This window comes from Nannobrachium achirus (assembly GCF_963921795.1).
Source record: "Nannobrachium achirus genome assembly, chromosome: 14".
Taxonomy (NCBI): Eukaryota; Metazoa; Chordata; class Actinopteri; order Myctophiformes; family Myctophidae; genus Nannobrachium; species Nannobrachium achirus.
Window position 1 is genome coordinate 36,055,178 of NC_137821.1, and position 121,100 is coordinate 36,176,277.

General features: G+C 41.9%; 3 protein-coding genes across 3 annotated transcripts; 2 read left to right on the top strand and 1 right to left on the bottom strand.

Annotated features, from left to right (window-relative positions):
- Positions 1-16,930: 16,930 nt before the first annotated feature.
- gc2 (guanylyl cyclase 2) lies at positions 16,931-87,354 on the top strand (the record flags this gene model as incomplete). Its single annotated transcript, XM_080741557.1, has 27 exons — positions 16,931-17,008; positions 38,974-39,204; positions 40,177-40,305; positions 42,032-42,211; positions 42,704-42,821; positions 43,398-43,699; positions 44,572-44,703; positions 45,057-45,160; positions 45,745-45,863; positions 49,871-49,965; positions 53,007-53,142; positions 55,322-55,406; positions 56,111-56,198; positions 58,448-58,567; positions 59,039-59,119; positions 59,668-59,844; positions 60,595-60,751; positions 62,248-62,394; positions 67,099-67,247; positions 68,261-68,424; positions 69,340-69,532; positions 70,026-70,200; positions 70,545-70,643; positions 71,143-71,237; positions 72,076-72,152; positions 87,002-87,006; positions 87,338-87,354. 27 exons carry the CDS (start codon positions 16,931-16,933, stop codon positions 87,352-87,354), a joined length of 3,453 nt encoding a protein of 1,150 aa, XP_080597683.1.
- Positions 63,800-64,666, bottom strand: LOC308298218 (diphthine methyl ester synthase-like; the record flags this gene model as incomplete). The annotated part of the gene is made up of 1 exon (XM_080741779.1): positions 63,800-64,666. The coding sequence occupies one exon, from the start codon at positions 64,664-64,666 to the stop codon at positions 63,800-63,802; it is 867 nt and encodes a 288-aa protein (XP_080597905.1).
- LOC308298221 (large ribosomal subunit protein uL16m-like) lies at positions 65,081-65,848 on the top strand (the record flags this gene model as incomplete). The annotated part of the gene is made up of 1 exon (XM_080741782.1): positions 65,081-65,848. The coding sequence occupies one exon, from the start codon at positions 65,081-65,083 to the stop codon at positions 65,846-65,848; it is 768 nt and encodes a 255-aa protein (XP_080597908.1).
- Positions 87,355-121,100: the final 33,746 nt, after the last annotated feature.

A 121,100-nucleotide genomic window follows, 5' to 3' on the forward strand; every position in this document is an offset into this window, starting at 1 on the left:
CATACAATGTGTGCGCGCGCGCGCGTGTGTGTGTGTGTGTGTGTGTGTGTGTGTGTGTGTGTGTGTGTGTGTGTGCGCGCGCACGCGTGCGAGCGTGTGTGTGTGTGTGTGAGAGAGCCAGGTAGGTGGTAGAGGTTGAGGAATTTGTCTATTCCAATTTACGAACTGTAAATTGGACTCGGCAGATTAGCAGATGCTCAGATCATCAAAGGACATCTGAAGAATGTTGGATAAAAATAAAATGTGCATGCATGTGTGTGTGTGTGCGTGCGTGCGTGTGTGTGAGAGAGCCAGGTAGGTGGTAGAGGTTGAGGAATTTGTCTATTCCAATTTACGAACTGTAAATTCGAATAGACAAATCAGCAGATGCTCAGATCCTCAAAGGACATCTGAAGAATGCTTATGTGTATGTGTCCGCACGTGCACATGCGCGCGCGTGTGTGTGTGTGTGTGTGTGTGTGTGTGTGTGTGTGTGTGTGTGTGTGTGTGTGTGTGTGTGTGTGTGTGTGTGTGAGAGAGAGAGAGAGAGAGAGGGAGAGAGAGAGAGAGAGAGGGCAGGTAGGTGCATGGTAGATGTTGAGGAATTTGTCTATTCCAATTCACAATTCAGACACTTAGCAGATATGCTCTTTTCAAAAGCCACTTACAAAGTGATCAGAGTAAATTACACGAAGTATAGTCACCAAATGACGGGGGTAAATGGTCATGTAGACCAGAGGGTTCAAATAAAGTTGTTACAAAGTAAACTACAACTAGGATACCAGATAAACATCAGACTTAAGAATCTGTCTAAAAGAACATGCGATCTAAAGGTAGTTCTCCAAGTGTTGGGTTAGGGTTAGGACTGAAAACTCCGATGCCCTCTATAACAGCAAGGGCCGGGCAATTAGCTTGCTGTCCTTTGTGCGATTGCATGCTGGGGGAGGTTACATTAATGCCGGGGACATGAGCAACCTGAACAGGCTGTTCAGGAAAGCTAGCACCATTGTGAGGGCTAGATACACTGGACGGGGTTTAGGCGTATCGTATGGCCAGACTGTTGCCTCCCACAGTTTTCAAATGCTTCCGCCATATGGCCTGGAGCACGGAAGCTCTGATCCTGGGGTTAAACATAAAGCGGATGTGAAGCCTCCACTTCCGTTTCGTCTTTACAGTCGTGCAAATGTATCCTAATATAAATCAAAATCATCTAAGCATATAGCTTGCTGCTTAGCAGAAAGGAAAATAAAAGAAATCACACCTCCGCTCACTTCGCATGGTAGGCTAAGGCTCTAAAACGTCACGTGATACATGTGCATATCTCCTTGTATGGCCCGGTCATTCCCCACTCCCCAGCTTGAGAGCCATGGAGAAAGAACAGTCTCGGACAGGGGTTCTCAAAGTAAATAAAATGGTAAATGGTGCATTTATATAGCGCTTTTAATCCAAAGCGCTTTACATAGATTGTGCATTACATTCACCCATTCACACACACATTCATACACCGGTGGCGGAGGAAGCCATGCAAGGCACCAACCTACTCACCGGAGGCAATTAGGGGTTCAGAGTCTTGCCCAAGGACCCTTCGACATTAACTCAGGGGGAGCCCGGATTCGAACTGGGAACCCTTCGGGATTTATACCCTTCGTGCTCTAATACCAGTTTCTCTACCCCTGAGCTATGCCGCCCCTCTAGGGGTCTAGGGGACCCCTGGTGGTTCTCTTCAGGGGTCCCCCGGAAACAAATAAGAAAGAGGAGTAAGCTGTGGTGCACAATGGTCATGGACAATACAGTACATGGATGTGCTCTGCCAGTAAATATTGATGATCTACGACTACGTTCTGGAGCGCTGGACCGAGATGGGTGTCATCTCAAAAAGGGTTCGAGTGTGTTGAGAACAAGAGAGAGACAGAGAGACAGAGAGACAGAGAGGGAGACAGAACATGTCAGTTGAGATTATTTTGTTTTTTTTTAGATGGGTGTCATCTCAAAAAGGGTTCGAGTGTGTTGAGAACAAGAGAGAGACAGAGAGACAGAGAGACAGAGAGGGAGACAGAACATGTCAGTTGAGATTCTTTTGTTTTTTTTGTTTTTTTGTTTTCCAGACTGGATGTAATTCAGATTTCCTCCTCTTCCCGTCTCCGAAGAACTCCGGGAACTCTTTCCCACACGCACGCACGCACACACGCACACACGCACACACAACGTCCCTACTACTAAAGAGCCTCTTCCTGTGTGCTGCTGAAGCAACTGACTTCATTCACGCTGAGCAGACAGCTATAATAGTCAGACAGTAGCGTTTGCCCACCACCACCACAGAGACATGAGACAGAGCAGGAGAGCTATCTAGGTGACCTTTGCCTCCAGATGGTTCTCGTTGTGATAAATGGCACTCTATAGCTGTGAAAACACTGGATCAGTCTCCACTCAACACCACAGTAAAGCTGCTCAGGATATCTCTGGGATTTGCATGTGTGCGTTTGTGCGAGGGCATGTGTGTGTGTGTGTGTGTGTGTGTGTGTGTGTGTGTGTGTGTGTGTGTGTGTGTGTGTGTGTGTGTGTGGTGTTAACTGTTCCTCTCAAGTGTTGTAAAGTAACTACAATAAGTACATTTACTCAAGTACTGTAACTAAGAACAATTTTAGGAACTTTACTGGCGTAATTTCAATTTTCAATACTTTGACTTTCTTTACTCCATTACATCTCAGAGGAAAATACAGTTTTGTACTTTTACTCCACTACAATTATTTGAAAACTTTAGATACTAGTTACTTTGCGGCTATAAATAAAACATACATTAGCCCCATCAGCCCTATTTTATACATAGGCCATTTGAAAATAGCTGTCCGCCTGTAGATCTGCTATTTTCAAACACTTTTGGTACTTTAAGTAGGCCTATATTTTACTTAGTTTACTTTTACTCAAGTAACATTTTGAACACAGGCCTGTTACTTATTAGTATTTTTGATATTATTGCTGCTTTTTATTTAAAGTAAAATATCTGAGTACGTCTTACACCACTGGTGTATCTTCTCAAAGTGGATTCCAGGGACTTTGTGGGTTCCTTTATTTAGGGTCTAAAATTGACCCATACAAGTCTGTAACTCGTAACAGCATACAAATGGAACCAAATGGACCCCAACGGGTCCATTTGGTTCCATTTGTATACTGTCAGAGTTAAGGGGAGACCTTGAAATATAAAAGTTTGAGAAACACTGGTGTTTCTCACCATAGCAGCCTAATTACAGTTTAGATTCAAACTGTAGATCCCTGAGGCTCCACCACCTGACCTCTGCTAAAGAGCCTTTATGTGTGCTATCCCTGAGGCTTAGGGCAGCGTGGGAAACTGATCTAAAGGACTTAAAACCACTTGACCAGAGTCCTCCAACGCTTTATGCCAGTGGTTCTCAAACTATTTTGTGTCAAGGACCCCCAAATTGATGTGTATTTGGCCGCGGATCTGAAAATGAGCCAGCAGGGACCTCCAGAAGCAAAGAGTTACAAAAAGGCTCAGTGTAGCCTGACAGCGCACGCACACGTTCGAGTCCTGTTCGGATGATCTCGCTGTTTTCCTGTCCATCTCCACTTTATACAATATATAAAAGGCAGAAAGCCCCCCAAAATACCTTTAAAAACAAACAAAACTAAAAAGCTATAAATGTGCTCCTATTCTGGGGAAAAGATATTCCAGCAAGAAAATATTCAGCAGAAATTGCCAATCCACAAGCTCACAATGTCACAACATGATGTGTTGTGACCTTCTGGTTTGACTATTTTCAGCAAGCTTTGGTGTAGAGGTGTAGAGTGCGTCTCGTTGTGAGCTTGCAGATCTGCTGTTTTCACTAATTCGGGTCCCAGGCAAAAGTCTAATTTCTCTTTTGGGTGTCGACCTGAAAGGTTTGGAAACCACTGGTCTAGATAGAGCCCTGGGGGACCCGGTCAACTAAGTATAGGGTTTAATAAGTTAATGTTGTTGTTTTACGATGTTTTTAAGTTAATTGTTGCAGGGGTCCCATGTAAAACACATCTCAATTGGTTTTACATGGAGGACCTTATTGCCTTATTCGCTTTAAAATGGACCCATGACCAATTAAAAACCTAATTGACCATAGACCCTCAGGGCTCTGAACCCGGCCCCCTCCTGTTTTTGCTCTACTCACAACAAAATATCTTAGTGCAGATCTACAAGCTGACAATGTGTTGCGAGCTTGCAGACCTGCAACTGTATATTGTACACATACCGGTAGTTACAGTACTTGCCACCACTGGCTGATGAAGGCTTTAAGAGGTTCAAAAGGACCCTGGTGGGTTAACGAGGGGGACGTTAAAGGCTCTAAACAGCAGAGTCAAATGAACACAGAGGCAGATAGGAAGGTCAAAGGTCAAGACTGGCAGAGGAAAAGAGGACCTGCAAGGGTGACGGGAAACATCCGTGGGTGACACAAACCAGCTGTGTGTGTGTGTGTGTGTGTGTGTGTGTGTGTGTGTGTGTGTGTGTGTGTGTGTGTGTGTGTGAATGCGCGTGACCAGAGTCTCTCTCTTGTACTCTGTACGTGTTTGTGTATTGCTGTCAGTGCCTTGTCCTGTTATCTCTGTGTTTATACTGTGTGTGTGTGTGTGTGTGTGTGTGTGTGTGTGTGCGCATGCCCTGTCCTGCTAATTGGTGTGATAAGGTGGCAGGAAGTGTCACTCAGACTGGGAGAATGTTTGCTCCCTAAACGCCCTCAGGAGAGAGAGAAAAGAGAGACAGAGAGAGAAGAGAGACCAACAAAGACAGACAGAGAGAGAGAGAGAAGACAGACAGTGAGAAAGAGATGAAGAGAAGAAAAGAGAGAGACAGAGACTGAGGGAAAGATGGACAGGAGAAAAAGAGACAGATTGACGAGAGAGATAAGAGAGACAGTGGAGGGAGAGAGAGAGAGAGAGAGAGAGGGAGAAGGAGGAGATAAGAGAGGGGAGGGAGAAAGATGGAGAGCAATAAGGAGATAGATATATTATACAGTACTAGAGGGAGGGATGAAGAAGTGAAGGAAGATACTGGACGCTGGGACGTGCTCCCACCAACACCCAACCAACATCTGAGAGAGAGAGAGAGGGGGGGGGGGGGGGGGGGGAGAGAATAGAGACAGACGACAGACAGTGACAGAGTTGATTGTCCCAGAGGGAGATGTGTTTTATCAGGCTGTCCAACACAGAGACACATACACTATACATACAGCAGTAAACAGATAAAGACAACACATACAGTACAGCCTCCATACAGTAAATATATACATACAGTGAGTGCACACATCCAGCACACAATATTGTGAATTTGTGAGCGGCGCAGCTTATTTATTATTTATTCAATGCTGCGACAGCAGAGTTGACAAAACTCCCGAACAAGAGAGTTGTGATGGAGATTAGTAACTAAAGTTAAACTAATAATTGTAGTAGATGATAAGAGAGACATAGAGAGAGACGTAGAGATGTAGTAAAAGTACACAACATTGGAAATAAGCCAGTAAGTAAAGGTAACTCAAAACTGTATTAAGAATTGTGTGATTTTAAGTACAGTAAGTAAATGCTCTTAGTTACTTTCCACAAAGTTGGAGATGAAGACAGTAGTGTTGTAGTCGAGTCCACCTAAAGCGAGTCCAAGTCAAGTCCAAGTCATATGGGGTTCGAGTCCGAGTCGAGTCCGAGTCAAGAGCCCCTGGGAGGGGGCCGAGTCCGAGTCGAGTCCGAGACCAATGGGAGGCGAGTCCGAGTCGAGTCCGAGACCAATGGTAGGCGAGACCGAGCCGAGTCCAGTTTTCTTTTTTTTCCTTTTTTTTTGATAGGTAGGCTGCAGAAAACAATATATATATTTTTTTCAGACACACACACACACACACACACACACACACACACACACACACACACACACGCACACACACACACACACACACACACACACACACACACACACACACACACACACAAACAAACAATGCAAGAACCCCCTGTTCATGTGCATGCACCTGTCTGGTGTTTCCTACCAATACCTTTCAAATTAATGGCTTGTCTTCAAATTAAATCAATAGGTCTCCCCAAATTACCTTTGGTTGCTGTCAATGCTGCATGTGGTTTAGGTTTGAGGGAGTTTTTTGGAGAGGTAGTTTTTTCCCATACCAATTTTCTGTCTAAGAACTAGACATTTGAGTTGCTACAATTACATTTTCTCCCAGGCAGAGAACAAGTACTTTAGTGTACAAATAAGACTTGGCATATACTGCAGTACAATATCCCAAATCACAGACGATAATTAGGCCTATCCAGTCTAATATCATGATATGGATATAATATTGATGCCCATGCACCAAAAGGCCAAGTGATAACAAAAATAATATTATTTTAAAAAAATTATGTCTACTACTGTAATCTATAACATTTTTAAACATTGCTGTTATAGTTGCATTGAAATAGAGCATGCATGATTTTAGCAAAACATTTTTCAAACAAACTCTTATCTTAATATTTTATTTTGACTAAAAGCTAAAATAAATAAATAAGGTTTTCCCATTCAAACACATAGCAGTATGTGCCTGTCTGCATTTCATTGTTTAAGGTGAGAAATGTAGGCTACCCTATGTCATTAGTCTGATGCCTTTCAAGTACAAGGCAAAACAATACCCCATGTCACTGCTTCAAGTTGTTTTGATTCGTTTTAACCTCTCTACAGGGACTTACAATGTTACACTTCTCTCTGTTGATCAGTGCACTTTAAAACTTTCGGATGAGGCTTAATTGCTTAACGAGTAATAGACTACACCTGGAAATACAAAAAGACGTAAATTCTTAATCCAGCTGTGCGGCTGGATTAAACTACACAACACATGATCACAAAGGCTTGTGTTTGGAAGCTGTTAGGACTTATTTATTTGGGGACACAAGGATATCCTGCAGGTAAGAGGAAAGTGGACTGTTGTGCTCAGTGGTGAAAGTGGTTTGAAATTCTTGCCGGAACTGTCATAAATTGGCCGCGCGGCCGAAAAAAATTTGGGAGGCTCTAATCCCCCAAAACCCCTGAAATGCATAGAAAACTGCATTTTGGGAGGCCCACCTGCTGCCCTTCTATAATAAGCCTCTTCATATTGTTCATTGTTCCATACAGAAGGGTAAGCATATATATATATATATTATTATTATATTTATTATATTATTATTAATATTATTATAACCAGTTATCTAAAGTAACTAAGTAGACCTACATTTACTAAAGTACTGTATTTAAGTACAGGTTTTAAGTATAGCCTAGCCTACTTTACTGGAGTATTTCCAATACTTTTAATTCTACTCCACTACATCTCCCATTTCCAGATGCAGAATTGAATCATTTTGGTCTATTCTGCATTTATTGCCGCATGCATTGCAGGCACAGACACGAGTCCTCCTAGAGATGGGATTTATGGCTCTTTGAAGTGAGCCGGATCTCTGGGATCCGTTCCTTTCAAAGAGCCGTTCAAAAGACGTAGGCCTACATTTTGATACTTCTACTACTCAAGTACATTAACACTCCAAACTTCTACTTGATTGCAGTATTGATATTTATAAAGAAATTGAGTAATTTTCCCACCACTGTTCATTAGAAAGGAACGGCTCCCTACTGTGAACCGAATGGGCCTGGTGTACAAGATACACTACACCTCCAAGATTCCCATGTACCTGACAAACTACTTCTTAAAGGTCAAGGATGTTCACGATCATAACACCAGAGGCAGCTCCACTAATCATCATCAGCGTAGATTTAACACTAAACAAGGCGCTAACTCGTTCTCCTGCTATACCATCAACATGTGGAACGCCCTTCCACAAGCCCTAAAGGAGAGCAAATCCCTAGCCTCCTTCAAAATTGGTATGAAAAGTCACCTTCAGACAGCAGCTACCCGTGACTTGTAAATAGACTAAGCCCCCATGCTCCCCCCCCCCCTTTTTCTTTGTATTCTGCCTTTTGTATTTGATGCTATGCTTTTGAAACTGATATTATCCTAGATAAAGTACTATGTTCTATCCGTCTGTCTTTCAATGTTATATGAGATACTTAAAGTGTGGTTCCTGTGGAAATAAGCCTCGGCTTTCTAGGATCTCCTTTTAGTTGACCTTGTACCAGTGATTTGTACTGTCATGAAACTGTACTTTTTTCTATTGCAAACTTCTAATAAATTCTTCAATCAATCAATCAATCATATCGTTCATTTCAAAGAGCCGTTCAAAAGACTCGAATCGTTCGCGAACGTCCCACCCACTCGCTCCGTGTCAAACAAACACTGAAACGCAAACAGACTGGATCACACTGACCTACACAAACCCACGGGAATAATTTAGAAGCACTTTATCAGAAAATATAACTAGTAACACTTGTGTACTGTATGTTAATCTGACTTTAGTATAGGCTATTGTTTTCTTCCTGGACGTGCGTTTGTGGCTGGCTATTTAACATGGGATTTTGACAGCTGGCTTCTCCTCTTCTTAACGGAACGCCGTTCCGGCCCCGAATGTTTTAACGGAACGGGGGTTCCGGCCGTTCCGGCTCACTTTCACCACTGGTTGTGCTGTTGTCTGTTTGGCGAAAAAAATAACTTCTGGGAAGATTAGATGCTTGCTGCTGTGCAGAGCGGGGCTCTGTGTGTGTGTGCCGTGTGTGCGTGTGTGCTATAGACACACGGACTTTCCCCTCTATCTAGTTTAGTTAAGGTTTTGGTTGATCCCCTTCATAAAACAGGCTAATTTGTTTAGTATTGTGTAGATAAATTCTTTGTGAACACAGTATCACATGTTTCCAATCTGAATGCGAACTTCACAATAAGAAAACTTAATAAATAATTTCACTACTTATTATTAAAAATGTGGCAACACGATACCTGGCAACCGAAGTATAAACCAATCAAAGCGTGTGTTCCTTATACGGCTCAGCTGTTTCGGCCAATCACGTTCCTTGATGGAAGAAGCAGGAAATACCCGTCGTGGACGCTCTGATCACAGCTAACCATAGCAGCTAACACACAACACAACGACATCTCCTGTGAAGGTAATATTTGTTTCGTGATGATGCTCAATTGTTTGATATACTCATGAACATTTACAATGAACGCAGACTATAGAATGAGCCGTGTTGACGACGCATTAACATGGATCATTATAACGTTCGTGGCGATCATAGACAAGAGACAAGATTGATGGCAGCAGGCTGTTTTAAAGATGCACATTTAGTGTGAATATTTACAGCTGCAAATGGTTAAGATATATTAAGCAGTGGCCAATCAATATGCCCCGATCTTTAATATAGCTATAATGGCTCACGATCATTGCAATGCTACACATTGTCTCATCGCGTATCATTAATTTCTGTTCATATCTCTGCAGTCACGTTGCCAAAGTTAGTGTTAGCAACGGTTTGTGATTTGTTCATTTTCTCTTGAAAAGATCTAACCTTAAGACAGCTGTTAATGTGTTTAGATTACGTTCGTCTTGTCATAGTGCTCCATCTACATACTATATAATACTACGACCCTGTTCAGTGCTATATGATTTACTGCACAGTCAAACATTAAAGGTTTATTATATGGTTAATTGTTTTATCTCGATCTTCAAGTTGATGTGCTGGTACAGTTAGATTCAGGCTCGGATGCCATTCTGTCTACTTGTCCTGGCGTGGTAGTACAGTATTTAGCATGTAGTGAGTATTAAAGGTTATGATCACAGTTTTGGCTCTAAATAATCTACAGAGCCTAAATAATAATACAGAACAGAACACCCGAGATTAAATTATACAAACTTAATTGGATATACATGAATGAATGATCCATCGAAGAGCGCTTTGAGTACTTAGCAAAGCGGTATACAAATGCTTCATTGTTATGTGATGATATGTGTTACAGACTACTTGACGTGGGTGCAGAGCTGCAGGAGCCTGGCTGGGACACAAACCACAAGATCTGGGAAATTATTGTGACGTGGATTGTGTCATAATGCAGACAGCAGTCTTATGAGATGGGTCTACATTCATGATTGAACATATAATGCAGCCCATTTTAAAACGATTCTGGAAAATAAAGATTTATCACACTTTTTGGTGTCTTTTTCTGTGCATGCAATGTATCATTGTGCTGCTCTTTGACACATGCTGTGTGTTCATGCTGGTGTGAAATCCACTCAAAATGCAGAAAATGTGTGTTAAGTCGTTGCTGGGTCAGCCACAGTTTGCTGCTGTTATGTAATATCTTTAACTTTGAAGAAATGACTGAGGTAACTTGGTATTTCACTGGTTACCATATCTTTCTGAATCTATGCTTTCTTGTCATTTAGTACAATGAATGTGTTACCGTGTCTCTAGAAATGTGCTCATTATTGGTGAAGATACTAACTAATTCTCAAAGACTCGCATTGGTTCAGCACATAGTTTTTTGCTCTGTTAGTTTCATTTGATATTAAAATGCAATTCGAATTAATCCCCTGTGTGGACACTGATCAGATGACAGGAAGAAGCAGCTCATCAATGAAGGTGATTTGTTTAGGGTACGATATTTTAATGACTTCACACCTAAGTCCCTATCATGGAGTTAAATCATTGATAACTTGATGCATGCATACTCGTTCAGTTCATATGTTAATGCAGACAGCCTACAACAATGCCCAGGGCAACACTGCATATTATCTATAAACGGCTCACAGTTTAAATAACGTACAGTTTATTTGGACAATCATCTGTAACAGATATAATTAAATACGACGTGATTAACGTTTGTTTGACATCCACATCACAGTTACATTGGACGGGAGATGCATCGCGTTGATTAAAGTGAATGGCTGCTATAGTTTTGCTAGTTTTCATCACCTAATCACCTTCCTTTCATAACCTAATCACTACTTTTAGAATTGAAAGAAGAAAAATAATGTTACCACTTTTATGTTAATGGCAGTATGAAACGCCCGCGTTCCAGAGACTACAGTGTCAGTGAACGACAGGCAATAGCGAAAATATAAACTGGTATATAAAAGTAGTCCAACACGGTTATGAATTAACTATTAGTAGTCTATGGTATACCTGTTGCAAGTTCGTTAGGAAAAAGCAATTTATTACGCTAATGTTAGTCTTTTTGGGCGAGAAATGTCAGCTTTGTGTAATGTTTTCTTCCTGGTTGCCATGGAGATGTCTTAGGTGCCCTGTATATTTGCCTGTTTTAAATAGCATTTGATAAAATCGGTCTTTCTCATTAGTGCGTACGAATTCAAGATGAAAACATTAATCACAGTACTCATAAGAATTTTATATATCTACTGTGAAAAAAGAATGTCGTTTTTGAGTGGGGATCAATGAAACACACAATAGACGGGTCCATCCCATGGCCTACTACTACTGTGTGCCTATCAGATGCGCGTCAGAATGCTCTGTTACTAAACTGGCCATACACGCCGATAATCGGGCCCGACTGAATCGGGTAGAATTAAACACTACAGGATCATTTTTTCAGATTATTTTACCAGATAATCTAAACGGACTCAGACTAGCCGTTTTGCACAGTCGGGCGCTCCGCACGCTACAGGATTCTATCCCGATTGAGTCGGGCTCGCACACAGCAATAATAAATAATATAATGAATACAAGATGCCACGGGGGGTGTTCTGAGAGCTGTGCTTTGCAACACGCACGCACACGCACATACAAACACATGACGTTATCCACTGACTCAACACACAACACCGCCTCACGCAACGAAAAAAAAAAGCTTCAATATGGAAGTTGTGTCCTATTTTGACGATATGAGTTCACTTGACACGTTTCATGTACATCCAACTCTGACATCCCCTCTCTCTCCTGCGCTAAAGCACCGCGTCCTTCTCATGGCTGATGGTGCCTGATTTATGATTAGTCGTATGACTGTGTAGCGCACCCAGAACAAGATCTCCAAGACCAAACTGTGTCTGTCCCGTGCCACGTTGTAAGCTTGTAGATCAGGATGGGCGTGTACTTCTTTGACTCCTAGAGATGGGATTTATGGTCCTTTGAAGTGAACCGGATCTCTGGGATCCGTTCCTTTCAAAGAGCCGTTCAAAAGACTGGCTCATTAGTTACTTTGTAGATTTTGATTATAATTACAAATAACTTCAACCCTATATACATTTATTTCTGCCATATATAGGTAGGCCTACATACCTGCCATTTGTTGCATTGTGAGCTTGTAGATCGGCTATTTTCAAAAGATTTTTCTACATTTTATTCATTGGAAAATCTGTGAAACAGGACATTCTGCCTACTTTCTACTATTGGTACTCTGTAGGCTACATTAATTAAATGTTGAATGATACCAATACGTTTGTACTTTTACTCAAGTATATTAGCATTCCAAAAACCTCTACTTGTAGCAGAGTATTTCCACATTGATTGCAGTAGGCTATTTTCCCACCACTGTTCATTAGAAAGGAACGGCTCCCTACTGCGAACCGGATCCCATCGTTCATTTCAAAGAGCCGTTCAAAATACTCGATTCGTTCGCGAACGTCCCACCTACTTGCAAGGGATGTGTGCTGGTCGCGGTCTGTTTGTTTGATATGCGCTGCCGTTGAGTTTTAAATTAAATCCCAATCATTCATGATACAACCTGATGGACGGACGGACGCTATGAAAAGTGTGTCTGTGCGCGCGCGCGTGCGTGCGCGCGTGCGTGCGTGCGTGCGTGCGTGCGTGCGTGCGTGCGTGTGTGTGTGTGTGTGTGTGAGAGGGAGAGGTGGAGAGAAAAAAAAAGAGATGGATCTGTCACTCAGTCAGATGTATGCTCAGAGACTTGCGTCTATCAGCGGCTGCTGTACCTATTTTCTCTCAGTCCCCTGCTGCCCTTCCAGTCTTCCAGACAAGTACTGATCCAGGAAAATATCAAACATGTTTGAAAAGAGTCGGGCTACCCCCGATCGTCCTCCGAGCCACTCGGCTGGGCACCGAGTGGATCTGTGAGACCTCACGCTAGACGACGTTCATGCCCGATTGTCGGGCCCGTTTCAGTCGGTGGCAGCCCGATTGTCGGGGGGGGTAATTAAATAGCCCGATTATCGGCTAGTGTGCGGCCAGCTTTAACAAGGCAGCTCTCTTAATGTTAACGTGAATGCGCTCCTCATATGGATATAACATTTATTCCATTGCATTGTAGTGACTTGACTCGAGTGGACTCGGTGGGGGGCGAGTCCAAGTCAAATTAGACCGAGACCGAGACGAGTCCAAGTCAAATTAAGGGCGAGACCGAGACGAGACCGAGTCAGTGAAAATTTGGACTTGAGTCCTGACTCGAGACGAGTCATTGACTCGAGTACTACAACACTAGAAGACACACGGGTGAACAGTACAACAGTACAATCTTCCTGGTCAATTTAACTCAGAGTGGGCAAATGTAACCAAAATGGGACCCTGTCTGTAGAGAAATGAACAGAGTATTTTACAGTGTGCACAAGGATGAGTTGAGTTTTGTTTTTGTAGAGAAACAGAGCGTGAGAATAGAATCCGTCACTGTCGGTCAGAAACATTGTATCTCCAAGTTTCAAATGTACGTTTAACACACAAGGCCGTCGCACAAAAGTAGTGAAAACTGCAGATCTACAAGCACACAACGCCTCGCGGTGAGAGGCGTTGTGTGCTTGTAGATCGTCTGTTTTCACTAGTTCAAATCATTTTTAAAATGATAAATACAAAGCGAACGGTTTAGGACATCATACAAAGTTTCCACCTGACGACAACGAGATGGTAATATGATTTGAAAAGGGAGAGTACAGAGAAAGTGAGCCAAGCACATAAAAAACAGTAAGAACAAGGCGGTGAGATTAATTATCGACCCATTCATCAAACAAATCTCCAGGTTCAACAAACCTTTCCCCGCAGCAGATAAATAACCCCACTTAGTTTAACTCTGGGAGTTTAAAATTCCTCCATAAAGGCCAATACTTTGGTTATTCAAAAATATGAGCTTGTACTGTAGTATACTGTGTATCCGCTATTTAGAAAATGTGTGCAAATCTTTGAATAAACCAACATTTTAACTCAAATCTTTGCTTCTGGGGGTCCCTGGAAGAAAATATTTTGAGATGGGGGTCAGCGACTAAATAGTATACATTTGGGGGTCCTTGACATGATAAGGTTTGAGAACCGCTAATTTAGCAAAATGCGTTTTAGAAGATAGCCTTATGGGTTATGTTCACTTGCCCCTTTAGAAAATCTGTTAGTACAGGTAGGTCACCCTACTAACTTCATATGACTTCATATGTTTTGGAAAAAGTTGCTACACAGTTTTGATTGATTGATTGATTAATTGATAGACTATATTTGCACGTTTGAAAACATTAAAAAGAAACAACTAAAAGAAAAAGGCTATGATAAAAGGATAGAGCAGAAGTGAGCGTATGACTCCAACTCGTTTCAACAATACTAAACGTCTAACCGGGTGCACGGTCGGAAAACGTAACTTTACAAAGAAGATTCTCAAAGAGAACACCAGCACTCACGGAACAGTCCTTTTTAAGGCACTTTTATATTTTATATTATGGTCGGCATGGTGAGCTGCAGAGCAGCAACAAACGGACACGTTTTGGCAGTTAAGCCTTCATCAGCGTTGAAGGCTTAACTGCCGAAAATGTTTTAGAAGAGAATTTTATATGCTGGTGGAAACTAAAGCAGCAACAGCATCAAAAAGTTACAAGAAAACCACCAAATATGTCCAAATGGGCTGAATTATTCCAGCTTCCATTGACTATATTGATTGATTGATTGATTGATTGATTGATTGTTTGTTTGAATAATTGATTGATGGAAAACTTTATTAGCACGATTGAAAACAGCATACAGTTAAAAGAAAAAGGCTATGCTAAAAGGATAGAGCAGAAGTGCGCGCACGACTCCAACTCGTTTCAACAATACTGAACTTCTTACCGGGTGCACGGTCAGAAAACGTAACTTTACAAAGAAGATTCTCAAAGAGAAAACCAGCACTCACGGAACAGTCCTTTTAAGGCACGTTTTAATTTTGTATTATGGTCGGCATGGTGAGAAACGGCCGCGTTTCGGCACTTAAGCCTGAAGGCTTAACTGCCGAAACGCATCAGTTTGTAGCAACAAACAGGCGCGTTTCGGCACTTAAGCCTGAAGGCTTAACTGCCGAAACGCGTCCGCTTGTTGCTGCTCTGCAGCTCACCATTCTGACCATAATATAAAATAAAAAAGTTCCTTAAAACGACTGTTCCGTGAGTGCTGGTGTTCTCTTTGAGAATCTTCTATGCTAAAAAGGATAACACAAAAAGCCACAGGAGGCTCTGTTTCTTTTGTGATCCGTTCCTGGCGATACATAAAAGCAGAATTAAACCTCTTGGATGAACTATTCCTTTAAATTAGCAGGGTTAATTTATTAATTAATTGATTCATTGTGAAAGTGATCATATCGTCACTCTCGGGCAGAAACCTCGTATGTCCAAGTTTCAAATGTGTACGTTTTTTGGTAAAGCAAAGCTCTGCTTCATCATACAAGATCGTCGCACAAAACTAGTGAAAACAGCCGATCTACAAGCACACAACGCCTCGCGATGCAAGGCGCCACCATTATTACTGGGGTTGGTGGGGGCCAGACAGTAGCCCGCCGCGGGCCGCCTACTGGGGACCCCTGCTGTATAGGAATATATCTGCTGTTTTTGCTGTCGAGCAGAAACCTCTTATCGCCATATTCTACATTTTTGTGTTTTGTTTTTCTTTGTAAATAGAGGGTATGCGCGTGACATCATCCTCATACCCGAGAAGTTATGCTGGAACGCCTACTGAGAAAGTAGTCCTTTATCTGATTGCATTTAAACGACATTAAACAATGTTAAAGGAGTAGTTCACCCCCAAAATGACCTTTTTCTATTGATTACTCATGCCATGGAGAGTAGAGTTCAATAATATTTTTTGGTTTTTGTCACATTCCTAAGACAAAAATTTGATTCGAGTAAATTTACCCCCATTGATTCCGGATGGGGACCCGTTTTGAAACGGGTCCCCAACCGGTACGAATGGGGGTAAATTTATGGTTACTAAAAATATTATTGAACTCTAGTTTCCATGGCATGACTAATCAATAGGAAAAAGAAAACATTTTGGGGGCGAACTACTCCTTTAAACTCACTTTGCAACTCACTTTGCCACTTGATTTGCCATTCACTTTATGCATGCACATACCCTCTATTAGCGTCCTACTTGATCATACTACAGCGTCACACATATGTTACAGTCCTGCATTCCAATTATGTGTTGAGTAAAATAAAATAAAAATATTGCCATCAATATGTGCTAAAAGTACCAAAAGTAAAAGTATTCATTATGCAATTATTTGAAATTAGCCGATCTACGAGGCCCAAATGTGTCACATTGCAATGCGTTGTGAGCTTGTGGATCAGCTATTTCAGAATAGACAATGTTGTAGGCTACACAATTTGGCTTAATTGGTTAATGTATATTCTGTATATTTTTAACCTGTAACTAAAGCTGTCAAATAATTGTAATAGACTAATATTGAGGCGTATAGTGGAGTAGAGGTACAAAGCATCAAAGAATACACTCAAGTAAAGTAAAAGCACCTCATAGTTAAGCACAGTACTTCCCACCACTGGCATTACATACAGTACATGTAGGTTCGGTTAAAACATTTGTTTGGATAAGCGCCATGGTAATGCCTTATATGGAGGTGGCAAAACACTGGACTAAAACACTGTTTGTGTTGGAGGGGGTAGGGTAAAATAATATTTGATGTTTGTTGAAAATGAGGTACACTGGCTTGGGCATATACTGTACTAGAAAGGGAAAAATTAGTATTTTCTGGTCCTCGGAGTGATGGGGAAATTGCTTTTGCTGATGATTGATAAATCCATTATTTGATTAATCCTTTCACCCCGTCTCTATTCTGTGCATTAGGGTGGCCATGACGGAATGGGTAGAGAGGGCCGCTTGGGAAACAGAAGGTTCAAGGTTCAAGACCCCAGGTTCGAGCCCCGGCAATGTGTCAAGGTGCCCCTGACTCCCGGAGCAAAGCACTTAACCCCTAAGCAAAACCCTTAACCGTCTAACAGTCTGTACATCTGAAGCACTGGAAAGCCGCAGAAAATAAAGCTTTCACCTTTGCGCTCACATAAATAAGTCCTACCGTGGGGCGCCCGCTGGCCTAGTGGTCAAGGCGCATACCACATACTAGGCTATGATGCTTGCTGGCGTCGCCGGTTAGATTCCCGATCCGGACGACCTTTGCCACATGTCATTCCCCATCTCTCTCCCCATTTCCTGTTAGCCTACTGTATCCTATCAAATAAAGGCATAACAAGCCCAAAAACAATATCTAAAAAAAATAAAAAAAAATAAAATAAAAATAATAACTCCTACCGTAAATCCAATTAGTTGAAGCCAACATCTAGCTCACTGCTTACACATTTAAAAATATGTATTTTTGTGAACAGAAATGGCAAACAAATGCACAGGGACCTTTGGGAGGCGGAAGTACAGACTGTTAGTGGAACAATTGGAACGGAGACCACTCTCCCTGGAATTCCTCAATGTATGCTCCGTCGTAACCATAGACTGTAAAAAAAATATGGACGAAGCGAAGCCATTGGTTTCTATGTGGCGAAAATGACGTTTTTTTGTCCCTTGTATGGGTGTCGCTATCATTGTTTGAATGGTACCCCAGGAATCATAAGGAATGCTATTGGCTGCCAACGGTCACGTGGAACCGCAGGGATACATGGGAGAATGTGGTGTTGAGCCTCCCGAAATAAAGCACACAAAGAAGAACACAGCAGGCAAGTATTAGTTTAGTTGGCCACGCCCCCCGCAACTTTATCATCAATTTTAACATACATGGGACCATATTTGCACAAAACGCATATCATGGTGATTGAAAGGGAGTTTTTCACTAGCAACAGGAACCATAAAGTATTTATGACGATGTTTATTAAAGGAGTCATTCACCCCCAAAATGACTTTTTTTTCTATTGATTAGTCAAGCCATGGAGACTAGAGTTCAATAATATTTTTAGTTTTTTGTCGCATTCCTAAGACAAAAATTTGATAACAATAAATTTACCCCCATTCGTTCCGGATGGGGACCCGTTTCGAAACGGGTCCCCATCCGGAATCAATGGGGGTAAATTTACTCGAATCAAATTTTTGTCTTAGGAATGTGACAAAAACCAAAAAATAATATTGAACTCTAGTCTCCATGGCGTGACTAATCAATAGAAAAAATGTCATTTTGGGGGTGAACTACTCCTTTAAGGTTAGAAAATCAAAGGGGAAAACGAATAGGGTCCAATGTAGACAAATTCTTCTTGGTACCTCACGGGGGGAAATCAGCGCAACTAGCGGCCAAACATAGGAGGTTTTAGTTATAAAACCTCCTATGTTAGAGTTATAGATAGTTATAGTTATAGAATAGAGTTATAAGAAGAATAGAGAGGACACCGGATATCCCAGCCCGTCCACTTGCATTGAGTTGCTCACCCAGTGCATGAGGCGTTTTCACCCCTTCTTCCGCGTAGTAAAACGTGACGTAGTGGGGCCTATGTGACGCATTTTGCGTCATAGTTTGTGTTGGACGCACTGATTCTCCAATTCATGAACGTGCACTTCCGGTATGATCGCACAGTCAATACAAAGAAGCCTAGATGCACGTTCATGTTTGTGGCCCCAACTGCAGTACCTCAAAACGGCAACCATGTCCATGGCGCTTCAGAGCTCCCCCAAGGTTCTGGGGGCTTGGGCGTCACGGATCGAAAATGGCTTATATAAGCTCAAAGCGTGTAGAATGTGACACGTTGTGAGCTTATAGACAGCCTTATTTTTGGACCGTGACACCAGCGTATGACCAAGTACAAATCTGTCTTAAATTCTGCAGTATGTGTCAGAGACCCCTCCTCCTGCTGTTGCTGCTGCCAGGCATGAGCACACATAGACATCAAAGGGGGCTTGAGCCCAGATAAAAATCTGTCTGTAAAAACTGCCCTTTCCAGACCATAAATGCAGTTTTTACTATGGTGAAAGAAATGCAAAATGCCTCCGTGCCATATCTGAAGGCAGCATTCAAAAGAATTGCCTTGTCCAAACTCTCCTGAACTTGAATGCAGCATCTTATGTTGAAAGAATTGCCCTCCCTGTGCAGAAATCCAGGCGTCCGTTGTAACGCGTTGCGAGCTTCGAGGTCTACGATTTTCAATATTTCCACCAAAAGGCCCTTTTAGAAATGTCCCTGCCTCCTCTCTAACATTTTCTGCACATCCCTGGTTGCTGCTGCTGCTGCTATAGAGTGCTACAGTAAAAGCAACGGGTGATAACCTGAGGTCAAGTGTTGCTATTTTGGGCCCTAAATGTTCCCACGGGTACCTCAGTTATCCTCAAGCTTCCTCTGTCTCTGTCTCTGCCTCTCTCTCTCTCTCTCTCTCTCTCTCTCTCTCTCTCTCTCTCTCTCTCTCTCTCTCTCTCTCTCTCTCTCTCTCTCTCTCTCTCTCTCTCTCTCTCTCTCTCTCTCTCTCTCTCTCTCTCTCTGTTCTCCTCCAAGTCTCCAAAACCTTATTCCACCATTCTCTCACTCAGCTGCTCATCAGCTCTTCAACTAAATAAAACTGAAAGAGAAATGCTGTGTTCACACTAGTGGCGACAAAAGCTACAAAAGACCAAGCGTGACCAGTAGCATTGCTGTCGACATGGCATTTTGATGTATTGAGCAAGCAGCAGTGCGTAAATGACAAGGGGCGGTTTAAATAGCACATAACCAACTGATTATATGGAGTGTTGTTGAGTGATATTTCTTGGTTAAAGTAAGTGCTATAGGTAGGGTATGCCTAAGTGATATTACGCTCTGTTTTCTGATAGTAACCATTGCTATAGACTAGTGTTTGTTCAGTAACAGGACGATCTACCCTTCTCTCCAGCTCTTTTAGTAAATGGAAAATAAATTTCCAGGATAAAAAATAAAATAAATAAATGGTTTACTGTGCTGTATCTTCGTTTAAAGTTTCTGATAAATAAAGTATTTTATTCAATCAATCAAAATGCTCTCCCTCTCAAATACCTTCCCTTTCCTCCATCCTTGAGAACATAATGTATTATTCAGATGTAATGGTAAACACTGGTGGTCTTCCTCCAGGCTTCCCCCCAGGGACGTGCTGCCATTGGGAAAAGCGGGACAACTCCCGAACGGCCGGTTCATTCTCGGGCCGGTCCAGGCCATTAGGAAAGAATTAAACTGTTTGCACAAAAGTAAAAATTAAACTGTTTGCACAAAAGTAGTGAAAACAGCAGATCTACAAGCACAAGCTCACTAGTTTAAATCATTTTTTAAATGATAAATACAAAACAAACTGTTTTGGACATATCAGGTTTCCACCCGACAACAACGAAATATAACTCATGTAATTGGCCCACTGGCTTGTCACTTGTCATGATCTGAAATGGCAAATCTTTGTAGCAGCAGCACTATAGAGAGAGATCTCTCTATAGTGCGCAATGAGGGCCTCTCCAACTCTTTTTTCCCGGGCTGAATCAGGGGCCCAGCACGTCCCTGCTTCCCCCGTCTGTGTTTGTTTAAACTGGGGGATGGGGGGAGAGAGAGAGAGAGAAACAGAGAGGGTAGGAGTGGGAGAGAGAGCTGGAAAGGTGGGTCTTTACATGGTAACCGGAAATGTAGGCACCCAAACATTGTGGGCACCTCAATGTTAATGTAAAAATGTATTAAGTACTTATGGCTAATGGTTTGAACTAATGTTAAGTGTATACATGATTTGAAAGTGCTTGACACTGACATTACAGTCATTATGGGCATATTAATACAGTATCTGGCTTAAAGTCCTGTTCGCAATTTGGTGTTAGGGGAGTTTCTCACCTGAACTGAGTCAGTGGGTCCCTAGACATGAAAAATCACCGAGGTGCTCGTCCGCCATAGTGCCACGAGTGGCGCAATGGCCATGTCAAATATGGCTGCCATCGGCTATGATGAAAATCCAACTTTTCTGTTTCTGGGTGTATATGCACATGTAATACCTCTATTTGGACTAATTGTGGTGTGGGGAATTCATTTCTGATATTGTTTTGACCATTTTGGGTGATTTGGACCTTAAAAGGTTATGGTCAAGGTCATTTTGCTATTCCGAAGACCGTGGGCCATAACTTGGCCATTGTTAGGAGTAAAAACAGGTGCAGTAGGTCTAAATCAACTAATGCTGACATGTATAATTCATTTCTGACATTGTTTTGACCATTAAGGATCATCTTGTCTTTGAAATATCAATGTCAATGCCATTTTTCAAAAACGATTTTGTTCATTACTTGCACTTTTATAGTATTTTTTGTAAGTTTGTCACTATTTTATAGTAAGTTTGTTTTGTTTATAACAAAAGACATACTAGTGACAAATACAACAAGTAAACATCCACATTTAACTTTAAAGGGGGGTTTTAAATGGGTGTTTAAATGAGCAAATAAGACTATTTACGAATAAAAGTGACAAATAAAATCACACAACAAAAGCACACACAAAATTAAATAACAATTTCCCTCAAAGTGCACCATATTGTGATTGTGTGCATCCAAGTTAGTATGATGTGTTTTTACAGGATGGATTTGCCATTGTTCCATGGCAAAATATGATGCACCGATATCCATCAGCAAGGCAGCCATATCCTCGAGAGTCGAAGTGTTCCTTGCATCCATCCATGTTCCATTGGTTCTAGTCTTTCCTCAGGTTCCTTGGCTGTTGCAAGCAGGTGGCAAGACATGCACTAGAAAGGTGCCTTGTTGGTATCAGCAGTTGTACTTCTCTGCAACCAATGCTGTGTCTTGTTCTGTCAAGGTCTTTGCCTCTCCAAAGTGTGTTAGATATTGTATTTGGTCAGAAGCCATAGCTGCATGCTTAGTCCCCACCTGGCCCATGCAGTCATCTCCAGTTTCCAAGGCATATGTCCCCTGATCACTGTCTTGGCTAGTGGTGCTCCAAGATGAGAGACTGCTTGATGCTGTAGAAGCATGTGCCGCTGCACACCTAGTGCCATACTGCTACCAGATCTACTTAATCCCCAGTGCTTGGAAGTATCACTACGACAACTCTCTGGCGTCCACTCATAATCCTGGCGACCCATTATTCCCTCCATTAGGTTACGGTTATGGGTAGGTTTAGTTATAATAGGGCCAGTTGACTCCACAATCCACATGTACCAGCAGCTTGGTGACAGCCTCCTCAATCTAGTTCAATCTTTGGGATCTCTTCACCTCCAGCCCCTTTTGCAGGGAGCCACTCATCATCATCAGAGATAACAGACGCACCCATCCCTCATCAACTTTACAAATTCTGGGTGTCTGAGGAGAACACACAGCTCTCCAGCTGTGTGTTCGGAATATGGTGTCCATTCAAGCTTGTGGCGATGTAGGTAGAACGGCTGCCTTGGAATCTGAAGGTTCCAGGGTCGATTTCTGGCTCCTCCTGCTTATTTGTCGAAGTGTCCTTAAGCAAGACACTGAACCCCTAACTGCTCCCGGTGAGCACCTTGCATGGTTTCACGGTGTGAATGTATGTGTGAATGTGTGTGTTAATGGGCAAATGTGAAATATATTGTACAGTGCTTTGGAGAAGAGCGCTATATACTGTAAATGCAGTCCATTTACCATTATCAGCTCTGTTGTCTCTGTTGATGATGTCGCTAGTGGAGAAGAGATCCCAGACATCTTGAATAGGATTGAGGAGGCTGACACCTGGTGCATGTTCAGCCTCCATTATAACTAAGCCTATCCTAACCTTCACTAACCTAATGGTCAGAATAATGAGATGTCGGAACTATGAGCGGACCCCAGAGAGTTGTTGTCTCCTTCACATTACTGCTATATTACACCCCATATTTCCAAGCACTGGTGATGAAGGAGATCTGGCAGCAGTATGGCTCTGGTGAGACTCACTTCTACTGCATCAAGCAGTCTCATCTTGGAGCACCACTAGCCAAGACAGTGATCAAGGCACATATGCCTTGGAGACAGGAGATGACTGCATGGGCCAGGTGAGGATTAAACATGTAGTTATGGCTTCTGACAACAAACTTTGGAGAGGCAAAGACCTTGACAGAACAAGACACAGTATTGGTTGCAGAGAAGTACAACTGCTGAGAACAACAAGGCACCTTTCTAGCGCGTTTCTTGCCACTTGCTTGCAACAGCCAAGGAACCTGAGGAAAGACTAGAACCAATGGAAAATGGAACAGGACATGACATAAAGGCTTGTCCTGTTGTCCAGGACAAGTGCCCATACTATGGAGTGGAGGGAGCAAGGGGGGTCATTAGCCGTCCTTTTGTTATTATTTCAATGTATGAAATTTTTATCCGGACAAGTGACTTTTGTCCCCGGACAAGTGAATGGGAAATATACTTGTCCAAAGGACAACTGCCTCAAAAAGTCAATGTCAAGCTCTGATGGATGGAAGGAGCACTTTGACTTTTGTACACTCCTGCCATGTCTGAAACAAGACACTCGACACTGATGGAGTTCTGTGCATCATATTTTGCCATGGAACAATGACAAATCCATCCTGTAAAAACACCTCATACTAACTTGCATGCACACAATCACAATATGGTGCACTTTGAGGTAAATTGTTATTTAATGTTGTGTGTGATTTTGTTGTGTAATTTTATTATGTCACTTTTATTCGTAAATAGTCTTATCTGCTCATTTAAACACCCATTTAAAACCCCCCTTTAAAGTTAAATGTGGATGTTTACTTGTTGTATTTCTCACTAGTATGTATTTTGTTATAAACAAAACAAACTTACTATAAAATAGTAACAAACTTACAAAAAATACTATAAAAGTGCAAGTAATGAACAAAATCGTTTTTGGAAAATGGCATTGACATTGATATTTCAAAGACAAGATGATCCTTAATGGTCAAAACAATGTCAGAAATGAATTATACATGTCAGCATTAGTTGATTTAGACCTACTGCACCTGTTTTTACTCCTAACAATGGCCAAGTTATGGCCCACAGTCTTCGGAATAGCAAAATGACCTTGACCATGACCTTTTGAGGTCCAAATCACCCAAAATGGTCAAAACAATATCAGAAATGAATTCCCCATACCCCAATTAGTCCAAATGGAGGTATTACATGTGCATATACAGAAAAGTTGGATTTTCATCATAGCCGATGGCAGCCATATTTGATTTGGCCATTGCGCCATTCGTGGCACTATGGCGGACGAGCACCTCAGTGATTTTTCATGTCTAGGGACCCACTGACTCAGTTCAGGTGAGAAACTCCCCTAACACCAAATTGCGAACAGGACTTTAAGCCAGATACTGTATTATATTCAGCTCACAAGAAGTTCAAGGAGGGTGAATTTAGATCTGATAATAATGTACTGTTCCAATCACACAGTATAATTTGCACTACTTTACATTGAGTATAGAGCCAATCTAACATTGATGTGCCCACAATGTTTGGGTGCCCACTCTTCCTGAATCTGTCTAGATTACTGTAATTTATAAAGACGTCACAGCAAAGCAATGGTAATGTTTCAGAATATAAACAGAAACACACTGTCAGTGTGTTCTATTCGGTTGCAGTAACTGCCTGTAATAACCAGTGGTGGAAAGGGGTACCCAAGTACATGGACAAGTATCATATGCAAGTACACTTTTAAGAGAATTTTTACTTTACTGGAGTATTTTCAAATTTGTAATGCTTTAACTACTGTACACTACATCTCTGAGGCAATATTGTACTTGTAACTCCCAAAATAATTTGATAACTTTAGTTGGTTACTTTGTAGATTTTGATTATACAAAAAATGTTAAATACAATTAATCACTTCAGACCTATATACTATTTGAAAATAGCCGACCCACAAGCTCACATGTGATGTGATGCGTTGTACGGTAAGCTTGTAGATCTGCTATTTCAAAGGATTTTCATTCATTTAAAAAAGTTGTGAAATAGGACTCAAGTCCATTTGGAATGCTGGACTTTTACTTGTAACAGAGTATTTCTACATGATGGTATTGATACTTCTATTTAAGTGAAGAAATGTAGTACCTTTTCCACCACTAGTAATAACAATGTCAAGCTGGTTGCACAATGCTGTGTTTTTGTTGCATTTTTCAGGAGATAGAGAGAGAAAGGGACCCAGTTGTCCGAAACGGGCGGCAGTGTGCAAACGTAATTGACATAACGTGAGGTTGATTTCTTTATTTACGTGCTCCGAAATTCGCTCCTATATTCGGCCGAAAAAACGCAGCAGTGTGCAACAATCTTTAAAGTCATACAGTATGCAGAATGAGCCTGGGCTCTCTCTTTCAACACACACACACACACACACACACACACACACACACACACACACACACACACACACACACACACACACACACACACACACACACACACACACACACACACACACACACACACACACACACACACACACACACACACACACACACACACACACACACACACACACACACACTTGCCGTTGATCTGCTATGGTAACGGGGGCCCCTAACCAACAACACCACATTAATAATCGCCTCAAAAAAAGACACATGAATCACCAATTAAATAATTCATAAATCACACTATAGTATGATCCAATCTACTGAACAACAATGACATTTAATTTGATCTCTTCCTGCTGAACCAAGTCAAACATGTATCGTATGTTATGTTCATGCTTTAATAACATTCTTTGTAACTCATTTGAGATTTTTAAATGGAAGCCTGGTCCAGAAAATGTTGAGAACCACTGCACTATAGAGTAAAGGAGAAGCAAGCTGGTTTTGACTTTTCCGTCTGAGGTCAAGTTCAGGTTTAACTATTTTGACGTCTGCATTTCTGTCCAATCATCGCACTCCCTTTGATGTGTCCTTTGACAGACAGCGGACAGCATCAGACAAGGAAGGATAGTCTGTGGATGCAGGCGTACACGTAGAACCACTAGGTATAGAACGGCTATTCCAACACACAAATAAAAAGGTGGTACTACTGCTATTAAAACCCAGGGATCTCATTTGTGTCATTTTAGACTTTAGCGTAGTAGCTGGGAGCTTGTAAATCTGCTATTTTTTGGAGCTGTGTGGAACACAAGCTCCCTATACGTGGCCGTGTGTGTCTGTGGGTGGGTGGGTCTGTCTGTCTGTCTGTCTGTATGTAGCCTCTGGTGTAGCCTGACTACCCTGGGTGACCAGAGAGGTGCTGTTGAGTCTAGCCTGCCCTGAGCATCAACTGCAATACACACACACACACACCCCCACCCCACACACACAGGCACCCCCCCCCCCCCCCCCCACACACACACACACACAGGCACCCCTCCCCCCCCCCCCCCACCGCTCAGTTCACACACACACACACACACACACACACACACACACACACACACACACACACACACACACACACACACACACACACACACACACACAGCACCGGCGCCTAACTCTGTCCCCACTAGGGGGAGCACAAATTTTAGATTTTTTTTTTCTTCGGTTATCTGCGGTTATAAAGTCGTCCTTTATTAAGTCATTTTCGGGTGTCTTTGGGGCTTCAGGGGAGGACCTGGATATGTTGCTTGGTGCGCACCTAGACACTAGGTCTAGCTTGCATAGACACTAGGTCTATGCAAGCCTTTCAGAGCTGCACATTAAATAGTTATCCTATTCAAAAGTGCCATTTTTAAAAGCAATGATGAATAGACGGAGAACTATGGCAGATTGTATCAAGATATGCTGCACAGTGCACACCTCGTAGTTGCTCATGCAAGACAATATAAATAATAGCCTAGTAAAGAGAAAAGACGCCGGCGATGGCCGATCTTGTCTTTTGCACCTGATAACTGCACAGCAAGCGTTTTATTGGAGCTGCAAGCTCTGCTCCCACAACGTGAAAGCCTTGTGATGCCACAGAGAGAGAGCAGGGAGAGGAGAGCGATAAATTCTAAGAGGGAAAAGAGGAGTAGACCAAGTAGGAGGAGGAGGAGGAGGAGGAGGAGGAGAGAAGGGAGAGCAGAGGTAGAGTGAAAGAAGTCGGAGAGGAAGGTAGAAGGAGGCGGAGGTGGAGTGAGAAGTGGAATAAGAGGAGATATCGCAGTGTTTCTCAAACATTGTGACACAACACACCAGCATGAGAGAGACAGACAGAGAGACAGATGAGATGCTCTACTCACATAATACTGTATGCTGCTACGGAGATTCCGAGAGGTTAACGTGCCGTATTTCCAAAGTGTGTTCTTGTTTAAGTCACTGCATGGTTTAAATATCCTATCGTAAATATGAACTGTGGCTATAATATATTGTTTAATCCACGTGGGTCCGTGTTTACTTAGTTACACTAGAGTTTCGAGTGTCATGGCAGCTGGGTTAAGACGGACTTCCTCTAAAATCGGATTTCAAAATAAGAGAAATAAGAGACACTTGTAATGATTAGTCAACACACTACTTTTATTTTTAGGTCTACTTAAAGGACGTACGTGTTAACGTGCAGTAAGTGACGCCAGAACTAGGGTCTGACGCTAAATAAATAATTAAATAAGTACGCAAAAGCACTTCACGTTGTTTGATCGGCACGCAATATTCCTGCGGGGGGGGGGGGGGGGGGGGGGGGGGGGCTGCAGATCTGGGGGAGCCGTTGCTCCCCTTGGCTCCATTGAACAGGCGCCAGTGACACACAGCTCCACTTCGAACAGAGGTTCGATTTTTATATTTATGAAAAGGTCTTGAAAGTGTGAGGAAAACTGCTTTAGAAGGCATTTGCAGAAAGGTCAAGTATGGCCCTGACTGCTGGCGTAGCCGTCAGGCCGGGGCCTGGGCACCTAGCCTGACAGCGTGTTGCAGGTTCAAGTCCCAATCCCGGAGATCTTTTCTGTTTCTCTTTCCCCATTTCCTGTGAGTCAACATATAATAAAAGCAGACAAAGCCCCCCCCCCCCCCCCCTGTGTGTGACTGTGTAATTGATAGAATATAAGTACTTTTTGGCGGGTGAACAACTCCTTTAAGCTTAAGAAAATATTCCCCATATGTTTTTGTTTCACAAATCGAACCCTGGTTTGCACCTGCATGAAACGTGCCAGACGGTGCCACACAAATGAAATGGACTTGGTGAAGCGAGGAGGCCTAATCTCGTCTCCCCAGGGTGCCCACAGGCTCCCCTTTCTATTCCTTCTAGTTCTATTTGGCCGGGTGGTGCCGGCCTGTCTTGAGAATGAGCCTGTTTAAGTGTCCATTTCATAAAGATAACTGCCATTCACGGAACTGCAGGGTTCACTGAGCATTCAGAGTCGCCTTTATGTTAGGAGCTGTCATCACCTGGATATAAGGAGAACGTTTAGACATGGGGACAACCTGTATCTGAACCCTACTTCACCATGAGACACATAATGGACTCTTACAGGAACAGAGAGTACCGGGGGAAAAACTGTTACGCTGTTAAGATTAAAGATCTATTTTCAGACTTTGGCTTGAGTAAAAGGACAAAAGTATTGGAATAAAAATATACGTATTTAAAGCTATACTGTGTAAGATGCCCAACTAGTGGTCATTAGCCCTATAGCAAACCGCGGTCGCGTCCGCGTCTTTCGGCCGTTTTTCGTACCTTCAGACCCCCGCGTCTGCCTCCACCTCGCTGAGATCTATCTTTTGAGGGGTCCCTTGTTCCTGTGCGTTCAGTAATTCCAGAGATACGGACTCCTTCACCCTGCCTGGTAGGCGAAATTACCTAGAGAAGGGATGGTACAAACGGGCGACAACAAATATGGCTGCCATAGCGACCCCACTTCAAGATGCGCTGTGATTGGCCGGCAGTTGTATAACCCTCGCTGTGATTGGCCGGTAGTGTGATGACGCAATTTTCGCGCGAGATCCGGTCCACGGCAAGGATCGCAGTTTACATATATAGAGAAGGCTTTACAGGCTGAAATTCACGGAGTGGGTGTTCTAAAACTTTAGCGATTTAACAGTTAGGACAATTTTAAGATTTGTTTTATAAAAAAAGTTACATGGTACAACTTTAAGTACAATTGTCTTTCACAAATTTGTCAAATTTTCAAAAATACAAGATCTACAATCTCACAACGAGCGGCCATGCGACACGTACTGTATTTAGATCGGCTATTTTCGAATAGTTGAACTATACAACAGGGCTTAGCAGTTATTACATATTAATCTGGGGGTCCTTGACATGAAGAAATGTGAGAACTACTGGTTTAAACATCATTAGGAATCAAGCCCAAATAAGCAACTAAACTTGAGAAACATAAGGACAAATAAGCAACTACACTTCAGAAACAAGCAAAAAAAGGAAGAAAAAAAGAGGAAAAACACACAACAAGCAACGACCAATATTTACAATCGTCTTTACAGAAAGACATGCCAAACTTTGCATATAATGCAGACAGTGGCTGTGAAGTGAAGCCCACTTTAACAACACACACGCATTTCCCCCGTACTGTAAGTTCCTTGGGAAACTTGTGGATAGAACCCTGTGGGACTCCGCTCAACCATATGGGGTTTTAAGAGGGTTACGGGTAATAAAATAATCCATGCCTCTGCTTTTGATATTCACTTTCATGGTTGATGGGGAGATGTTTTATCCCTGCTTCTTCTCAGAATTAATTAAATATCCACACATTTGCTTTTGGGAAACTTAGCCTGTCCGAGAGATTAAAATGTTGACCACATTAACCATGGTGTTCCTGTTCCTGTTTGTTAGTCCCAAACTTGCCAAGAACTGTCAAATTTAAGAAATATATAAAAGTCTGAAATAGCTAAAATAGCAGATACACAAGCTCTCAACGGCTCACATCATGCTGCATTGTGAGCTTGTCGACCTTTAATTTTGGATATTTGTCTTGTACTATAAAGGGTTTAAGTAGTTAAGAAAATGACCCCCTCTGTTTCTTCTTACAAACTGAATCCTTTCTGGCTTTCCATCAAACTAAAAACATACAAATAAAGACTTTGTATGTTTATAAACTAAGCTCTGAGAGGAGATGGTATGTGGACTCGTTATAACTTAATGTTGGGATAGAGCGATAAGGGAGACAGCTTGATAGCTGGAGATTAATATGAGCAATTAATGACGTGATGTAGTGGGGGACAAAGTATTCTACAGTACTTGAGTCAAAGTAAAGTATATGGTAAATATTCCTGGTCAAATATTACTCAACTACAAGTGAAAGTTGCTCTATCCATTTTTTTTATTTGAGTTAAAAGCACCGGAGTACTTTTTTTAAAATAAAGTAATCAAAAGAACAAATTGCAATGGTGATTATTATTATTTTTTTAAGGATGATATTGAAACATAGGCCTTTTCTACTTTCTACTTCAAAAGTAATGAAACTAACAGATCTACATGCTCAAGACGTATGCTATCATGAGGCGTTGTGAGTTTGTAGATCTGCCATTTTCCACTTCATTTGAAATAGGGCTTAATTCATAATGTAGGCTAAATACTTTTTCCCTTTCTAGAAATGTAGTCAAAAGCACACAAATTGTACCTAATTATAGCACTCAAGCGGAATGTACTTTGTTACTGTGCACCACAGATTACAACTAGAACTAGTGTTGGAGTAGAGCGCAATGGGGGACAGATTAGATTAATATGAGGAAGTAAGGAGACTGAAGTGATGTATGGAGGTTGTTGTAAGTGTTTTGCAGGGCGTGAGGCTAGTGTTACGCTGCGTTGGAGACGGCAGGTCTAGCTGGAACCACCTCACATCTGGACCTGTTTGACTTGGCTCTGACTGACCTACTACCACTAGAACACGAGAGAGAGAGAGAGAGAGAGAGAGAGAGAGAGAGAGAGAGAGAGAGAGAGAGAGAGAGAGAGAGAGAGAGACTGAGATAGTGAGGGAGAGGGAGAGGGAGAGGGAGAGAGAGGGGGGGAAATGGGAGAGAGAAAGGCAGGGAAAGAGGGAGAGAGGGGAAAGAATGGAGAGATGGAGAGAGGAGGATAAAGAATACAGAGAGTATTATTTTCCAAAGCTCATGGTCGAATGAGGCAACCTTGTGACAGAACGTAATAACCCTCCATTCAACTGTAATTGCATAATCACATAAAACAAGTGTTTTTTGGCCTCCCACCTAAAATGACTCACTCACCACCAGTCACCACACACGATAAAAAGAGGGGTGGAAGATAATGATATATGAACTCAGGGTTAATAATTGCAGATCTAAAGCTCACAACGCATTAGCGAAGTGATATGAAGTAAGCTTGTAGATTGGTTATCTTCACTATTTGTTGTAGAATGAAGTATAGCCTGCTTAAAGTGACACTATGTAACTTTATTCTGTAAAGTAGATTAATGTTAATGTTAATGTTGTTAACATTAAACAATGTATGTTTAATACAATACATTTGGGGTGGAGAGGGTTGGCATTTGGCAGCCCAACACACTTCTTCGTGAGGGAGAACCCAAAAGCTACTGACTGAGGAAAAACCTGCAAGGAGGGTTTGAAAATCAGCCTGGATTCCCTTGCCGAGATGTTTGCTGTTCGGCGGCAACAATGACGCAACGCACATCACTTCTGAGAAGAATAGCCCAGTTCTGGTCAGACGGAACAGGAGCCAGGCCTGGAGGCAACCCACAGTGCCTAGAACCTCCTAGTGTCGCCAACACCTGCTGTTAGCATCTCACCAGACATCTTACCCACTGAATGGGCGTGGGTAGACATGTTTCAGCAAACAGCATAACCAGCATAATAAATCCACTCCCATGTTAAGGGAAAAAAAACGTGAAACGACGTTACGACAACGACCGAAGCGTCATTGAGCTGCTGCCTATGGACGTGCACCAAGCTCGTATTCGATGCATGGGGTTCAGCACTGCTCAACTGTCACCCGGCAGTGATAGGCACTAGTAACCAATGTGACAAAGCTAAATGCCAGAAGATCGGCACTTTGTTGACACTTGCATCAGCGGCTGATGATCAGCCGCTCAAGTGTCAAAGTTCTAAGGAACGGCAGGAAATGCCACAATAGGCAGCGTTATTCTGAGCTTGATATGTGATCGCGCCCAAGAGACAGTGGGGGCTGTAGCCTGTAGCAGGCCACTTGGACACAGGCCGAGGTCTGATCAGCCTTGGCCGAGTCGCCTGGAGGAGGCTGTATGTTGTTGCGAGACCCGAAACACCCAGAGAACCCAGGTTAAAACACTGATGATGTGTCCAAGTTTGCATCAGTATCAGTATGTATTTATCAACTAACTTACTGTATACAATTTGTGTGGTTGTATTTTGTCTCCCTGCTCTTCTATTGAGACATTTAGATCGTTTCAAAGATCATGTCTCACCTAGACACAGGATCTGACACAAATTGTGAACTGATGGTCAAGATTCAATTGAATAAGCAAAGCAGGCAGGCTCTATTAGCTCAATGGTAAAAATGTTACATAGTGCAGCTTTAAGTGGTTAAGAAAATGTCCCCACCTATTTGTTTGTTTGTTTGTTTTCACTAATCAAACCCTGAAAATGAAAACTCATAATTCAAAATGTAAAAAATAACATACTATGCTAAAAAGCATGAAACCAAAGTTTGTTCACTTGCATGTTTTGAAACAAGAGCGATGATGTTGAATGGTCCTCAAGAGATCGATGACTCAAAGTGGTGTTGAGAAATGACCAAAAGCAGAAAATCTGTTTATATTCAACTGCTCCACTGCAAAAAAAAAGAAAAACTCCCAAACTCCATGACATCATAGAGGAGTAGACACACACAGAGACAGCACCCACCCTTAGTTTTACATGTTACTTGTACAGCCGTGGACTTTACTCCAGTAAAGGTATCAATATCACAGAGTAGAAATACGATCTGTTACAAGTAAAGTCTGGAATTCAAAATTTACTTGAGTATAAGTACAAAAGTATTAGCATCAAAATATACTTTAAGTAGAAAAGGTAGAAACTAAGTGCCCATTATGCAGAATGTCCCATTTCAAAAGGTATCAAAATCTTTTGAAAATACCAGCTCTACAAGCCCACTACACGTCACAAGATCAGCCATTTTAAAACAGCTGAATTATAGGGTTGTTACTGTATGTTTTGTAATAATAATAATCCAAATCTACAAAGTACTGTAACTAGGCTACTACTGTAGTAACTGAAGTTTTCAAATAATTGTAGTGGAGTAAAAAGCACAACATTTGCCTCTGAGATGTAGTGGAGTAGAAGTAATTGAAGTATTGAAAATGTAAAATACTCAGGTAAAGAAATAATTTGTCAGATTGTACAGTACTTGAGTATAGTACTTGAGTGAATGTACTTAGGTATTTCCACCACTGTACTTGTTGTTTGTTTCAGTGTTGGATTATATACACAGAAGGAGGAATACCCATCTCATTGCTGTCCCCATGTCCAATTTTAGATCTGCTATTTTCCACAACTTTTTACTAAAACGAAACATAAAGTTTAAATAGGAGATACTATGAGGTTTTTGCCTAACAGCAACGCAGTATATGGTAGACCTAATTTAGTCGTCACATGATGCTGTGAACATATTTGAGTGAATATGTAATTTATTTGTGTTTTTGTCGTCTTCCCCGTGATTTGCAACCACCAGGTGTATACATAAAAAGCACAATTGCAAGGACATGTATACCCTAGATAAACTGACAATGCAATAAAATTGCTAAACAAACAATGATGTTAAGCCTATAAAAATGTATTGTTTCCCCCCGCAACAGCTCACAACCACACACACACACACACGTACACACACACCACGTTGTGCTTGTGCAATACCTTGAAACACTTGTCTCCTCTGTGTTTGTGTGTGCAGTTGTTGTGAGTGGCCTCTCAAGAGACTGACGCGATGATACACATCTGGACTCTTCAATCTGCTTTCTATTCAAACATCTGGAGCATCTGGAAGGGTGGGTTCTGGAGAGCACCGCTTGGACGCGGAAGAATGGAGCTCCCAGTGAAGGCTTCAGTCTACCACGGGACAGAGGGGTTTCAGAGCGGGGGCCCGCCAGGGGCCACCAGGGGGGGGACAATTGGAAGGGAGAGAAAAATTAATAAAATAAGTAAGTAAATAAATAATTCAACTCATAAGATTGTTGGCATCGCTATTTTGGGCATGACATTGTCGGAATTTCTCAAAATCTTCAAAACATTTTCCCCAAAACAGAAAAAGAATTGCAAAAACAGCTGATGTAAGCTAAAGATGCCTCAGTGTGTAAAAAACAGCTTCGTAAAGGGGGGGTGGGGGGCTAGAGCCTAGAGCCAGAGGCTATGGCTATTTGGGGGTCTTTTGCATGGTGAAGTTTGGGAACCCCTGCCATGGGATTCCACATATTTCAGTATCTATCTAGCTATTTTGTAACTTAGTTTTTTATGTGTCTTCCTATCTATGTTTGTTTCATCATTTGCTGGCTGCTGCTGCTTTTATTGAGTTTGAAATGAACATGAAACGAAAGGAATGCTTGTGCATACTTTGCTGCCCTCTAGCTGTAAGAGCAGTGCTGTACTTACAGTAGTATTATATTTTATTGGGATATGGCAAGCCAGCTAGACTGGATATATAGGCCTATTCCATCAGTATCTGGAATTCAATAAAGTAAAGTTACTCCCGATGATTCCGGATGGGGACCCAAATGCATTTGGGTCCCCATCCTGAATCAATGGGGGTACATTTATTATCATTTTTTTGTCTTAGAATGTGACAAATACAAAAAGATATTATTGAACTCCAGTCTCCATAGCATGAGTAATCAATAGGAAAAAAACCTACGGGTACACATTATTGCGTATCATTACTTTATGCTTTAACTATTGAAAAATAGCAGATATACAAGCTCACAGCGCGGCACCGAGTGCCGCACTGCGAGCTTGTAGATCTGCTATTTTTGAAGAATCGTGAAAATTAGAATTTTGACCCGATTCTATAAGTGTCTTTTGAATCCTTCTAAGATTTTTTTAAAAACCTATGTTTCTATGTCAGCAATCTGGCCAGCCATCGTCAAAGAAAAGGTCCTTTTCACTTAAATGGAGCTCAGTTAGTCTGTTCTTGAGCAATCTGGGAACCCATCGTCAAAGAAGAAAGGGCGACACATATCGGTCTCTGAGGCTGTCTCGAGAGATTAGTTCTTGAGAGACTAACTATGTCAGTGGTTCTTAAACTTTTTCATGTGAAGGACCCCCAAAATGATAGGCTATTTGGCCACGGACACTCATCTCAAAATATTTAGTTCCAGGGACCACCCAGAAGCAGAATTTGAGTTACAAACGTTCGCTTTGAAAATACATACTGGTACATTCAAAGATTTGCACACATTTTCACGACCTTTTTTCAAAAGTAGCAGATCTACAAGCGAGCTTGTACAGTATATCTGCTATTTTTCACTGGTTAAAGCATTAAATAATTCTAGGCCTCACATCTGAGCACATCTTCCACCACCGGTCACTCATTTCTAATGTTCAGCTGCTTCTCCCTCTTCCTCTTGGATCATAGAATCTACTGCATGCATTCCTTATTCCCAGCTGGTCCATGGAGACAGAGTTATGGAACCATCAGTAAATCAAACCTGTTTCCACAGCCACAGCACATACTTTGATGGAATGCCGGTTGGGTGGAAGGCAAAATATGACTATTTTTTTTTCTGTGTTGATTGGTCTATCCGACATCTTTCTGTCGAAACTTGAGTCACTGCAAAAACAAGAATCGCTGCCAACTATGTGGCAAGTACAAGGGGAGAAGATTCATAACCAGAACAGAACAACTGCATTAGGCTCCGATAGATACATAGTGAACATACTGTAACTTTGCAGTCCAGCACAATGCAGCTATGCTGCGTGGAGCTTAACAGGAGATGCCAGTGATAAAAAAAATTATATATTACAGAGTGTTCTATTAGTCACAGATTCATGCACGTGGGGAATTCTGGCAAGAAAGGCCTCCTCCGAAAAGAGAGAATGATTAATGGCTGGACCTACCTTTATTTTGAAATAATTAGGGACATAGGCTATTGTTTATTTGAATGGAATCCAGCTGAAAAACAACAGATAGGTTGGCAGCTTGTGATAAGCAAGTCGACTTTAGGTTTTCTAACTGACCAGGAATTATTTTATCTCCTATATTATTACTTTAAATAGTAATTAAATAATAATTAAGCTAAAGCCTGTTTAACTAAATTCAGTATTCACTTGAAAGCTATATTGTTTGTATTGTATTAGTTAATATAAATTGAAGAGAAAAGTTTTTCCTTTTTTTCCTCAACCACATGAACACTAGCTTCCCCATTCTGACCATCATAACAAGGAATCATTCAGCGAACATTAGGTGAACACAGTGGAGTCTAGGGGTTAAAATCCACCACAGTGCTTCTGGTTTGGCCGAGCATCTACTCTAGGCCTACTGTAGACGAACACAGTTGGCCGTGTTTGGGGAAGCTGGGGAGGAGGGTGATCGTTGTAGCTGCACACACTCTTACAGGCCGGGCCGGCACGTGTCAGCAGGTAATATTGAGCGGGAGGAATAGGAGAGAGCCACTAAATAGCCTATCCTCCTATTGAGGGCTCTTCACTGCCAACAGCAGTGCCAGTAGCAACACAGAATGGCAGGGGAGAATACATTCATGGCATAATGAATACATCAGGAAGAAAACTGGCTAAAACGTTAAAAACCCTGAAGTAAAAAGAAAAGAAAAAGCACGGTTACACAGCACTTTTTTTCCTACAGTACCTACAGTATATGAGGGCGGATTCTGCCAATGCATTTCAATGGGAATGGGGTGATTTGCTGCCAGCGGATTTCAAAAAAAAAAAAAAACTCCATTCACATATTGAAATGCATTGGCACAATATACCCTCATAGGTAGAATAAAAGTGTGGTGTGACCGTGCCCTAAGTGGTTAAATGTTGTTGGGGATTCCTCTCAAGTTTGTTCCACAATTTGGTCTATTCAAACTGCTTACACTTTCTCCAACCAACCTTGATTGGATTAGATATAATCCCATAGTGTCATTGTGTATACTAGGTCATCTCACGCGCGCACGCACGCGCACGCACACACACACACACACACACACACACACACACACACACACACACACACACACACACACACACACACACACACACACACACACACACACACACACACACACACACACACACACACACACACACACACACACACACACACACACACACACACACACACACACACACCTCCAGAAAGGATTACATGCACACGCAATGTGAATCCCGCCTCACCTGCAAGTCACACGGGTCACAAAGTTTGCAGGGACTCTTTACAATGAAGCGGTTTCTCCTTTCTCCATGGCATCTCCCGGAATGGGATTTTCTTTTTGGATGAAAACTAAACAGGAGAGATGATGATGAGATTCATTAAATGACCCCTTTCCTGTGGCGTCTTTGTGCTGTGTGTTCAACAATGTGTCTATCTCATCAATGCATGGTAGGATATGACTAATGAACTTACTGAACTAGAATTTAAAAAAATGTACAGTATGAGTGGATATTAAGCCCACCCAGCTGTACAGTAAATTATCTGAAGCTATGCATAGCCATATGGCTGCGGAGGGTTGATTGCTCAATTAAAATTAAACTTTCAGTGATAATCATGCATTTTCAAAATCTCTTGTCAGAGGGTGTCTTGAGTCAAGGCTGTTTATGTATGCTGGTCAGTCATGTATGTCTAGACTTTCAGACCCTTGATGTTAATTAGCATGTTAATTATTACAACATGTGTTTTTCAAATTGTGTGCGAGTTGTTTATATCAAACTTGACACAAAGCCATATACTGTATACTGTGGGTCACTATTACAACCAACAGTTTGAATAAGACTTGAGGATTATAATCCAGTCAGGTATAGGCTATGGGTTCATAGCAGATTATCCTGCTGTAGCTGACTGAGCCATACTGTACAACTTCTACAACACCTCTCTGAATTTAGAGTGATATACAGTACATTACTTGTCACTTCTTGCTGTGTTGAGAGCTTGTAGGCCTACATCTGCTATCTTTGAACATTTTTGAAACATCTTGAAAGTGTGAGTACTAATTTAGAGGGCATTTGTAGAATTGGGCCCAAGGTCTTAACGGGCTAATGCTACTTTGGACATAAACATATCACAAAATAAGTACACTATTCTCTTCAGCCAAAACATACAGCAGAGAGAGGTTTATGGGCCCCTAATCACTTCGAGTGTGTCACACAAACATTTGTGGGAGCTGATTATTATTATTTTTTCTCTTCTCTTCCCTCACCTTCTCATCCCTCCATATTTCTGTACCGCTCCGTCAACCTCTGCTCCATGTACAGTAGGCCTGTCACAATTATTACATAATCGGATGATTGCGATAATCACAATAATCAGCCCATTTCCAAAAAAATCACACCCGTGTGAACTGAGCGGTGGTCGTGGAGGCTGCGCAACAGCAAAACAAATATATATATATTGTGTGTGTGTGTGTGTGTGTGTGTGTGTGTGTGTGTGTGTGTGTGTGTGTGTGTGTGTGTGTGTGTGTGTGTGTGTGGGGGTGGGTGGGTGTCTGGCCTGGCCTGAACAACAGCGCCCCTCCCTTAACATGTGTGGTCACAAAAGGTACTACATACAGGCTACATACAGACAGACACGCATACAGACAGACAGACAGACAGACCCACACACACGGCCACGTATAGGAGCGTTGTGACCACCGCTCCAAAAATAACAGAAATAGCTGAGCTACTGTACACGTAGATCGGCTATTATCTTCACTATTTAGGCCTACAATTTTTTGGGGAAAGTGTAAATGATAAAATATGGCCTATTTTTACCATATAACTTCGACTTTGTATATTGAAGTTGGTCAATGGACATAATCTGCCCTGTGCAAATTTTGTTCATTTTTATTCAAATATTCAAATATTCAACGGCATGCACAATTAAACAATTAATTGCAATTATTTGTCAATATTTAAAATGTCATAATTGCTTGACAGGCGTACCTGCATGGCGTGCAGCGGTCGGTCTTGCTGGTTCTCTTGGTGCTGCCACACCTCTGCTCAGCAGTCAGTGGAGCTCGTTTCAGGGTGGGCCTGGTGGGCCCCTGGCAGTGTGACCCGCTCTTCGCCAAGGCCCTGCCCGCCGTGGCGGCCCAGCTGGCCGTCAGCCACGTCAACGGAGACCCCTCACTCTCCCACGCCCAGGACTTTGAGTACGCTGTGCTGCAGGTGTGGAAAACCCCCTACACACACACACACACACACACACACACACACACACACACACACACACACACACACACACACACACACACACACACACACACACACACACACACACACACACACACACACACACACACACACACACACACACACACACACACACACACACACACACAGTTGAATGAGTTACTGTGAGAGTAACTCATCTTAACCCTTTAGAACTGATAAGGAATCTGTTCTTTTGGCATTTTAGCATTGGGTATTCTAAAATAGCAGGTGTACAAGCACGCCAAGCTGGTGCATATGCTATTTTTGAACATTGAAAAAATAAAATAAAATAAATAAATACAAGAAGAGAACTTCTGATTTAAGGCATTTGTAGAATCTGCCTCAGGTCTTAATTGATACCCAATGTTGTGAGTTGCATCATTGAACCATGAAGGATGCACACAATAAGACTAAATAAAAATGTGGACGACAAAGAAATGCAAGATCAAATTAGACAAAAGGCAAAATACAAATGTGAGTGCCAAAAGACTTTAAGTTTCAAGATGAACATTTTTATAGTTTATATATAAATGTATATATCATCTCTGGGACCCTAATCTACACTGTAAAAACATCAGTATTCAAATGGAACAATCCATTTGCAGGTCCCAAATTCTCCCAATGCCGTGTTAATTAGCTATGTTTCAACCTCAGCTGAACTTGGCCAAAATAAAAAATATTTCACTCGACAATGTCCAGAACACGTTGAAATATGGCTTGATTAGACCACAGAGGGAGTCATCAGTCGGATATGTTGTGTTCACCACTATGCCTCTGGTCCAGAACGCAACCCTGGTGCTGTGCAGGCTCAAAGAAACGGGTCATTTACTTTAGGAATTTGCTTTGAATTTGCCAAGAGAATCAATAATGAAATCATGGCCTAGTTATTTATGTCTGTAAACTGTTGGTGTCATTGTTGTGCTGCAGGAGCCATGCGAGACATCCAAGGCCCTGGAAGCGTATCTGGGATTCCATACCAAGGCATCAGGTTTCATAGGACCAATCAACCCTGGGTACTGTGATGCTGCGTCCCTGGTGGGCAAAGGCTGGAACAAGGTAGGTGGTGCGTGCAGGGGCGTCACACCAAATTCTGGGCCCTGGGTACAAGGATTCACTGCGGGCCCCCCATGAATGTTAACTATTGAAAAATAGCAGATATACAAGCTCACAGCGCGGCACCGAGTGCCGCGCTGCAAGCTTGTAGATCTGCTATTTTTTTTGAAAAATTGTTAAAATGTGTGCTAGAAACCCATGTTTCCATGTCAGTGATGCTCAAACTTTTTCATGTGAGAAACCCCCAAAATGATATGAATTTGGCCACGGACCCCCATCTCAAAATATTTAGTTCCAGGGACCCCCCCCCCCCCCCCCCCCCTGAAAAATAGCAGATCTACAAGCTCGCAGCGCAGCACTCAGTGCTGCACTGTGAGCTTGTATATCTGCTATTTTTCAATAGCTAAAGTTACTAGGGCCCCTCCACCTTGGGCCCTAGTAACTCAGTCCCACTTTCCTACCCCTTGTGACGCCCCTGGGTGCGTGTGTGAAGGGCTTTAACAACATAAACCTTGGTGTACCAGGATATTGGACATGTTATAATGGTGAACATTCAGTCTCCTGCATGTGGGATACCTGTCAAGTAGATTTTAAATGATTAACTATAATTAGGGTAATTGTTATAATAAGGGGTGCCAAGTAGACATGTCTACCAGAAAGAAAAATAATGAGCTCATCCTTACCAATTTAATCTAAATTTAATATATAAGTGTTACAAAGGACTTGTACTTAAACCCTTGTATAGTTGATTAATCAAAACACTTGTTTAACTAATTTTAGAAAATCTAAATCCAAGTTTCAACCAGTGGAACACACCAAGAAATGACAATCACATGCTTGAAAATTAAAGTAAACCAAAAATTGACCGGTATCACAACTTATTAAATCAAATGTTGGCAATATTAACAAAATATAGATTGTTCACCAACCAGTCTCATTTACAAATAGGGGATTTCATTATCAGCCATGAAGTCATAAATGCTCCTGTAGAAACAATTAAACTCGCTCACTCACACTCAGCACAGTAGGCTACTCGCTCTCTCACCATCGCCAACAATATCATCATCACCCTCAATTTAGCGCACCTGCCGCATCCAGCTGCAATCAGCCTGCCTGTGGCATTTAGAAGAGCCCAGCAGAGACCAACGTGTCACCGGTCTGTAACATTGTGTGTGTGTGTGTGTGTGTGTGTGTGTGTGTGTGTGTGTGTGTGTGTGTGTGTGTGTGTGTGTGTGTGTGTGTGTGTGTGTGTGTGTGTGTGTGTGTGTGTGTGTGTGTGTGTGGTGTGCAACTTTGGGAGAGTGTTTTCTGCAGGTCTTTCAGTCCGAGTGTATCAAAGGGTGCGTTCGGAAATGCGCACCGGGTGTGTGCTCACTGCTCAGTGTAGTGAGTGCCTAAACCCAACCCTAATCCTAACCCTAACCTCAGTAAAACTATGCCTAAACCCAACCCTAACCCTAACCTCAGTAAAACTATGCCTAAACCCCAACCCTAACCCTAACCTCAGTAAAACGATGCCTAAAACTAATCCCAACCCTAACCAGACCCGGTGCGCATTTCCGAACGCACCCTTTGTTACACTCGGATTGAAAGACCTGCAGAAAACACTCTCCCGTGCAACTGTAGGCCTATATTTGTTGCACAATAAAGATGTTAAACTATAACATTTTCTCTCCTCTCTGCTCACCTCTCTCCTCTCCTCTCCTCTCCTCTCCTCTCCTCTCCTCAGCCTCTGTTCTCGTGGAGCTGTGTTGGTACTGAGTTGGATGACGTCCACAGTCACCCCACCTTCGCCCACTCCATGCCCCGGCCGGCTCAGGTGCTGCTCAACCTCATGCACTACTTCAGGTGGGCCCATGTGGGCATCATCTCCTCCTCGCAGGACATCTGGGTGGAAACAGCCACCAAGGTTGGAAAAATGTTCTGTGAAAAAAAGCACGGAAACCACTAGAAGAAGCGGCGTCGCTTTGATTTGGTTCCCTCCGTTTGTTTCCCCAATCTCTATTAAAATGCTCGAGTAGCCTAGTGTAGTCTTTCCAGTCGCTACGAGTTGGACTAAAAGATGCATATACCAAACACATTTTTCAAAAGCAAAACTACTCCGCATCAAGGACTTTATTAGGTAGGCCCAAAAGTATGTCCTTGACCGCAGGGGAATTATTTGGGTTAAAACTGTTTCCGGTGGATAGTTCCGGCCAAATTGTAGTCCTTTGAGTACTACAACATGACGTTTTGTGGTTTCCGCTCCAGACCGGTTACAAACCCGAAAAGTGAAGTGATCCCAGACTAGGTCTACTCTAGTGCTTCAACACTAGTACTGATTTAGAGGGCATTTGTAGAATTGGCCTCAGGTCATAATGGGTTAACTCGGTGTGTATGTACTGTATTGTCTCCCATCCAGCTGTCTAACTCTTTGAGAGGCCATGGCATGCCGGTCAGAATGGTGGCTTTCATTGAGAACACACCCCACGGCGTCAAAAGAACCCTGGACAAGGTCCGCAAGATGGGAGACATGCGCTGTGAGTCCTACTATTGTTTTGTGATGGCTAGTAGTTACTTTGATTTTCTGTATGTTCTGTTCAAAGTCAGACATCACTGACTAGAGGCCGCTATCCCCTGGATCACAAGTTATTTTTCACATTGAAAATCCTTTAGGAAATTCAAAGATCGCTTCATATAAGAAAAATAATAAACAAACAAGCCAGGGTATTATACTCATATATGGATATGAAGCATCAACTGATAGTGGAAAAAGTAGGCTACTAGTTTATTCAAAGAGTACAAAAAAAAGACTTTACTGAATGTAACTCAATAATATCATAAACCAGAGCCTTGTATAGAGAGTTCCGCCAATGCGGGGTCAGAAACAGCGCCGGTCATGTGGTTCATGTAACTCGAAATGTCACTTTCTCCTCATAGACTCATGTCTATGTAGAAGACCTGGCCCCATGAAGTGAATGTGAGGTGGCGGTGGCGGTGGCGGTGGCGCGATCGACTCTCTCGAATACACGGCTGTCATAAACTACACAGTCTGACAAAATCGCAGGGATGATTTGTTTCTTTTTGTAACACAGTTCTTATATGACACCCCCTAGTGGTCGTCCTCTGCATGCACTCGGCGCTGCTGGGCGGCGACCTCCAGAAGGAGCTCCTGGAGACGGCCTACGACATGCAGATGATCGACGGCTCGCTGGCGTTCGTGCCCTACGACGCACTGCTGTACAGCCTGCCCTACCGCAACGTGACCCACGCCGCCCTGAGGGACAGCGCCAGGCTGCTGAAGGCCTACGACGCCGTGCTCACCGTCACCGTGGACTCGCCCGGGACGTCTTTCTACGAGGCCCTCACGGGCGCCGTGCAGAGGGGGGAGGTGTCGAAGACCCTGAAGCCACAGCAGGTATCATGAGAAGATGATTGAGATGAGGGGGTAGAACAATACTCCTATCTGGTTCAATACCATTTAGGAGAAGGTGCGCTCTCTGCAGGAGTCTTGTGGAGAGGTCTGTAGTTTCTTTGGGTGCAGATTCATGTAGAACTTGAAATGAAGGGAATATCCGCACTCTCTTGAATTATGACTTCAATAATTATTTATTTATTTATACATAGGCACAGCAGCAGCAGTCTATCTAGAGAAACGGACGCGTTTCGGCCTACTGGCCTTCCTCAGCGTTTCAAACTATAATAAGTCAGTTAGAAGTGACATATATAGCTAAGCAATAGGTTACAGCTGTATCTCATCAGGGGAAATTGGTTACCTCCCATCTTTTTTAAACAATTTCATTTTCACAATACATCTATAATAAAAAATACTTAAATAATTTACAATGCATACAGTTTCCACAGTCAGTGCAGTCAAAAATTCGAGATGAGGGGGTGACATGTCATGCCGAGTGGATCAGTTTGTTTCAATGGGGGGGGAAGTAACTAAGTACACTTGTTACAAGTACTGTCTTTTAGTACAGAGTTAGTATAGTTCTGGGGACAGTTCAGAAACCCGCCTACCAGTGACTTCATCAATGGGGAATCCAAGCGAACCAAAACACCAAAAATAAATAATCTTGTTTGAAATGACTTGCGGATGATGTCACTGGTAGGTGGGTTTCTGAACTTCCCACAGCCCTCCGCTGAGACGCGTAGATTTGTTCGTAGCATTATAAGAAACTGAACTTCTCTCAATCTGTGCACCGTGGACACAGTAGACATGTATAGCAAATAGCAATAGGTTATACCACTCTCTGACCACAATAATTATGCGTGCGTGCATTCCAGGTGTCTCCTCTGTTCGGTACCATCTACAGTTCCATAGTGTTGATGGCACATGCCGTGCAGGGGTTGAGGGAGTCAGGTGACCGGCTATCGGGAGGAAACCTGGCCAGACACGCACGCAACCTGACCTTCCAGGTACTGTACGCAGCAGCCCTCACATTCAGGGAGAGAGCCATCGCAATTACTTTTATTAAACCAAATATAAAATGTGTGATTTAAAAATGGTAACATTGGAGTTTCTGTGTTGTGTGAAGTTCATGCAACCGTCTGCCTCACATTGCAATCAATATTACTTTTTTTAAGAAGGATAGATTTATTAATAAATAATAGTTTTCACATTAAAGTAAATGTTAATTGCATGTTGCCTCGTTAAGTTGACTAAAGTTGATTCAAAACAAATACCATCCTCAACGATTGTGTGTGTGTGTGTGTGTGCGTGCGTGCGTGCGTGCGTGCGTGCGTGCGTGCGTGTGCGTGCGTGGTTGCAGGGTTTCAGTCACCCCATCAAAACCAGCGGATCTGGAGCTGCTATGGTCAACTATCTGGTGTTGGACACAGATGGACTGTCCTGGGAACTCAAGCCCACATACATGTATGTTGTATTGTTGTTGTTTTGGTTGGAATGGAATGAAAAGCTGGACCCCACTGATCTGATACCACCAAAGTGTTTAGGATCACAGTAAAGTTATTGATTGTTCTTAGCTAGTATTACTATTATTACAGTGGTAATAACAGTCTAAATATTTTCCACATCCATCCCACATTCTCTGCATAAAATTACATTTTGATCAGTAGCTCCTTAAAGGATTAGTTCACCCCCCAAATGATCATTTACTCACCCCATGGAGACTTGAGTTCAATAATATTTTTTTGTTTTTTGTCGCATTTGAGGGGACTCTTTGTATAGGCCCATTGATTCCGGATGGAGACCCAAATGCATTTGGGTCTCCATCCGGAATCAATGGAGGTAAATCTAAATCAAATCAAATTATTGGCTTAGGAATGCGACGAAAACAACAAAATATATTGAACTCAAGTCTCGATAGAAAAAAAGTCACTTTGGGGTTGAACTACTCCTTTAAAGAGTTGGAAAAGAGGACCCTGCCAACAACAGAAGCTACTTATATCAGTAACTGTGAACTGAATTGAATGAATCACTGAATTGATTGATGACAGGATTGATATGGAAGTCAACTTGCTGCGGTTCCTGGGCAGAGAGATCCACTTCCCCAGTGGCCACGGACCCAGCAAGGACCACTCCTGTTGGTTCACTAAGGGAGTCATCTGCTCTGGGGGTGAATGCTCTCACACTCACATACAGCACATACTGTACACCAGTGGGGCGACATAGCTCAGGGGTAGAGAAACCGTCATTAGAGCACGAAGGGTTCTCGAAGAGTTCCCAGTTCGAATCCGGGCTCCCCCTGAGTTAATGTCGAAGAGTCCTTGGGCAAGACTCTGAACCCCTAATTGCTCCCGGTGAGTAGGTTGGTGCCTTGCATGGTTTCCTCCGCCACCGGTGTATGAATGTGTGCGTGAATGGGTGAATGTAATGCACAATCTATGTAAAGCGCTTTGGATAAAAGCGCTACATAAATGCACCATTTACCAGTGGTTCTCAAACTTTGACATTTCAAGGTCTCCCCTTAACTTTGACAGCATACAAAAAAAAACATTTGTACACTGTCAAAGTTACAGATTTGTAAGGGTTAATTTAGACCTCCGTAAAGGAACCTATAGAGTCCTTGAAATCCACTTTGAGAAACACTGCTGTACACCATGGATGGACACATGCATATAGTCGCTGTCGGGTGGAAACTGTATGTCCAAAACAGTTACTTTTCCAAACATTGGAGAAAAAGAGACAAGTGGATCCAATGTAGTTATTCTTTTGTGCTGTACAGGCCTATTGGTTCAATATTTATAAAACCCACAGACTCAACCACTTTCACTCAAAAAAATAAAATAAAAATAGACAGAGCTTGTAGATATTTTCAGTTTCGTGACTTTTGTGTGATACTGTCGTATGACGAAATAGGTTATTAATTTACGCAAAAAATGTAAAAAGTTGATTATAATACCTGTATATGAGAAGATGTGGATATAGGAGGTTTCTGCCCTACAGCTACGATATACTGCACACGTGGACACACAGATGCCCACATAAACAGTTAAATATACACGCGTACAGATGCAGACATGCATGATTACTCTGCACAGGGCCCACCCACACACTGTTTGGACACGATCGCTCATGCCAACACATACACATCTTAACACGTTACATTGGAACCAAATGTTTTCCCTGGATTCTAAATAGTGACGCTCTATACAGCTATGTGACATTTACTACAGTGAACATGTTTTTTAAATATTAAGAGGGGTGACAAATTTAAGGAACATCTCATGGTGCTCTGAGGTCATAAAAATGTATAAAAATGCTGAGCATGCCCATTCCACCTCGATTTTGGATCAAGATGGCAAGAGAAAAAGATTTAAGTGACTATGAAAGAGGGTTCATTAGTGGGGCACGGGTGGCAGCCAGGAGCTTCAGTCACCAAGACTACTGTTTCAGTAGGAACACATAGTAACTAAAGTGACATCTGCATTTACAATAGATCTGTTGAAAAAGACGTCAGCAAATAGGGTTGGACATGGGGGTTGCACTTTAAGTCACACTTTGTATAATCTGCTAAATGCCTAAATTTTTAATTGAAAGCACACATTCAACGACCGTGATGCTTGTGCATTAAAGGACAACTTTGTTTTTAATACAAGGGTTCATATTTTAGATTGTAATTAGAGAAAAGAAAAGACGAGTGTTAAAATGTTTTCATTTACTGCTTTCTATCGTTTTAGCGATTTTAATGACTTTGATTTGCAAGTGGCTTTTAGACACAATAAGCCCATTCCCAAGATGCACCACAATCTTTCATGGGCAAATGTGACTTATGGGGGCTAGTAGTGTTACTGTAAAGAAATCGCCAGCTTATGTTTCAAAATACATATTTAGCCACTTGCACGTGTGGCACTCGTTAAAAACACCAAATTGCACAATAAAAGTAGTAATAACTTATAATTTCAATAATAAAATCACAAGTAGAAAATAAAGTGCACAGGTGCTTTAACTTAATTAATAAAAGCCGACAACGCCACCTTTTGTTAAGAGGTCTGGTCCTCAAGTTAAAATGTAAAATGTAATAAAAAGGCAGCACAGGTTCGTCGGATAACTTGGATTAAAAAGGCAAGAACTTAAAACAGAGGCGTGTGTATCAAAAGTATATAACAAGTTTATTATCCTATACAGCGGGCATCTAAAACAGCCAAGCAACAATAAAAACCACTAGGTAAATGTTATATAAAAGGGCCCTTTAAAACTAAATAATAAAAACAAAACAGAATAAAAACCAGTCCAGTGGGAAATGGAGGAAACGACAGGGGGGGGGAAGAAGATCCCGTGGGAGGACGACGACACCGCACTCGTTACACCAGGACGCCACACCAATCTGCTCCGGTACCCTGTGGAGGACAGGGAAAACGCCAGTTCAACTGTTCACAGGTATGGGACCCTAACGCTAGTGTAGCAGGCTATGGACCACGAGTGTCGTTGTGTAGTTGGAGACCTACCGGCAGCCAGAGCGAAAGCCCTGGCGCTGCGGTGACTTCGCGTCGACACTCGGGTCAGCGTTTTCCCACTCGGTCCTCCACAGGGCACGATGGGGTCGTCTCAAAGGCAGCCGTCGTCAGTCGCTCGATCGTCTATTCCCCTCTCCGTCCCACTGCTCTGCTGGCTCTGCTCAGCTGCGACGTCTCTCGCTCAGTCCTCTGTCTGTCTCTGTCGTGTCGCTCCGTGTGCTAAAGGCTACAAACTTTTTAGAGTCACCGCTCCCTGGGGGAAACCCGCCCCTCTGTCCCAGCGCAGCATTGATTGGTCTGCTTAATCACCCGGCTGCTACATAGATTGTCCTGGGTGCCGTGGCAGAAAACAGAGTTAATGCATCCAAAACATATAAAGAATAAACACAAAACATGCAGCAAAATAAACAACTCAAATCCATGCAGGTCAAATTATATAATAGAAATAACACAGCAACCAATAATCAGAATAAGCAAAAGGAAATAACACTGCAAAACTCCAAAATAACCACTGCAAAATAATAACAAAAATGAATGCATTTTCTGCCTGCTCACATCCCCCCACTCTTTAAGTGTAGCAGTCCCTGCGATCGCTGTTTAAGCATCTCTGTACCTATTGGGAGCCTGGCCCAAGTTGGGCCTGGCAGAGCGCCTGGGGCCACCTTCTGCAGGGGCTGTTAAGAAACCATAAAAAACCTGTTCTGGGGGCCTCTGTTCTGAGAGTGGTTCCGGGGCTAACGGAGGTGGCTCTGTTGTGGGGGCTATACATACTTTTAGAGTAGTTCTATGGGCTGTTCGTTCCCGCCCTCCCTTCTCTGGTTGGATCCTATATACCACCCCTGTTTCACCAACCTGTTCAATAACCACAAAGGGTTCGGGGGCCCACCAAGTACGCAGTTTGCCCTCTCCTTGCCTAGTCTGGTTGCGAACCCACACTCTCTCTCCGGGCAACAGAGGTAGTGTGTTTGCTCTTCGATCGTAACACCGTTTACGGTTTAAGGCTGCATTCCCCATCTTCTGACTAGCTGTGTGGTATGCTACAGAAAGACGCTGGTGGTGATGTTGGACCCAGTCCCCCCACCCAAGGCGGAGCTGTTGTGGCTGTGTTCCTAACCCAACATCAACTGGGCGCCGTAGATGGCGACCAAACATAAGGAAGGAGGGAGCATAACCTGTTGTACTGTGCGTGGTGTTGTTATAAGCATGTACCAATTCTGGTAAGTACTCGGGCCAACGACCTTGTTTCTCCGTCTCTAAGGTGCGGAGCATATTGAGTAGGGTCTTGTTCCAGCGTTCAGCCCCCGCATTACCGGCTGGGTGGTAAGGGGTGGTCCGGCTCTTAGAAATGCCATAAGTATCGCATAACTGTTTCATAAGGGCTGATTCAAAGTTAGCCCCCCGGTCAGAGTGAAAACGGGCGGGGCAACCAAAGGGTTGGATAACATGGGTCCACAATGCCCTTACAGTAGTTTGGGCAGTTTGGTCTCGTGTAGGAATGGCCCAACTAAAACGAGTAAACAAATCAGTTGCGACTAAAATGTTTTGGTAAGGGTCAGCGGGGCGGCCTAGGGTCAAGAAGTCTATGCCTATCACCTCCAAGGGATAAGAAACAGTGAAAGGGTGTAGGGGCGCTCTAGGCTCTACTCTGTCCCTCTGTAGGCTGCAGGCGACACAACCCTGTTGAAAGTGACGTACCTCCCCCTCCATGCCAGGCCAGTAGAACCTCCGACGGAGCTGAGCCAGGGTCCGGTCGAGGCCTGCGTGGGCAGCAGCTATATGCAGCTCCTTCCAGACCTCCTCTCTCCTTGAACCTGGACATATGATCTGGGAGTACACCTCATGTGTGTATTGGTCAGTCACTTTGCGATACAGAATGTGATCTTTCACCTGCAACTTCTTCCACTGTTTGAACAACATCTGGGCCCCCCGAGACCAAGTGCGGCGCTCGGCCAGTGCAGGTGCCCTCTGTTGCTCTACACACCTTGCAATTAACTGGATATCCACGTCCTGGGCCTGTGCTTCTCGCCACTCACTGCCAGCCCACCCTTCTGGTCCGGCAGCAGGTGTCAGCTCCACGGCTGCTGTTGTTACTGGGAACCGAGACAAGGCATCAGCATTGGCATTACTTCTACCTGAGCGGAACTTTATGTCATAGGTGAAGGCAGCAAGCCGTGCGACCCAACGCTGTTCCACAGCTCCCAGCCGAGCAGTCTGTAGGTGAGCAACAGGGTTATTGTCAGTGAAAATGGTAAACTTTACACCCGTCAGATAGTCTTTGAACTTCTCAGTGATAGCCCATTTGAGGGCCAAGAGTTCCAACTTAAATGAACTGTAGTTTGCGTCATTCTGTTCTGTTGGGTGTAGGCTCCGACTAGCATAGGCGATCACCCGTTCCTGGCCGTCTTGCACTTGAGCCAACACTGCACCTAACCCACGGTTGCTTGCATCGGTGTATACTATAAAAGGTAGAGAATAGTCTGCATAGGCTAACACAGGGGCCTCTGTAAGGGCGGACTTCAGTGCGTCAAAGGCCTGTTGGCATTCTGATGACCAAATTACTTTTCGGTTTTGAGACTTCTGGTCAGCTGGAATACCGGTTAACAGAGTATTCAGGGGCCTTGCAGTGGCGGCGAAGCCATGCACAAAACGTCTATAGTAACCAGCGAGGCCTAAGAAACCTCTGACCTCTCGGATGGTGGAAGGGACAGGCCAGTCTCTTACTGCTGCAACTTTATCGGGGTCAGGCCTGACTCCGTCACGGTCCACTACATGGCCCAGGAATTTTACCTGACTCTGCAGTAGTTTGCACTTATCCAGTCGTAGTTTCAGCCCGTGGCGCCACAGTTTTTGGAACACCTCGTCTAAATGCTGCAGGTGAGAGGAGAAATCAGGTGAGTAAATGATTATATCATCTAAATAGACAAGGAGGGACTCTGTCAACTGGCCACTCAGACATTGTTGCATCAATCGTTGAAATGTTGCAGGGGCATTACAGAGACCAAAGGGCATGCGCTTAAACTCATACAACCCGAGGGGTGTGGTGAAGGCGGTTTTCTCCTGGTCTCTGGGGTCCATGCCAACTTGCCAGTAGCCACTGGCCAGGTCTAGCGTGGAGAACCACTGGGCTTTAGTAAGGCTGGTGAGTGTTTCTTCAATTCGGGGTAGGGGAAAGGCATCTTTGTGTGTCACAGAATTAAGTTTCCGATAGTCAACGCAAAAACGCCAGCTTCCATCTTTCTTTTTGACCAGGACTATAGGCGCGGCCCACGGACTACAGCTTTCTTTAATTACATCTTTATCCAGCATGTCGGACAACAGGGTTTTCATCTCTTTGTACATGGATGGAGGTAAGGGTCGGTGCCTCTCACGGATAGGCGCTGCATCACCTGTGGGGATCTGGTGTTGTACGATGTCAGTGTGCCCAAAATCTTCATCATGGACCGCAAACACTTTCTCCCATTTAAGTAGCAGGTCACTCAGCTCACCTTGCTGTTGTGGGGGGAGCTCAGGTCGCTCACAAAGGTCACGCACTTCCTGGGGCAGTGGTCGGACGGCACCGTCATCATCCACTCCCACCATGGCTACCTCCACTGTTCCATCTCCATCCAAGGACAGGCTTAAATCATGGTCTCCACGTACATCCGAGTCATCAACATGGTACAGCTTCCCCAACTTCTGGTAGCGGCCTAGGAACAGGGTATGAGGGTGGGGGTTACATATGCGCACAGGGACACGGCCACTCTTCACCATGGCCAGTGAGCGGGCCAGCCCAAAATCTCTGTCTGGCAAGGACTCGACTAAAGCCGGGTAATCTGCACCATATGGACCTCTCCTGGCACGTCCCCACACCACCATTTCACTTCTGGGGGGTACCTGTATGCGTTGTCTGCTGGCAGGCCACACATACCCCAAGGATCCGTCCTCCTCCATGACAGCTTGGACTCGTCGACAGGTGGCAAAGGCATTTCTCCACACGGCCTGGTCCTTGCCCTGTCGTAGTGGAAAAGCAGGCCTCTCGGGCCAATTAAACAATGCACTCCAGCAGGCATTAACAACATTCATGCCTACAATCAAGGGATGTGTGCAATGCTCATCCTTCACAATGACAACTCCTCTGCCAGGTATGTTGATCCCCTCCAATTCAAGATCCAAAACGGCATAACCAGTATAAGGGATTTCAAGGCCATTTGCAGCTCTCAGTCTAAAGAATAATGGCGTTCTCCCAAGCTTAGCCTGGGAGAAATGTTCCTCAAATAGACTTTGCTGCATCAAGGTGACCTGTGAGCCTGTGTCTAGGAGCCCTTGTAAATTAACACCCTCCATATTCAGATTGATAGTTGGACATTGTCCAATAAATGCCTCTGTAGCCCTTAATGGTGAAGATTTATCAACCCCTGCCCCACGGACCTCAGCGACAGGGAGTTCTAGTTTAAAGGTGACTGTTGGTTGGTAGCTTGTCTACAGAATCTTGCAATGTGTCCTGAGCGTTTGCATTGGCGACAGATAGGCCTACCTTGGTCATCCCAATCATTGTCATAGGTTGGTGTGTGTCGTCGCTGCTCTCGGTGGCCCTGCCGTTGTGGCGGTGAGGGTGTATGGGTTGAGGCAGGCTGGAGAAGCGGCCTGATTTCCTTCATGAGCTCTTGGGTGAGCCCCTGCATCTGGGATTTGACATCCTCCATAATTTCTCTTTTCAGAGCCGCTTTCCAATCAGCCTCCTGAAATGATTGAGAGACAGGTGTACGATTAACGGCATGACAGGTAACCTCAGTTGACCTACTTCCTCCATGTTCTGCATCCAGCAGAAGTGCTTCCTGACGCACTGCATTGAAATCATCGTCAGGGTGTCGCCTGGCATAAACCTTCAGGGCCTGGGTGAGAGGGCCTTCACTAAGCCCCAAGAGAAACTGCTCTCGAAGAATAGCATCGGAGGGGGCGGTATCAGGGTTGTGTCGCCGCAGCCCACAATAAAGCTCTCTCAACCTTAAAATAAATGAGGGGACACTCTCCCCAACCTGTTGAGTGCAGCTAAAAAACTGTGACCGCAATAAAGGAATTGGGGTTTTATGCCCATATAGAGAATCCAAATAATCAAATATTTTGTTCACTTTGTCTCGATCTCCGGCATCAAGGACACTAACCTGCCGTCTTGCCTCACCTGTTAGCGCCCCCATCACAATATCTACTTTTTTTGCATCTGATAATTCTTGAGAGCCCAGCAGCCCATGGATTTGCTCTTTCCATTCTGAATATTTTATATCTCCATCTGGCCCTTTAAACTTAGGCAGCCAAGGGGCTCCTGGATAAACTGGCATCATCATCATTTTTAGCACACTCTGTTAAGTTTTGCCTCTTTTTAAAAACAACACAAGTTATCCTTGCCGACAACAGCCAATTTGTGGCACTCGTTAAAAACACCAAATTGCACAATAAAAGTAGTAATAACTTATAATTTCAATAATAAAATCACAAGTAGAAAATAAAGTGCACAGGTGCTTTAACTTAATTAATAAAAGCCGACAACGCCACCTTTTGTTAAGAGGTCTGGTCCTCAAGTTAAAATGTAAAATGTAATAAAAAGGCAGCACAGGTTCGTCGGATAACTTGGATTAAAAAGGCAAGAACTTAAAACAGAGGCGTGTGTATCAAAAGTATATAACAAGTTTATTATCCTATACAGCGGGCATCTAAAACAGCCAAGCAACAATAAAAACCACTAGGTAAATGTTATATAAAAGGGCCCTTTAAAACTAAATAATAAAAACAAAACAGAATAAAAACCAGTCCAGTGGGAAATGGAGGAAACGACAGGGGGGGGGAAGAAGATCCCGTGGGAGGACGACGACACCGCACTCGTTACACCAGGACGCCACACCAATCTGCTCCGGTACCCTGTGGAGGACAGGGAAAACGCCAGTTCAACTGTTCACAGGTATGGGACCCTAACGCTAGTGTAGCAGGCTATGGACCACGAGTGTCGTTGTGTAGTTGGAGACCTACCGGCAGCCAGAGCGAAAGCCCTGGCGCTGCGGTGACTTCGCGTCGACACTCGGGTCAGCGTTTTCCCACTCGGTCCTCCACAGGGCACGATGGGGTCGTCTCAAAGGCAGCCGTCGTCAGTCGCTCGATCGTCTATTCCCCTCTCCGTCCCACTGCTCTGCTGGCTCTGCTCAGCTGCGACGTCTCTCGCTCAGTCCTCTGTCTGTCTCTGTCGTGTCGCTCCGTGTGCTAAAGGCTACAAACTTTTTAGAGTCACCGCTCCCTGGGGGAAACCCGCCCCTCTGTCCCAGCGCAGCATTGATTGGTCTGCTTAATCACCCGGCTGCTACATAGATTGTCCTGGGTGCCGTGGCAGAAAACAGAGTTAATGCATCCAAAACATATAAAGAATAAACACAAAACATGCAGCAAAATAAACAACTCAAATCCATGCAGGTCAAATTATATAATAGAAATAACACAGCAACCAATAATCAGAATAAGCAAAAGGAAATAACACTGCAAAACTCCAAAATAACCACTGCAAAATAATAACAAAAATGAATGCATTTTCTGCCTGCTCACACACGCATGCCCCCACCCACTGAAATCAAGGTCATTAAAATCGCTAAAACTATAGAAAGAAGTAAATGAAAACATTTTAACACTCATCTTTTCTTTTCTCTACTTACAATCTAAAATATGAACCCTTGTTGTAAAAAAACAAAGTTGTCCCTTAATGTGATATGTAAAGAAAAGGCACAGGTCTCCGCCAGGTCAGGTAGATTATTGTGGGCCGGAAATGTTCGGACGGATCAGTCTTGATCACATGACTTTAGAGATAACACACATACGTGAATTATGAAGCTGCTGCACATTTGTGCAGCAACACACTGTTGGTGGTGTTGAGTCTGACGCTTGCAGTCAGGCTAATACAAACACACTTTCACAGACACAGACACAGACAGACATACACACACTCTCTCACACACACACACACACACACACACACACACACACACACACACACACACATACACACGTGCCTGTACTGTATATATTATAGTCTCTCGAAAAGTTATACAGTAACTGAAACTTTCCTCAAAATTAAACGTGTCCACTGCTTTGTGTGCTCCAGGTATAGACGTGTACGAGTCCACTGGAATAATACTTGGGCCGCTGCTGTCTTCTGTGTTTGCTGTAGCCCTGATCTACGGTGTCAGGTACTTGTACAGTCCCAGTATCCATACACAAACACACCACTTCTACGCAGTGTAAGAAATAACTATGTGACTTTGACATTATCACTCTGTAAAATGGTGGATTATAATAAACCTTGCAATGCTATTTTTGAAAAATTGTGAAAATGTGTACAAATCTTTGAATGTATTTATATACACTGTATATTTTTTATAGCGAACATTTTTAACTCAAATCTTTGCTTCTGGGGGTCCCTGGAACAAAACGAAAGTTTTTTGACATACAAGGTTTCCACCCGACAACGACGATATTCAACATACAGTAAACCAGTGGTTCTCAACGTTCTCAATGCAGGGGGGTCCCCAAATTATTTTGGGGGGGTCCCCAGATGATTAGCTTATTGTGAAACATTGTTTTCCCACTCAACAACCAACATAACCAACATAAAGTTTAAGTGTATATAGATAGAGGATATATGCACATTATAAAGTGACAATTTAAGGACTTTTTTAATATCTCTAAAATGACAAATTAAACATAGGCCAAATTGTCAAATATTAGTGGCAGAAATCACAATAGATCCGTGTTATACAAAATGTAATGCCTCTTAGTGCTCGTCAGGGTGGGAGGGTCCCCCGTTAAAATATGATGGGGTCACGGCCTGAAAAGGTTGAGAACCGCTGCAGTAAACTCCCTCGTTTTTCACCGTTGGTCCTTTGTTGTGCAGGCGAAGCCTCAGGATGATGAGGAGCCGCAGCAAGATGATACTGACGCTGGCTGACGTCACCTTCATCAACCCGTCGCTTTACAACAGGGTCAGTGCACTCTGCTGCATCTGTTTGTACAGCAAGCAGTGGTGGAACAAGTGCTCTAATGTTTTACTTAAAGGAGTTATAGTCAACTTTTTCATTGTAGGGCCGACACTTTGTTTACATCCTAGTCTATAGACTAGAATGTAAACAAAAGTGTCGGTCTGACAATGGCCAAAATGATTATTTCATCATTGTTTTACGCTTTTTGTGGTCATTTTTGAATAGAAACACATATATGAAGCTTATTTTTTTATAAAAAAAATTCGAAACATTTTTATTTTAGCGTCCGTTTTTCAAGAAAAAGTTGACTATTATAGCTCCTTTAATATTTCATAATAATTTACTGTAATTGGCGTATGGTATTTCAAATGTATTTGAGTAAAAGTACAAAAGTATTGCCATCAAAATATACTTAAGAGTACCAAAAGTAAAAGAACTCATCATGCATGAAATGTCCCATTTCACAAAAAGTTTTTGAAAATGTCAGATCCATAAGCTGTGAGCTTGCAGATCGTCTGTTTTCAAATAGGCCTAGCCGCAAGTATAATAGCACTGAAGTAGTGAAATTATACATTTTGTAATAATGATCCAAATCAGAACACATAGAATTCATAGATATAGAATACAGAATCAAAAACATAGATCTAGAACACCTAGAATTCATAGATATAGAACACAGAATCAAAAACATATATCTAGAACACATAGAACACTATAGAATCAAAAACATACAGTAGAGTAAGGTACAGTAGAGTACAGTAAATTACAGTGCAGTGAGGTACAGTAAGGTACAGTACATTACAGTAAGGTTACAGTAAGGTACAGTATAGTAAGGTACAGTCAGGTACAGTATAGTAAGGTACAGTCAGGTACAGTACAGTAAGGTACAGTAGAGTACAGTAAAGTACAGTAAAGTACAATACAGTACGGTACAGTAGAGTACATTACAGTAAGGTACAGTAGAGTACAGTAAAGTACAGTACACTAAGGTATAGTAGTGTACAGTAAAGTACAGTAGAGTAGAGTACAGTTAAGTACAGTACAGTACAATACAGTAAGGTACAGTAGTGTACAGTCAAGTACAGTACAGTAAGGTACTGTACACTAAGGTACAGTACAGTAAAGTACAGTACAGTAAAGTACAGTAGAGTACAGTAAGGTACAGTACAGTAAGGTACAGTAGTGTACAGTCAAGTACAGTACAGTAAGGTACAGTACAGTAAGGTACAGTAGAGTACAGCAACGTACAGTACAGTAAGGTACAGTACAGTACAGTAAGGTGCATTACAGTACAGTAAGGTACAATACAGTATAGTAAGGTACTGTAATGTACAGTACAGTAAAGTACAGTACAGTACAGCACAGTAAGGTACAGTACAGTAAGGTACAGTACAGTAAGGTACAGTAAAGTAAAGTACTGTAAGGTAGGGTACAGTACAGTACAGTAAGGTACATTACAGCACAGCACAGTAAGGTACAGTAAGTTACAGTAAGGTACAGTACAGTAAGGTACAGTAAGGTAAAGTACAGTAAGGTACGGTACGGTACAGTACGGTATGGTACAGTAAGGTACAGTACAGTACAGTACACACACAGGGTATAGCTGCTCAGATTCACCGCTCCACTTCGAACCGGCCAGACTGGGCCCGCACACAGTAGGCATTGCAGGGCTGGGCCCTCACACAATAGGCGTTGCAGGGCCGGAATGGGCCCCCACACAGTAGGCGTTGCACGGCCGGACTGGGCCCCCACACTGTAGGTGGTGCAGGGCCGGACTGGCGGTGCAGTGCCGGACTGGGGCATCACACAGTAGGCGCTGCAGGGCCAGACTGGGCCCCCACGCAGTAGGCAGTGCAGGGCCGGACTGGGCCACCACACAGTAGGCGCTGCAGGGCCAGACTGGGCCCCCACGCAGTAGGCAGTTCAGGGCCGGACTGGGCCACCACACAGTAGGCGTTGCAGGCCCGACTAGGGCACCACACAGTAGGCGGTGCAGGAACGGACTCGGCCCCCACACAGTAGGCGGTGCAAGGCTGAACTGAGCCCCCACGCAGTAGGCGTTGCAGGGCTGTATCAGTTGGATCACTGCTGCAACGTAGCTGTGAGCGCGATCTCTAGATGTGAGCGGCCCTTTGGGCTGCGAACTTCTAGTTATAACAAGAACAGCCAGAACTATCTATCAGTTTAACTATTCTTAAAGACACACACATTATAACACATTGATTAAACATTCCTCCTCTACCTGTGTGCAGAAGAGTGCAGATGAGAGCAGAGCCAGCAGCCGCGGCGTGTCAGAGATCGAGCACAGCGTGTCTTCCATCTCCATCCTGACGCCCCCCAATCCCGAGAACTCCAGCGTGATCGTCTATGAGGTGAGACGCACTGTCTCTGAACCTGGAAGCTGTACTGCCTTATTATGGTCTGGGTGTTTTGGGATTTGAAACCTTGGAGATTTGAGTGTCTGAAATACATTTGTAAATTTGTCCAGTTATCAGATCACAGAAACGTTTGACATGAATTGGGACATTAGGGTGGTTTACAGTAGGGGTGCAACAGTGAATTGAACAAATCGATTTAATCGATAGACAATTACATTTGAATAAAATAATTTAAAAAAAATATTCCAAAATAGAATTACAATACATACAATAGAAAGAAATAGTTAATTGCAGATCACAAGCACAGCACATATTTTTTGCTGGATAACGATTTACTGGATTATAAAATAAATCTATTACAATCTTGTAAAAAAAAGAAATATATCTAATAGAAAAAGTAATCACTAAGACAATAATTGATAGTTGCAGCCATAATACAGTTAATGTTTCTATTCCCTCCTGTAGGGAGACTGGGCCTGGGTGAGGAAACTTCCAGTAGGATCCTTCACTGGCGTCACCCTTAAGACCAGGGATGTATTTAAACTGGTAAGTTACTGCCATTTTCAACCTATTTTCTGTCTGTATTTTGCCTTGCTACTATAACCCTATCTCTGTAAAGCTGCCTGTCTGTGTATCCGTTAGTTCAGTGCTTCTCAAGACCAGTCCTGTCCAAGTCCAGTCCTGTTACTGCGGGTTTTCCACCCTACCAGATATAACTAGTCCCTGATTAGACCAGATGAACCCATTAAGACCTGAGGCTGAATCCAACAATGTCTTCGGTTTTCTCGAGAGAAAAATGTTGCTATATCAGTGATTCTCAAACTTTATCATGTCAAGGAACGCCAAAACTATACTGTATGTATTTGCCGCTGATCCCCATCTCAAAATATTTAGTTCCAGGGATCCCCAGAAGCAAAGAAAGAGTTGTGTTTTAACAACACAACTCTTGTATGTCTGTCTAACCCATCGGCAAAACAATAAAAATGTTAGGGGGTGTATGACACCAAGTATTTGGAGGTGCTTGATGTGAACATTTTTTGGAAACCACCACCGTCACAGAACACAATCCTTCTTCATCTCTCCTCCTCCTCCAGATGAAAGACCTGCACCATGAGAACATCAACCCCTTCTTGGCGTTCTTCTACGACTGCGGCGTGTTCGCCACGGTGACAGAGTTCGCCTCCAGGGGCAGCCTGGAGGACCTGACCCTCAACGAGGACGTCAAGCTGGACTGGATGTTCAAGTACACACTGCTGATGGACCTCATCAAGGTATGGAGTCAACGAAAACTAACAAAATAACCAAAACTAAACATGAAAAAAGTTTTTTGTTTTTGTAAATTTATAAGCGTAATCTGTAACAGATTGTATTAGACAATTACTCTGGCCCTTTTCAATCCTGCACCTGATTTATTTGTTTATCGTTAACGTCCGAAAGTATATTTAAATACGATTCATTCATTATTGGAAAGGATAATGGACAGATTCATTGATTTTAATATATCGTCACTGTCGGGCAGAAACCTCGTATCTCCAAGTTTCAAATGTATATGTTTTTTCGCAAAGTAAAGCCCTGCTTCATCATACAAGGCCGTCGCACAAAGGTAGTGAAAACAGCAGATCTACAAGCACACAACGCCTCGCGGTGCGAGGCGTTGTGTGCTTGTAGATCGGCTGTTTTCACTAGTTTAAATCATTTTTTAAATGATAAACGCAAAACGAACGGTTTTGGACATACAAGGTTTTCACCCGACAACGACGATATATAAATTGCCCCAGCCATTTGTCATGTATGTCAATGGTTCTCAACCTGTGGGTCGGGGACCCACCAGATGGAGTGACAATTTAAGGACTTTTAAATACCTTTTTAAGAACTCCAAAAAGAAAGAAAGAAAAGGAAAAAGCCAAAGACCATTAATAAAAAAAAAAAACTATACCAGGGCTTGACACTAAGGTCTCAGAGGCAAGTACAGGTCATGTTCTACTTGCCTTCAGGTAACAGTGTATTGTCCATGTTGTCAGGGTATGAAGTACCTCCACAACAGGGGACTGTGCCACGGCCGTCTGAAGTCTCGTAACTGCGTGGTGGATGGACGCTTCGTCCTGAAGGTCACCGACTATGGATTCAGGACCATTCTGGAGGGTCATGGCTTCCCCTGCCCAGAGCCAGCTCCTGAGGGTGAGCTAGTTACATAGAACACAATGAAGAACACCCAGAGGTTCTGGAAACCAAAGACATGGATCTGTTGGTCGTTAATGAGTTCATTACATACAGTGTGCTACACTATTAATTGTACACACATGGTGTGTGTGAGTGGCAAGTACATGTGTCATGTGTGTGTGTGTGTGTGTGTGTGTGTGTGTGTGTGTGTGTGTGTGTGTGTGTGTGTGTGTGTGTGTGTGTGTGTGTGTGTGTGTGTGTGTGTGTGTGTGTGTGTGTGCGTGTGTGTGTGCAGCGCCGTTAGAGTTAATGTCCCGATAGGGACAGAATCGTCGTAACCCATATCCCCTAACCCCCAACATGTGCCGTATTCGTCCTCCCTTCCATTCAAACGTTTGACATACGTGACCCCAAGAGGTCAAAAGGGAGACTTCTTGTGATGTCCATCCCAAGAAGTCTCCCGTTTGTCTCCGATGCTTGATCCTGATTTTGGAGAGTCCTGGACCAACTAATTATACTTATTTTGTCAAAGAGTGCAATGGTTTCCCATACATTTGAAGAACTTATATTTGATTAAAGTTTCTATTTGCATTAATTAATATGCTATAAATGAATAAACTGAACATTTAAATTTGCCAATTTAAAAGCTCACAAGGCGTCGCAACAAGAGGCGTTAAGGATGCCAGGTTGAAAGTGGTTAGAGAGTCAGGATTGCCAATACCGATGCCAAGTTGGCTCTAGTTGTGCTGTGTGTACTGTATGCGATTATGGTGTCTGTAGGAGATGGGGGGGGGGGGCTGAAGATTTACTCTGACTCGGACGGCACTGAGTTGGCTCAAGCAATGCTCGACAGGGACGTGCTGGCCATTGGAAAAAGCGGGACAACTCCCGAACGGCCGGTTCATTCCTGGCCGGTACAGGCCGGCCATTAGGAAAAAAATAAAAATAAAATGTCGGCCTTCGTTCCATTTTGGGGGCTGGGCGGCCAACAAAGTAAATCGTCACTGTCGGGCAGAAACCTTGTACCTCCAAGTTTCAAATTTGTACATTTTTTCGCTTAGCAAAGCCCTGCTTCATCATACAAGGCCGTTGCACAAAAGTAGTGAAAACAGCAGATGCAGATCTACAAGCACACAACGCCTCGCACCGCGAGGCGTTGTGTGCTTGTAGATCGGCTGTTTTCACTAGTTTAAATCATTTTTTAAATGATAAATACAAAACAAACGGTTTTGGACATACAAGGTTTCCACCCGACAACAACGAAATATAACTCATGTACAGTAATTGGCCCACTGGCTTGTCACTTGTCATGATCTGAAATGGCAAATCTTTGAGTAGCAGCAGCCCTATAGAGAGAGAGATCTCTCTCTATAGCGCGCAATGAGGGCCTCTCCAAGTCTTTTTCCCGGGCTGAATCAGGGGCCCAGCACGTCCCTGACGCTCGACACGGCGTCTCGCTCACTTTAGCTCGCTTGGCGGTGTCTCACGTGTGTGCGTGCGTGTGTGTGGTCCAGAACTGTTGTGGACGGCTCCAGAGCTCCTGAGGATGGGTCACCCCATGCCCTCCACCCGGTCTGGAGACGTGTACAGCTTCTCCATCATCATGCAGGAGCTGCTGAGCAGAGGACGGCCCTACTTCATGCTCAACCTGTCCGTTACAGGTAAGGTACCAGAGGCAATAGCGTAAAGCAGTGGTTCTTAACCAGGGGGGTCCCCAAATTATTTTGGGGGGTCCCCAGATGATTAACAATGTTGCAATATTGTTTTCTCTCTCAACAGTAAACAAACCAACATAAAGTGCATTTAATTGTATAGAGGGTGTCTGCACATTTCTAAAGTGACAATTTAAGGACTATTTAATACCCCTAAAATGACAAATTAAACATTGGCCAAATTGTCAAATATTAGGGTCAGAAATTGTGAAAATAGCTAATCTGAAAGAAACCCATCATCTTGTGACATCATCGTTTGACAGATTTCTTCACAATATTTTTGAAAAAATATTTAGATTTTTATTATCGCAAGAACAATGGCTTCCACTTTAACATTGCAACTTTTCAGGAATAGAAAGCCTGCATTTTCTATTAGCTTTGGATTCCCCATTGATGATGTCACAAGATGATGGGTTTCTGACCTGCCAACAGCCCTCCTCAGAGACACAAACATTAGTGAGGACCACTTATATGAAGATAGGTTGAAAAGTGGTTTTGAGGTACTTTTATTTTACTGGATCATTTCCCATTTTCAATACGTTTACTTCTACTCCACAACATCTCAGAGGCAAATATTATATTTTTACTCAACTACAATTATTTGAAAACTTTAGTTACTAGTTACTTTGTGGATTTTGATGTTTAATTCTGTTTTAAGCCCTTTAGAACGGGTACACATTATTGTGTATCATTATTTCATGCTTTAACTATTGAAAAATAGCAGATATACAAGCTCACAGCGCGGCACCGAGTGCCGCGCTGCGAGCTTTTAGATCTGCTATTTTTTTTAAATTGTGAAAATTAGAATTTTAACCCGATTCTATAAGTGTCTTTTGAATCCTTCTAAGGTTTTTTGAAAAACCTATGTTTCTATGTCAGCAATCTGGCTAGCCATCGTCAAAGAAAAGGTCCTTTTCACTTAACTGGAATTTTTACAAAACACACAGTAACCACTTCAGCCCTACAGTACATGTCAGACATTTGAAGATCTTCTATTCTCAAAAGATTTGTATACATTTGAAAACTTGTGAAAAGGTGTATTCTGTAATGAGTACTTTCTACTTTTGATACTTTAAGTACATTTGATACCAACACTTTTGTACTTTTACTCAAGTACATTTTGTATTCCGGACTTACTTAAAACTACCTATGAGAGTGGATTCCCGATTACACCAATGCATTTCAATGGAAATGGAGCGTTTTTCTTTTCTTTTTGCCATACCTTACTTAGCAACAGGCATGATGAATTTATTTGAAGAAGTACATTTTATTTTTTCCCCTGTAGCCAAGGTTTGGCAGTTGCCATACCTTGCCATACCCAATTGACGCCTCTGCCGTTGACAGTCTAAGTGTGTTAGGATGTGTATGTTGAGCCGTCCGCCTTCTTCAGGCCAGCCAGGGCGTCGGGGATGGCAGAGAGCCGGAGCATTTCCACCTCCAGGGGGTGGAGCCTGCCGGTGACGACCAGCGAATGGAGAGGCTCGCCCAGGTCACACGACGCCAGCTGCTTCAGCGTCGCCGTGGCGACGCGCTGGTCGTCGGCGCCGAGCCTGGCCACGCCCACGCACACCGTGTCCTCCGTGAGAGCCGGCTCCTCCCCCTTCTCCCTCCTGTTGGAGACGATCTCCAGCAGCTGCTGCGCGGCCTGCGCGGCGGTCATGAACCTGGGCGGCTGGAACACCTTGCGGCCGCTCACCATGTCCTCCACGGACTGCTCCTTGACCCTGATGTCCAGCAGGCAGAGCGTGTGGAGCCCCGCTTCCCTGTTCCTCCTGATCTTGTCGTAGAAGCTCTCCGGCCGCCAGCCGTCCGTCCAGAACACGACGGACGCCGTCTCGCCGAAGCTGTACAGCTGCAGGCCGCAGCATCCCACCGCCGTCAGGACGGAGGCGTTGTGGAGCACGCGGTGCGCTATGCCTTGGCGCGCCGCCCGCAGCACCAGGTCGCTGTGGGTGGTGGCGGCGAACGGGTCTCCCACCACCAGCAGGGCCACGTCGGCCGCGTCGGCCCCCGCCAGGATCTGGTCCGCCTCCTGCTCCACCGTCTCCCGGTCGGCCGCGATGAGCTGGCGGCCGTAGAAGCGCTCCAGAGCCTGCTGGCCTCCGGGCAGGACAGAGGTGTAGGACTCCAGGTAGACCCGGGAGCACCTCCGGATCACCTCCAGGCCTTTGACCGTGATGTCCTTGACGTCCCCTAAGCCCAGGCCGATCAGATACAACATGACAGACGCTACAAAGGACACCAAACAAAACAAGCACAAGAAACTCTGATGAAACAAAACACTATGCTCTCTTTGATAAGTCAGTTATCAGTGTACTGGAGGCCAGTCTATGATGTCAGTTGTCTATGACATCCGTATTATACAAGTCAGTCATCTCCATATTTGGGCAAAAACAGAGAGACATTGTGCATTATGTTTCCCATTCGGGGCAATGACGTCATATTGATGATGTCAGTCATCATCAGCATATTTGGGCATAAAGACATGACCGATTAAGTTGATAAGCTGTAGCACCAATGGTGGCGACCTTTTTTAGCGGGCGGTTTTGTAACCTCCCATTTCCTATGACCAATATGTTGTAATGTTTTTGGCGTTACGGGTTGATTTCTTTCGCCTTTCTTTTAAGGCGCAGCCATGATCTCATTAATGAAGCACACGGTCGGCGGTTTGGCCAGTGTCTGTAGACATCCACAAGGCGCTTTGCAGTCTCACCTGAAGGTTTTGTCTGCTGGACTCAAGTCGTTTGAAATACCCCCAGACTACAGCGACGTGGTTCTCCCTGAACGCCCCAAACTCAAGTTCCTGAACAAGGTGCCCAACTTAAAGAAGGCTAAAAAGGAGGGAAAGAGACTGCGCGACATCCAGGGACCAGCTAAGGCAGCGAACGCCTTCACTACGGGACAGTATGCCATCGTGGCCATGGGAGGGGGCTTCATACATTGGGGTCACATAGAGATGATGCGTCTGACCATCAATCGCAAGATGGACCCCCGCACCACGTTCGCCCGCTGGCGCATCAACGGCCCTTACAAGCCCATCACCCGCAAAGGCCTGGGTCAGCGCATGGGCGGCGGGAAGGGCGCCATCGACCACTACGTGACGCCCGTCCGCTACGGCCGCTTCATCGTGGAAGTGGGAGGGAGAGTGGAGCTTGGAGAGGTGGAGCCCATCTTGAAGGAGGTGGCGAAGAAGCTGCCGTTCCCTGCCAAGGTGGTGAGCAGAGAGAGCCTGGCGGCCATGCATCAGGAGCAGGCAGAGAGGGAGGAGAACAACCAGAACCCTTGGACCTTCAAGCAGATCGTTCAGGGCAACATGCTGGGCATCAGGAAGGTGCTCAGCCCCTATGAGATGAAAACCGACGGACGTTTCACTGGGAAATTCCACCTTCCTTGGAGGGTGTGACGTAAGACTTTATGGGAAGGTTGATACAGTGGCGACTTGTGCCCTCCCCACTATATTATAATTATTATGTAGACAGATAGACAGACCTTTATGAATGAACTTTGTGGTAACTACCACAGTGTTCATATACCCTGAAGAAGGCAGTTGGCTGCCGAAACGTTAGTTTATTGTTGCTCTGTGTCCTATAATAAATATTGGCACTTTGGCTACTGTGTGTGCGGCCACCTTTCTGTCTTTTTAAGACAGCTTTTGAGTTTACACTGTCGTGAGCCTGCACCACTACAAGGACTTGGTGTGCGTAGCATTCCTGTGCACAGTGTTTAACTACCACAGTGTTACCACAACTGTGATTTCGCTTCACATTGGCATCAAATAGACCCTAAGAATTTCATTCAGAGCCTTTTTGTAATTGAACAATAAAGCATTTTTAGATTAGAAACCAGCCAAACCAAGGTCTGAAACAAACTATACAGATATATACATGCATATTAGTAAATACAGTACTATCTCAGTGACCTTGTGATTGAGTAGTTGGGAAGTTCAATCCCCTGGCCAGGTCATACCAAGGACTATAGAAATGGGACCCAATGCTGAGTGCCCTGCTTGGAACCACAGAAACCACAGATAGGCTCCTGCCACATGGCTCGGGAACGGTTGCTTCCCGACTTAGAGTAGCTAACATAATAGTATAAATAACATTATAGAGGAATCTTCATCATGTTAACCGGAGAGTGATGGAAAAAGTACTGACATGTTTTACTTACGGTAAATAAAAGTATCAGAACTGCAATGTAGATATACTCTGTTGCAAGTAGAAGTCCAAAAGTATCAGCATAAATAAGTATATCTTAAGGTACCAAAAGTAAAAGTACTCATTGTGCAGAATATCCCATTTCACAAGTTCACAATCTCTTCTATAGATTGTAGATCTCTTTGTTAATAGCCGATCTACAAGCTCAAGCTATTTTCAAATGGCCGAAATGTATATAGGGCTGAAGTGGTTAGTGTGTTTTTGTAATAATAATCACAATCTACAAAGTAATTAGTAACCTAAGTTTTCATATACAGTAATCGTAGTGGTGTAACAGTACAACATTTTCCTCTGAGATGTAGTGGAGTAGAAGTAAAAGTATTGGAAATATACCAAAAATACCTAAGTACAGACTTGAGTACACGTACCAAGTTAATTTATTAGTATTCTGTACATAATGGTACCAGTAATGATGACTGGTTGAATCCTTTTCCTCCAGAGCTGCTGGAGAGGCTGTGTAAGCCCCCTCCACTGTGTCGTCCTGTGTTGAGTCCAGACTACGCCCCAGAAGACTGCATCGAGCTCATGAAACGCTGCTGGCACGAACACCCCGAAAAAAGACCCAACTTTGAAGGGATCTTTGACCTGGTAACTGATAGCATTTACTGTATACACTGCCACACTTATTTTATATTTTATTTTCCACAGTTTCCACAAGTTTTAGTTTTGTCTCATAAGATTATAGTTGCAAGAGTATATAGTCGATTTTGTCGACAAAATATATTTTGGCAGGCCTTGATGTCATCGTAATGGCTGATTTTACACTTGGTTGCAAGCTGACAATAGCTGATCTACAAACTCGTACCGTATATCTGCTATTTTCAGGGCACAACGCCTGAGTGCAACCAACTAGTCCCTCCATAACATTTTAGTATAGGCTACTTTTTATTTGTTGACGAAATTGTCAATCGATAGAAATTAACACAGTTCCCTAGAGGGCCAGGCCCTAATCCTCTTGCATATGTGTGCCAGGCTACTTTAGAACTTCCTAATTTTTTCTGGATATCTTGAAAGTGTTAAAGGACAACCCATATGTGTCCGTGTGTATTTTCAGAGCATGTTTGTATATTTGAATGATCAACTAATCGATTGTCGGTCCCATCCTCTTTTACAGTACACTTTAAGACATAATAAGACAGAATAAAGCCATAATAAGAAATAATGTGTTGGTAATTAGAGCTAATATATTTTATTAGACAGAAACAAAGACAGAATAGTAGAAAGAGCGAAAACATTCTCTGGCACCGTCACCTGCCGCGGAACTGCAGCGGCAGACACTGCCGCACGACCGCTAGTTCGACCAGCAGTCGCACTGCATCGCCGGCGATAGGACCAGCAGTCCCGCCAGTAGGACCGGCGGCCGCCGCACGGACCGGCAGGTCCCGTAGCGGTAAACTGCCCGTCCGTGCGGTGGTGGCTGCCGCGGCAGTTACCAGCGATGCCGGTGCCAGATAATGTATTCGCTTTCTGCTATTCTGTCTCAGCCACCACCGCACGGACGGGCAGTTTACCGCTACGGTAAACGGTCCGTGCTAACAACACAGCCCGGTGTAGACAGGGCTTTTTTTTGCTCAACCTCGTTCTATTCTCCTGTGGTTCAGTTCAAGGACATCAACCAAGGCATGAAGTACAACATCATTGACTCCATGCTGCGCATGTTGGAGCAGTACTCATCCAACCTGGCTGAGCTGATCAAAGAGAGGACGGAGGAGCTGGAGTTAGAGAAGCAGAAGACGGAGCGGCTGCTCACGCAGATGCTGCCTCCGTGAGTTCATAAACCACGTAGTCTAGTAGGAAAGGGGGGTCCACATGCCACCTGTTTTATCTTAATTCTTAACACGTGGGTCATTTTGCCCGATTTTAAGATGGCAAAGTGCAATAACTCTCCCCGTGAAGGTCTCAGAAATGTCCCCTTCCATGACTTTTCCTAAATACTCAAGACATATGTTCTCGTTTTTTTTCCCCTTCTGAAACGTTATGAAATAATATACGATTAAACCACCCTGCTGCCAGCGGGGGTTATATTGTCAATAGAGCAACAGACAATAGAACCCCCACTGGCAGCAGGGGAGGAGGTGTTGCTCTCCTGGGCAAAAAGGGAGAGAATTTACCTGTCAATTTTACTGATAAATGCAGTCAGAGTGGAAGAGATTTTTTTTTTCAGTCACCCGAGTGTTAAAGGGTATATTTTAAGATTCTGCCAGGGGTGCCAAGCTGAAATATCGTCCCAAGGGGTTCATTTTTAATGATTTCTTGCACCTTCCCATTCACTTACTATACAGGAAAAAAATACCCCCCCAAAGATTCATGTGGGGGGTCTAACTAGGGTTTTTTTCATGATTCTGAATCCATTACAAGCATTTGTTTTGCACGAAAAACATTCCTTGGGCTAAAAATGGATCCTACAAAACTGTGAAAAGTGATGACTCATCACTCTTCACCACAAAACCATAGTTTCAGCTTGGCACCTGGCAGAATCTTAAAATATACCTTTTAAGGATTAAGAAAAAACAGGTGGTGAAAAAAGATCCACCCTGCGTGGACCCCCCTTTCCTTCTACTCTAGACTAACACTCCTGGGGCAACTAGGCACTTAGGTAGCCTGACAGAGGGTTGCGGGTTCGAGTCCCGATCCCGGCTGCCTTTTGGCGGCGGCCTTAACAAAAGTTGTTTGATACCAGGTCGGTGGCGGACGTGCTGAAGGTGGGCGGCACGGTGGAGCCGGAGCACTTTGACAGCGTGTCGCTGTACTTCAGCGACATCGTGGGCTTCACCACCATCTCGGCCAACAGCGAACCCATCGAGGTGGTCGACCTGCTCAACGACCTCTACACCGTGTTCGACGCCATCATAGGCGACCACGACGTCTACAAGGTGCTGTGTGTGTGTGTGTGTGTGTGTGTGTGTGTGTGTGTGTGTGTGTGTGTGTGTGTGTGTGTGTGTGTGTGTGTGTGTGTGTCTAGTATGACAATACTAGTGAACGTCAAATGTTCCCACAGGTTTTGTAGAGATTCTACTCAGGTTCGGATTGGGGTTACGATCATGATTGGGTATTTGGAGATCCGGTTTAAATGTTAGAGTTAGAAGTTATGGCCGTGTGATTTGAGCTTGTAGATCTATTTTTAAAATGTTTGCATATAATGAAATGGCCAAAACAGGAGCACCTAGTTGAAATCGGCTGAAAAACGCTGAGGGCCTTATTTTGCACATCTGGTGTGGCCAATGCTGTTTGGCCCCTCAAAATAGCGAAACTTAAGTTAAGTCCTGAGACCTGGTACTTGGTGTGTGTGCGTTTGTGTGTGTGTGTGCGTGTTATTAACACTCCATTCCCCGTGCTTGTGTCCCACCCTGTCTGGACCTGTCGCAGGTAGAGACCATAGGCGACGCGTATATGGTGGCGTCAGGCCTCCCCGTGCGCATAGAGAAACATCACGCCGCGGAGATCGCCAACATGTCCCTGGACATCCTGAGCGCTGTGGGGACCTTCAAGATGAGACACATGCCCGACGTCCCTATCAGGATACGCATCGGACTGCACAGCGGTGAGCAGACACACACACACACACACACACACACACACACACACACACACACACACACACACACACACTGAATTCAAAAGTCCAAAAGTCAAAAGTTCAAAAGTCCTTTAACCCATTCAAACCTGGAAAGCATATTCGCGTCGCGCTAGATATGTATAGGCAAATGCATACAAACTCGCCAGCGTAATATTCCGCATTTGCGGGTCACTTATTAGCGTTGCGGTGCTAAATCGCCAATGTGTAAGGACCTTTAGGATTTAAAACAGTGGTTCTCAAAAATGCCAGAAATAGCAGATATAAAAAATTGTACATCTGCTATTTTTTATTTTGTGTGTGTCCCGTAGGGCCATGTGTAGCAGGGGTTGTAGGTCTGACGATGCCTCGCTACTGTCTGTTTGGAGACACAGTGACCACTGCCTCTCGTATGGAATCCAGTGGAATGCGTAAGTAAGCCACGACGACAGCAGCCACGATCTGTTTACTGTACCCTCCTTATGGGTCCATTTGGTTACAACCTGTATACTCTCAGAGTTGCAAATGGACAGTGGTGGAAGAAGTACTCACATTGTGTACTTGAGTAAAAGCAATACCACAACGTGGAAATACTATTACAAGTAAAAGTACCAGTATTCAAAATGTACTGTAATTAAGAGTACAAAAGATATTTGCATCAAAATATTCTTAAGTACTAAAAGTAAAAGTTCTCATTATGCACCATGTCCCATTTCAAAAGTTTCCAAATGCATAGAATTCTTTGAAAATAGCAGGTCTACAAGCTCACAATGCGTCGCCAAGCGACACGCTGTGAGCTTGTAGATCGGCGATTTTCAAATAGTTAAAGTATATAAATTGCTGGTTAATGTACGTTTTAGTTACGCTTTAGCAGTTGCAAATGGGTAAATGAATCGGCCTTCAGTGTTGTGTGTGGTCATGTCCCTGCAGCCCAGAGGATCCAGGTGCACGAGAGCACAGTGAAGATCCTGATGGATTTAAAGATGGGATACAAGGTCCAGCTGAGAGGAAAGACTGAAGTCAAGGTACTGGAGCGCAGTGGTGGAATAAGTACTCAATTGTTTTACTTAAAGGACAACTTTGTTTTTTTACAACAAGGGTTCATATTTTAGATTGTAATTAGAGAAAAGAAAAAGTGAGTGTTAAAATGCTTTCATTTGCTTCGTTCTATTGTTTGATCGCGTTTAGCGTGCTAAAATGTGGAGCATGCGTACATATGGGGGCATGCGTACAAGTGGCTAAATATGTCTTTTTAGACACAATAAGCCAGCAGTTTCTTTATTGCTATTTACAGTAACACTTCTAGCCCCCATAAGTCACATCCAACCATGAAAGGTTGCGTTGTATCTTGGGAATGGGCTTATTCTGTGTAAAATGACATATTTAGCCACTTGTACGCATGCCCCCAACCACTGAAATAAGAATCTCTAAAACAATAGAAAGAAGTAAATTAAATAATTTTAACACTCATCTTTTATATTCTTTAATTACAATCTAAAATATGAACCTTTAAGTAAAAGCATCTATACTGCAATATAGAAATACTCTGTAAGGGCACTAGGGCACGGTCACGCCACACTTTTATTCTACCTATGAGGGCGGATTCTGCCAATGCATTTAAAAGGGAATTGAGTGGGATTTTTTTTTTTTTTCTTGCAGCACAATTGGCAGCAAACTGCTCCATTCCCATTGAAATGGATTGGCAGAATCCCCCCTCATTGGTAGAATGAGATTGCGGTGTGACCGTGTTCTCAGCCAAGACTGTGTGTGTGTGTGTGTGTGTGTGTGTGTGTGTGTGTGTGTGTGTGTGTGTGTGTGTGTGTGTGTGTGTGTGTGTGTGTGTGTGTGTGTGTGTGTCTTCAGGGAGAGCAGACCTACTGGCTCACAGGAAGAGATGGATTCACCAAACCTCTCCCTGTTCCTCCAGAAATCAAGTCAAAGTAAGTAGGACTGACTCTTTCTTCATCTCACATTTACAGCAATGTACTGTCGCTTCCCTTGATTTCACTCTCCATGTGATTACATGGAGCAGTGGTTTTCCACCTTTTTCACATCAAGGTCCATTATTTATTCGGCATTTGAGCCACGGACCACCGTTTGATGAGATTTAGCCTCTCAGATCCAAAACGTTTTGGATGTCCTGAAAATGTTTTGTGACAGCTAGGAATCCAAAGAGGACATTTATATATTTTTTAATCTAAATGTATATTTTTTAATCTAAATGTATTCAAACATATTGATATTTTTCAAAAGCTTTCAAAAATAGCGGATGTACAAGCTCACAGTGCGGAACTAATCCCACTTTGAGAAGCACCAACATAGAGCACCGTTTCTCAACCTCGGGTCTGGGAACCTCCAGTGGTCCAAATGGACCCTTATGGGCCTATAACTCAGAGAGTCTACAAATGGGACCAAACCTCTCAGAGTTTAATAAGCATTTATTTTTTTAATCAAATCGAGGTCTTTGGAAGAATGCATATCAAATTGGGGGTCCTTGAAATTAAAAGATTTGGGAATCACTGTCATAAGAGTCTTGCTCTGGTCCAATACTTGTATTGCGTCCATAGAAAATGATGCGATGTAAATTCTATTGTAACCGCATCAATCAATCTACTCTACTGTATAACCTCTAATCCCCCACAACTGTGTGTGTGTGTGTGTGTGTGTGTGCGTGCGTGCGTGCGTGCGTGTGTGCGTGCGTGTGCGCGCGTTGATGCCGTCCGATTTTTCCCACAGGCAAATGGCCCAAAAGCTACAGATGCAGGAGATAGCAAATCACAAGAAAAAGAAACTTCAAAAGCAACAACAACTTGCAAAGAAAAAATAAATGAGGTAATGTATAATATTTCATATAGTTACTCACTTCTACTTACTTATTAATTATGGAAAAAATTAAAATAAAACAGAATTGCAAATAGTATCATGGCTGAGAACCTCATGGAACTTTGTGACTTGTTTCAAAAGATTGTTATTAGTACTTTGAGTAGGCTACATGTTGACGCCAATACTTTTACTATGTTGAATTCCAGACTTTTACTAGTATTTCTACATTGCAGTATTGATAATTTTACTTAAATAGAAAATGTAAGTTCTTTTTCCACCACTGCTTAGTTTATTAAACATTTTTGTTTCATTGAAGGACTTCAAGCACGTGTTGCAGAAAAGGCTGTGAAGAGGATGGATCTCTCTGTGATGTCTGTGTGGTCACACAGATCACTTCAGTCCTATTTCAACATTGGCTAAGAGCTTGTTGATCTGCTATTTTCAAAAGATGTGCATACATGACGCACTTGCGAAATGGGACATTGTACATAATGAGTACTTTTGCTTTTGGTACTTATTTTGATGCCAATACTTTTGTACTCTTCATCAAGTACATTTTGAACAACACCCCACTTTTACTTGTATCAGAGTATGTCTACATTGTGGTATTGATACTTTTACCTGTGTAAAAAACTGTCAGTCCTTGCTTCTTCCGCCACAGGGAGCGTCCAGCAGCTGTTATGTATCACAGGAGTGTGAAAAAGAGAATAAAGGGGAAGGAACTGAGTGTCGTGTGTGGTTTTACATGGAGCTGTGCTTGTGCCAGTGTTTCTCAAACTTTTATGTCTCAAGGTCTCCCCTTAATTCTGACAGTGTACACATGTAACCACATTTGTACACTGTCAGAAAATCAACCTTTTTGACCCTAATTCAACACTAATTTAACATATTTTGCTATCTGGGATGTCAGTCACCATTATATAAGTTTCATTGTAATTGAGTTTTAATGCAATTCAAAGTGCAGATTGATTTTAAAACTAGGCAAACAAACACATTACATTCGCACACACTCAGTTTAAATTAATGCAGGATTTGCTGATGAGCTCAGCTCGAACCATATTGGTTGATTGATTGATTGAAGACTTTATTAGAAGTTTGCATAGGAAAAGGTACAGTTTCATGACGGTACAGTTCACTGGTACAAGGTCTACTAAAAGGAGATCCATGAAAAGACTAAGCTTATTTCCACTGGAAACCATTGAAGTATCTCATATAACATTGAATGACAGACAAATAGAACACAGTACTATGCAGTAGATATGTAAAGAAAAACAAAAAAAAAACAGTAAGTCTAAAACAAGCAGTATATACAAAGAAGGGGCAGGGGAGGGTAGGGTTGGGCTAGGTTCATTTTTTACCAGTTGCGAACGGCTGCTGCCTGTAAGTGGTTTTTCAGGGCAATTTTAAAGGATGCTAGTGATCCACACTCCTTTATGGCCTTCGGTAAAGCTTTCCACATTTTGGTGGTATAGCAGAAAAAAGAGTTTGACCCTTTGTTGGTTTTGACTCTGGGTTGAAAGTAAGCATGATGACAAAGGTAAAAACCTGGTGTGGAAAGAACCTTTAATTCTACACTGACTGCTCACATCAGTTAAATATACATAATGCTAGTGGTTCCCAAACTGGGGTCCCCAAAATGATTTGGGGGTCCCCAGATGATTAATGTGCAACATTGTTTTCTCACTCTGCACATTTCTAAAGTTACAATTTAACGACTTTTAAGATCTTTTTAATACCAAATTGCCATTGTTATGTGAGTCAAATATTGTGAAGAATTGCCAAGCCTCGAGTTCAGCTATTATATTCACAATAATAATCTATGTGGAATCGAGTGAAACATAATGGCTACAATTGTTTCTTATTAAGAAGAGACAGGTAAAATAAATAGAGACAAGATGGGTAACTAACAGCACATACAAAAATGAAGCAAACAGCACATACAACAGGTATCAGACACTAAACATTAGCAGCCTACCTGTTAAAAAGTATTTAAATACAGATCGTGACCAAAATATATTGATGTTTTGTGCAGCTGGTCACGGGTGTTTGTGTAGGCCTAGAGCACCACCTAGCGGCAGTTGACACAATGCAGGCAAAATTATTGAATATCCTGCCGTTTTATTTCGTTACTCACGATCCATGAATGTAGATGAATGTGATGCGGGTTTTGTTGCATCTTAATTTACATTAAATGTTAGCGCCACAAAATATCTCTCTTTCAAAGAGCGCAACATGTCACCTGGAGCCAATCCGAGGCTACCAAAACAAGAACAGTCCAATCAGAACTTCAGAAGACTCCCTCCGAAAATAGCAGATCTTAAAGCTCACAACTCGTAGCAGCTGTTACGCAGTGTGAGCTTATAGATCGTCTATTTTTGATGCGCAACACCAACGTACGACTGGCGACAGGGTCCCAGGCCGGAGGAGGCGGGGCTGTAAATCTGATCTACCAATCATGGCCTTGCACAATCGTGAAGCGTTTCTAATTTTAAATGTATCTTTTAAATTGAAAGTACTTTATTAACTGCGTGTAGCTGTTTACAGCATAGGCCTACCTGCCAACCTCAGCCCGTCAGAAAACAGTCAAACGATAATCAATCAGTGTCGTGCATGCGTGCGAGTGTGGCGGAGCCCCAGCCTGCAGCCTCAAAAGTCTAATTCTTTTTGTTGAAAGCGTACGCAGATGTCTTTTGATTGATTGATTGATTGAAGACTTTATTAGAAGTTTGCATAGGAAAAGGTACAGTTTCATGACGGTACAGTTCACTGGTACAAGGTCTACTAAAAGGAGATCCATGAAAAGACTAAGCTTATTTCCACTGGAAACCATGTCCAATGTTCTCAGAACATAGAGAAGACAATATCACTGGCTTTTAGGCTGTATGTTAAATAAATTAATTAAAGTTAAATAAGTATGGATCTATAAATCCATAGTTAAAATAAAACACAGAGACCAAAGGACTATATCTTTTAGATTGCTGTATTTAGAGAGGGTCAGACAGAGGAGACAAACAGTGAGCTACCATAGCGGCAGCTTTCTAAATCTCTCTCTCCTCCAAGATGGAGGAGAACAGTATATAAAGAGTGTACAGTTTATGACAGTAAGAATCGTGGGACTCATTGATTGGTTCCCAGATCATAACAAGGAAGACATTATAACAGTAGAAGTCGTGGGACTCATTGATTTGTTCCCAGATCATAACAAGGAAGACGTAGTGTTGGTAATTTTCCACATACAGTATATTATCATGATTTCGTAGCCAGGGCAACCAAAGTTACTATGACCTGTAATCTGTATTAGCCTGAGCCTAGAGTATCCGACCAAAATGTGGTCTCTATACTGTAAGTTCAGTTCATAATATATATTATATGGTCATATGAGCCTCATACACAAATCATGAATTATGTATTATCATAATTCTTATCTTATCACTGTATATCACTTTAATAGTTACTTTGGCTACAGCCATCTAAACACTTCAATTTCAATCCAAAAGCCATAATTCAATGTTGCACAAAGACGTTGTTATGAAGTCTTTTCTACAATAGCCTCTAATACCCAGACTTTTATTTAGCATTCCTCTCTGTCCACTGGGGGGCTCACACAATCAGCGTACGGACGCCGTCCATACGCCGTGCATACGACGTCCAAGTCAGACCTGCCACACGCCAAAAAACAACGAAAATACAGCCGTTACTAGGCGAGCGTTCGCACGCCGTCTACACGACGTGCATACGCCGTCCAAAGTCAGACGTCCATACACAGACCTCACCACTAGTCGTCGCAAAAACACGCATTTTGATTTTGCTGCCTTGAAACCGGCGGACCATTGAAATAAATACAACGCCGACATGAAACTGTACCTTTTTCTTCTAATAAAGTCTTCAATCAATCAATCAATCAATCAAACAAAATAAAAGTAGGTAAGACATGAAACTGTGCCTTTTTCTTCTAATAAAGTCTTCAATCAATCAATCAAACAAAATAAAAGTAGGTATACAACAACATGAATCTTATCTATCTATAAATGCGACAAATCTCTGTGTGTATGTAATCCGCGTATCTCGAGAACCGTTCGTCCCACCGGCTTCAGATTCGGCACGCGCGTTCCCCGCCGCGGCGCGGAGTGCAGTGCCGGGCCTCGGCCCGACTCGGCATGCGGTTTTCCCGAAGCGGCGCGAAACGTTCGGAATCTCCTTACGCGGAGCTGATTGTTGACATCAGGCTGTTCCTGAGGAAATCGGCACAATCGCTGACTCATTGTGACATCACTTCATAAAAGGCTCTGACATCACGTACGCCGCATGAGTCAACAAAAAATCTCTGTGAATGTGTATGTATGTGAATCTCGAGAACCGTTCTTCCCACCGGCACGCGCGTTCTCCAGATATGGGCATAAAATGAATCCCCGAATGGGGAGCTGATGTCTGACATCAGAGTTTTCCGCAACCGGTACTGTGTGTGCAGAGATCTCCATATATGGGCATAAGGGGACAAAGGCAAACAGATGGTCAAAACGGGTCCTATGACAACAGGTATATTGGGGTTTGCATTAAAGGGTGGGGACAAAGGCTAACAGATGGTCAACCGGTACTGTGTGTGCAGAGATCTCCATATATGGGCATAAGGGGACAAAGGCAAACAGATGGTCAAAACGGGTCCTATGACAACAGGTATATTGGGGTTTGCATTAAAGGGTGGGGACAAAGGCTAACAGATGGTCAAAACTGGTCCTATGACAACAGGTATATTGGGGTTTGCATTAAAGGGTGGGGCATTCATGGGGTCCGCTCCAAAAAAGAAAATAAAAGAGACAAAGACAAACATAAGACAAGCGACAAAGCGTGGGACTGGGAGGATGACTTGAATGATGCAGATTTAAGCAGGCTGTGTATTCTGCTTAAAGAAGAAACAAACAAAAAGCGACAGAGATCTCATATATGGGCATAAAATGGACGCAGATAAACAGATATCTCCATATACGGGCATAAAGGGACACAGACAGACAGATACAGAGATCTCCATATATGGGCATAAATAAGCAGGCTGTGTATTCTGCTTAAAGAAGAAACAAACAAAAAGCGACAGAGATCTCATATATGGGCATAAAATGGACGCAGATAAACAGATATCTCCATATACGGGCATAAAGGGACACAGACAGACAGATACAGAGATCTCCATATATGGGCATAAAATGGACGCAAATAGACAGATATCTCCATATATGGGCATATGGGCATAAAATGGACTCAGAACTATATCTGCAGTGATCTCCATATATGGACATAAAATGGACGCCGACAGACAGACAGATACAGATATCTCCATATATGGGCATAAATGGACACAGGCAAACAGATGGTCAAAACGGGTCCTATGACAACAGGTATAATGGGGTTTGCATTAAAGGGCGGGGCATTCATTCCCTATTTACATCGTTCCCGAGTTGGCCAGGTCACCGACTAGACGCTGGGCCGCCCGAAGGGCCGCCCGAAGGGCGGCCCAGCTTCTATATGTTACCGGATGTTTGGGTAACGCAGGACGTTCTATGTAAGAGCGCTTGTTTTGTCGTTCACCACACACCAATCACCACCAGGTGGCGTACGACAGCCATTCACTCATACTCTATGCATTCACTAGTGAAGGCGCTGACGTCACTCGTTTGCGACTATATTTGCGACTTTATTTACTAGCCTAGCCTAGCCTAGCCTAGCCTAGCTGCTACATTGTAGTCACTTGGACAGGGCGTTTATCGTGGGCTTGCCCAGGCCTTACGGCCTGGGCATAAATATAACGATTGCATTCACCACGGCTTCGTAACTCGCGCGGCGCTCCGCCGGCCACGCGGCCCTGGCCCGCTCTTCGCGGCCACTCGCACCTGCGGTGCTCGGGGGCGAAGAGCAGGACCAAGGTCCGCTGGCCTGCGCGCCGCTTGTAATGTCGTGGACACTGGACAATCGAGCGGCTCCGCCTGGAGGACGTTGCTGTGGGCGACCGCTTGTTCCGCCCCGTGCTGCACGCCGAGTGCTACGTTTCTCGACCGTCCTGTTTCTCTAACAAACCGTGACATATACAATTGAGCAAAAGCCGCATCCCACAACTCAACGGTAGGGAGGAGGACGTAGGGAATAATACCGCCCATAACTCTATCATTGGCCCCCCGTTGCCATGGTGACCGGTGATTGGCTCGTATTCCCAGCTATGGGACCGGCGGATCCAATTTCAACCGAGGGGGGCGTAGCCAGAACACACACACACACACACACACACACACACACACACAAAAATAGCTAATAGTTAGCTCACAACTTTCCACTTTCTCTTTCACCTCAATCGCAGTAACATCCGTATACACCACGTCATCGCATCACCAATACGTTTTATTTTTTATTTTTTTCAAAACTTTTTTTTTCTCAAAAAACTTTTTTTTTCTCAAAAAACTTTTTTTTTCTCAAAAAACTTTTTTTTTCACAAAAAACTTTTCGACAAATATCTACTCCTATAGATGCAACGCGGCGACCTAGAGGGGAGGCCGGCATAGCCGGCCGACCTTCTAGTATTATTGCGACCGTCAGGTCGCATTTACTATCAAAACCTCCACCGGCTGTCCGTGAGTGAGTCAGTCCGTCACACGTCACACTTTTGCCCTGCTCATATCTCCACAACCGTTGCCCCCAGCCACGCCACATTTTGCACACACACTCCTTACCTGCCACACTACTACCTCCAAGGACCCCCGCAGCTCCAGGGACCCCCAGGTCCCTGGGGGACCCCCAGGTGTAATTTTGCCCTGCTCCTATCTGCACAACCGTTGCCCCCATCCATGCCACATTTTGCACACACACTCCTTACCTGCCAAACTACAACCTCCAAGGACCCCCGGAGCTCCAGGGACCCCCAGCTCCCTGGGGGACCCCCAGTCACACTTTTGCCCTGCTCATATCTCCACAACCGTTGCCCCCAGCCACGCCACATTTTGCACACACACTCCTTACCTGCCACACTACTACCTCCAAGGACCCCCGGAGCTCCAGGGACCCCCAGGTCCCTGGGGGACCCCCAGGTGTAAAAAATGACCAAATGTGCAAAAATGACCAAATGACCACCCCCACGGGGCTGCTCACGGGGAATTCCTGGGGACCACCCACTCCTGGTGCTCCAGAACGGATGCAAAAGTGGAGGCGCCCCCTCCACTGCAGCTCACATAAAATGCCCTAACTTGGCCTAGGAGCGTCCGGGAGAGCCGGGGCCGGTACCTATTCGTCCACCTACGGTCGCTTATCTCCCGATTAGGGAGTCTTACTGGTATAATCTATAGACTAATTGAGGACTAATTATTAGAGGAACAACAAACAACGTTACAAAAGGAAAAAAAAGAAAGAATTCAGCCCTTTAACAACATATGCGTCTATGGTTTGTTGTTGCTGTTGCTTTTGTCTAGATGTTTGAATGTTTTTAAACAATAGAAACAATAGAAACAGGACCTTTGTCTTATTATCCAGCTGACATAGGCCTATTAGAAAACCCCAGTTGTTCATTGGACTGAAAATGTTCCTGAGAGACAGAAGGTTAGAAGTTCAATTCCTGGAGATCATTTAATGATTATTAAAGCCCATTAGTTGTGCGTGCCAATTTGGGGCGGAAGAAAAGACCTCTGGGAACTCAGATTGAGAGAGAGATGAAGCAGCTAGGGACCCCCACAACTTTTTCATAGATTAGATTGAATAGATTCCATACAGTTTCATCGTGCAGCACAATCATCAGTGTATTGTGGATTCATGTCAATTTGTGTTGTCAGATATTTAACCACTTGAACCATCAATAGGCCTACTTCACTCTGTACTTAGTCAGCTCCTTTTCCCCTCTACACCAAACCTCTTTTGCCGCCGCCGTGCCGCTCGGAGCGGTTGCGTTTATTTTTTAAGTCCCAACTGACTCAGTTTCAGATTTTATAAACATCGGGTTTACGACCCCCCAACGGGGGATTGGGGGTCAACTCCTCCTAGAACATGTTAACACACTTACTTAGAGTACAATTACCTCAAATAAATCTACTTTGTTGCTTTAATTACAGAATTAGACCAAACTGTATCCCAATAGTTGGCTCCGTTTGGCGTGACCCCATCTGTGGGTCGGTCACACAGACACATTATGGGTCTCTTAATGTTATGTTTCCTAGTTTGTTTTTAATTATTATTATTAATATTCATATTAATATTCATATTAAACGCTCCCAAAAAAAAGCTAACAGCGGTCAATAACACTTCTTCAATCCCCTGCTTGCTTTAACAATACTCAGGCAGTCGGGCTTGCCTCACCTTGCCTTGTCCCAAAATCAAGGCGGAACACCTGGAAAAAAGTGAGTCCCATCAAGGCGAAACACCCAGAGAAAAGTGAGTCCCAAAATACAAAAAAATACCAAAAAAAGTGAGTCCCGAAATCAAGGCGAAACACCTGGAAAAAGGTGAGTCCCATCAAGACGAAACACCCGGAGAAAAGTGAGTCCCATTAAGGCAAAACACCTGGAGAAAAGTGAGTCCCATCAAGGCGAAACACCCTAGGAGGAAAAAAAACTCATGCAAATGAGGTCCAAGTCAGACCTCTAGAAGGCCAATCTGTCTGTAATCGAGAGATTCTAGGCTGACTTGGACCTCATTTGCATGAGGGTTTTTTTCTTCCTCCGGGTGTTTCGCCTTGATGGGACTCATGCACTTTTTTCAGGTGTTTCGCCTTGATTTTAGAGAGAGAGCTAGATCTCACACCTTTCAACAAAAAGAACAATCAAATACCCCCCCCCCCCATATCAAATATATAATATATACAGTATATATAGTGTGTGTGTGTGTGTGTGTGTGTGTGTGTGTGTGTGTATGTGTGTGTGTGTGTGTGTGTGTGTGTGTGTGTGTGTGTGTGTGTGTGTGTGTGTGTGTGTGTGTGTGTGTGTGTGTGTGTGTGTGTCATACCTGCCAACCCTCCTGTTTTTGGAAGAAGTCTCCTGTTATTTGACCATGTCTCCTGTTCCAGAATGAGATTTTTTTTTTACCATTTCTCATTTCACACTTTTTGCAACATCTTACATTTTTGTTTATCTTTTAATACAAATGTTTCTTATAGGGGCTCCTGGCACTACATGTTTTCAGATGGGGTCTGGGGCCAAATTTGTATTGATCAGATTTTCCTTGACAAAAGTTTGGAAACTTCTGTGTCATTGCAGCTCATTGGATAGAATAACTTCCTTGAGGATGAGAAGTTGGAGGTTCAAGTCCCAGCCCTAACAGCGTGTTGTGTTGGATAATAGACCAGTCACCCTTTAGACACAGACACATGCAGGCAGTGTCTATCTCCACAGACAGACACACAATTTGGTCTTTATTAAACCAGTCAATAGATTAGAAAACAGATCACGCTGACTGTCTGCAAACATACACACATAGACACAGAAAAAGTATATATATATACAAATCTGAAATAATATTCTTTTCTTTTCTTCGCATGGCATGAAAGCAGGCTAATCTGCTAATATTAATGCTAATATGGTTGCACTCATGACATGACAACACAAGTCAGAATTAGACTATTGCCCGGGACCCACACTAGTGAAAATAGCCGATCTACAAGCTCACAAGGTGTTGCTTCAGCTTCACACCACGTTGTGAGCTTGTAGATCGGCTATTCTCACTACTTAAAATATCAGTAGTTTGCAAGAAAAAAGCACAGGAAAGTACAGTTCAATACAAGGTCTGTTAAGAGGATTTAAAACCCAAGAATAGGCCTATTTCCATGTCAGGCTCCATGGTCTGTCAAATATCTATGATGTCAGATGTCAGTCATCTCCATATCTTTGGAAAATATGGCCACATCTTGTCCAACCTAAACAACCAACCAGTTCTGTGCCTTTTTTTGGGCAAAGTCGATCCCATGCCAAAGCGCCAGCGCTCGCCCAGCAGTCTGCCGTCACCCAGGCAGTGCATGCGCCCATGTGCATCTTACTGGCTTAAAGGCGTATTTCACTTTCATAAAAACTTTTGGTCATTTTATCGTCTGATCAGGCTTTTATGAGGCTTTTATGAACACCCTGAACAGCAGATTTTAATTTGTTTAATTCAGTATTTCGATACTTGATGTAAATGTTACCGTGTAACACATTTCAACAACAAGTCAATTCAATGTGCTTAACCCATTTAGGCCTAACCTATAGAATAGGGCTAAATCAGAAATTAGCCTACAAAACAAATATGTTGCTACATACTGTACATGTACTGTAAGCCCCTCCCAAACAGCAAAATGTGTTCCCGGCCTAAAACATCAAGCAAAGGAAACAGATTATAATATGACTCTCTGGGATACAATAAAAACAAAATAATCAAGAGTAACAAGATTAAAGTGCAACTCAATGAAAGTAACAGCAGCAAACAGAAAGGTCTTTAGCTGTGATTTAAAAGAAATACGAGTGGCATTATTTTTTTTCCAGATATGAGGTGCATAAACGAAATGCTCTTCATGTTTAGTTTTGATATCGTACAAGATCAGACACCCTACAGAACTATTTTTTACCCGTGACCCAAAAGAGAAATTAGATGTTCGCCCGGGACCCAAACTAGTCAAAATAGCAGATCTACAAGCTCATAACGTGTCGCTTCGCGCAGTGTTTTGAGCTTGTAGATCAGCTATTTTCACTAGGCCTAGGCTACTTCTTAAACATTTGTTTTTTTAATTTATGGAATTTATTAGATTTTTCTTTGATTTCTTCATGAAATTACAAAAAGAAAATCATTGAATTGTGTTCTTAATTCATAAAAAAAGAAAGGAAAAAAAAAGCTTTTTGGGGAATGTTAATTGAAAATATTTCGAATAATAATAATAAAAAGAAGGAAAAAAAGCAGAAAAAAAAAACAAAAAACAAAGGGACCCATAAATGGGTCCCACTGTTTGGGAAACAGTGCCCTAGGCCTACAGTATGTGTTTTGGACCAGTGTAAGGATTAAGAACTGGAGTGAAAAGGTCCTATAGGTCCTTCCTAGGGCAAGATCTGCAACATCATGCAGGCTGTGGTAAAAATCCATTGAGTGAGGTCCTAGGCTGCAAAAATAGGCCCATAAATAGCATGATCACAAACTAGCCCAGTGTTTGGCATGGATCCGAATTGACAGTACATATATGGTAAATGGTGCATTTATACAGCATCTTCCAAGGCACTTTACTTTGTGCATTCCATTCTCACACACACACACACACACACACACACACACACACACACACACACGCGCGCGCGCACGCACACACACACACACACACACACACACACACACACACACACACACACACACACACACACACACACACACACACACACACACACACACACACACACCGATGGCGGAGGAAACCATGCAAGGCACCAACTAGCTCACCGGAAGCAACTAGGGGTTCAGTGTCTTGCCCAAGGACACTTGACAGGAGGAGCCGGGATTTTAACTACCGATCCAAACATTATTGACCACCCTGCTCTACTTCCTGAGCTATAGCCACCCCTGTACATGAGTGATGTAAATTGAAATGTCCTTACACACAGGGAGTGTGACAAAATAAACAATCTAAAATGTGCTGTGGAAATTCTGGCCGAATAAAATGATCCCAGACTTGTTTTCCTCAGAGCTACAGTACCATTCATCAGTAACCTATTTGGGTCTTTGCATCAAAATAGTTGATCATTTTGTAAGCTTATTCATTCAAACCCAGATCAGTGTGAGGTGTGTCCAGAGCTCTGCGTAGGTTCTGCCAGAACAGTCCAGGGTGCCGTCCAGCCTGGGACCAACTCAGGTAGGTGTCTCTCTTCACCAGCCTCCTCATGTGATAGTAGGGAGACAACTGGTGGGCTGGAATGTCCTCCAGAAACACCAGGATCAACACGTCCTTCTGTTCGTCAAACAGACGGTAGCTGCACACAGGAGAACAGAGGACATTAAAGGCTCAATAATACTCCAGAGAAGGTGAAGAGCAGTTCACCGCAGTGTTGATTTCTAAAGTCAGAAAACTACAACATTACGTCATTAGCCGCGGTGAAGAGCGCTTCACAGCAAACCTCAACAAATCTCCCTGTTTTTGAAGCGGTGGAAACCGCTTCCAATGAATGGCTTTGTGTGTATCACGCCCATATATGGTCATTTCAGTCCAGAATGAACAGGCTTTTTCAAAAACAGAATGTCCGTTTAATTACCATATATGGTGATCTCAGTCCAGAATGAACAGGGTTTTTCAAAAACAGAATGTCCGTTACCTTATGTCCATATATGGTCACTCCAGGCCAGAATGAACAGGTTCTTCCTGTCCCGTACGTGTAAAATATCAGTCCAGAATGAATAGGCTTTTTCAAAAAGCAAAATGTGTGTCCCATGTCCATATATGGTCATTTCAGTTCAGAATGAATAGGCTTTATATGTCCTGTACATCTAGAATATGTGTGCGGTGTCCCTCCCGGTCAGATGAATGGATACTTTGAGGATTGGTCAAGCTTCACATGATAATTTGGCCTTCAGGGTTTATCTGTCTTATTTAAACACTTTATATTTATTTATGTATTTATTTAATTACAAATTCTTATTTTAATGTATGTGTTTTAATCTATTTTATTTTTTAAACCTATTATACCAACTGTCATACCAGCTCTCCAAATACATTCAGAAGAGAAGTTTTATCTGTCCACCGCTTCAATTCGAACCGAGGTTTGATTTTTACTTTCCGACATCACCCCATCACCTAAAAAAGTGAGGAGATACTCACTTCACCCTAGAATGAATGAGCCTTTACAGTCATCAAGCCAAAAGGTATGGACAGTGCAATGTACACTTCTTCTTTCGTGTATCATCGTCCTTGATGATTGGTTGACGACATTTTTTATTTCACAATATTTCTTGTTTACTTAGGGGAGGCCATGGGGCTTGACAATAAATGCAATTCTGGGAAATTGCAAGTGTGGTTGCCTACTTATTGTCTAGATAGCCAGATCGTCACATGAAGCTTGACCAATCCTCAAGCTAGTACCACTCCACCATTGAACTCAATGGACCTTTTATTTATAGTCTGGATTGGTTATCTATCTTACTAGAGTTGTGCATGGTTGAGCCGTCTTTGTGATCATCGTCTTTCATTCCGCTTAAGCATGGCCTGAATGGTCAGCGCCATCTGGTGGACAACTCTGTTGGTATAGTGTGGAGATGATGGTTTGTCATCAGAATATCTAACTGACTGAGAAGCTCTTATGGTGTGGACACGCTGGTGCCTCTTCAGAGTACTTACGTCTCTGAAACCCTTGTCACACTGTTTACACACAAAGGGCATTTCTCCACTGTGGACGCGCTGCTGGTGTGTCTTCAGGTGACTTAACACACTGAAACCCTTGTCACATTCTTTACACGCAAAGGGTTTTTCTCCACTGTGGACACGTTGGTGTGCCTTCAGGTTACCTAACACACTGAAACCTTTGTCACACTGTTTACACACGAAGGGTTTTTCTCCAGTGTGGACACGTTGGTGTGTCTTCAGGTGACCTAACTTACTGAAACCTTTGTCACACTGTTTACACACGAAGGGTTTTTCTCCAGTGTGGACACGCTGATGTGACTTCAGAGAACCTAAATCACTGAAACCCTTGTCACATTCTTTACACACAAAGGGTCTTTCTCCAGTATGGATGCGCTGGTGTGTCTTCAGGTTACCTGACTGACTGAAACCCTTGTCACACTGTTTACACACAAAGGGTTTTTCTCCAGTATGGACGCGCTTGTGTGTCTTCAGAGAGCCTAAATCAACGAAACCCTTGTTACACTTGTTACACACAAAGGGTTTTTCTCCACTGTGGACACGCTTGTGTTTCTTCAGAGCCCCTAAATCACTGAAACCCTTGTCACACTCTTTACACACAAAGGGTTTTTCTCCCGTGTGGATACGCTGGTGTGTCTTCAGGTTAGGTAACAAACTGAAATTCTTGTCACAGTGTTTACACACAAAGGGTTTTTCACCACTGTGGACACGCTGGTGCTTCTTTAGAGAACCTAACTCACTGAAACCCTTGTCACACTCTTTACACACAAAGGGTTTTTCTCCCGTGTGGACACGCTGGTGTGTCTTCAGGTGACCTAACTCACTGAAACCCTTGTCACACTGTTTACACACAAAGGGTGTTTCTCCAGTATGGACACGCTTGTGTATCTTCAGGGAATTTAACGCACTGAAACCCTTGTCACACTGTTTACACACAAAGGGTTTTTCTCCAGTGTGGATACGTTGGTGTCTCATCAGGTTGCCTGGCTGACTGAAACCCTTGTCACATTGTTCACAGTTGAAGGGCTTTTCTCCCGTGTGGACACGCTGATGTGTCGTCAGTTTACTTAACCCATCGAAACTCTTATCACACTGTTTACACTGGAAGGGTTTTTCCTTGGTGAGGACATGCCTTCCCTCAGTGAAGCTTTTATCACACATGAGGTTTTCTTTACTGTCCGAGTCAGCAAATGTTTCCTCACTCCTGGCTGAGATGAAGTCCTCGCAGGATCTTGTTTGGTTTGTCTCTCCTTGTTTCTGGCTGGTTACACAGCTGGTGATTTTCCTACAGGAAGAGGAGGGGAGCTGTCCATTTCTCATCATTTGACCGTAGAGGTTGTTGTGGTTCCTCTTCATGGAGGAGGCCCCCGAGACGTATCCCTGACTCTCTGAATCTCAAAGTACACTCTGCTTGTAAAGGATTTCTCTTTGTCAGAACTCAAACTAAATGTGATGTTTAAAAATCAAACCTCGGTTCGAAGTGAAGCATTGAATCTGAAATTGTCTAGAGCTACAGAATTCTGAATTCTGAATGAATGAATGATTTTATCTGGAGGGCCGGATTGGCATGTGAAGCTTAACCAATCCTCAAACTATGGTCTCATTGGACATTTTTAATCATCCAATCATCAGACGGGGACGGACACTACACACATATTCTGGATGTATGGGATAGATAAAACCTGTTCATTCTGGACTGAAACTACCATATGGACATGGGGGACACACATGGGACACACATTTACGGACAGATAAAACCTGTTCATTCTGGACTGAGATGACCATATATGGACATGGGGGACACACATTTACGGACAGATAAAACCTGTTAATTCTGGACTGAAATTACCATATATGGTCGGGGGACACACAAAGCCACTCCTTTCACCGCTTCAAAAACTGTATCACATCTTATTCAGGTTGACCAGAGCTCTAGTCTGACGTCACACAACACAAACCGTTGGCATCATCATTCCTAATAACAAGTGTGGTTGCCTATATATTGTCTGGATAGGCAAATTGTCATGAAGTTACTCCCCCATTGAACTCAATGGACTTACTCTATAATGGTGACATCACCGAGAATGCTGCTTCCTGATTGGTTAAAAGTTGATCCAGGAAAAGAAGAAAAACACTGCACTAGAACAATAGTGTGTTGCCCTCCCGGTAACCACACTAATAAAGCTGGGCTAGAACTGTGTTGCCCCTACTGGGCAACCTCACTAATTAAACTGGAGAGCAACATAGTTCCCCAAGCAGCAGTGGTTCTCAAAGTCTATACAGGGCAGGGTTTCTCAAAGTGATTTTGTTAAATGAATCAATTAAATTAATCATTGGGATATAATGCTGCCTGCAACTATGATGTGCTAAGAAAGAGCTGCCACTGTATGGCCCATATAGCATGAGTGATATTGCCCTCACCTGGCCATCTGGATCTCACTAGAGCACCATTCACTCTCCAGGTAATGATGGCTGATCACACAGATGGTCTTTCTGCTGCCATAGATGGCATCTGTAATGTTTTCAATGATGGGTTTACCTGGAAACATGAAACATACAAACATTATTCAAACCACATTCAAAACGATTTAGCTTTTTGAAAGACATAGATAGTATTACATACATACTGTATGTGTATAACAATGCCACTAATGACAGATAGAGGTCCACTTGGCGACAAAAAGAATCAGAGCGCTTTGTACCTGGTAGGAAGTCTCGGTGGTGCAGGCAGAGTCTCCAGCCCTGCTCTCCCTCCAGCACTGGAAGCATTTCTCTGCAAACCCAGAGCTCGTCGTGAACGTTGTAGGAGATGAAGGCGTCATATTGCTCAGGAGATCCCCTCTTTCTTTTGTTAGCATCATAGAGGAAGGCCAGGAAGAGGTAGTAGGCATAGAAAAGATGCAACCTTAGGAGGTGGTAGGTGAAGCAGGTGAGCAGAGTTAACACAATCACACAAGTGGAGGAAATGAAGCAGAGGAAGCTTGCGTCCCCCAGCTCACAGGAATGAAAGTCAAAGTCCAGGAACCTGGTTCCCTTTTTAGTCAGAGGATAGCCACACGTGTAGCTGTGAGCAAAAAACACCAGCGTTTGGTTGTTGTTTAGCATCCACTGGAGGAAGTCATAATTAGAGCAATCACAAGCGAAAGGGTTTTGGCCCAGGTAAACATACCTGAGAGCGGGGAGAGAACGGAACACAGAGACATTGATCACAGTCAACTTGTTCTGGCTCAGGTCCAGCCAAGAGAGTTGAGTCAGGTTGGCTCGTGCCAGGAAATGCAGGGACGTCAGATTATTGCTGGAGAAACGGAGAGCCTCGAGATTTTGTATTGGGTCAAATATCTCTGGGTTCAGGTATGGTAGATTGTTACCCCTTAATGTAAGAGTTTTCAGCTGCGGTACATGTTTAAATGTGTTGAACACTGCTTCTGGTTGATTATAGACATTCACAGCTGTCAAGTGTTCCAGATGTTTCATATCCGAGAGCATGACTGATAATATTCCAGATTTAGGTTCTTGCTCATAGGTTTGTGGATTGAATTGTAACGTAAACTTCCTCAGGCTCTTCAGTAACTCACGGGGAGGAGAATATATAAATCCGTTAGGGTTTAGATAAAACAATAGACTAAGTGTTTCAAGTTCATCTAGTCCTTCCAAATAGTTGTTGTTCCACTGAGAGTTCCACAGGCCTAATTCTATGTCTACTCCCCTGAGTGATTTCAGGCTTGTAAAAGCTCCCTGGCTGAGCACTGAGACAACATTATTTTTTAAATCCAGAAATCCTAGTTTCTGTAGACCAGTCTTGAATGTCTCGCCAATCATCAAAATGGAATTCTGACGTAAACCTAGGTACTGTAACTCATTGAGATATTGAAAAACACATGGTTTGAGTTCAAGGATGTGGTTGTGGGATAGATCCAGGCTTTTCAGTCTGGTTAAATTGAAAAAGTCTGAGCAGTTTAAATAAAGGATGTTATTGTGATTAAGCCTTACGTTTTGAAGCATGGGGAGATACTTAACATCGTCTGGCACTTTGGAAAGGTAGTTCCAGGAAACTCTCAAGTAACTCAGTTGATTCATTTGTTTAATAGAACCATTAGACAGTTCATGCAAATTGTTATGTGCTAGGTCCAGGTAGGTTAGTTGAGTACACAGGTTCAATCTTTCACTTATGTTGGCAATGTGGTTCAAGCTCATAAAAATATGAAGTTTCCTCATTGTGCGTATTTGACAGGCCATATGTAAGATACCTCTGTTTATGGACTTTTCCATGTAAGACAGATCTAGATATTCTAGAGAATCAAGGCTCTGTAGAGACTTTCTGATGGTGTTAAAAGACATATTAGAACCAGATAAATACAAAGTAGTTATCTTGCTTAGAGAATACCTGTCTGGTAAGTCCCACTCCCATCCATTAGGATTACAACACTGTGACAGGTAGATTGTCTCAAGATGTGGAAATGCAGCTGTTGTGATGCTAAACTTCTTTATGGACTGTGAAGCGATCCTCAACTCCCTGAGCTCAGAGGACATGTTCAATGGCATATCCTTTGACTGAAAAGACTCTAACTCTTGAATTTTGATGTTCAGCACCTGTAAGCGTGGTAGTTGTAAGATGCTGATTATTTGTGTAATTTGATTGGACCACAGACTTAGTTCCTGCAAGCTGGTGAGTGACTTGAAGGCAGCAGGGCTGATGAATTGGATATTATTCAAATCCAAGCGAAGCATCAGGAGGTTAGACAGTCCCAGAAACATATTGTCTGTCAGTCTTGTTAGTCGGTTATTGTCCATATGGAGCTCTTTAAGTTGCACCAAAGGGACAAAAGCCTCGTCATCTACATGAGTTATTGAATTAAATCCCAGGTTCAAATCTGTGAGATGTGACAGGTGGTACAAATCTGTCCTGTGTATCTTTTGGATTTTATTGCCCCTCATTGTTAATGATATAACGTCTCTGGGAATGTCCTCTGGTATGCTAATAAGGGCACCATTTTTACAATCCACTGAAACACCAGCAGTGACATTTTCAGAGTAAAGAATAGTGCAGTCTTTCAGCATGTAAGCCAGTATTGGACTAAGATGAAGCAAGCACAACAGAAATAAGAAGGGGAAAACATGACAGCTTCCTGTCTGTAGCATCATGGCTGTGTTTCGGGTCAACTGTCACGTACTTCTGGTGGAGTGATTCTGCTGCAGACACTGGTTGGTGACAACACCGTTCAGCATTGATGATCTAAAGAGGACACAACCATTACAGTGCAAATGTAACCTTTTATTTTTAAGTTATTTGTCATATCTGTACCGTGCAAGTTGTGATCATGAAGCCTAAAAACCAAACGGAAATGAAAATTGTATTCACATTCCAACGTTCATTGCCTATAAAACAGAATTAAATCGTAAAACGCAAAACGTCAAACAGGTGACTTCTTGGGACGGACTCTACTCATCATATATCTAATACCAAATCAAATCTCTACATAATTTGATGCTCTTTCTTTATACTCTTCATTGTGTATTCCTAATCCTTGTGTGTTACTACCTGTTTACTCTTACTATTAGTAGTAGTTACTATTTGGGAATTTCTGATGTTCAATATTGCCTTTAATTGCCCATATCCGATTGTCCGATATTGTCCAACTCTTAATTTTACAATTCCGATATCAACCGATAGATATATAAGCAGACTTTTTTCACAAAAGGAAACTAATTGTCAGTTAAGTTCTCATATCTAATAAAATAGAAGACCTATAATACCAATTTAATATCTAATATAAATCGAATGAATATGTAATACAGTTGTAGATTGTTCTTTAGTCGAGGTACAATATCGACATTTTACGATGTTTGCCCATAAAATCGGGAGGCTGATAATATTGGACACTATTATTATTATATAAAATAACAAGTTTCTTTTTTTGCCATTTCCATTAAAATTGCCATTAAAATGCTTGTTCAAAACAATTTACAATTTAGGCATTTAGCAGACAATCTTATCCAATGCGACCTATCTACTGTACAAGTGAGAAATTGGAAAAATGCTGAGTAAATATGAACTCAATGGTCAAGAAAGGTAAATAGAAATAGTCACATAAGTAGAGAGCAGAGAAAACAATGTAGTGCCTCAAAGAAACTAGGAATTCCTCCCCTTTTTTTTACTAACAAGATATAATACAATGAAATCACAAGTGGTTTCCAGGATGAGGGATTTAAATATTGAAATCATACCTGAACTCCTAAAACTCAGTAACAATCATCCTTCCAGTGTGTCAGTCAGAGGGGAAGAGCACATCTGTCATGGAGTTCAGGTGACAATAGAGAGAAGTGAAAAACGAAGCGGAACACACATGCAGAAGTACTTCCCTTAGCTGGGTATAGGTTTTGTGGTTTTTGTTAACCTCTGGTGGATATTTATCTCAGAAGAGCTTGTATAACAGGTTTGTTGTGAGAAGTATAGACAGGAAGGCCCGGCAGTGGCTTGTGATAATTATTATTACCCTTAATAATTAACTTGCAAGACTTTCATTATTACTGGATTTTCAGACGCTACACTGTCTTCAATTCATACCCCTGATCAAGCAGGCAGGCTCAATTGGATCAAAGGGAAAAATGTCAGTATAGTATTGCAGATTTAATAATTAAGAATGATTTGAAAATGTATACTTGGGTGTTTATGGTGCTGTGCACTGAAAATGGAAGATCTACAAGCTCACCAAGCTCTGTAGTACAACACTTTGGGAGCGTGTGACCTCTAAGTGTCATAAGTATTGCCATGTGCTATAAATATAACCATGATGATGTAATGCTTCATCCAAGTTCATAGATAAGAAAACGTATCAAGAAACTGACTCACTGCCTTTTCATTGTACCTCTCTCTCATGAGAAGCTCCAAAGGGATAAACCATCTGTATAGAATCTCAGTCAGCGTGTTGCTCCATATTTACTTCGGCAAGCAGAGCACGCAACTACGTCCAGCTGCGTATGTATGTCGGTGTCCTTCTTTGTTTAAGCCCGGAGCCCAATCAGGGACCAGCGTTTCCGGCAACGTCATCATTAACAGCCAATGAGGGACCAGCATTCCTGGTGATGCTAGTGGTGATGTCACTGGCTTCGCCAGTGGTGAAGCCAGTCGTGAGTGCACCTCATGGCGCGCTCTGCTGGCGCACAAGTAGGCCATACATGGCCATACATGGCCTACTAGTGCACAAGAAGAAAGTTGGCACCTCGACAGAATGCAGTTCTTCTTGTGTTGATAGCATTCGAAGCTGCTGTTCTAGTTGGCTCTGCATTTCTCATTATTTAAAATGTGATCTTTTTTATATTTTTTACATCTACATGTATCAACAACCTACTGTTCTTGGACTACAGTACCTACGTCTACAGTATGAGCTGTACAGCATTTGGCTTTTCATGTTGTTTGCAGGGCATTGATATGCATGCACAGTACCTGTACAGCTTTACCTCTGCAGCAAGAAGACAAAGGATTATTACACATACTAACTTAGCAACCACCAAGTAAAAAAGTTTTGCATATGATACTGCTATGCGCTGTATATATTGACTGAATATTATTAGTAAGGCCTATTGTTAGAATTAAATTAAATATTTTGTTATTGTAATACTTTTCTGTTAGTTACATTTCTCTACTGGACATGCAGTTGCACTTGTAACTGAGATCTTCCCACCTCTCTTTCACTTACTATCCCTTTTCCAGGTGAATTGACGGTGTGATTGGAAGTTGTTAGCTATGGCTATATGATTACATATTCTCCTAGAAATATTAGCCTCTCTATGGTATACATTCCAGCGAGGTTGATTCTCCAGTCACCCTGTGTGATGGTTTGTTGGTTTATTTATGATATGAAACAAGTCACAAGGAATAGTGGTTTATGGGATGATTTTCAGAGCAGCATAAATAAATGCCATATTGTATGCTTTGTGCTGCAAACAGTTTCACAAGGCAAGGGAACACATGTCAACAACAAGGCAATTCAATGTGCTTTACACAAAACATCAAGTGAAGGAAACAGATTATAACATGACCCTGGGATACAATAAAAACAAAATAATCAAAAAGCAACAAGATTACAGTGCAAAAGAGAAAGGGAAAAAACAACTCAATGAAAGGCAGCCGCAAACAGAAAGGTCGTTAGCTGTTATTTAAAAGAACTATTTAGTTTTGATTCTAGGAACAGAAAGCAGACCTTCTCCAGGTGACCTGAAGGGTCTTGATGGTTCATGATATCTCAAAATATCAAAATGTATTTTGTCCCTAAGACATTCAAAGCTTTTTGAAATACATGATTTGACCCACAAAGAGCCAGTGTATTAAAGGATTAAGAACTGGAGTGAAATGGTCCTAGAAGATGTGTTCTTTCCCTATAGGGCAGGGTCTGCAACATCATGCAGGCTGTGGTAAAAATCCATTGAGTGAGGTCCTATAGGCTGCAAGAATATAGCCTCGCAACAGCCAGCCTCGGTGATGACGTAGCTCGGGATGGCTTGCGAGGCTAGCAAGAATAATATAAATAGCATGGTCACAAACTCGTGTGGCATGGATCCCAATTTACAGTACATGATTGATGTAAATTGAAATGTCCTTACACACAGGGAGCGTGACAAAATAAACAATACATAAATGTGTTATGTGAAGAATAGAATTATCCCAGACTTGTTTTCATCAGAGCTACCATTTATCAGTAACCTATTTGGATCATTTGTTACTAAACAGTCCATGATTTGTAAGATTATTCGTTCAAACCCAGATCAGTGTGAGGTGTGTCCAGAGCTCTGCGTAGGTTCTGCCAGAACAGTCCAGGGTGCCGTCCAGCCTGGGAACAGCTCAGGTAGGTGTGTCTCTTCACCAGCCGCCTTATGTGATAGTAGGGAGACAACTGGTGGGCTGGAATGTCCTCCAGAAACACCAGGATCAACACGTCCTTCTGTTCGTCAAACAGACGGTAGCTGCACACAGGAACCAGAGGACATTTACAGTCAGTCAAGGGTTATGGACAGTGCAACGTACTGTACATAAAACTGGAGTTTATGGAGTTTAATGTTTCCTCACACAGCAGTGGTTCTCAAAGCCTATACTGTAGGGCAGGGTTTCTTAAAGTGACTTTGTTAAGTCAATCAATTAAATCAGGGGTCTTCAACGTTTTCAGGCCAGGGACCCCCAAACTGATGGGGAGATGTAGCAGGGGCCCCCTACCTCGTAGGGTGGGGCGGGGTTACAACATATTGTATATTTATTGCGACCGTAAGTCACAGATTAGTATGTAAACGGTCACAGCTTGTCCGTATGTGTGTATCTCTGTCTGTCATGCCTGCAGCCTGACACTGTGGTTCTATGGGTGTGTGGGCATCATGCTCTGATGTCACTGTGATGTCACACAAAAAATGCTGGGTTAAAAACAACCCAATTTGGGTAGTTTCCCAACCCAGCGCTGGTTAAATATTGGACTGAACATGTGCTGGGTTAATTTAACCCAATTGGGTTATTCATGTAGCCCAATTAAAGGTTACAATAACCCTACACTGCTGGGTTATTTAAACCCAACAACACTGCTTGGTTATATATTTGACTTGAGACAATACAGAGAAGGTTAGCATGGTCCATTATCTTGGACCATGCTAATCATCTCTACTGTATATAGTCCCAATTTTAACAATGTCTGTGTCGTTGTTAACGACAACAATACAGAGGAGATAGTCATGGTCCAAATCTCAACCCCAATCAGGGTTCTAAGAAGTTCTTCCTTTTTCAACCACCAGGATGAGGGAGCTCAACCCTAAGGGCTCGAACACACTGCCCGACCTTTTGAGCCGATTATGCTGTCGCCGACCAATTTTGACGCTCGCCGTCAAAACCACCGATCTGCCGCAAGATCGGGCTTTGCTCGCCGGGGTTTTACTCGCTGTGTGTGAAAAGCTCTGCGAGAAGATCCGTGCGCGATTCCAGCGCTCGGACACAGACACATACATTCTCTTCTGCATAAATATAGCCTATATAAGCTGTATGTTTATTGCAGGATTTTTTCAATTCCCGCCACTGTTTTAATTATTTTGGCCCCCCGTAGTCCTACAGTCATGTATTTAAATAGCCTACCACCGCGCACGATGCAGGGCTGCGGGTTGAAGAATTTAACATGAGGAGTCAGGCGAGCTGGAGACTGGACTGGAGTGGAGAGGGCATTATTACGCAGCGCAGCGATCCACCAGCGGATAGATCACTCGTAATAATATAGCCTTAATATTGCTGTTAAATAATAGTCTGTTTCATGACTTTCATCATAATAATATAGATGCTGTTTCATAGCAATATAAAACCAACGCATCTTACAATATGTTGATAAAACCAGCAGCATGGTTGGTGTTATTATGAAAACATTGAACAGGTGCGGACTGCGGAGTGCGATGTGTGTGTGTGTGTGTGCGCGTGCTGGGAATGCCCATATTTGGTAAAATGCCCATATATGGGCATGTTTTGACATCACATGATAGTATTGACATTGGTTCTCAGTTAATAAGGTATGTTTTTAAATGGCTGTGGCACGGCCAATTGTACAATATGCATGTTTAAAATAAAAGCATGAATATATTAATCTATTATTTTAAGTATTAGGTATTGAATGCACAATAACATGGTATGTTTATACACATGAAACACAATTTTATACACTAGTAAGACGCCTCAGGTCAACAAGACTATCATGCAGGGGTCTCCATATATCCATATATGGGTAATTGGTCCGATATACATCACTGACCAGATGGACATGAATGTCATGTCGCCCTGAGGCCCTGAGGCGTCGCCCTGAGGCGTCTTACTAGTGTATAAAATTGTGTTTCATGTGTATAAACATACCATGTTATTGTGCATTCAATACTTAATACTTAAAATAATAGATTAATATATTCATGCTTTTATTTTAAACATGCATATTGTACAAGTGGCCGTGCCACAGCCATTTAAAAACATACCTTATTAACTGAGAACCAATGTCAATACTATCAATCTAACACTAACAATCTGTCAATTGCACAATAATCATGTATAGAAGCTATTCAAAAGAGACCGAATCATGTTTTATCTTTAAAGACAAATAATTTTTGTTCTCTCTTTTTTTAAATATAAATAAAAAATAAAACATTTCGGGGACCCCCTACAGTATCCCTGAAGACCTAGGGGTCGCGGATCGCCTGTTGAAGACTCCTGAATTAAATGAATGATTGCTTATGATTATGATGCTCCCTTTAACTATTATTTGCTAAGAGCTGCCCATAGGTCCCATAGCATGAGTGATACTGCCCCCACCTGGCCAGCTGAATCTCTCTAGAGCACCATTCACTCTCCAGGTAATGATGGCTGATCACACAGATGGTCTTTCTGCTGCCATAGATTGCATCTGTAATGTTATCAATGATGGGTTTACCTGGAAACAAAACATACAAACGTTCTTCAAACCACATTCAAAAGGATTTCGCTTTTTGAGAGACATAGTATTACATAATGCCACTAAAGACAACAGACAGAGGTCTCTCTCTGTTTCTTCAGACAGAGCAGTCCTCTCCTGCTTCCAAGCATTGGCGACAAAAAGAATCAGAGCGCTTTGTACCTGGTAGGAAGTCTCGGTGGTGCAGACAGAGTCTCCAGCCCTGCTCTCCCTCCAGCACGAGCCTTACCTGATTGCAGGCCACGGCACGGGGCGGAGTGACCGCGGCAAGGGGCGTAGTGAACGCGGCGGTTATCGTGGGCTTCGGTGACGTGTGCAGTGGGGCAACGGTGAGATTCGAACTAGTGATCTCTGGCACTCTACAAGAAATGTATTAACATTAATATATCTTAACAAAAATAGATAATAAAGAGGTTATTCAACCTTAATAAACACCTAATAACCTATTTAAAAGATACTTTATTAATGAATAATAAGCCATTTATAAGTAGCCTATTAACCTTATTGTATGGTTAATTAGTAGATAATAAGAAAGTTGTTCAACCTTAAATAACATCTAATAAACAAATTATTAGCCACTTAATTAACAGTTATTTAACCGTTTATTAAACCTTAATTTTATATTTCTATATGTCAATATAAGGATAATAAGAAAGTAATACATCCGTAATTAACACTTAATACACAATTAATAAGATACTTAATTAACAATTTATAAAACCCCCATAACAAACTCATTAACTATATTATACTTATTAGCACATTAACAGACATTAGTTAGCCTTTATTAATAGCTCATAGTGCATTTTTTAATTATTTACTAACCATTTATTAACACATTAATTAAGTATTTTGCAGTACCTATTCTAAAGTGGGAGCAGTGTCTTATGAACATTAACAAATCATTAATAAAGCACTCATTAAAAACAAATTTGTTTCTTAAAAACATCAACACATTGTTTATTAAGCCTTTATTAACACATTAATTAAGCATTTCACAGTACCTATCCTAAAGTGGGAGCAGTGTGGTATAAACATTAACAAATCATTAATTAATAACTCATAAATAATGGAACAGTGGCTTGTTGACATCAACAAAGTGTTAATAAAGCATTAATTAACACATTAGTTAAGCATTTTGCAGTACCTATTCTAAAGTGGGAGCAATGTGGGATAAATATTACCAAACCATTAACAAAGCAGTCATTAACAATGGAACAGTGTCTTGTTAACATCAACAAAGCGTTAGTTAAGCATTTATTAACACATTAATTAAGCATTTTGCAGTACCAATTCTAAAGTGGGAGCAGTGTGGTAAAAATATTAACAAACCATTAACAAAGCACTCATTAACAATGGAATAGTGTCTTGTTAACATCAACAAAGCGTTAGTTAAGCATTTATTAACACATTAATTAAGCATTTTGCAGTACCTATTTTAAAGTGGGAGCAGTGTGGTATACACATTAACAAAGCATTAACAAAGCAGTGAGTGTTAGTGTGAGTTAGTGTGAGGGTTAAAGTTATTTCATTTACATCTTTCTATTGTCTTAGAGATTCTTATTTCAGTGGTTGGGGGCATGCGTACAAGTGGCTAAATATGTAATTTTACACAGAGTAAGCCCATTCCCAAAATACAACGCAACCTTTTATGGATTGATGTGACTTATGGGGGCTAGAAGTGTTACTGTAAATAGCAATAAAGAAACTGCTGGCTTATTGTGTCTAAAAAGACATATTTGGCCACTTGTACGCATGCCCCCATGCGTACGCATGCCCCACATTTTAGCACAGTAATCGCGATAAAACAATAGAACGAAGCAAATGAAAACATTTTAGCACTCACTTTTTCTTTTCCCTAATTACAATCTAAAATATGAACCCTTGTTGTAAAAAAACAAAGTTGTCCTTTAACAATGGAACTGTGTCTTGTTAACATCAACAAAGCGTTAGTTAAGCATTTATTAACACATTAATTAAGCATTTTGCAGTACCTATTCTAAAGTGGGAGCAGTGTGCTTATAAACATTAACAAAGCACTAATAAAGTATTTATTAACACTAGAACATTGTCTTGTTTACATCAACAAAGTGTTAATAAGCATTTATTAACGATTTGGCAGTTCACATCTACCCAAAGGGGGTAAAAACCCCCTTTTTTGTTCATATAATTGGTCCTAACTAATGCTCATAAATTAGGGTACCATTGGCTGTGAACAGTTTAGGAACCCGCCTACCATCATTGATCGGGAAACCAAGCTAATAGAAACTGCAGGCTTTCTATTCCTGGAAAGTTAGCATGACGGAAGCTATTTTTGTCGTGTTGTTAAAAAGTTAAAAAAGTGTCACTGGTAAGCAGGTTTCTGAAGTGTCCATAGTTGAACATCTGTGAAGTGGTCCTTTAAGCGTTGTTGATGGCATACTATATAGCCTTACCAGGGCTGGGAAATGTACTCAAAATATATTGAAACCGATATCTGGAACCAAAACTTTATCATTTTCATGTTGGTTAATTGAATAATCAAGGTGCAGGCTTTAAAATGATTACCTTCACACACAAACTATGAAAAACATCTGAATGAATTGTATACTGTACTATTATGTCTTGTTGCAGAATCTTCCATTCAGTTGCTCAAGACTGTCCAGAATGAAATTCATTTAATGCTAACAAACAGCATTATTCAAGCATACATTTTACAAATTCTCTTGGAGGGAAAATATGTGCCAGTTGACTTAAGGTTTGTGTCCTACTTGGGTATTAAAATAAATGCCAAAAATTGCTCCTACTGATGTCCTACCCTACTGGCTCATCTGCCAGTGAAAAGCCCCCGTTGGAAGGACGTAGCAGCTCTTTTTTACTTATATTTTGTTAGTAGTACGAGATAAAAGATCAAAATGACTGGATACTCTGAAAATAGTTTTGGGTACAGACACTGTCACTTTCATTTATCTTACTTTTTACTTTAGGTAAATAACAGGGGGTTATTTATTCCTAAAGGAAAGCTGTAGACAAACAGAAGTAGCAATGTTTTGGGGCTAGTGATTCCTTTGCAGTTCATATAATATCATTCTAGTACAACTATCACTGTTGTATACTTCTTCCTCTTCTTGCCATCGTTTGAGGATGAGGAGCTTGAGGAATCTCTGGCGAAGGTGGCAGAGGTAGAGTAACTGGACTCGTAGAGCGACGGTACAGATGGTGACTTGACAGATGTTGCAGACTACTTTCTTTCACTGGTGTGTCTAGATGCTGTGACAACAAAAGGCAACGTTTAAGTAAATAGCAGGTTAGGAGACAGTCTTCAGGCATTTTAGACATTTTTTGTTCATAAAGACGTTCACTTTTCAGAAGGTGTCTGTGTTGAAAATATATTTAGTTTTTTTCATTTTGTGAAAAGATTACATTTGGAGCTGGAACTGGTTTCTGCACGACAGCAGAGATATTATAATTATTACACCATTTCTGTGTTTCTGTGGGTGTTAAAAATAATCTAGAAAAGGGTTCATAGTAGTAAATTAGTCGGTGGAGGGACGTGGGGTTCGAAACATCATGTCCATGGTGTAAGGAACAAAACATAAAAAAATATCTGTCACCAAAATAAAAAGCCTTTCCCAGCCTTTTTTGAGCTAGGTCAATTCGACTCGGCCTGTTGTAGAGCCACCTTAAGGCTGATTTGAACATTTTCAAGTGGCATTTCTTCCTTATAGTAAGAGAAAGTTAGCCTATTGCTACATCAATCTGGGAACTAAATCTAAATCACTAGCTTTCTTCACAAATGTGTTCATAAAGGTGTCTACTATCACCTCTGAACTTTGTCAAACCCAACTCCCTTGACATACTTTGTGGGAGCCAATCAAAGTTATTGGGTATCCCGAGGGCCTGGGATTAAAGGGGGGGGGGGGGGGGGGGAATGGCCAATATGAGCGTATGAGGTGTGTAATTTTGGTATTTTTGGGCCGCTGAATCCATTCTAACCATTCGTTTTCAGTTAAAATGACTCCTTGGCCATAAAATAGGCCACACCAAATTTTGTGTGTCCATGAGACATATAATATTGGCAATAAAAAAAAGGTTGGAGTAGTGTTTGAATTCATGAAAACTATTCAAGATCAGGTGGGTAATACACATGACTCACAGGATAACATGATACAATCTGACAAGGAACATTCAAACACAGGGTTTAAAACATAGGGACTAACAGGACACAGGTGAACTCGAATGACATGATTGGCTAAGCCTTAGCCAATTAGGCCTTTTTTATGGCCAAAGAGTCATTTTTACTTATAACTAATGGTTGGAATGGATTCAGCAGCCCAACAATACCCTAATTACGCACTTCATACGTTCATATTGGCCATGTTTTATTTTTCCCCCTTTAATCCCAGGTTTGACAAAGTTCAGAGGTGATAGTAGACACCTTTGTGAACACATTTGTGAAGAAAGCTAGTGATTTAGATTTAGTTCCCAGATTGATGTAGCAATAGGCTAACTTTCCCTTACTATTAGCCTAGTGGGAATTTGTGTGCAGTTTCACTGCAATCACACATTACTTTCCTGATTTGCAACATTTTGTTGGGCCACCTCTACAAACTTTAGATTTCAGTGTTTTTTACACAGTGAAATACACATTGGTAAATTAGCCAATTAATTTATGTGTACTGATTTGCATGTTATTTGGATAAAATCTGGAGGAGTAAAAACAATGTTTTTCATAAGTCAACCTCCTTATATCTGCCTATAAAAGGCAGATATAAAAAATTGCTGGCAAAATAAATAAAATCGAATCAAATAAAATAAAATAAAAATCCCTGGCCTCAAGAGAGTACGCATAAAAGGTTTTTAGAAATCAACCTGTTATAGCGCCACCATGAGGCCAATTTGAAAATGTGGCATTTCTTCCTCGGCCTAGTGGGAATGTGTGTGTATAATTTCACTAGCTTGGTTAATAAACCAGACTGCACAACACCACCCACCGACACGCAGTGAGGAATTAGTATGAGCAACGCCAGGCTATAATTTCACGGAAACCGTACTCTGTTTTCATGATTTGGGGCATTTCTTTCTTCAAAACAGAGCATCCTGCAAACTTTGAAAGCCAATCTAAGCCAATCAGGTTTGAATATTACACACGCACCACCACTCACTTCAAACTTGGTTTGATTTTTTTCCCCCTTCTCCACCAGCATACAGTATCAGGTTGCTACAATTTCTACAGTCCAGTAACTACAAGCCCTGGCCTCCCCCCTACCAACAACATACCACACAGCAGCTTCTATTTTTTTCTCTATCCCACAAAAACATCAATCAATCAGGTAGTCACATGTATCACAGTAAAGCTCAAATTATAAACAACAATGGTGTCCATACATTAGCATAATAATAGCGAAAAGCTTACTAGGATCTCCTTTTAGTTGACCTTGTACCAGTGAACTGTACTGTTGTGAAACTGTACCTTTTCCTATACAAACTTCTAATAAAGTCTTCAATCAATCAATCAATCAATCAATCAATCAATCAATCAATCAGTCAGTCAGTCAGTCAGTCAGTCAGTCAGTCAATAAATCAATCAAACAAACAAACAAACAAACAGGGATAGACAGCACCTTAACTCTGCAGCAGCAGTGGGGCCTCCTACAAAATAGTACACCAGTTATTTTAGATAGCAACTTTAGCTTAGCTTACTTACTTGATTTAAGGGACCCTAACCCTAACCTCACTAAAACTAATGCTGTGAGGTGGGGAACATAGAGAGGGGAACATAGAACCTGGGGAACATAGGGTGGACCCCACATTGATACAGGGTGTACCAAAGCACATGTTACAAAATTGGACACAAAGGTTTCAAACCCATCATTGTTTTTTTTTGTTTGTTTTTTTAAGAAAGGTATCTGGACTTTAGCAAGCAAGCAATGTATGTAGGACCTAGCTAGCAACAGGGATTGAGGCCTGTATTGCTAGCTATGTGTTATCATCTTATCAACACAATACTTGACTGAATTATTTTCCCTTCATGATCACAAACTATAATAACAAAAGTGATTGTTAGCTATCATACAGTATATTATATTATCAACAAGTAATTATGATTTTGTGGTGTATACATACCATTAATGTTCACAGCACGTTCTCAGACCTCCTCTTCTTCCTGTTTACTTTTCTCAGACCTGTTCTTCTTCTTGGCAGTTGGCAAACCAACTTAGGTGCATTACTGCCACCACCTGGATTGTCTGTAACAATTGATCTCATATTATGCGTGACAGGCAGTGGTGTAAAGTAACTAAGTATGTTTACTCAAGTACTGTACTTAAGTATATTTTTTAAGTATTTGTACTTTACCTGAGTTTTCCCAATTTCCAGTATTTTTACCTCTATACTCCACTACATCTCAAAGGCAAATATTGTACTTTTACACCACTACATTTATTTGAACACTTTAGTTACTAATTACTTTGCAGATTTTGGTTATTATTATATACTTATTATTATCATATACTTCAGCTATATATACATTTTGTCCATTTGAAAATAGCCGATCTACAAGCGCATTGTGAGCTTGTAGATCTGCTATTTTCGAAAGATGTTTGTAGCCTACATTCTGCATAATGACTGCTTTTACTTTCTGGACTTCATACTTTTATACTTTTACGAAGTACATTGTGAATTCCGGACTTTACTTGTAAGGACATGGTCACATTTAAGTATGGCTGGCAGGTTGACAAACTCTTTTTATGCTCAACCAACTGTTTTTCGCAGCCAGTGGATTCCCCCGATAACCAATGACAACCACTTCAGGGCCGGATGCAGGATGAAATGACAAAGGGGGCTTTTGAAAATTGTGAGGGGGCACATATATTTTTATATAGGCTAGTAATAATGAATATTCATTTTATAAATCTATAATACCTACAACAGATGCCAGTTTTATAATAATAAAATATAATAATAAGGGGGTAATAATAATAATGGTAATAATAATATATAATAATATTCAGCCAATATTTGTGTTGTTTTTGATATTTTCTTGACTTTGCATAGAGGGTGCAATGCCCCCCCAGGCCCCCCTGTAGCGCCAGGCCTGAACCACTTGTCATTTCGTGAGGCTTGGGACAGTCCGTCTTCGACTCACCCGATTGGACAGAAGGGTACTTCAATCCACACCATTCCCAATGAAATGCATTGGCGGAATCCACTCTCATATTATATTTTCCAGTGTGACTGTGCCCTAAGGCTACACCAAACTACCTATGACAGTGGATTACCGATTCTGCCAATGTATTTCAATGGGAATGGAGTGGTTTCCTACCAGTAGAGGATATCTGCCAAAACCGCTCCATTCTCATTGAAATGCATTGGCAGAATTGGGAATCCACTCACATAGGTAGTTTGGTGTGACCGTACCCTAAGGGTCACGGTAAACGCCCCAAAAATCTCGCAAATCGGTACACAGTATGTCTACACTCATGACATCAACATGGATCTGTCCCATATAGCGCCACCATCAGGCAGATTTTTTCAAACACATTTTTGGACACTGCTCCTACAGATTTTGCCCTAAAATCACGCTGCAACCTAACGGTCTCTTATCTTCCGATTAGGGAGTCTTACTGGTCTCCCGATTAGGGAGTCTTAGTGGTGTTCATGATTTGCTGCATTATTTTGAAAAGGGAGCAATCCAGCAAACTTTAGATGGCAAGTGTAGCCTATCAGGAGGGAATATGGGAAATGGTATATATGCATGTTGCTGACATGAGTTGGGATATAGTGTGTACCACTTTGCATGATTTTTAGGCAAGATCTGTAGGAGCAGTGTCCATTAATGTTCTCAGCGAAAAGCAGCCTCATGGTGGCGCTATAGAGCAGGGCCATGTGAGAAATCAGGGCTGGAGGTTGTGGTTTGCCAGCCAAGGAGTGTGTGTGCAATGTTTGGTATGGACAGGGGAAACGGTGCATGGCGGAGTAAGAGTAGGGCAAAAGTGTGACGTGACGTGACGCATCGGACAGACTGACGGACGGACGGAGGGACAGCCGGTGTAGCTTTTCATAGTAGCGACCTGACGGTCGCAATTCAGCCAATGCATTTCAATGGGAATGGAACATAATTATGTTTGGAGAAATCCTCAAATGGCAGATTTCTCAAAAAATCTGCTCCATTCCCATTGAAATGCATTGGCAGAATCCATTTATCAGCTAGCAACCATACTTTGGTGTCAGCTGATAAACTCTTTTTGTGCTCAGCCAACTGTTTTTTCCAGACAGCGAATTCTCTCTTCAAGCATAAAGCTGTGCAAGACCATAAATCCACACCATTCCCATTGGAATGCATTGGCAGAATCCACTCTCACAAGTAGAATATTTTTCCTGTGTGACGTGCCCTTAGGGGACGTTCACACCAAACTACATATGAGAGTGGATTCCCAATTCCGGCAATGTATTTCAATGGGAATGGGGCAGTTTGCTGCCGGTACAGAGGATTTCTGCAAAAAGCTCTCCATTCTCATAGGACGGTAGTTAGTTTGATGTGAGTGTGCCCTCACAAGTAAAGTCTGGAATTCACAATGTACTTGGTAAAAGTACAAAAGTATTGGCATTAAATGTTACTTAAAGTACAAAAAATAAAAGTACTCATTATGCAGAATATTGCAGTTCAAGTTTTCAAGTGTACAAAGTTTCTACAAACATCTTTTGAAAATAGCCGATCTACAAGCTCACAATGCGCTTGTAGATCGGCTATTTTCAAATGGACAAAATGTATATAGCTGAAGTATATGACTTATGGTATGTTTTGTAATAATAATAATCAAAATCTGCAAAGTAACTAGTAACTAAAGTGTTCAAATAAATGTAGTGGTGTAAAAGTACATTATTTGCCTTTGAGATGTAGTGGAGTAGAGGTAAAAGTACTGGAAATTGGGAAAACTCAGGTAAAGTACAAATACTTAAAAAATATACTTAAGTACAATACTTGAGTAAACATACTTAGTTACTTTACACCACTGCCTGTCACGCATAATATGAGATCAATTGTTACAGACAATCCAGGTGGTGGCAGTAATGCACCTAAGTTGGTTTGCCAACTGCCAAGAAGAAGAACAGGTCTGAGAAAAGTAAACAGGAAGAAGAAGGAGGTCTGAGAACGTGCTGTGAACATTAATGGTATGTATACACCACAAGATCATAATAACTTGTTGATAATATAATATACTGTATGATAGCTAACAATCACTTTTGTTATTATAGTTTGTGAAGGGAAAACAATTCAGTCAAGTATTGTGTTGATAAGATGATAACACATAGCTAGCAATACAGGCCTCAATCCCTGTTGCTAGCTAGGTCCTACATACATTGCTTGCTTGCTAAAGTCCAGATACCTTTCTTAAAAAAAAAAAAAACAATGATGGGTTTGAAACCTTTGTGTCCAATTTTGTAACATATGCTTTGGTACACCCTGTATCAATGTGGGGTCCACCCTATGTTCCCCAGGTTCTATGTTCCCCTCTCTATGTTCCCCACCTCACAGCATTAGTTTTAGTGAGGTTAGGTTTAGGGTCCCTTAAATCAAGTAAGTAAGCTAAGCTAAAGTTGCTGTCTAAAATAACTGGTGTACTATTTTGTAGGAGGCCCCACTGCTGCTGCAGAGTTAAAGTGCTGTCTATCCCTGTTTGTTTGTTTGTTTGTTTGTTTGTTTGTTTGTTTGATTGATTGATTGATTGATTGATTGATTGATTGATTGATTGAAGACTTTATTAGAAGTTTGTATAGGAAAAGGTACAGTTTCACGACAGTAAAGTTCACTGGTACAAGGTCAACTAAAAGGAGATCCTAGTAAGCCTTTCGGCTTATTTGCACATATAACAACTGAGACCAAACTATTAAGTCATTATGCTAATGTATGGACACCATTGTTGTTTATAATTTGAGCTTTACTGTGATACATGTGACTACCTGATTGATTGATGTTTTTGTGGGATAGAGAAAAAAATAGAAGCTGCTGTGTGGTATGTTGTTGGTAGGGGGGAGGCCAGGGCTTGTAGTTACTGGACTGTAGAAATTGTAGCAACCTGATACTGTATGCTGGTGGAGAAGGGGGAAAAAAATCAAACCAAGTTTGAAGTGAGTGGTGGTGCGTGTGTAATATTCAAACCTGATTGGCTCAGATTGGCTTTCAAAGTTTGCAGGATGCTCTGTTTTGAAGAAAAAAATGCCCCAAATCATGAATACAGCGTACGGTTTCCGTGAAATTATAGCCTGGCGTTGCTCATACTAATTCCTCACTGCGTGTCGGTGGGTGGTGTTGTGCAGTCTGGTTTATTAACCAGGCTAGTGAAATTATACACACACATTCCCACAAGGCCGAGGAAGAAATGCCACATTTTCAAATTGGCCTCATGGTGGCGCTATAACAGGTTGATTTCTAAAAACCTTTTATGCATACTCTCTTGAGGCCAGGGATTTTATTTTATTTTATTTATTTTGCCATGCATTTTTATATCTGCCTTTTATAGGCAGATATAAGGAGGTTGACTTATGTAAAACATTGTTTTTACTCCTCCAGATTTTATCCAAATAACATGCAAATCGGTACACATAAATTAATTGGCTAATTTACCAATGTGTATTTCACTGTGTAAAAAACACTGAAATCTAGTTTGTAGAGGTGGCCCAACAAAATGTTGCAAATCAGGAAAGTAGTGTCTGATTACAGTGAAACTGCACACAAATTCCCACTAGGCCAGGGGTCTTCAATGTTTTCAGGCCGGGGACCCCCAAACTGATGGGGAGATGGAGCAGGGACCCCCTACCACCTCGTAGGGTGGGGGGGTCGGAGCTACGACATATTTTTTATTTTAAACATGTACAAGTTACAGCGAGCAGCCAGGGTGGGCCGTACCACAACCATTTCTAAACAAACTACTTATTAACTGACAAATGTCAATAATATCAACAATATGTCAATTGCATAGTAATCATGTATTCAAGCTATTCAAAATGGATAGAATCATGATTTATTTTTTAACATAAATGTGGAAAATGGCAAAAAAAAAAAAAAAGGAAATCTTTTTTTTTTAAATAATTTTGCGGACCCCCTGCAGTACCTCCGCGGACCCCCTAGGGGTCGCGGACCCCCTGGTGAAGACCCATGCACTAGGCTAAGGAAGAAATGCCACTTGAAAATGTTCAAATCAGCCTCATGGTGGCTCTACAACAGGCCGAGTCGAATTGACCTAGCTCAAAAAAGGCTGGGAAAGGCTTTTTATTTTGGTGACGGCCCTACAGATATTTTTGTATGTTTTGTTCCTTACACCATGGACATGATGTTTCGAACCCCACGTCCCTCCACCGATTAATTTACTACTATGAACCCTTTTCTAGATTATTTTTTAACACCCACAGAAACACAGAAATGGTGTAATAATTATAATATCTCTGCTGTCGTGCAGAAACCAGTTCCAGCTCCAAATGTAATCTTTTCACAAAATGAAAAAAAACGAAATATATTTTCAACACAGACACCTTCTGAAAAGTGAACGTCTTTATGAACAAAAAATGTCTAAAATGCCTGAAGACTGTCTCCTAACCTGCTATTTACTTAAACGTTGCCTTTTGTTGTCACAGCATCTAGACACACCAGTGAAAGAAAGTAGTCTGCAACATCTGTCAAGTCACCATCTGTACCGTCGCTCTACGAGTCCAGTTACTCTACCTCTGCCACCTTCGCCAGAGATTCCTCAAGCTCCTCATCCTCAAACGATGGCAAGAAGAGGAAGAAGTATACAACAGTGATAGTTGTACTAGAATGATATTATATGAACTGCAAAGGAATCACTAGCCCCAAAACATTGCTACTTCTGTTTGTCTACAGCTTTCCTTTAGGAATAAATAACCCCCTGTTATTTACCTAAAGTAAAAAGTAAGATAAATGTTGAAAGTGACAGTGTCTGTACCCAAAACTATTTTCAGAGTATCCAGTCATTTTGATCTTTTATCTCGTACTACTAATAAAATATAAGTAAAAAAGAGCTGCTACGTCCTTCCAAAGGGGGCTTTTCACTGGCAGATGAGCCAGTAGGGTAGGACATCAGTAGGAGCAATTTTTGGCATTTATTTTAATACCCAAGTAGGACACAAACCTTAAGTCAACTGGCACATATTTTCCCTCCAAGAGAATTTGTAAAATGTATGCTTGAATAATGCTGTTTGTTAGCATTAAATGAATTTTATTCTTGACAGTCTTGAGCAACTGAATGGAAGATTCTGCAACAATACATAATAGTACAGTATACAATTCATTCAGATGTTTTTCATAGTTTGTGTGTGAAGGTAATCATTTTAAAGCCTGCACCTTGATTATTCAATTAACCAACATGAAAATGATAAAGTTTTGGTTCCAGATATCGGTTTCAATATATTTTGAGTACATTTCCCAGTCCTGGTAAGGCTATATAGTATGCCATCAACAACGCTTAAAGGACCACTTCACAGATGTTCAACTATGGACACTTCAGAAACCTGCTTACCAGTGACACTTTTTTAACTTTTTAATAACACGACAAAAATAGCTTCTGTCATGCTAACTTTCCAGGAATAGAAAGCCTGCAGTTTCTATTAGCTTGGTTTCCCGATCAATGATGGTAGGCGGGTTCCTAAACTGTTCACAGCCAATGGTACCCTAATTTATGAGCATTAGTTAGGACCAATTATATGAACAAAGCTTGAAAGTCTGTGAAGTAGTCCTTATATTGTAGTATTTATTTAATAGTCTTTATAGAACCTACACAAAAGCCTATGTAAGGCAATTTACGCATTTCTGGGTCTATAGATAAAAAAGGGGGAAAAGGGTGTTAAATAGTTTGTTTTTATATGCCATCATGCTTTCACATTTGATCATTGTTTCGGCAGAAACCCCCATCTAGTAAGATATTTAGTCGCTAAATCAACTTATGTGAACATAATGTATTCTGGACCTGTTTTTACCCCCTTTGGGTAGATGTGAACTGCCAAATCGTTAATAAATGCTTATTAACACTTTGTTGATGTAAACAAGACAATGTTCTAGTGTTAATAAATACTTTATTAGTGCTTTGTTAATGTTTATAAGCACACTGCTCCCACTTTAGAATAGGTACTGCAAAATGCTTAATTAATGTGTTAATAAATGCTTAACTAACGCTTTGTTGATGTTAACAAGACACAGTTCCATTGTTAAAGGACAACTTTGTTTTTTTACAACAAGGGTTCATATTTTAGATTGTAATTAGGGAAAAGAAAAAGTGTGTGCTAAAATGTTTTCATTTGCTTTGTTCTATTGTTTTATCGCGATTACTGTGCTAAAATGTGGGGCATGCGTACGCATGGGGGCATGCGTACAAGTGGCCAAATATGTCTTTTTAGACACAATAAGCCAGCAGTTTCTTTATTGCTATTTACAGTAACACTTCTAGCCCCCATAAGTCACGTCAATCCATGAAAGGTTGCGTTGTATTTTGGGAATGGGCTTACTCTGTGTAAAATTACATATTTAGCCACTTGTACGCATGCCCCCAACCACTGAAATAAGAATCTCTAAGACAATAGAAAGATGTAAATGAAATAACTTTAACACTCATCTTTTATATTCTTTAATTACAATCTAAAATATGAACCCTTGTTGTAAAAAACAAAGTTGTCCTTTAATGAGTGCTTTGTTAATGCTTTGTTAATGTGTATACCACACTGCTCCCACTTTAAAATAGGTACTGCAAAATGCTTAATTAATGTGTTAATAAATGCTTAACTAACGCTTTGTTGATGTTAACAAGACACTATTCCATTGTTAATGAGTGCTTTGTTAATGGTTTGTTAATATTTTTACCACACTGCTCCCACTTTAGAATAGGTACTGCAAAATGCTTAATTAATGTGTTAATAAATGCTTAACTAACGCTTTGTTGATGTTAACAAGACACTGTTCCATTGTTAATGACTGCTTTGTTAATGGTTTGGTAATATTTATCCCACATTGCTCCCACTTTAGAATAGGTACTGCAAAATGCTTAACTAATGTGTTAATTAATGCTTTATTAACACTTTGTTGATGTCAACAAGCCACTGTTCCATTATTTATGAGTTATTAATTAATGATTTGTTAATGTTTATACCACACTGCTCCCACTTTAGGATAGGTACTGCGAAATGCTTAATTAATGTGTTAATAAATGCTTAATAAACAATGTGTTGATGTTTTTAAGAAACAAATTTGTTTTTAATGAGTGCTTTATTAATGATTTGTTAATGTTCATAAGACACTGCTCCCACTTTAGAATAGGTACTGCAAAATACTTAATTAATGTGTTAATAAATGGTTAGTAAATAATTAAAAAATGCACTATGAGCTATTAATAAAGGCTAACTAATGTCTGTTAATGTGCTAATAAGTATAATATAGTTAATGAGTTTGTTATGGGGGTTTTATAAATTGTTAATTAAGTATCTTATTAATTGTGTATTAAGTGTTAATTACGGATGTATTACTTTCTTATTATCCTTATATTAACATATAGAAATATGAAATTAAGGTTTAATAAACGGTTAAATAACTGTTAATTAAGTGGCTAATAATTTGTTTATTAGATGTTATTTAAGGTTGAACAACTTTCTTACTATCTACTAATTAACCATACAATAAGGTTAATAGGCTACTTATAAATGGCTTATTATTCATTAATAAAGTATCTTTTAAATAGGTTATTAGATGTTTATTAAGGTTGAATAACCTCTTTATTATCTATTTTTGTTAAGATATATTAATGTTAATACATTTCTTATAAATTGTTTGTTAGTTGTTATTTAACTATTTACTAAATGTTAATAAGGATGTTAATAACTGTTTATTAAGGTTAGTACATTTCTTATAAATGGTTTCTTAATTGTTAATAAAGTAGCTTATTAACAGTTTTTTCAGTTGTTAAATAGCTATTAACTAAGGGTTAATAAGCATGTTAATAACTGTTAATTAAGGTTAGTAAATGTCTTATAAATGGTTTCTTAATTGTTAATAAAGTAGCTTATTAATAGTTATTCAAGTTGTTAATTAACTATTAACTAGCTGTTAATAAGCATGTTAATACATGGTTTTTTAATGTTAGTAAATGTCTTATAAATGGTTTCTTAATTGTTAATAAAGTAGCTTATTAATAGTTATTAAAGTTGTTAATTAACTATTAACTAACTGTTAATAAGCATGTTAATAAATGTTAATTAATGTTTATTAATGGTACCTTATTTTAAAGTGTTACCGATTATGGTTGGAGAAACGGAGAGCCTCGAGGTTTTGTATTGGGTCAAATGTCTCTGGTTTGGGGTATTGTAGATTGTTGCCTGTTAAGGTAAGAGTTTTCAGCTGCGGTACATATTTAAATGTGTTGAATACTGATTCTGGTTGACTAAAGACATTCACAGCTGTCAAGTGTTCCAGATGTTTCATATCCGAGAGCATGACTGATAATATTTCATATTTCGGTTGCTCTTGCTCATAGGTTTGTGGATTGAATTGTATCGTAAACGTCTTCAGGCTCTTCAGTAACTCACAGGGAGGTGAATATATAACTCCGTTAGGGTTGAGATAAAACAATAGACTAAGTGTTTCAAGTTCATCTAGTCCTTCCAAATAGTGGTTGTCCCACTCAAAGCTCCACAGGCCTAATACCATGTTTACCCACCTGAGTGATTTCAGACTTGTAAAAGCTCCCCTGCTGAGAACTGAGAAAACATTATTATTTAAATCCAGATATTCTAGTTTCTGCAAACCAGTCTTGAATGGCTCGCCAATTATCAAAATGGAATTGTAACTCAATAATAGGTACTGTAATTCATTGAGATGTTGAAAAACACACGGTTTGAGTTCAAGGATGTGGTTGTGTGCAAGATTAAGGTTTTGGAGTCTCGTTAAATTGAAAAAGTCTGAGCATTTTAAATGACAGATGTTATTGTCATTGAGTTTCAGGGTTTGAAGCATGGAGAGATTCTTAACATCCTCTGGCACTTTGGAAAGGTAGTTCCCGGTGACTCTCAAGTAACTCAGTTGATTCATTTGTTTAATTGAACCATTAGACAGTTCATACACATTATTATGTGCTAGGTCCAGGTAGGTTAGCTGAGTACACGGTGACAGTTTTTCACCTATGTTGGCAATGTGGGTGAAGCTCATAAAAAATCTAAGTTTCCTCATTGTGGGTATTTGACAGGCAATATCTAAGATACCTCTGTTTATTGCCTTTTCCACATAAGTAAGATATAGAAATTCTAGAGAAACAAGGCTCTGTAGAGACTTTCTGATGGTGTTAAAAGACATAGAACCAGTCAAATGCACCATAGTTATATTCCTTAGAGAATACCTGTCTGGTACGTCCCACTCCCATCCAATAGGATTACAACATTGTGACATGTCAATTGTCTCGAGATGTGGAAATACAGCTGTTGTGATGCTAAACTTTTTTATGGACTGTGAAGCGATCCTCAACTCCCTGAGCTCAGAGGACATGTTCAATGGCAGATCTTTTGACTGAAAAGACACTAACTCTTGAATTTTGATGTTCAGCACCTGTAAGCGTGGTAGTTGTAAGATGCTGATTATTTGTGTAATTTGATTGGACCACAGACTTAGTTCCTGCAAGCTGGTGAGTGACTTGAAGGCAGCAGGGCTGATGAATTGGATATTATTCAAATCCAAGCGAAGCATCAGGAGGTTAGACAGTCCCAGAAACATATTGTCTGTCAGTCTTGTTAGACGGTTATTGTCCATAAGGAGCTCTTTAAGTTGCACCAAAGCAACAAAAGCCTCGTCATCTACATGAGTTATTGAATTGAAACCCAGGTTCAAATCTGTGAGATTTGACAAGTGGTACAAATCTGTCCTGTGTATCTTTTGGATTTTATTGCCCCTCATTGTTAATGATATAACGTCTCTGGGAATGTCCTCTGGTATGCTAATAAGGGCACCATTTTTACAATCCACTGAAACACCAGCAGTGACAGTTTCAGGGTAAAGAATAGTGCAGTCTTTCAGCATGTAAGCCAGTATGGGACAATGATGAAGCGAGCACAACAGAAATAAGAAGGTGAAACCATGCCAGCCTCCCGTCTGTACCATCATGGCTGTGTTCAGGTACTTCTGGTGGAGTGATTCTGCTGCGGACACTGGTTGGTGACAACACTGTTCAGCATTGATGATATAAAGAGGACTCAACCGTTAAAGTGCACTTATTTTTAAGTTATTCATCAATATCTGTCCCGTACAATTTGTGATCATGAAGCCTAAAAACCAAACAGAAAAGAAAAATGTTCAATGCCAAAAAACACAATTAAATCGTAAATCACGATTATTTGTGTGACAATTCATTGTCAAGTTGTCAACTTCAATTTGGAGTTGTGAATTTGTGACACCCCTACATTCAACACATTCTCACTCCCAAGACGTCAAACAGGTGACTTTTTGGGACGGTCATCCCTACTCATCACATATATATAGCCTATATACATAACTTGATGCTCTTGCTTTATACTCTTCATTCTTTATTCCTAATCTCTGTGGTTTACTACCTTTTTACTCATTCTCTTATTACTATTAGTACTATTACTATTATGGGTGTTGACTATTGGCTTTTTTGCCCATACCTGATTTTCCGATATTGTCACAGCTCTTAATTTCCGATTCTGATATCAAACAATACCGATATATGCAGACCTTTTTCATCAGGTATCACAAATAAATGAATATAATATTAATATACAGTAATATCTGAATATCGAATTAATCTATTATAAAACTGTTGTTTAGTGGAGGTAAAATAGCATGCATAAAAAACGATACTTATATTTTAATGCTAATATCTGCTGATAATATCGGGAGGCAGATAATATTGTATTTACTATACTATTACATTAGGCATTTAGCAGACAATCTTATCCAGTGTGACTTATCTACTGTACAAGTGAGAGATATACAGTATATGCTGAGTAAATATGAACTCTATGGTCAAGAAAGGTAAATAGAAATAGTCACATAAGTAGAGTTAAGAGAAAACAGTGTAGTGCCTCAAATAAATAGGAATTCCTCCCATGTTTTACTAACAAGATACAGAGAAATCACAAGTAGTTTCCAGGATGAGGGAATTGAATATTGAATCATACCTGAACTCCTAAAACTCAGTAACAATCATCCTTCCAGTGTATCAATCAGAGGGGAAGAGCACATCTGTCATGGAGCTCAGGTGACAATATAGAGAGAAGTGAAAAACAAAGCGTCACACGCATGCAGAAGTACAGTACTTCACATAGCTGGGTATTGGTTGAGTGGTTTTTGTTAACCTCCCTTGGATATTTCTCTCAGAAGAGCTTGTATTACAGGTTTAAATGAGAAATAGACAGGAAGGCCCGGCAGTGGCTTGTGATATTATTTTGATATTAACTTGCTGTAATTGCAAGAGTTTTATTATTACTAAGAATGACCTGAAAATGTATACTTGGGTGCTTATGGTGCTGTGCACTGAAAATGGAAGATCTACGAGCTCACCAAGCTCCATAGCACAACACTTTGGGAGCTTGTGACCTCTAGGTGTCATTAAGTATTGCCATGTACTATAATCCATGATGATGTAATGCTTCTCCTAACTTCATAGATAAGAAAGCGTATAAAGAAACTGACTCACTGCCTTTTCAATGAACCTCAGAAAAAGCTCTCATGAGAAGCTCCTATGGGATAAACCATCTTGATTGAATCTCAGTCAGCCCTCCATTTTTGTCTCTGCGTTTCGTATTTACCAGTAAGACTCCCAGTCCCTTCCTAAGATAAGCGACCGCCAGGTGGTCGCATGTATACACACTGCAAAAAAGCAACCTCATGGTTGACGCTCGAAGAGGGGCAGGTGAGAAATCAGGGGCATAGGTTGTGGTTTGCCAGCCAAAGAGTGTGTGTGCAAAGTTTGGCATGGATAGGGGCAACGGTGCCGGAGATAAGAGTAGGGCCAAAAGTATGACGTGACGGACAGACTGACAGACAGCCGGTGGAGGTTTTCATAGTAACTGTGCGACCTGACGGTTGCAAAAATGTGATCTTTACTCACAATATTTTTACATCTATCAACAATATACTGTACTTGTAGTACAGTACTTTATCTACTCTATGCACTGTACAGCATGTGGCTTTTCATGTTGTTTGCAAGGCATTGAAATGTACAGTAAACATACAGTACCTGTCCTGTACAGCTTTGCCTCTGCAAAAAAGACACAGGATTGGTACACATACTAGCAGCAACCGCCAAGTGAAATATTTAGCGTATGATACTGCTATGCTGTATTGACTGAATGTTATTTGTAGGGCCTATTGTTATTTAAATTCGTTTTTATAATGATAGGAAGTTGTTAGCAATGCCTGCGGTCAAAATGATATTCTAGTGCACGTGAAGAGGAAATATCTTCATGGGCCAGCATTCAAAATACCCTTCCTTATTTTTGTGCACATGAGTCCAAGTACCTACCTCCTGTGTTTTATTCTCACTGCCATTTCATAACATTTAGAAAGATGATTAAAGCTTCTTTCTAGATTTACTGACTTAAGTCTATTCAAGACACTTAATTTCTTCCAACAAGCCCAAATATTAAAATGTTTAAAGTGTCCAAAGAAATTAAACATTAATTCACTATCGCTCATTTTGAGCAGTACCGACCGCTGCCAAGCACTTTTTGCTGTTGTAATGGCAGTGAATTTCATTGCCTGTCACTGGTTTATTTATGATAAAAAAAAAGTCACAAGGAATAGTAGGCATAGTTTACAGGATGATTTTCAGAGCAACATCAATTAAAGTAGGCCTATATATTGTATGCTTTGTCCCGCAAACAGTTTCACAAGGCAAGGCAAGTATATTTGTATAACACATTTCAACAGCAAGGCAATATGTACACAAAACATCAAGCAAAGGAAACAGATTGATTATAATATTACTCTGGGATACACTAAAAACAAAATAACCAAAAACAACAAGATTAAAGTGCAGAAAAGAAAGGGAAAAAATAACTTGTTGAAGGCAGATGCAAACAGAAAGGTTTAAATCACAGCTAAAGCTGATTTAAAGTGGTGTCCTTGTCCCATTTATGCCCATATATGGAAATCCCTGATGGCATCAATATCATCCCAGCTCAGCAGAAGGATATAGCTGACCTGTTCTGACATCACAATGATGTTGCAAATTAATTCCACCAACCAACCAGGTCTGTGCATTTCTTTGGTCAAAGTTAATCCCATGCCAAAGCGCCAGTCACCTAGGCGAATGCGTGCAGAGTGCACGTGCCCATGCCCTTAGGGCGTCTTACTGGTGTAAATTGAAATATCCTAACACACGGTGTGTGACAAATATGTTGTGGCCGAATATAACTAGCGTGCACTCTGTCGAGGTGCCAACTTGCTCCTTGTGCACCTACTTGTGCGCCAACAGAGAAGGCGAGAAAGCTGCTCCTCCACCCAACTTCACCCACCTCCACCCACTTTCTCCCACCTCCAACCATTTATATCAGGTCGCACTTATGCTTATGCTGAAGTCACCAAGAATGCTGGTCCCTCATTGTCTAAAGGCGTCTGGACACAGACAGACAGATACCGTTTCTGGAAACGGCCTGGAAACAGACGCCACCGAACGCAGTACTTGCACGCTCTGCTGGTGCAAGTAATGAACCCAGACTTGTTTTCATCAGAGCTACCATTCATCAGTAACCTATTTGGGTCATTTGCCAATACAATGGTCCATCATTCATTTGTAAGAGTGTTCATTCAAACCCAGATCAGTGTGAGGTGTGTCCAGAGCTCTGCGTAGGTTCTGCCAGAACAGTCCAGGGTGCCGTCCAGCCTGGGACCAGCTCAGGTAGGTGTGTCTCTTCACCAGCCTCCTCATGTGATAGTAGGGAGACAACTGGTGGGCTGGAATGTCCTCCAGAAACACCAGGATCAACACGTCCTTCTGTTCGTCAAACAGACGGTAGCTGCACACAGGAGACCAGAAGACAGAGTCAGTCAAAGTGTATAGTGTCTCAAAGCCTGTAGAGTTAACTGATTTCCATGCTTTCCATTTCCATGATATATTAGCACATTTAGCTGGACCCCACTTTGAGAACCACTGATTTACACCATCAGCTGACATGATTCAACATAATCCCTGTGAAATTATTGGGGAATACATACACATTATATTCATGTCACTGTAACATGCCAGTTACAATTCTAACTTTTAGATGAGCGACTTAGAAATGTTCAAACATTGTGCATGTTTGACGAAAATCAAATTTACATGTCAATCTCCTATAGTGGCCGGAGTTGTGATGTTATTGCCCTGGGTCACATTCATATACACTATACCATACATGGGCAACTGGCAGCCCGGGGGCCACATGCGGCCCCCTCCTTCACTTAATGCGGCCCGCAGGTCGATATTGGAGTACTGATATATTATTGATTTCAGCTGTTACAATTCCAAACATGGAAAAATTACCCGCCTACTAAATTACCCGCTACTAAATTATATATTAGTAGCTTAATGACTAATATCAAAATGTTATTGTCCATCCATTTGGATTACAACACTGTGACAGGTAGATTGTCTCAAGATGTGGAAATGCAGCTGTTGTGATGCTAAACTTTTTTATGGACTGTGAAGCGATCCTCAACTCCCTGAGCTCAGAGGACATGTTCAATGGCAGATCTTTTGACTGAAAAGACACTAACTCTTGAATTTTGATGTTCAGCACCTGTAAGCGTGGTAGTTGTAAGATGCTGATTATTTGTGTAATTTGATTGGACCACAGACTTAGTGCCTGCAAGCTGGTGAGTGACTTGAAGGCAGCAGGGCTGATGAATTGGATATTATTCAAATCCAAGCGAAGCATCAGGAGGTTAGACAGTCCCAGAAACATATTGTCTGTCAGTCTTGTTAGACGGTTATTGTCCACACGGAGCTCTTTAAGTTGCACCAAAGGGACAAAAGCCCCGTCATCTACATGAGTTACTGAATTGAAACCCAGGTTCAAATCTGTGAGATTTGACAGATGGTACAAATCTGTCCTGTGTATCTTTTGGATGTTATTGCCCCAAATTGTTAATGATATAACGTCTCTGGGAATGTCCTCTGGTATGCTAATAAGAACACCATCGTCACAATCCACTGAAACTCCAGCAGCGACAGTTTCAGGGTAAAGAATAGTGCAGTCTTTCAGCATGTAAGCCAGTATGGGACTAAAATGAAGTGAGCACAACAGAAATAAGAAGGGGAAACAATGCCCGGTTCCTTTCTGGAGCCTCATGGCTGTCATCAGGGTCATCTGTCAGTTACTTTGATCCCGCTGTGGACACTGACTGGTTGGTGACATCACTGTTACAGTGCACATGTAACCTTTTTATTTTATCTTCAACTCCACATGTCTTATATTCTCTTTGAAGTCATACCTTTGCTTATAGCTACGTTGTCATTACAGCCGAGCGTTTTCTGTACAGAAAGAATTCTGCTAGGCCCCGCGCCTGAGTATATTCTGTAAAGCAACAATGCGTCATCAGAAACTGAATGAATTAACCGTAAAATACATATATTCTGTACATTTGCAGTGCCAACATCATTTTGAATAAAAATTATGTTTAATGGTGTTTACAGAAGTTGTCAATTACACATTTTATTTGGAATGGTTCTTGTGAAAAATATACCAGTGTAAGATAATGTCAAAAATATGTTTTGTTTAATTAAAAACAGTATGAATTACTGTAAATACCAAATCAAATCTCTACATATTTGGATGCTTTCTTTATACTCTTCATATTTTTTTCCTAATCTCTGTCATTCCTAATCTCTGTCGTTTACTACCCCTTTACTGTCATTAGTATTAGTAGTATTACTACTACTATGGGTGTTGGATATTGGCTTTTTTGCATGTTTTTCCGATACTGTCCAACCCTTAGCAATGAACTCTAGTAAAGTAACAAGGTAAAATCTCATATTGTAGAGCGCAGAGAGAACAGTGTAAAACTGTAAAAAGATAATTCCTCCCCTTTTTTAATAACAAGATATATTACAGAAAAGTCACAAGTAGTTTCCAGGATGAAGGAATTGAATATTGAATCATACCTGAACTCTTAAAACTCAGTGACAATCATCCTTCCAGTGTATCAGTCAGAGGGGAAGAGTGCATCTGTCGTGGAGCTCAGTTGGCGATAGTGGAGACAAGTGAAAACATAAGCGGCGTTCTCTTCTAGGTATAGGTTGTGTGGTTTTTGTTAACCT